This window comes from Heterodontus francisci, chromosome 20 (assembly GCF_036365525.1).
Source record: "Heterodontus francisci isolate sHetFra1 chromosome 20, sHetFra1.hap1, whole genome shotgun sequence".
NCBI classification, from domain to species: Eukaryota; Metazoa; Chordata; class Chondrichthyes; order Heterodontiformes; family Heterodontidae; genus Heterodontus; species Heterodontus francisci.
The window spans coordinates 14,552,334-14,696,512 of record NC_090390.1 but is presented as its reverse complement, the minus strand read 5'-3'; the positions used below and the strand labels follow the sequence as shown (position 1 = coordinate 14,696,512).

The following is a 144,179-nucleotide window of genomic DNA, read 5'->3' as shown; positions in this document are numbered from 1 at the left end:
GGAATCCAAACTGAGCATCTGTGAGTATGTCCTTGGTGACTAACTGTCGTTTGATAGCACTTGCCATCACTATCACTAAGTTGACGATTGAAACTAAACTGATGGTGCTACCTAAATGCAAGTTGGTTGTATTGAAAATCAGTAACCCATAAGCCACACTTTTGGCTTTTCTTCACCCAGTAATGTTGAAACAGGACAGTTTATATACCTTATCCAAAGTAACTTGTTGCGAGCATGGAACTCCAACAATGCCCCCGACACCCCGGCCCGTCTCAAAGCAGCATTTGTACACAGCCCTCCCCCACTTACCCATGGGATGGGGGTTCTTCCTAGAGTTTTGTCCCTTTGGTTAACCCTTTGCTCGTCCTGTTGCTGTGCTCTCCCTCAGATATGCTCGCAATCAGTCACTTGGAACACATTCCAAGATAAACAAACCAGGCAGAATATTGCGTGCAAAGTTCCACTAGTTGCCCTGGTGCAGTGATTGGGACAGTAGGATGAGGTAGGGAGATATCAGCTGAGGTCCTTGCTCCTGAACACTGTCCAGTCACTCTCTGCTGGAAAATGCAAGTGAATCTCCATCAGGTGAGGTCACAGACTGTTGTATTGCCTCCTGTGGTTAAATATCCCACTGGCAGTTACTGTCTGGGCTCATCTGTAGTTATTAGCCATTGGATAATGGTGGCAAGGGCTGATGAAAATGTTGAAATTGTACCTAGTAAGAATCAGTTCCTTCAAGAAGAGGGGAAGAAGGTGGAAAATAGCCATTAAATAAATAGATGCAGCTAAAATGAATATTAACCTTGCGTGTCATGTTGCAGGTGATGTGTCCCCAATACCAATGGCGCCCATTGCTCAGTCCCAGTTTGTTCCCCTGGCAGAAGTGCTTTGCTGTGTTATCTCTGAGATGAATACGAGTCACATAACTGTAAACCAGGAAGCCCTGATGGAGTATTTGGTCAAGTGCTATCCAGGTAAATTTGCAGCACATGATTTGTTTTCAGGCATATCTTGAATCGCGTCAGTGGTTGTTTCCCTCGGCAGGTGCCCTGGCACCTCAGTCACTCTGATCCAGGCCCTTGATTTAAAATCCACGTTCTGAGCTGGATCTCTGCCTCTTCTTCCCAACATTTTTCCTATTATTCTGCAGGATAATTTGATGAACCAGAGAGAGGTTGAAGATCTGGGTCTGCCTCCCAACTGTTTGCCTCCCATTAATGCCCTGTCAGCCTGCAGTCAGCCACTTCTTGTTTTCTGGTTATGTACAGCCACCTATGCTCTCTCTCCCACGCTCAGCTGCTCACATAGGTGGAAACTCACAACCCACATAGGACACTTCAACGACAGAAGAGAGAAAGGATGATGAGGGGAGAAATGGAGAGCTCCTGCCAATCACCCAGCATCCACATAGGTCTCTCTCTCAGGTCCTGCTGCTTTCCTGTGGATGAACATCAGCCCACTAAAGCTTCTAGGACCCTAAACCAATAAACAGGTCCACACTCAGTCAGACTGGCCCTAGACCTCCAATGATCACCCACGCTCAGGACCCCAACTGTTCTATCACACCACATGGGTACAATTCTTGGTTGGACAGCTTGGAATTAAGTCAGCCAGATCTTATAAGTTGAAGATCACTTAAGGTTCAAGTACTGCAAATAAACTTCATGCCAGTTAATAGGGTCAATTGAACACCACGTTAATCACATTAAAGACTTTGCATCCACATGCCTCCATATACTGGCCGTTGTTCGCTCCTTCGGCCCCTTCTTACACACCCCATGCCTCTGTGGGGGAGCCCCAGGGCACGCTCCTTTCTCCATTGATTACCACCCCACCCCACCCCTGTCGATTCTCCCCGCCTGGCTCCGTCAACTCTTGCCCCTCACTCACCACCCCCCCCCACCTCTCCCTCGGCCCTAGCCCCTGGCCTGTTCCAGTTCTTATCTTCCTAATCGATGTAAAACCTTGTTTTTGATATTGTAGGTATAGCTACACCCTCCCAGGAAATCCTGCACAATGCCCTGGGCTTGCTAATTCAGGACAGGAAGATTTATCACACCGGAGAAGGATATTTCATTGTCACCCCACACACCTACTTCATTACCAGCAACATGGGGAAGCAGAGCCACCCATGGGTTCTGGATGAGGACCGTGCCTCCTCGCAGCCTCCCATCACGTACCTGGTGAGCGTGGAGAACTGTGAGGACCCAGTGAAGGAGAAGGACCTCCCTGAAGCCCCTCACTGCAAATCCTGCCGCTGCTTCAGCCAGCAAGAGGTGGAGCAGCAGCCAGACCAGCGGCTCTCCAATGAGGGTACTGGCCTAGGCCAGGGGAGCTGCAGGGAGCCCAGGCCTTCAGTTCAAAACAGGGCCACCTCTACATTGGTTGGGCATCAGGAGATTGAACTGAGCAGTGCCAAAGAGAAAGAAAATCCTTTCCGAAAGTTCGGCCTCAGCCTATTCCGGCGCAACACAAAGAAAGAGAGCCCCAAGAGAGTGTACAGGACCTTCTCAGCTCAGTTCCCCCCAGAGGAGTGGCCTGTTCGTGATGAGGCCAGCCTGGGGAACATTCCCCGAGAAGTGGAGCACCAACTCATCAAATGCATCAATCCCAGGCTCACTGTGGACAACCTCATCAGGCACACCCTGCTGATGAAGAAACAGGGAAAAGAGAACACTGCCCACTGTCACAGCACTTCAATGGAACAGCTGCTCGCCAAGCAGAGGCATCATTCTAAAGACAGCCCCCAAAAGGCACCAGCTAGATCACAGCAGCAGCGGACAGCACGGTCGAGCAGGGAGAAGAAAAAGATGAAGCGCAGGGGGTCGCTGCAGGCCAGCGAGGGTCTGCTGAGGCCTGGGAGTGGCCCAAGGCTGAAGGAGATGGCCAAGCCCAGAAGGAATGAGGGAGACCAACCACTGCCTGAGGAGCCAAAGGCCCAGCCCTGCAGAAGCAGCACCCCAACCACTCACGTATACAAGAAGAGAATCGACAAGCCTTTCTCCGGGGTCCCCTCAGTCAAACACCATCGCTCTCAAAAAACCAGGCTAAAGAGCCCAAGGTCTGAGGAGTGTGCCAGGGTGGGGAGGAAGTCACAGTCCCACTCCACCAGGGCAGACGGTATGCTCTCAGTGAAGGAGAGCCCTCAGGAGAAGTTCAAACCCAATGCTGGTCGGTATCTCAGGCCAGGTGAGGAGGATTCCATGGACCATCCAGAGAGCTGTGCTGTTAGGGCAGAGTGCAGACACCGGGGTTACACATGCCATAGTATCCCAAATGGCTGTCAAGCCCTGGATCGCCCACGCAAAAGTCAGACACCTGGCTCACCCACAGATGACCACATTACAAACCACGTACATCATTGTGTCCAGGCTGCAGGGAGAGCTCACCAAGAGCAGGAGAGAGAGGAACATATCCATGTGACGAGGCAGGAGGTGAGCCACGAGTATGGAGATGGTCCTGTCCCTCACACCTGGCAAGACCAAGCTCCCAAACTGGCACAGAACCCTGCCGTCCCTATAATAGTGAACCCTGAGAGTGTGGAGAGGCTCCCGAGCCAGTCTCATACATCCAGGGCACAGCTATTGCCACATGCACAAGCCTGCCAGCCAGAGGGTGGAGCAGCCAGTGAGCCAGAGACTGATGGGGGACAGAGTGAGACCTTTACTGATGATGATCAGACGCTGTACCAGAGGGAGTTGGATGAGGACGATGCCTGCAGCTCACTTTACCTCAATGATGATGCTGAGATCATGCCGTGTAGCCAGCTGTCCACAACCCTGGCTGGTCTTGGCTGTACTGATGACCCTGGCAGTGAAGGTGTGCCAGCCATGCTGGCCAATGAGAGCTGGGTTTTAACCAAGATTCTGCTGGAGGAACAGCAAACTGCAAATAGTGAGTTTGGTGAAAAGCAAGTGACTGGCTGGTTAAAAGCGAGTAATGGCAGCTTGGGGCAATCCAAGACCTGGTGTGGGACGGAGCAGCTGCACAGATACCAGCCAATGTCACAATTGGCAGACGAACATCTGGAGGAAGAGGAGCATCCAAGTGGGTGCGGAGAGGTGGCAGACCTCCTGGAGAGCCATATATTTGATTACTGTAATGTTACAGGTGCTGACCCTGATCCAGAGATTCTCCGAGACCCGAGCAGTGAAGGCACCCCAAACCCAGCCGGACAGGAGCTCTGGACCATGCACCAAGGAATGAAAGCCCAACTGATGAGAAACTTGGAGCGCAACCTGGGATTTCTTCACCACTCTCACAATACTGCATTATCACAGACAGGTCAAGAGGACCAAACTCATCTGGAGACACTGGAGAACCACAGCATTACCGGAGATAGCGGTATCGACTCACCACGGTCAGTGTTCAAGGGGTCAGGGGCTGAGTGATCTCACTGAGGTCAGGGGTTGAGAGATCTCACAGGGGTCTGGGTCAGATGGGGTCACATTGGGGTCAGTGGCTGACATTTCAATCATCATCACTAAAAACAGATTATCTGGTCATTATCACATTGCTGTTTCAAGCTTGCTGTTCGCAAATTGGCTGCTGCGTTTCTGACATTAAAACAGTGACTTCATTACAAAAGTACTTCATTGGCTGTAAATCACTTTGGGATGTCCCGAGGTTGTGAAAGGGCAATATAAATGCAAGTCTGTCTTTCTTTTCAGTGGGAAGGAGACAGAGGAGCAAATTTGCAAGTCAGTTACAGAAAGATGCGAGAACTTTACAGCAATGATAATGGGGCCTCAATTATCCTCATATAGAATGGGGGGAAACAGTGTAAAGAGAAAAGAAGGGGAGGAATTCCCCCTCTTTGTGTACAGGAGAACGTTCTTGATCACTTGTGCTTCCAGCCCAAGGAGGAGGGAAACAGTGTTGGATCTAGTTCTAGGGAATGAAAGATAAGCCCAGCAATTACAGGCCCGTCAGTTTAACTTAGGTGGTGGGAAAACTTCTAGAAAAAATAATTAGGGACAAAATCAATAGTTTCATGGACAAATGTGAGTTAATTAAGGAAAGCCAGCATGGATTTCTTAAGGGAAAATCATGTTTAACTAACTTGCTGGAGTTTTTTGAGGAGGTAACAGAGAGTTGATGAGGGCAATGCAGTTGATGTGGTGTACATCGACTTTCACAGTGCTACACAACAGACTTGTGAGCAAACTTGTAGCTCATGGAATAAAAGGGATGGTAGCAACATGGATGCGAAATTGACTGAATGACAGGAAACAAAGAGTAGTGGTTAATGGATGTTTTTTCAGGCTGGAGGAAGGTTTGTACTGGAGTTCCCCAGGGATCAGTGTTGGGACGCTTGCTTTTCCTGATATATATTAATGACCTAGACCTTGGTGTACAGGGCACAATTTCAAAGTTTGTGGATGATACAAAACTTGGACGCATTGTGAACTGTGAGGAGGATAGTGTAGAATTTCAAAAGAACATTGACAAGTTGGTGGAAAGGGCAGACAGATGGCAGGTAAAGTTCAATGCAGAGAAATGTGAAGTGATTCATTTTGGTAGGAAGAACATGGAGAGACAATATGGAATAAAGTGTACAATTCTAAAGGGGGTGCAGGAGCAGAGGGTGTATATGAGCATAAGTCATTGAAGGTGGCAGGACAGGTTGAGAGAGCAGTCAATAAGGTATACAGTATCCTGGGCTTTATTAAACAGGCATAGAGTACAAGAGTAAGGAAGTTATGTTGAATTTGTATAAGACACTAGTTCGGCCTCAGCTAGAGTATTGTGTCCAGTTCTGGGCTCCGCACTTTAGGAAAGACGTGAGGGCATTGGAGAGAGTACAGAAAAGATTCACGGGAATGGTTCCAGGGACGAGGAATTTCACTTATGAAGATAGTTTGGAGAAGTTAGGACTGTTTTCCTTGGAGAAGAGAAGGCTAAGAGGTGATTTGATAGCGGTATTCAAAATCATGAGGGGTCTGGATGGGTTGATGGAGAGAAACTGTTTCCACTCATGAAAGGATCGAGAACAAGAGGGCACAGATTTAAAGTATTTGGTAAGAGAAGCAAAAGTGACATGAGGAAAAACTTTTTCACGCAACAAGTGGTTAAGGCCTCGAATGCTCTGCCTGAGAACATGGTGGACGCAGGTTCAATTGAAGCATTCAAAAGGGTATTAGACAGTTAAGTGAAAAGGAAAAATGTGTAGGGTTATGGGGAGAAGATGGGAATGAAACTGAGAGAATTGCTCTTTTGGAGAGCCAGTGCGGACATGATGGGCCAAATGGCCTCCTTCTGTACTGTAACAATGCTGTGATTCTATGCTGTGATTAACTGAGATAAATTCAGTGTAAAAGGTACAGAGGGCCCAGAATTCTTAAACTGCATTCAGGAGAACTTTTTTTAGCCAGTATGTAGCAAACCCAACAAGAGAGGCAGTTCTGGACTTAGTTTTAGGGATCCGATCTGGGCAGGTGGAAGGAGTATCAGGTGAAGAGCATTTTGGTAGTAATGATCACAGTTCAGTTAGGTTTCGAAATTATGGAAAAGGATAAATGTAGACCAAGAGTAAAAGTTTTAAATTGGGGAAAGGCTAATTTTACTAAGCTGAGATGTGATTTGGCAAAAGTGGATTGGAAACAGCTACTTGAAAAGCAGTTTCTATTAGCAAGGGAGACTAGGAGGACACAGATTTAAGGTTTTATGTAAGAGATGCAGGAAGGATATGAGGAAAAACTTGTTTATGCAGCAAGGGGTAATGATTTGAGACTCTCTGCCACGAGGGTGGTGAAAGAGGAGACATTGAATTATTTCAAAGGGAAATTGGATGGGTACTTGAGGGAAATACACTTGCAGGCTATGGGGATACAGCGAGGGAATAGGACTGACTAGATTGTTCTACAGAGAGCCGGCATGGACTTGATGGGCCGAATGGCCTCCTTCTGTGCCGTAATGACTCCTGTGACTCTAAATCGGTGTCAGAGCAGTGGGAAGCATTCAAGGAGGACATACAGAGGGGGCTGAATAAATATGTGCAAAGGGTGGGGCTCCTAAATTCCAACCCTCCTGGATGTCAAAGAGCATACAGAGTGGGATAAAGCAAAAAAAAAGCTTATGTCAGATGGCAAAAGCTCAACACTGCAGAAAGCCTAGAGGAGTATAGAAATGGCAGGAGTGAATTTAAAAAGAAAATTAAGAAAGCAAAGAGAGGGCATGAAAGTAATATTGGAAAGTAAAATCAAGGAAAACCCAAAAATGTTTTATAAATATATAAAGAACAAGAAAATAACTAAGGAAAAATTAGGGCCAGTTAGAGACCAAAAATGTAACTTGGGCTGGAATTTTACCTGTTTAAAATGGACAGCGATGGACGCAGGGCGAGGGGGACGTATAATAACGCGAGATTGTGCATTCCAGAAGAGCAAGGAGGAGACCCTGAAAGGGGGGGGGGGGCAAACAGAAACGGACATCAGCGACTTGCTGATCACGTGCAGGGGCAGCTTTGTGATGGGGAAGCAGCAGAAGGCCACAGAGGGGACTGGGCGCAGACACCGGCATGGAAATGAGGGTACCCAGCAGCCAGGGTATACAGACAACAGATGAACTACCTCCAGATGTCACAGCAGCAGTGTCGCTGAAGACTGTGCCTGTCCTGAGAAGCAGTGACTGATATGTGCACCATGATGGCATTAGTGGGCATCAGATGCCTGTGGCTCACAAGGTCACTGTGACCCCAATTTTCTGTGCCTTAGGCTCATTACAGGGGTCCACTGCATATGTGCAGCATCTCCCAATCAGCCACACATCACTACATCAAGGTAGTGATAGATTTCCTCTTCAAGAGGGCCAACCATAACATCAAGTTCAGAACTAATTCGGACAGTCAGGCTGAGACAGCTAGAGGCTTTGGTGCCATGGCTGGATTCTCCCAGGTGCAAGAGCTCATAGACTGCACACTTGTGGCCATCAAGGCTCACACAGCCCAGCCAGGGGCCTTCATCAATCAGAAGGGATTTCACTTCCTCAACGTCCAACTCGTCTGTGACGACTACCAGCAGGTCCTGCAGGTGTGTGCTCATTACTGTAGGAGCAGTCACGACACTTACATTCTTCGGCACACCCGGGTGCCACAGCTTTTCAGCCCCCCTGCATGTCTGCAAAGATGGATACTTACCGACAGGGGTTACCCACTGATGACACCAGTAAGGAACCCAAGGACTAAGGCAGAGCAAGGCTATAACACAAGCCACGCTATGACCAGAGCGACCACTAAGCAGACCATCAGTCTGGTTAAAATGCTATTCAGGTGCCTGGACTGATCGGGTGGCATTCTTCAGTATGCCCCAGCAAGGATCTCCCCGGATGGTGGTGTAATGCTGTGTTTTGCACAACCTCGCACTGCAGAGGGGTGAGGCCCTGTCTACTGAAGACATAATGGAGCTTAAGGCATTCTCAGCTGAGGAGGATGGTGAGGAAGAGGAGCTGCAGCATGTTGACAGGCATAAGGGACTGCTTGGAAGGAGCCAAGATCTGGGCTCATGGAGGCTCGGGTGGCATTTATCCTCACTTGTTTCTCCTGACCTTTACCACTTCAGTCTCCAGGCAAATAAAGATCCAAACTCACAAAACTTCTGCTGGAAGCCCAGACCCTCTTGTCTACTAGCTCCTGTTGCTTCTGCCATGTGCAGATGAAGAGAACACACCCACGGTGAACCCCACCCAGCCACTGGGTCAACACCTCCCACCCTTGCATTTGTGGATGGCCACCATCACTTCATTGAGACAGTCATAAGCAACATTTAACATTTATTACATTAATCATAGCACTGAAGTGGAGATTCATCGCTATTATGAAGACCCGTGAGATCCAATTGCAGATAAAGTGTTTTCTTAAATCTCTTACACATGCTCCTATGTGGTCCTTCCCCTTTGCTGTAAGCAGAGGTGGAGGCAGGCTTCCCCACGGTCTGGGATGACGTTGGCGGTCATCCTCTGGCTGCCTGAGGCTGGAGGGGCCCAGCATGCTGAGGAGTTCCTGCAGAAGTGCTGGAGGCTTCACTGCCGTTGCATCTATCTGACGTGCAGGTGTCACTGGCAGAGAAGCTAAAGAGGCAGTGCCCATATCAGGAGCACCCTGAGAGGAGTCCCAGAAGCATAATGCCAGCTCTCGTGCCTCCTGCTCTATCAGGGTCAGTATCACGAGGAGTGGGATGCCACCATCGGTCCTTGCCCTCTTCCTTATATTCTGCATCCTCTTCTCCTGGGGAGATGCATGAGAATGGTGTCAGTGGCCGGAAGACTGCAAACACAATGTCTAAGCGCTTTGCATGCCTGCTGCAGCTTCCGTGTCCAGTGCCAGGCATGTGTCATTCGGTCACTCAGTCATTCAGGAGCAACCTTGCGTGAGTCGGCAGAGCTGCAGCCATTCCTTCCCTAATGTGAGCTCTGTCTCTCCAGCGGCTGCATCACCACACTTATCCACTTGCTGGCGCCCAAAGGGGACTGAAGTTTGGCACTGACTCTGGCAGAGCGGAGAAGATAATTGACCCACTTGCGGTACTGGATGCATGTTCTTCAGACGACCCCACGGCTGCTGACCTCCTCTGCGACGTCTGTCGAGGTTTGCTTGGTTGTGTGGGGATGTCTGCTCCTTCGGGCCCTAGGGAAGAGGATTTACCGCCTTGCCCAAGCAGCCTGGAGGAGGACATGCAGGAAGTCGTCACTGAACTGTGGGGCTACCCGTATTTGTGCTTCCACCATGCCCTCAAGCAGTTTCCACAGGCTTTTCGGTTGGCTGGAGTCAGGCAGAGGGACTTCCTTGTGGTAATAGAGTCATTACAGGCAGATGAGGGGGTGGCAGCAGGCAGAAGGGGTTGGTGGTCACGGGCACATGAGGGGTTGGTCACGGGCAGAAGGGGTTGGTGGTCACAGCCAAATGAGGGGGTTGTTCATGGGCAGATGAGTGGGGTTCGTCAGATGAGAGCTTCATCAGATGAAGGCTTCAATGAGACTTATGAGATCCAAGGGAAAGTGACAAGTTGGATTCAAAGTTGGCGTAATGTCAGGAAGCAAAGGGATATGGTCGACGGGTCAAATTCTGGTCTCTTTAAGGAAAGACGTCAAGGCATTGGAGAGTATGCAGAAGAGATTTACCAGAATGGTACTACGGTAAGAGATTTCAGTTATGTGGAGAGATTGGAGAAGCTGGCATTCTCCTTAGAGCAGAAAAGGTGAAGGGGAGATTTAATAGAGGTATTCAAAATTATGGAGGGTTTTGATAGAATAGATAGGGAGAAGCTGTTTCCAGTGACAGAAGAGTCAGTAACTAGAGAACACTAGAGTTCTACTTGTTGGTGAAAAGTAAGAACAGGACACAGATTGAGGACAGAGGATACACAGGGTTATTAGAACAGGGAATGTTTCACAAGAAGGGCCTGATTGTGGCAGAGATTGTGGAACATCCTTTAAAAAGGGAATTGGATAAAGATTTGTAAAGGAAGACTATAAAAGGATATGGAGCAAGGGAAGGGAAGTGGGATTGGAATAGACAGTTCCACTTAAAGAGCTGACACCAGCACAGACCTCATAGAGTCATAGAGTTATACAGGACAGAAACAGGCCCTTTGGCCCATCGTGTCTGTGCCAGCCATCAAGCACCTAACTATTCTAATCCCATTTTCCAGCACTTGGCTCATAGCCTTGTATGCTATGGCGTTTCAAGTGCTCACCTAAATACTTCTTAAATGTTGTGAGGGTTCCTGCCTCTACCACCTCTTCAGACAGTGTGTTCCAAATTCCAACCACCCTCTGGGTGAAAACATTTTTCCTCAAATCCCCTCTAAACCTCCTGCCCCTTACCTTAAATCTATGCCCCCTGGTTATTGACCCCCCCACTAAGGGAAAACGTTTCTTCCTATCTAACCTATCAATGCCCCTCATAATTTTGTATATCTCACTCATGACCCCCCTCAGCCTTCTCTGCTCTAAGGAAAACAATCCTAGCCTTTTCAGTCTCTCTTCATAGCTGAAATGCTCCAGCCCAGGCAACATCCTGGTGAATCTCCTCTGCACCCTCTCCAGTGCAATCACATCCTTCCTATAGTGTGGTGCCCAGAACTGTACACAGTACTCCAGCCGTGGCCTAACTAGCATTTTATACAGCTCTAACATAACCTCCCTGCTCTTATATTCTATGCCTCAGCTAATAAAGGCAAGTATCCCATAGGCCTTCCTAACCACCTTATCTACCTGTGCTGCTGCCTTCAGTGATCCATGGACAAGTACATGTCCCTCTGACCCTCTGTACTGCCTAGGGTCCTACCATCCATTGTACATTCCCTTGTCTTGTTAGTCCTCCCAAAATGCATCACCTCACACTTCTCAGTATAAATTCCATTTGCCACTGCTCCGCCCATCTTACCAGCCCATCTATATCGTCCTGTAATCGAAGGCTTTCCTCCTCACTATTTATGACACCACCAATTTTCATGTTTTCTGCGAACTTACTGATCATACCTCCTATATTCATGTCTAAATCATTAATGTACACTACAAACAGCAAGGGTCCCAGCACCGATCCCTGCGGTACACCACTGGTCACAGGCTTTCACTTGCAAAAACAACCCTCGACCATTACCCTCTGCCTCCTTCCACTAAGCCAATTTTGGATCCAATTTGCCAAATTGCCCTGGATCCCATGGGCTCTTACCTTCTTAACCAATCTCCCATGTGGGACCTTATCAAAAGTCTTACTGAAGTCCATGTAGACTACATCAACTGCTTTACCCTCATCTACACATCTAGTCACCACCTCGAAAAATTCAATCAAGTTAGTTAGACACGATCTCCCCCTGACAAAGCCATGCTGACTATCCCTGATTAATCCCTGCCTCTCCAAGTGAAGATTAATCTTGTCCCTCAGAATTATTTCCAACAGTTTCCCTACCACTGATGTTAGACTCACGGGCCTGTAATTACCTGGTTTATCCATGCTACCCATCTTAAATAATGGTACCACATTCGCTGTCCTCCAATCCTCTGGTACCTCTCCTGTGGCCAGAGAGGATCTGAAAATTTGTGTCAGAGCCCCTGCTATATCCTCCCTTGCCTCACATAACAGCCTGGGATACATCTCACCTGGGCCTGGGGATTTATCCACTTTTAAGCCCACTAAAACAGCTAATACTTCCTCCCTTTCAATGCTAATATGTTCAAGTATATCACAATCCCCCTCCCTGATCTCTACACCTACATCGTCCTTCTCCAGAGTGAACACAGATGAAAAGTAATAATTTAAAACCTCACCTATGTTCTCCAGCTTCACACACAGATTGCCACTTTGGTCCCTAATGGGCCCTATTCTTTCCCTGGTTATCCTCTTGCCCTGTATATACTTATATACTTATAAAATGCCTTTATCTTGCCCGCCAGTATTTTTTCATGTCACCTCTTTGCTTTCCTAATTAGTTTTTTAAGTACCCCCCTACACTTTCTATACTCCTCTAGTGCCTCTGCTGTTTTCAGTGCTCTGAATCTGCCATAAGCCTTTTTTTTCCTTATCCAATCCTCTATATCCCTTGACATCCAGGGTTCCCTGGACTTGTTGGTCCTACCCTTCACCTTAATGGGTACAAGTTGGCTTTTAACTCTCACTATTTTCTCTTTGAATGACTCCCACTGATCTGATGTAGACTTTCCTACAAGTAGCTGCTCCCAGTCCATTTTGCCAGATCCTGTTTTATCATATTGAAATCGGCCTTCCCCCAATTCAGTACCTTTCTGGTCCATTTTTGTCCTTTTCCATAACTAACTTAAATCTTACAGAGTTATGGTCACTATCCCCGAAATGCTCCCCCACTGACACTTCTACCACTTGTCTGGCTTCATTCCCTAGGAGTAGGTCCAGTACTGCCCCTTCTCTTGTAGGAGTTTCTACATACTGGCTCAAAAAGCTCTCCTGTATGCATTTTAAGAATTCTACCCCCTTTAAGCCTTTTGCACTAAGACTACCCCAGTTGATATTGGGGAAGTTGAAATCCCCTACTATTATTACCCTATTATTTTTGATAGGTTGAATAGCCTCGCTGTGCTGTAATTCCTATGATTTATTATAGGGGAGTTTTTTATTTTTCTCAGACTTCCATTTTCTGCATCTTTTTTCCTCCTATTTCTCAGGTTTCTCTTCATCCCCAGGTTTCTCTTCAGCCCCAGCCCTGGCTGGCTCTCGTTGATGTGGAGATGGGGAGAAATATTTTTAAGCAGCGAGTTATGAGGTCTTCTTTTTATTCACCGGATGTGGGTGTTTATTGCCCATTCTAATTGCCCTTAACATTATGACAACTGAGTGGATTGTCAGACCATTTCAGAGAGTAGTCAAAAGTCAACCATATTGCTCTGAGTTTAGAGTTGCATATAGTCCAGACCAGATACAAATAGCAGATCTCCTTCCCTAAAGGACGTCAGTGAACCTGGTGGATTTTTACAACAATCCAGTAGTTACATGGCCACAATTAGTGATCCTAGCTTTTTATTCAGGAATGCACAGCTTGAAAGGCTGGTGGAAGCAGATTCAATAATACCTTTCAAAAAGGAATTGGATAAATACTTGCAAAGTAAATATTTATGGGGCCACGCGGAAAGAGCAGGGGAGTGGGACTAATTGGATAGCTGTTTAAAAGAGCTAGAACAGGCAGAATGAGACAAATGGCCCCTTCTATGATTCTATAATATTTCTCAAGTTACAAACTACAGAAATGATCAGTTTTAATTTGAACCTCTTTTCTAGGACCCGAGTGAGTTTGGCATCAAACAACTCAATTGTTCTGGACAGCCTGAAACACCGGAGCTTGATGCAGAATTATGGAACCCTGAACAGCGTTGGGCGGAGTAGGGTTTTGTCTCAGCATCCCTTGCTGCAGCTCACCCCAGTAATGAATGTTTGATTGGCGGCTAGGAATGTAAAGTATCAGATAAATGTCATGGCTCTTACGTGTTCTAAAGCTGTCTGCACTGTGAATGAGTTGTGTATTCCACAGCTTTTATAAAACCAAATCTTTTATGCTAGTGGCCTTTGAATTATTCCCATTTAAGGATTTTTTTCATTCATGTAGGCATCACTGGCAAGGCCAATATTTAGTGCCCATCCTTAATTGCCCTTGTGGAGCAGTTTTGGTAAAACTGAGTGGCTTGTTAGGACATTTCAGAGGGCAGTTAAGAGTTAACCACATTGCTGTGGGTCTGGAATCACATGTAGGCCAGACCAGGTAAGGATGGCAGATTTCCTTCCCTAAAGGACTAGCTTTTCAGTTAATTAAATAAAATCTGGAATTAAAGTTAAATTCCCCAGTTGCCATGGTGGGATTTGAGCTTATATCTCCAGGTCACTGTATTACTAGCCCAGTAACATAACCACTATGGTACCATATCCTTTTCCATTGGTTTTAGTTGAAAAAAACTACAGTGTATTTTTATATGTTACTAAAAGGGATGTTTGTACAAAAAAACTTTTAAAGCAGGTAAAAATAAAAACACTTCTCAAAAGGTATTTGAGATCTATTTCTAATGTGTGAATCTTGAAACTTGTGTTTTTCTGGTTGGATGTGGAGTTAAGGGGGTTTTTGCTGAGGAATTCAAGAAAGGTTCTGAGAAAGTAAATGTCAAAGATTGTTCTACTGGTTGGTGAACAGTAAGAACGGGGCACAGATTGAGGACAGCGGTCACGGGCAAATGAGGGGGTGGTCATTATTAGAACAGGGAATGTTTCACAAGGGCCTGATTGTGGCAGAGATTGTGGAACATCCTTTAAAAAAGGGAATTGGATAAAGATTTGTAAAGGAAGACTATAAAAGGGTGTGGAACAAGGGAAGAGAAGTGGGATTAGACTAGACAGTTCCACTTAAAAGAGCTGACACCAGCACGAAAAGACTCGCTGTGCTGTAATTCCTATGATTTGGTATAGCAGCGTTTTATTTTTCTCAGACTTCCATTTTCTGCATTTTTTTCCTCCTGTTCTTTAAGCAGGCTCCATCATCCCCAGGTTTCCCTTCAGCCCCAGCCCTGGCTGGCTGTCACTTGTTTTCAGATTCCACATGTAATAGCTGCCCTCCTGTACATGGCCACTCTTTATGTATGAGCCCTCAGACATTGAAGCTATACCTGCAGCTGGTGAGAAGCCTTTTACGAGCTCACAGGACAACAGTCTTACTTGTACTGTGTCTTTATTGAACTGCCTGCTGATGGATGCCTGCAGTGAGTGCCTCATGGTAGAGGTAACATGACTACAGCAAGCCAGGAGGCACAATAGTACACTATTGCATTTCTATCCAAACAGAGCCCAGGATCACCTCAAGGAAAGCTCACATGCCTTGCCGAAATGTAGGTAACATCAGGTGGAGTACTGTGTCACTGGTACACAGACTGTCATGTGACAATCAACAACCAGTCAGTTGAGACATATGGAAACTGGTCAGTTACCTGAAAACTGCAAAACTTTGTTTTGGCAATTTATCTCCCCTCGTTTCCAAACACAAATCTTTGTTTTCTTTCCAAAAAATATACTTTATTCATAAATTTGTAAATTTAAATTACATGGTTCAAATTTGGCATTACATAAAGTGAGAAACTATTGAATTTCTTTCAGTACAGTGTATAGCGTTCTGAGATGCCTCACTTCATTTACAATTACAGGTTATATTTGCAAGATACATTTCATGTCAAACATTCTCTGGTGCATACAGCCCAAAGGGTTTTACACAGGTTCTATAAGAACAGATTTTTTTTCAAAATGTATACTACATTGGTAAAATTGATATCTGCTTCTCTGGAGGCTCGCAGAGTTCATCCAGTTAGTATCAGGGTCACTGGAAGGTCACAAGCTTTAGTCCCCTTTTGTGTTGAGGCGCTCTCAATGAAGAAACTGATATTGGCTACTGACGCCAATAATTAGCTTGTGTCTGAAGAATGGCTGGTTGGGTAAATGTTGCTGGCACTCTTGGAACCATTTCAGAAAATAATCAAAATCAGTTCTGGGCACCACACCTTAGGAAGGATATACTGGCCTTGGAGGCAGTGCAGTGTAGATTACCAGAATTATACCTGGACTCCAAGGGTTAAATTATGAGGAGAGATTACAAAACCTAGAGTTTATTTATTTTTTTAGAGATACAGCACTGAAACAGGGCCTTTGAGTCTGTGCCGACCAACAACCACCCATTTTATACTAATCCTACATTAACCCCATATTCCCTACCACATCCCCACCTTTCTCCTACCACCTACTTACACTAGGGGCAATTTACAATGACCAATTTACCTATCAACCTGCAAGTCTTTGGCTGTAGGAACACCCAGTGGAAACCCACACAGTCACAGGGAGAACTTGCAAACTCTGCACAGGCAGTACCCAGAACTGAACCCGGGTTGCTGGAGCTGTGAGGCTGCGGTGCTAACCACTGCGCCGCCAAGTTGTATTACTTGGAATTTAGAAGGTTAAGGGGCGATTTGATCAAAGTTTTCAAGATATTAAGGGGAGCAGATAGGGTAAATAGAAAATATTTCTGCTGCTCGAGGAGTCTATGAGTTAGGGGCATTGCCTAAAAATTAGAGCCAGACTTTTCAGGAGTGAAATTCGGAAACACTTGTACACAGTGCCCTCAGCAGGAAAATGACCTGCTCACCTACATTCTGATGATATAATTAAATCCCCTGCTAATTCTGACATTCACAGGGAACTAACCCCTTGCTAATACTGACACACTCCCAAATCCTCTGATGATATTAACGCATACTAAGATACTACCTGCTAATACTCACATCCTCCTAGCGAACCCCTGCTAATATTAATACCCTCCCAGGGATCCCCTGCTGATATTGATACCCTCCCGGGGGCCTCCTGCTATTACTGACATCCTCCCTGGGGCCTCCTGCTAATATTGACATCCTCCCAGGGACCCCGTACTAATATTGATACCTTCCTGAGGGCCCCTACTAATATTGACATCCTCCCAGGGAACCCCTGCTAATATTAATACCCTCCCAGGGATCCCCTGCTGATATTGATACCCGCCCGGGGCCCCTGCTATTAGTGACATCCTCCCGGGGCCCCCTGCTAATATTGATACCTTTCTGGGACCCCCTGCTAATATTGATACTCTTCTGGGACCCCCTGCTAATGTTAACCCTCCCAGGGATCCCCTGCTGATATTGACATCCTCCCTGGGGCCTCCTGCTAATATTGATACCCTCCCGGGGACCCCTGCTAATATTGACATCCTCCCAGGGACCCTGTGCTAATATTGATACCTTCCTGAGGGCCCCTGCTAATATTGACATCCTCCCAGGGATCCCGTGCTAATATTGATACCCTCCCGGGGACCCCTGCTAATATTAATACCCTCCCAGGGATCCCCTGCTGATATTGATACCCGTCCGGGGCCCCTGCTATTAGTGACATCCTCCCAGGGGCCCCCTGCTAATATTGATACCCTTCTGGGACCCCCTGCTAATGTTGACCCTCCCAGGGACCCCCTGCTAATATTGATAGCCTCCCAGGGACCCCCTGCTGATATTGATACCCTCCCAGGGGCCTCAGCTATTATTGACATCCTCCCAGGGACCCCCTGTTAACATAGATGCCTTCCCGGAGGCCTCCTGCTAATATTGACATCCTCCCAGGGACCCCCTGCTAATATTGACATCCTTCCAGGGACCCCCTGCTAATATTGACATCCTCCCAGGGACCCCCTGCTAATACTGACTGCCTCCCAGGGACCCCATGCTAATATTGATACCCTCCCAGGGACCCCTGCTAATATTGACATCCTCCCAGGGAACCCCTGCTAATATTGACATCCTCCCAGGGACCCCCTGCTAATATTGATACCCTGCCAAGGAGGATCCCCTCCTAATATTGACAGAATAAAGAAAATATTGTTTCAAAGCCTCAATACATAAAATGCTTATCCAGCCTGCCATCTGTAAAGAGAGAAGAATCATGTGATAACATATACTGCATTCCAGTAGCCAGTGTACAGATGAAGCTTCTTCCATTATGATCCCAGGTCACCCTATTGTTTAAATGGATACTGTGCAGAATAGGGTGCACCCCAGAACATAGGGAATATTAAGTCCATTTACAGGAATGACTGGAGATGCTGAACCTGAGGAAATGTCTAGTCTAAAATATAAAAATTTTAGGTGAGTTGTGTCCTTTGCATCACACTTTCTGTGTCAGACTTAAGGCATCATGCAAACCTCTTAGAGCTCAGTGGCTCAAATTTCACATTCAAAAACAGTACCAAATCAGAAGTTAAGATGTATGAAGTAGAGAAAGTGACCATTGAAGGAAGAGTAAGCAACAGAATACTGGCCAATCAAATCATTCAATATTTTTGGAAATGTTTCCAATTCCAAACTGATAATTAGCAGGAAGTGGCCAAATTCTTGAAGAGTTAGTTTATGTCACCATCTTGAATAGTTACCCAGAACTTAACCAATAAAATTAACTTTATTGGACTGGAGGTCTGTTGGCATATTTACAGCAACAGAAACAACAGTGTTCTGGACAGATGGAAGGTGGTGTGGGTGACTTCCACTTATCACCTCTCATTGACCACAGATAAGTGTTTTAAAAATAGTGTTTTAGTCCCTGAGAGTTTAAAGGTCAAATAAATAGACAAACAATAGATTTTCTCATAGGTTTAAAAAGATAAATATTTATTTTACACAATAACCGAAAAATGTTCACAACCTCACCCACTCACATACATACACACACACAAGAAAAGATAAAGTGGTAGCATGCAGTTAGAGTCTAATTGTCATAAAAGAGTTCATTGTTTTAAGAAAACTTTTAGAATCTTTTCAGGAGGAAATCTTTAAGGCTTGATTAAGCCTTAATCTGAAGTTGATGGGGGAAAAGCCTGGTTCACTTTTGCAGGCGATGGGATTGGGGGGTGGGGGACGGTTCCAAAGTCACCTTGCAATTTCTCTACTACAGTACTGAAGAGGTGTCATCAGCAGGGCTCCTGCTTAACTGAAACTGTCTCACAGCTGTTCTGGCTGAAAAAAACTTTACAAACATACAAACAAATGAATTAGGAACAGGAGTAGGCCATTCGGCCCCTTCAAGCCTACTCCACCATTTAATAAGGTCACGACTGATCTGATTGTGGCCTCGAATCCACTGTCCTGCCTACCCCCGATACCCTTTGACTACCCTTATTAGTCAAGAATTTATCTACCTCTGCCTTAAAAATATTCAATGACCCTGCCTCCACTGCTCTCTGGGGAAGAGAGTTCCAAAGACTCACAATCCTCTGAGAGAAAAGATTTCTCCTCATCTCCAACTTACATGGGTGACCCCCATGGGCTCTGGCTATTCTGCCCCTCTCTATTCAGGGGGATACCTTTTAAGGTAGAAACTTGTTAAGTTGGGGTGCCAGTCAGGTGACTAAGGCTGTCTCCCCTGGGTGATTCATACAATGTTCCAAGATATGGGAACTATTGTTACATGATGGCATCTGAATGTGGTTCATTCTGATAAATAGATGTTCCTGCACACCTATTATTTTGGCTTTAGCTTTGGAGTCAGTCGGTCTGCAAAGTCTTTATTAGCTTCTTTCCTGCAGATAAGATTTGTTAGCATGGAATGGGCTGTTTTCCATTACAATGTGTTTTCCCAAAGCTAATTCAGATGTGGATAAAGTGACAATACAGGAGGGGGGGGGTCACTTGACCTCAACTCCATTTTGTCTGTGGCACAAATGTGTTCATTCGGTTCAACAGTGACTTTTATAATTTCTCCAGTTCATTTCATATTTCATCACTGTTCCCTCTGTTAGCGTGACAAGTCAATAGTAACTTTTAAAAGGGAATTGGATAAAGGAGTTTGCAAGTTCTCCCTGTGACCGCGTGGGTTTCCGCCGGGTGCACCGGTTTCCTCCCACAGCCAAAGACTTGCAGGTTGATAGGTAAATTGGCCATTGTAAATTGCCCCTAGTGTAGGTAGGTGGTAGGGAATATGGGATTACTGTAGGGTTGGTATAAATGGGTGGTTTTTGGTCGGCACAGACTCGGTGGGCCGAAGGGCCTAATTCAGTGCTGTATCTCTAAATAAATAAAAATAAAAATAAAATAAATAAATACTTGAAAGTAAAATATTTACAGGGCTGGGGGTGGGACTAATCAGTTCTTTCAAAAAGCCAGCACAGGTACGATGGTCTGAATGGCCTCTTGTACTGTAGGATTCTATGAATATTCTAATATCTGAGTCAATACAGAAAAAAATGGATTGCAAATGGTTTGGATACAACTGAGTGCCAATCACAGCCACTCAAGACAGTAGTTAATAATCAACGACAGTGACAAGTTATGTGAAAGAATAATGCACCGATGGAACAGGCTGCAGGTACATATCTTCTTCCTCTTCTTCTTTGGCCTCCTTGTCTCGAGAGACAATAGGTAAGCGCCTGGAGGTGGTCAGTGGTTTGTGGAGCAGTGCCTGGAGTGGCTATAAAGGCCAATCCTAGAGTGACAGACTATTCCACAGGTGCTGCAGAAAAAATTGGTTGTCAGGGCTGTTACACATTTGGCTCTCCCCTTGCGTTTCTGTCTTTTTTCCTGCCAACTGCTAAGTCTCTTTGACTCGCCACTCTTTAGCCCCGCCTTTATGGCTGCCTGCCAGCTCTGGCGATCGCTGGCAACTGACTCCCACGACTTGTGATCAATGTTATAGCACTTCATGTCGCGTTTGCAGACGTCTTTAAAGCGGAGACATGGACAGCCGGTAGGTCTGATACCAGTGGCGAGCTCGCTGAACAATGTGTCCTTGGGGATCCTGCCATCTTTCATGCGGCTCACATGGCCAAGCCATCTCAAGCGCCGCTGACTCAGTATTGTGTATAAGCTGGGGATGTTGGCCGCCTCGAGGACTAATGTGTTGGAGATGCGGTCCTGCCACCTGATGCCAAAGATTCTCCGGAGGCAGCGAAGATGGAATGAATTGAGACGTTGCTCTTGGCTGACGTACGTTGTCCAGGCCTCGCTGCCGTAGAGCAAGGTACTGAGGACACAGGCTTGATACACTTGGACTTTTGTGTTCTGTGTCACTGCGCCATTTTCCCACACTCTCTTGGCCAGTCTGGACATAGCAGTGGAAGCCTTTCCCATGCGCTTGTTGATTTCTGCATTGAGAGACAGGTTACTGGTGATAGTTGAGCCTAGGTAGGTGAACTCTTGAACCACTTCCAGCGCGTGGTCGCCGATATTGATGGATGGAGCATTTCTGACGTCCTGTCCCATGATGTTCATTTTCTTATGGCTGATGGTTAGGCCAAATTTGTTGCAGGCAGCTGCAAACCTGTCGATGAGACTCTGCAGGCACTCTTCAGTGTGAGATGTTAAAGCAGCATCGTCAGCAAAGAGGAGTTCCCTGATGAGGACTTTCCGTACTTTGGTCTTCGCTCTTAGACGGGCAAGGTTGAACAACCTGCCATCTGATCTTGTGTGGAGGAAAATTCCTTCTTCTGAAGACTTGAACGCACGTTAGTGCAGCAGGGAGAAGAAAATCCCAAACAGTGTAGGTGCGAGAACACAGCCCTGTTTCACGCCACTCAGGATTGGAAAGGGGTCGGATGAGGCACAGCTATGCTGAATTGTGCCTTTCATATATATATATATATAGGTTCATATAGTGAACAATAATTCACTCATTTTCTTCAGGTGAGAGCTGGACCTCGGTCTGGCTGAGGCGGTCACCTTGCAAAAGAGGGAGGTATCTCGTAACCATAATCAAGGTCAGCGTGGTCTTCTGGGCTAGTTTCAAACACCTGAAAGGGTCGGAGCGACGCGGCGCTGTCTCTGGAGGAATTGCCTTGTGTCGGCCTGCAGTCCCCGGAGTGAGCTGGAGCGGCGCTGCGCCTGGAGGAGGTGCCTTGTGTCGGCCTGCAGTCCCCGGAGTGAGCTGGAGCGGCGCTGCGCCTGGAGGAGGTGCCTTGTGTCGGCCTGCAGTCCCCGGAGTGAGCTGGAGCGGCGCTGCGCCTGGAGGAGGTGCCTTGTGTCGGCCTGCAGTCCCCGGAGTGAGCTGGAGCGGCGCTGCGCCTGGAGGAGGTGCCTTGTGTCGGCCTGCAGTCCCCGGAGTGAGCTGGAGCGGCGCTGCGCCTGGAGGAGGTGCCTTGTGTCGGCCTGCAGTCCCCGGAGTGAGCTGGAGAGGCGCTGCGCCTGGAGGAGGTGCTTTGAGTCGGCCTGCAGTCCCCGGAGTGAGCTGGAGCGGCGCTGCACCTGGAGGAAGTGCCTTGTATCGGCCTGCAGTCCCCGGAGTGACCTGGAGCGGCGCTGCACCTGGAGGAAGTGCCTTGTATCGGCCTGCAGTCCCCGGAGTGGGCTAGAGGGCGCTGGCTCTGGAGGTTCCGGCCTTGTATCGGCCTGCACTCCCCGGAGTGAGCTAGAGGGCGCTGGCTCTGGAGGTTCCGGCCTTGTATCGGCCTGCAGTCCCCGGAGTGAGCTAGAGGGTGCTGACCCTGGAGTGGCCTGCAGTACCATAATCTCAGAATTGTTCAGTGCAGAAGTAGGTCATTAGGCCCATCGTGTCTGCACCAGCTCTCTTAATGAGCATTTCATCTAGTGCCACTTCCCCACCTTTTCCCGGTAACCCTGCACATTGTTCCTTTTCATATAACTGTCTAATTCCCTTTTGAATGCTTCAATTGTACCTGCTTCCATCACACTCTCAGGCAGTGCATTCCAGATCCTAACCACTTGCTGCGTGAAAAAGGTTTTCCTCATGTCACTTTTGCTTCTTTTACCAATTACTTTAAATCTGTACCCTCTCGTTCTTGATCCTTTTATGAATATGAACAGTTTCTCTCTATCTACTCTGTCCAGATCACTCATGACTTTGAATACCTCTATCAAATCTCCTCTCAGCCTTCTCTTCAAGGAAAACAGCCCTTAACCTCTCCAATCTATCTTAATAACTGAAGTTCTTCATCCCTGCAAACATTCTCATGATCCTTTTCTGCACCCTCTCTCATGCCTTCACATCCTTCTTAAAGCGCGACACCCAGAACTGGACACAATACTCCAGCTGAGGCCAAATTAATGCCATATACAAGTTCAACATTCCCTCCTTGATATTGTACTCTATACCCCTATTAATAAAGCCCAGGATACTGTATGCTTTATTAACTGCGCTCTCAACTTGTCCTGTCACCTTCAATAATTTATGCACATTTACACCCTGGTTCCTCTGCTCCTGCATCCCCTTTAGAATTGTACCCTTTATTTTATATTGTCTCTCCATGTTCTTCCTACCAAAATATATCACTTCATATTTCTCTGCAATGAACATCATCTGCCACCTGTCTGCCCATTCCACCAACTTGTCTATGTCCTTTTGAAGTTCTACACTATCCTCCTCACAGTTCACAATGCTTTCAAGTTTCGTATCATCCGCAAACTTTGAAATTGTGCCCTGTGCACCAAGGTCTTGGTCATTAATATATATTGGGAAAAGCAAGGGTCCCAACACTGACCCCTGGGGAACTCCACTACAAACCTTCCTCCAGCCCGAAAAACATCCATTAACCACTACTCTGTTTTCTGTCACTCAGCCAATTTCGTATCCATGTTGCTACTGTCTCTTTTATTCCATGAGCTATAACTTTGCTCACACATCTATAATGCAGCAGTGTATCAAATGACTTTTGAACGTCCATGTACGCCACATCAACTGCATTGCCCTCATCAACCCTCTCTGTTGCCTCCTCAAAAAACTCCAGCAAGTTAGTTAAACATGATTTTCCCTTAAGAAATCCATGCTGGCTTTCCTTAATTAACCTGCATTTGTCTGTGACTATTCATTTTGTCCCGAATTATTCTTTCTAGTATTTTCTCCACCACTGAAGTTAAACTGACTGAGCTGTAGTTGCTGGGCTTATCTTTACATCCTGTTTTGAACAAGGGTGTAACGTTTGCAATTCTCCAGTCCTCCGGCACCACTGGTGAGTCTAAGGAACACTGAAAAATCATGGCCAGTGCCTCCGCAATTTCCACTCTCACTTCCCTCAGTATCTTGGATACATCTCATCTGGTCCTGGTGCCTTATCCACTTTAAATACAAACAGCCTAATACCTCCTCCTTATCAATTGTAAACCTTTCTAGAGTCTGAATTACTTCCTCATTCACTATTGTATCTAGAATACATGCTATGCCAAATAAGGATTTTTAATTCATCAGTTGGAAACTTACATTAAACTTTTAAAAAGGAAAGCTGGGATCCTACATTTACCTTTTAAAAAGCTGTCAGCCAAGATGGCCACCATAATTTGCATTGAAATACCTCACATTCCAGGACATCGAATTGGAGACACATGTCTAACAAGGGTCCCATCCAGGACAATGCTTTGGATAACTGAGTAGATTAACCAACATCACCCTTGTTAGCAGAACATATGAATATACGAACATATGAATTAGGAGCAGGAGTAGGCCACTTGGCCCCTCAAACCTGCTCCGCATTCAACAAGATCATGGCTGATCAGGTTGTAACCTCAACTCGGCATTCCTGCCTACCCCCCATAACTTTTCACCCCCCCTTGCTTGTCAAGAATCTATCAACCTCTGCCTTAAAAATATTCAAAGACTCTGCTTCCACTGCCTTTTGAGGAAGAGAGTTCCAAAGACACACAACCCTCTGATAGAAAAAAATTCTCCTCACCTCTGTCTTAAATGGGCGGCCCCTTATTTTTAAACAGGGACCCCTAGTTCGAGATTCTCCCGCAAGAGGAAACATCCTTTCCACATCCACCCTGTCAAGACCCCTCAGGATCTTACATGTTTCAATCAAGTCACCTCTTACTCTTCTAAACTCCAACGGATACAAGCCTAACCTGTCCAACCTTTCCTCATAAGACAATCTGCCCATTCCAGGTATTAGTCTAATAAACTTGCTCTGAACTGCTTCCAATGCATTTACATCCTTCCTTAAATAAGGAGACCAGTACTGTACACAGTACTCCAGATGTGGTCTCACCAATGCCCTGTATAACTGAACCTCCCTACTTTTGTATTCAATTCCCCTCACAATAAACAATAACATTCTATTAGCTTTCCTAATTACTTGCTGTACCTGCATACTAACCTTTTGCGATTCAATCATTAGGACACCCAGATCCCTCTGCATCTCAGAGCTCTGCAATCTCTCACCATTTAGAGAATATGTTTTTTTCTTCTTCCTGCCAAAATGGACAATTTCACATTTACCCACATTATACTCCATTTGTCAGACCTTTGCCCATTCACTTAACCTATCTATATCCCTTTGTAGCCTCCTTATGTCCTCTTCACAACTTACTTTCCTATCTATCTTTGTGTCACCTGCAAAATTTAGCAGCCATACCTTCGGTCCCTTAATCCAAGTCATGTATATAAATTGTAAAAAGTTGAGGCCCCAGCACTGAAACGCAGTGAGAAGAAACAGTTGCCTAAGTGAGAGACATTTGCCAGAGTGAAGTTGGAAATTGGATGCATGTGGTAAGTTCTGGTAAGTTTCTGACCAATTTAAATTTTAGATTAAGAGTCAGGCTTTAAAACTGCTGGTTGGATAAATATACTTGTTAAACAAGAAGCAGCCAGCCGTGGCAGTTATCTGTCAATCATTTGGAAGTAGTTAGTTTCAATAGGTGTTAACTATTATAGCAGAAAGCTGAGCTAGCTACAAAGTCATCAGAATCCTGATATAAAGCAGGCTAGTTTCTTAGCCGAAAGCAGTGAAGGGACGCAGTGAGGAGACAGTGGCTTGAGTGAGAGACATTTGACAGAGTGAAGTTGGAAATTTGGTGCACATGGGAATTTGGTGCAGAGGGGGAAAGAGGGGCCCCTTTTTCTAACTTTTTCAGCCTCCAGCAGCCGGTGAGTCTTCTTCCTTTGACTCCAAGGTAGGTGAGTGCAACTTTCCATTACTTCAGCTTGAATTCTTAACTAATTGACTAATGAAAAAATAAGGTTCTACAGAGATGGCAGGGCCAGTGGTGTGCTGTAACTGCAGCATGTGGGTATCTGTGCAATGCACTGCAATCTCGGACAACCATTTCTGTTGTAATTGTCTGCAGCTTGCATGATTTCAGCTCAGAATTGCTGAGCTGGAGACTGAGTTGCAGACATTGCGGAGCATCAGGGAGGGGGAGAGTGACCTGGACAGTTTGTTCTAGGAGGTAGTCACACCCCTTAGAACAGGGAGACCCTTAGAGATAGCCAATGGTCAGGGACAGGAGGGTGTGCCTGAGTGAGGCAGGTGGGGGAATCAGCATGTAGTGATGGAGGAGCCTCAGCCCCTGACCTTGTCCAATAGGTACGAGGTCCTTGCTACCTGTGTCAATGAAGAGAAGGACCGCAAGGTGGATGAGCTGACTGACCATGACACCATGGTGTAAGATGCCATTCCAGTGGGGGGAGTAAACAGGAATGTGGTAGTGATAGGAGACAGTATGATCAGGGGGATAGATACCGTTCTCTGTAGCCGTGACCGGGAGCTCCGACGGCTGTGTTGCCTGCCTGGTGCCAGGGTTAAGGACATCTCCTCGTGGCTGGAGAGGAACCTGGAGTGGGAGGGGGAGGATCCAGTTGTTGTGGTCCATGTGGGGACCAATGACATAGGTAGAACCAGAAATGATATTCTGCTTGGAGAATTTGAAGAGTTCGGGTCCAAACTAAAGCGCAGAACATTAAAGGTAATCATCTCCGGATTGTTACCTGAGCCACGTGCAAATTGGCACAGGGTCAAGCAGATTAGAGAACTAAATGCGTGGCTCAAAGAGTGGTGTGGGAAGAAGGGGTTTCAATTCTTAGGGCACTGGCATCAGTACTCAGGGAAGAGGGAGCTATTTTGTTGGGATGGGCTTCACTTGAACTGGCTGGGTCCAGTGTACTAGCCAATCGTATAACTAGGGCTGTGGACAGGACTTTAAACTAACAGAGGAGGTAAACAAAAATTTTGAAATCCAAAGAGAGAGGCCAGGGCATCGGAGCAGGGTAGTGATGTGGGTAACAGCCAACAGAATGGGACAGGAAGGGACAGAGTTTAACAAGAATTGTACATTGGCAAATAAGTTCATTGCAGGGAATAGAGGTAAAAAAATGAAATTAAAGTTCCTTTATCTGAATGCACGAAGCATCCGTAATAAGATAGATGAACTAGTGGCACGAATAGAGGTAAATGATCTAGATCTAATTGCCATTTCTGAGTCATGGTTACAAGGAGATCAAGGTTGGGAAATGAATATTCCAGGGTACACAATATTTCGGAGAGACAGACAGAATAGCAAAGGAGGAGGGGTAGCCCTGATAGTAAAGGAAATTAATGAGAAGGGATCTGGCCTCAGAAGATCAAGACGTAGAATCAGTTTGGGTGGAAATTAGGAATAGCAAGAATCAGAAAACACTGGTGGGAGTAGTTTACAGGCCCCTTAACAGTAGTTATATTATTGGACAAAACATTAAATGGGAAATTACTGGAGCAGGTAATATAGTAATTGTAGGGGATTTTAATCTGCATATTGACTGGGACAATCAAATTGGCAACAGTGGTCGAGAAGATGAATTTGTAGAATGCTTTCGTGGTAGTTTCTTGGAGCAATATGCTGTAGAGCCAACTAGGGATAAATTTATCTTTGATCTCATATTGTGTAATGAAGCAGGGTTAATGAGCATTGTCATGGTAAAAGATCCACTGGGAAATAGTGATCATAATACCATTGAATTTCAGGTTAAGTTTGAAAGTGACACATTTCAATCACAAACAAGAATCTTAAACTTAAACAAAGCCAATTACGAAGGTTTGAGGGGAGAACTGGCTAAGGTGAATTGGGTAAATAGACTGGATAGTATGGCGGTAAATGAACAGTGGGAAACATTTAAAGAAACAATTCAAAGGGTTCAACAGAAGTACATCATGTTAAAAAACAAAAACTTGTCAAGAAAGACCCATCTGTGGCTCACTCAGGAAGTTAAGGAGAGTATTAGACTAAAAGAAGAGGCTTACAATGTTGCAAAAAATAGTAACAAGTCTGAGGATTGGGAGTGTTTTAGAAACCAGCAAAGCACCACCAAAAAGTTGATAAAAAGGGAAAAAATAGAATGAGAGTAAATTAGCCAGCAATATAAAAACAAATTGTAAGAGCTTTTATAAGTACATAAAGAGGAAGAGAGTAGCTAAAGTAGATGTTGGTCCCTTAGAGACAAAGACAGGAGAAATCATCATGGGGAATGAGGAAATGGCAGAGGCATTGAACAAATATTTTGTGTCTGTCTTCACAGTAGAAGAACACAAGTCCCATACCAGAAATAGGCAATAACCTAGGGGCTAAAAAGAGTAAGGAAACTATGGATATTGATATCAGTCGAGAAAAAGTATTGGAGAAACTTGAGGGACTAAAATTTGACAAGTCCCCAGGACCAGCTGGCCTACATGCTAGGGATCTAAAAGAGATAGCTGCAGAGATGTGCTGGCTATGATTTTCCAAAATTCCTTAGATTCAGGAATGGTCCCATCAGATTGGAAGTTAGCAAATGTTACACTGCTTTTCAAGAAAGGAGGTAGAGAGAAAACAGGGAACGACAGGCCAGTTAGCCTAACATCAGTTGTTGGGAAGATGCTGGAAACTATTAGGAAGGAAGTCTTAACATTGCATTTGGAAAAGAATAGTATGATTAGAACATAAAAACAAGAAATGCTGGAAATACTCAGCAGGTCTGGCAGCATCTGTGGAGAGAGAAGCAGAGTTAACGTTTCAGGTCAGTGACCCTACATCAGAACTAGCAGAGGCAAGTTAATTAGAACAAGTCAGCATGGTTTTACTAAAGGGAGATCCTGTTTGACAAATTTATTAGTGTTTTATGATGATGTAACTAGTAGGGTAGATAAAGGGGACCCAGTAGATGTAATATACCTGGACTTGCAAAAGGCATGCGATAAGGTGCCACATTAAAGATTAATAGGCAAGAGAAGGGCCCATGGTGTTGGGGTTAATATATTAGTGTGGATAGAGGATTGGTTAACAGACAAAGCAGAGAGTGGGCATAAATGGGGCATTTTCAAGTTGGCAGGCAGTGTGGTGCCGCAAGGATCAGTGCCGGGCCCTCAGCTATTTACACTCTTATATTAATGACTTGGATGAAGAGACAGAGAGTAATGTATCTAAGTTTGCTGATGATACAAAGCTTGGTGGAACGGTAAGTTGCAGGAAGGACATAGAGAGGCTGCAAAGAGATACAGATGGGTTAAGTGAGTGGACAACAAGATAGCAAATGGAGTATAATGTAGTATAATGTGTGAAGTTGTTCACTTTGGTCGTAAAAATAGAAAAGTAGAATTTTTTTTAAATGTGTGAAACTGGTTGATGTTCAGAGAGACTTGGGAGTATTCGTACAAGGAACGCATAAAGTTAACAAGGCTATTTGGAAGGCGAATAGCATGTTGGCCTTGATTGCAAGGGGATTGGAGTACAGGAATAAAGAAGTCTTACTAAAATTGTACAGGGCTTTGGTGAGACCGCACCTGGAATACTGTGAAGGTTTGGTCTCCACATTTAAGAAAGGATATACTTGCACTGGAGGCAGTGCAGCGAAGATTTACTAAATTGGTTCCTGGGATGAGGGGGTTGTCCTATGATGAGAGGCTGAGTAAATTGGTCCTGTATTCTCTGGAGTTTAGAAGAATGAGAGATGATCTAGTTGAGACATACAAGATTCTGAAAGGACTTGATAGGGTAGAAGTTGAGAGATTGTTCCCACTGTTCAGGGAATCTAGAACACGGGGACACAGTCTCAGGATAAGGGGCCAATTATTCAGGACTGAGATGAGGAGAAATTATTTCACTCAAAGGGTTGTGAATCTTTGGAATTCTCTACCCCAGAGGGTTGTGGATACTCCATCACTGAATACATTTAAGGGCAGCCATGATCATATTGAATGGCGGAGCAGGCTCGATGGGCCTAATGGTCTACTTCTGCTCCTATTTCTTGTGTTCTTAAGATCCCTGTGCTACACCACTTGTTACATCTTGCCAACCAGAAAATGACCCATTTATGCCTACTCTCTGTTTCCTGTTAGCTAGCCAATCTTTTATCATGCCAAAATGTTACCCCCTACACTATGACCTTTTACTTTCCGCAATGACTTTTGATGGGACACCTTATCAAATGCCTTCTGGAAGTCGAAGTACAATACATCCACCGGTTCCCCTTTATCCACAGCACATGTTACTTCCTCAAAGAACTCCAAAAAATTGGTTAAACATGATTTCCCTTTCATAAAACTATGTTAACTCTGTCTGATTACCTTGAAATTTTCTAAGTGCCCTGCTATAATGTCTTTAATAATAGCTTTTAACATTTTCCCTATGACAGATATTAAGCTAACTGGCCTGTAGTTTCCTGCTTTCGGTTTCCCTCCCTTTTTGAACAAAGGAGTTATATTGGCTATTTTCCAATCAAATGGAAGATTCCCCATGGAATCTAGGGAATTTTGGAAAATTAAAACCAACTCATCAACTATCTCACTGGCTACTTCTTTTAAGACCCTAGGATGAAGTCCATCAGGACCCGGGGGCCTTGTCAGCTCACAGCTCCAACAATTTGCTCAGTACATTGAAAGCCATCTTGAAGCATTCATGAGTGGAGACGTGGACCTCATTAAAAACAAAGGGTATTGAGAGAACCATGTGACAGTCTCCCCAGGCTGTGTAAAACTTGGAGTTTTGTTACACACAGCAGACAAGCTTCGAGTGCTAACCAGACAGGACCTGAGTGGGGCTGTCTCTCTCTCTCTCTCCCTTTCTCCAGATATACTGCAAGTTTTGAAACCTGTCTGTGACTGCAGAACATCCAAGTCTATTATTGCTACAAACAGAGACCCTGGGAAAGAAAGCCACCTACATCATTGTCTCCAAGAAAAAGCTGAACCAGTTGCAAAGTACCTCTACCAGCCAGAGACTTCAGAACCACAATGATAGCCAGAAGACAACTGACTTACCAAACCCCACAGACTATATATTATTTTTACTTGTTCTGGACTCTAATCCAACTCAAACTATTCCTCATCACTCTGTAATCTATTAGTGTGTGTGTGTGTGATTCTCGTGTGTGTGTGTGTATGAAAGTGTGGCGTAGTTTTATTATTTTATTTAGGTTTTTTCGGTTAAGTATAACAAACTCACCTTTTTCTTGTTTAAACTCAAGAAAGCCTGTCTGATTGGTTCTTTTATGATCACAACAAAGGTGAAAGGTAAAGCACTCACTGAAGTGGTATGTACACCCACTGTTTAAAAAGGAATAAACCCTGTTGCCATCAAAGAAGGAGGTGGACAAGAGGGCTGCCTTGCAACCCCCTCCTCACCTGATCATAATAATTGCCTGGGTTGCATCTTCTTCCTTGGTAACGACAGATGCAAAGTATTTAATACCTCAGTGAAGGCCTCTGCCTCCATGTGCAAATTCCCTTTTTGGTCCCTAATTGGCCCCACTGCTCCCTGTTATCACCCTTTTACGATTTATATGTCTATAGAAAACTTTGGGATTCCCTTTTATGTTAATTGCCAGTCTCTTTTCATACTTTCTCTTTGCTTCTCTTATTTGCTTTCTCACTTCCCTTCTGAAACTTCTATACTCAGCCTGGTTCTCAATAGTATTTTCTACCTGGCATCTCTCATAAGCACACTTTTTCCTCTTGATCTTAATCGCTATCTCTTTTGTCATCTAGGAAGCTCCGGATTTGTTTACCCTACCTTTTTCCCCTTCGAGGAAACAAATCTTGATTGTGCCCAAACTATCACTTCTTTGAAGGTAGCCTATTGTTCAGTTACCATTTTTCCTGCTAACTTTTGACTCCAATTTATTCGTCCCAGATCCGTTCTTACCCCATTGAAGTTGGCTTTCCCCCAGTTAATTATTCTTACTCTGGACCGTTCTTTGTCCTTTTCCATAGTCAGCCTAAACCTTATGATACAATGATCACTGTCCCCTAAATGCTCTCCTACTGATACTTGATCCACTTGGCCCACCTCATTCCCAAGAACCAGGTCTAGCAGTGCCTCCTTTCTCGTTGGACGAGAAACATAATGTTGTAGAAAATTTTCCTGAACACACTCTAGGAACTCTTGCCCCTTACTATCCTTTACATTACTATTATCCCAGTCTATACTTGGATAATTAAAGTCCGCCATTATAACTACCCTATAATTCCCTATAATTTTCGCACCTCTCTGTAATTTCCTTGCAAATATTTTCCTCTATGTCCTTCCCACTAGCTGGTGCCCTATAAACAACACCAAGCAATGTAACCGCACCTTTTTTGTTCCTTAGCTCCAGCCAAATTGATTCTGTCCTCGACTCCTCTGGGACATCCTTTTTCTCCAGAACTGTAATGCTCTTCCTAATCAATACCGCCACCCCTCTCCCTTTTTTCCCTTTCTTAAACACCTCGTATCCAGGAATATTTAACACCCCCTTCTTTGAGCCAGGTCTCTGTTATAGCCACATCATCACATTTCCACATGGCAATCAGCGCCTGTACCTCACCAGTCTTATTAATCACACTCCGTGCCTTCACATACATGCACATTAACCCTGATTTAGACTGCATTGCTTTGTCCCTTACTTTAACCCCACCTAATAACTTAGTATTCCCTACTTTAATGATATCTCTCTCTCTCTCCCAGTATTCTGTGCACCTTGGTATTCCTCTCTGATAGTTCCTCTTGGGTCCCACACCCTTGCAAGTTACTTTAAACCCCCTCCAGTCCCCGGAGTGAGCTGGAGCGGCGCTGTCTCTGGAAGTTCCCGCCTTGTAGCGGCCTGCAGTCCCGGAGTGAGCTGGAGCGGCGCTGTCTCTGGAGGTTTGGCCTTTTATCGCTTGTGCGCAGCTGCCGCCCCCTTTTTCCGGCCGGTGCCGCACTGCCCGGTCACTGGAAGCCGCGTGTCCCGGTTTGTGTGCGAGAAATGCCGACTAGACTCAGCTGCCAGTCTGAGGACCCGGAGCCCACTATGGAGCTAGAGTCCGTGAACAAGAAGGCGCACAAGAAAAGCAAGGTAAGGCGGGCAGCAGACACGCAGGACAAAACGCGGCTCGGGCCTAGTGGGTGGACCAAAGCGTCGGGTTCGAAGTAAGAGTCTACCTGGGAAAATGCGGCTGTTACAGGGTTGGGGAACCGAATCTTAGTCCGGGGAGTATAATTTGGTTTCTTTTTCAGTGGCGCTGGATTGAAGGGAAGTGGGGGCAGGGGGAGAGGAGAAGATCCCGGCGGTGGAGGCTGAGATGAGCTCTGTGGAGTTTGTTGGCAGTGTGAATGTCTAGAGCTATGTGTCTGCCACGCTGCTGCATTTCACTGCTGCACTGTTTTAATTCCAGAAAGATAAAGAGAAGAGGAAACACTCGGAAGGAAGCGAAATCTCTGAAAAAAAGAAAAAACATAGAGAAAATGGAGAATTGGAAGAAAATCAACAGTCAGCTGATGAAAGTGACCTGAAGCCTCCAAAATCAAAAAAACACAAGACGGGGGATTGTGATGAAAAGGCTAAAAGCAAAAGTAAAAAGACTGACAAAAACGGATTGATAGAGTCAAAATGTGAACCCATCCCACATTCTAGTGATGATTCCAGTCAGTATTCAGAGGGTGAAATCGAGGAGGTGAGAATGTGGAATTGTAGTTAGCATTTCATGCAGAAATCAACCTTGAAACGGTGGTTTTGAAACGCGCACAGTACTCTCTCCCAATACCAGCATACTCACTTTCCTGTTTACATTTGTGACAGGTGAACAGGGAACGTTTCCTCGTGTCCCAGGTGAATAGGAAGCATTTTCCATGATACCATGACTGTCCCAATGCACCCAAGGGTCAAAATGATTTTGTTCAAACTGTCTTTTTATTTTGAATGTAGAATGTATGTGGGTGTGTTGAGATGAAGTGTGCAGGATATGTTTTAAACAGCAATGGTGAAATGCTTCCAATACTTCTAATGTTACTTTATAGGAGTTAACTCCAGAACAGAAAGAAGGGGCCTTTTCAAACTTCAGAATTTCACCAGAGACTGTTGAGCTGCTGAAGGGTATGTGTTTTCTTTCCTTGGAAATTGACACTGTGATCTCTCTGTTTGCTGATAGCATCTGTCATCTTCTGTGTAAGACTTTCAATTCCATGGCCATCAACTGATGTCTAATTATTCATTTGAAGCTGTTTATGTCTTTATTTTCTGCTTTGTCATCATCTCCATCAGTTTCTGCTGTTGGAAATCCCTGTGCTTAGTGCCGGTGTCACACTCTGATCCTGAAGTCTTGATGTACATTTGAAACTCTGCCTTCTCCCCACCCCAGTTTCCTGCATTTTCCCATTTTCCTGACCAGTGATGTTTTCAAAGACTTGTCACTGAGAGAAACTTTGTAGCATGGGATGAAAGTAGGCCACGCTGTCGAACTGTGTCCGAAACCTTGTCTCCTAGGCACCTACTCTGCAGTCTTGGCTAGTTCATTTGCATATGTTTCATGTTGCTGATGTGATTTCAGAATTAGGAAACACCATCAATAAGGTTAAACAAAGGCTGTAAGGCTCTGGTGAGAGTTGTTTGTCGATCTCCTGGTGGTAGTGATGCAGTGAGGTGGTGGGATATGTAGCAAAGACAATGTGCTTATAATGGGGTATTTTAATTTTCATAGACCGGGAGAAGCCAAACACCTCAAGTAAAAGCAGAGAATGATGCAACACAGAAGAAGGCCAATTAGCCCAATTGTGTCTGTGAACTTTTTGAAAGAGCTATCCAATTAGACCCATTCTCCTGCTGTTTCCTCCATAGCCCTGCAAATCTTTTCACTAGTATTTACCTAATTTCCCTTTGAAAGTTACTGTTGAATTTGCTTCCAGCAGCCCTTCAGGCAGTGCATTCCACATCATAACTCACTGCATAATTTTTTCCCCTCATGTCATCTGTTTTTTTGGCCAATTACCGTAAATCTATCTTAGCAGTGTTAAAAGGTATTTATATAAATGCAAGGAGTATTGTGAAGAAAGCCAATGAGCTGAGGGCACAGATAGACACATGGCAACACGATATCGTTGCTACAATCGAAACTTGGCTTAAAGTGAGGCAAGAATGGCAGCTCAACATCCCTGGATATAGAGTTTTCAGGCAGGATAGAGAGAGGGATAAAAAAGGAGGGGGTATGGCATTATTGGTTAAGGAATCACTAACAGCTGTGAGGAGGGATGATATGCTAAATGAATCATCAAATGAGGCCATATGGGTGAGATCAGAATTAAAAAGGGGCAGCCACACTACTAGGAGTGTACTATAGACCCCCAAATAGTGAGAGGGAGATAGAAGAACAAATATGTAGACACATTTCTGTATGTAAAAACTATAAGGCAATAATAGTTGGGTATTTCAACTATCTTAATATCAGCTGGGAAACGAACAGCGTGAAGGGCACAGAGGGCACAAAATTCTTGAACTGCATTCAAGAGAACTTTTTTTGCCAGCATGTAACAAGCCCAACGAGAGGGGTGCAGTTCTAGATTTAGTCTTCAGTAACGAAGCTGGGCAAGTAGGTGAAGTATGGGTGACCATTTTGGAGATAGCGATCATAATACAGTTAGTTTTAGCATAATCATGGAAAAGGACAAAGATAAGACTGGAGTTAAAGTTCTAAATTTGGGGAAGGCAAATTTTAAGAAACTTAGAGGTGATCTGATGAAAGTGGACTGGACACAGCTACTGGAAGGAAAATCAGTAGCAAACCAGTGGGAGGCATTTAAAAGTGAGAGTCTACAGGCACAGTGTAGGCATGTCCCCACAAAAACAAAAGGTGGTACTGCCAAATCTAGAGCCCCCTGGTTATCTAGAGGCTTACAGGGTATGTTGAAGCAGAAAAAGAAAGCTTATGATGATCACAAAGCTTAATGTTTTAGAAAGCCTAGAGAAGTATAGGGGTGAAGTAAAAAAGGAAATTAGAAAAGCAAAGAAAGGACATGAAAAAATATTGGCAGGTAAAATCAAGGAAAACCCAAAGATGTTTTATCAGTACATTAAGAGCTAGAGGATAACAAAGAAAAGGGTAGGGCCTATCAGATGTTCAAGGAACTTACACGTGGGTGCAGATGATGTGGGCAGGGTTCTTAATGAGTTTTTTGCTTCCCTCTTCACAAAGGAGAGGGATGATGCAGACATTGTAGTAAAAGAGGAGGAGTGGAATATTAGATATGATTAGCATAATGAGAGAGGAAGTACTAGAGGGTATGACATCCTTGAGAGTGGATAAATCACCAGGGCCGGGTAGATTGCATCGGAGGTTGTTAAAGGAAGCCAGAGAGGAAATACTGGATGTGCTGAGGATCATCTTCAAATCCTCACTGGACACTGGCAAGGTGCCAGAGGATTGGAGGTCTGCAAACCTTGTACCATTGTTTAAAAAGGGTGCGAGGGATAGGCCAAATAATTATAGGCCGGTCAGTCTGACCTCAGTGGTGGGTAAATTATTAGAATAATTTCTGAGACAGGATAAACTGCCACATAGAAAGGCACAGACTGATCAGGGACAATCAGCATGGATTTGTTAAGGGAAGGTCACCTTGTACTAACTTAATTTAATTCTTTGAGGAAGTAACCAGGAGGATTGATGAGGGTAGTGCAGTGGATGTGGTTTACATGGAATTTAGTAAGGCATTTGACAAGGTCCCACATGGCAGACTGGTCAGTAAAATGAAAGCTCATGGGATACAGGGGAGTGTGGCAGGTTGGATCCAGAATTGGCTCAGAGACAGGAAACAAATGGTAGTAGAAGACGGATGTTTTTGCGAATGGAAAGCTTTTTCCAGTGGCATTTCACAGGGCTCAGTGTTGGGTCCCTTGCTGTTTGTGGTATATATTTAATGATTTGAACTTAAATGTGGGAGGAAATTTGCTGATGACACACAAATTGGTCATGTAGTTTATAGTGAAGAGGATAGCCGTAGACTCCAGAATGATATCAATGGTTTGGTTTAGTGGGCGGAAAAGTGACAAATGGAATTCAATCAAGAGAAGTGTAAGGTTATGCACTTAGGGAGGGAATACGCAATAAACGGGAGAATATTGAGAGGGGTAGAAGAAGTGAGATACCTTAAGTGCTTGTCCACAGGTCCCTAAAGGTGGCAGGACAGGTAGATAGAGTGGTGAAAAAGGCACCTGGATTGCTTTCCTTTATTGGCTGAGGTATAGAATACAAAAACGGATGTAATGCTGGAACTGTATAAAATGCTGGTTCGGCCACAGTTGGAGTATTGTGTACAGTTCTGGTCACCGCATTATATGAAGGACATCGTTGCTCTGGAGAGGAGATTTACAAGATTGTTGCCAGGGCTTGAAAGGTGCAGCTATGAGGAAAGATTGGATAGGCTAGGATTGGATTAGAGGAGGCTGAGGGGTGAATTAATTGAGGTGTTCAAAATTGAGGGGCCTAGATAGAGTAGATGGGAATGACCTGTTACCCTTAGCGGAGAGGCCAATTACCAGGGGATCAGATTTAAGGTGAATGGTAGAAGGATTAGAGGGGACGTGAGGAGAACCCTTTTCACTGAGAGGGTGGTGGGTGTCTGGAATTCACTGCCAGGAACAGTGGTGGTGGCAGAAACCCTCAATTCTTTTAAAAGGTACCTGGACATGCACCTGAAGTGTTGTAACCTGCAAGGCTATGGACCAGGTGCTGGAAGGTGGGGTTAGATTAGTTTTTCAGCTGGCACAGACACGTCTGGCTGAATGGCCTCCTTCTGTGCTGTAATTTTCCTATGGTTCTGTCTCCTCTGGTTACCGACCCTTCCACTAGTGGGAACAGTTTCTCCTTCTTTACTCTATCAAAACCCTTCGTGACTTTGAACACCTTAACCTCGTCTGCTCTAAGGAAACAACCTCAATTTCTAGGCTCCATATAACTGATATCCCTCATCCCTGGTACCATTCTAGTAAATCTCTTCTGCATCCTCTCTAATGTCTTGACACTCTTCCTGAAAGGTAGTGTCCAGAATTGGCCACAATAGTTCATCTGAAGCCTAACCAATGTTTTTTAAAGGTTTAGCATAACTCCCTTGCTTTTGTAATTTGTGCTTCTGATTATAATCCAAGAATCCTGTTTGCCCCTTGAATAGCCTTCTGAACTTGACCTGCCACCTTCAAAGATTTGTGCACGTACAGCCACAAGTCTCTCTCTTCCCGCAACCCTGTTTAGTTTGCACCATTTAGTCCACCTCCCTTCGATTATTAGGTGGTCTGGAAACTACACCTACCAGTGTCATTGATCCTTTGTTATCTTTTATTTCCATCTATATGGATTCTATTTCTGCCTTACTGATGGCTGTGTCACTGTTTCACCTCCCCCACCCCTGGCTGCTCACTCCCCTTGCTGCTTCCCTGACCTCGGCCGCTTGCTCGCTACTTCTGCCCCTCGGCTGCTCACTCCCTGCCATCCACTCCTGCCACTTGGCCGGGCGGCAAGGCGGGGAGTGAGTGCTGAGGGGGCAGAAGTGAGGAGTAAGCGGCAATCAAACAGGTGCAGGAGGGAGTGGCAAAGAGAAGTGGCAATTGTGGGATGGAGCGGGGTACTGTTGGGGAAATGGAGGCAGCGACTGCAGCCATTGAGAGGATTTGGGTTGAATTTGTTATAAATTGAGCAGCGCCATCTTTAATCCTGGCAGCTGCCTGAGGTGTCGCAGACAGTGATGTTTCAGTGGATGAGGCTGCATTTGTACATGTGCAAGTACTGAGCTACCTGGTGGTTGCATTGTCAGCAAACGCAGCCTTTTAAATATTTTTTCACACTCCTGTTCTGTAACTGTGTTTCCTGGCTATTTGTCTGTCCAATGCTACTTTCCTGTGGCATCACTAGAAAGTATTTCCTGAGGTGGGAGGAGTCCAGAACAATTGGGGTACAATCTTAAAATTAGAGCTGGGGCATTCAGGATTGATATCAAGGAGCAGTTTTTCTGAAACATTCCCCTCAGAAACTGTTACAGCTGGGGTTCAATTAAAATGTTCAAAACTGATATTGGCAGATTTTTGTGAGGTAAGGATAATAAGGAACGTGGAGCAAAGGCAAGTAAATGGAGTTAGAATCCAGAACAGCCATGATCCAGTTGAATGGCCTGAATCGGATTTGAGGGCTGAATGGCCTCCTATTCATAATGTTTCTATCCACCAATGGGACAACAGTGTAAACCAATCAGCCCTTTCCAAACCATCTAAAATTCCATCAGGGAACAGCAGCAAGAAAGTAGTAGACTGGGCTTTGAGGGCTGGTGTAACACTGAATCCCAGAGTGGGTTAATCCCCAGGGTGGTGTAACACTGAACCTCAGAGTGGCTGAGCCCCGGGTGGTGTAACACTAAGCCTGAGTCCTGAGAGATACACTGCTTCCCTCAGTGCAAATAGTTTCACAGCTAGCTGGTATCTGCTGTATGTATACACTTGCTTTGTCAACGTGCCTTTGGGGGAAGCGAACTCTGTTTCAGGCGGCTCCTGTCTGCGACGAGCCGAGTACCAATCACCACCTAAGGTGGCAGGCATCTGTAAACCATGAAAACCCTTGGTTCAGATTGGGTTACATCTGGCGTCTTTTGCTTTGCCAGTCTTGAATCGTGCATGTTGCTAGTTGGTTGATTTTAATCTGTTGCATTCTTCTGGTTACTGCTCTGTAGGCCGAGGGGTGACCTATTTGTTTCCAATACAAGCGCAGACGTTCGACTGCATCTACGACGGGAGTGACTGCGTGGCACAGGCCCGGACCGGCACTGGCAAAACCTTCTCCTTCGCCATCCCACTGGTGGAAAAGTTGCAGTCAGGGGCTGTTGACCGGAGGAGGAATCGGCCTCCCAAGGTAAACCTCCAGTTGGACTGCTGCTGCACCTTGTGAGAAAGAAAGAAGCTATGGCTGCCTTTCAGTATTGTGTCCAGAGATAGATAGGACTCTCTAACTCATCACGTGGTGAGCACCAGCCTAGAAACTAATTGGGTTCCAGTGGAAACAAGTTTAGAGAGCGACACTTCTATCGGACTCCAAACAGTCATTCCTCATTGTGTGCCTGGACTGAGTTTTCTCGTACTAATGTGATAGTAGATGTGTTGGTGTTAAGTTTTCAAAATTCGCTAATTTCTGGAATTTCATCCATCAGACTGGAAAGTAGCAAATATAACCCCGCTATTCAAGAAGAGGGGGAGGCAGAGAACAGGTAACTATAGGCCAGTTAGCTTGACTTCTTTCGTGGGGAAAGTGTTCAAATCGATCATTGAGGAGGCTATAGCTGGGCACTTAGAAAAACTTACGGTAATCGGGAATAGTCAGCATGATTTTGTGAAAGGGAGAACATGTTTAATCAATTTATTGGAGTTCTGTGAAGGAGTAACATGCACCTTGGATAAAGGTCCTGTTGTTGTACTGTACTTGGATTTCCAGAAGGCATTTGACAAGGTGCCACATAAAAGGTTATTGTGCAAAGTAGGAGCTTATGGTGTAGATTTAGATTTAGAGATACAGCACTGAAACAGGCCCTTCGGCCCACTGAGTCTGTGCCGACCATTAACCACCCATTTATACTAATCCTGCACTAATCCCATATTCCTACCACATCCTCACCTGTCCCTATATTCCCCTACCACCTACCTATACTAGGGGCAATTTATAATGGCCAATTTACCTATCAACCTGCAAGTCTTTTGGCTGTGGGAGGAAACCGGAGCACCCGGAGGAAACCCACGCAGACACAGGGAGAACTTGCAAACTCCACACAGGCAGTACCCAGAATTGAACCCGGGTCGCTGGAGCTGTGAGGCTGCGGTGCTAACCACTGTGCCACTGTGCTGCCCATAGGGGGTAACATATTAGCATGGATAGAAGATTGGCTGGCTGGCAGAAAACAGAGTATGCATAAATGGGACCTTTTCTGACTGGCAGGATGTGATGAGTGGAGTCCCACAGGGGTCTATGTTGGGGCCTCAACTTTCTACAATTTATACCAATGACTTAGATGAGGAGAGCGATGGCATAGCTAAATTTGCAGATGACACAAAGATAGGTAGGAAAGTATGTTGTGAAGAGGATATAAGGAACTTGCAGACAGATATAGATAGGTTGAATGAGTGGGCAAAAATTTGGCAGATGAGTATAATGTGGGAAAATGTGAATTTGTTCACTTTGGCAGGAAGAATAAAAAAGCAGCATATTACTTAAACGGAGAGCGACTGCAGAAATCTGAGGTGCAGCAGAATCAGGTGTTCTAATGCATGAGTCACAAAGTTAGTATGCAGGTACAGCAAGTCATAAAAAAAGCTAATGGAATGCTATCCTTTATTACGAGAGGAATTGAAAATAAAAGTAAGGGTATTGTGCTTCAGTTATACAGGGCATTGGTGAGATCACATCTCGAATACTGTGTGCAGCTTTGGTCGTCTCATTTAAGGAAGGATGTGAATGCGTTGGAGGCAGTTCAGAGGAGGTTTACTAGATTGATACCTGGAATGAGTGGGTTGTCTTATGAGGAAAGGTTGGACAGACTAGGCTTGTTTTCACTGGAGTTTAGAAGAGTGAGGGGAGACTTGACTGAAGTATACAAGATCCTGAATGGTCTTGACAGGTTGGATGTGGAAAGGATGTTTCCTCTTGTGGGGGAGTCCAGAACTAGGGGGCACTGTTTTAAAATTAGGGGTCGCCTTTTTAGGACAGATGTGAGAAGATTTCTCTGAGGGTTGTGTGACTTTGGAACTCTCTGCCTCAGAAGGTGGTGGAGGCAGGGTCGTTGAATATTTTTAAGATGGAGGTAGATAGATTGTTAGGCGAGGGAATCAAAGATTATCAGGGGTAGATGTGAGTGTGGAATTTGACATACAAACAGATCAGCCATGATCTTAATGAATGGCGGAGCAGGCTTGAGGGGCCAAATGGCCTACTTCTCCTAACTTGTATGTTTGTATGTATTCCATCACAAAGGGATCTCCCCCACCCCCAAAGTGCCCCTCATATTAATGCAACGAGGTTTTCTATTCTTCATGTGAAGGCGAGCGAGATGCTTAAAGGGTCCCCAGTGCAGGTTGGTAACAGGACCTTTAAGCTTGGGCTGAATGCTCTGAGGCAGGGAGTGAGCAGCCAAGTGGGGGAAAGCTGCGAGGTGGGGAGGGAGCGGCTGGGGGGAGGAAACTGTGAGGCGGGGAGCAAGTGGCGAGGTCAGGAAAGCCGGGAGCGGTGAGGCGTGCCAGTGGTAAGTATACTTCTGTGGAAGGGAGTGGAGAAGAGTAATGGCGATGGCGGGATGGGACGGAGGTGGTGATTGCAGCTATTGAGGGGGTTTGGGGTTAACTCGGGTTTTTGTGTCAAGTTGAGCAGCACTATCTTTAATCCTGACAGCTGCCTGAGGCATCGCAGCCAGTGACGTTTCCGTCAATGAGGCTGCATTTGCGCATGTGCTAGTACTGTGCCACCTACAGGTTGTGTTGTCGGCAAATGCAGCCTTTTTTTAACTGAAGTTATATTCTCAAACTGCCGTGTTGGGATTTAATTCTCTAGATTATTAATCTAAACATTTCAATTACTCGTCCAGCCCCCTATAAAGTCATGTCTTGTAGTTTCATGCATTCTGTCTCTCCATTTTCCCACAAGGTCCTCGTGCTTACTCCAACAAGAGAACTGGCAATTCAAGTTGCAAGAGATATCAAGGATGTAACCAAAAAACTCGCCGTCTCTTGTTTCTATGGCGGAACAGCATATGTTGGGCAGTGTGAGTGCTCAGTATTCAAAGTATTGACAGTGATTTGTTTCCACTATCTAACGATTGGAGTGGTGTGTTTCTCTCCTCTGAGATGTGTGGGAAGGGGGTTACAAAAAGGCCAGCAGCATCTCTTCTGCAAAGCCAACCAATGAAAGAACTGAGGTACAACAACAACAGTTTATACTTCTGTAGTGCCATTAACGGAGAAAAATTTCCCAAGATGCTTCACAGGAGTTTTATCAAACATAATTTTGACACCAGGCCATATACGGACATATTAGGACAGATGACCAAAGCTTGGTCAAAGAGATAGGTTTTAAGGAGCGTCTTAAAGGAGGAAAGAGGGGCAGAGATAGAAACATAGGAGCCAGAGTAGGCCATTCAGCCCCTTGAGCCTGTTCCACCATTCAGTGAGATCATGGCTAATCTGTGATCTAACTCTATAATACCAGCTTTTTCCCCATATCCTGTAATACCTGAGGATAACAAAAATCTATCTATCTCAGATTTAAAATTTACAATTGACCTAACATAGTTGCTGTTTGTGAAAGAGAGTTTCAAACTTCTGCCACCCTTTGTGTGTAGAAGTGTTGCCTAATTTCACTCCTGAAAGTTCTGGCTCTAATTTTTAGATTATCACCCCTAATCGCAGACTCCCCAACCAGCGGAAATAGTTTCTCTGTTTCTACCCTATTTGTTCCCCTTAATATCTTAATTTCGATCACATCACCCTTTAACCTTCTAAATTCCAGGGAATACATCCCTAGTTCTTGTAATCTGTCCTCGTAATTTAATCCTTGGAGTTGCACTCCCTCCAAGGCCAATATTTATATTGCCTAAGGTGTGGTGCCCAGAACTGCTCACAGTACTCCGTGTGGTCTAACTAGGGCTCTGTATTGCTAAAGCATGACTTCTACCCCCCCCCCCCCAATTGTATTCTATTCCTCTAGATATGGAATACTGGCCTTTATTAGACTCCAAGTCTCTGAACATTCACTGTTTCTAGCTTTTCATCATGTACAAGTACCCGGTTTTATCCCTTTTAGGTCCAGAGTGGATGACCTCACATTTATCTACATTGAAATCCATTTGCCACAGTTTTGCCCATTCATTTAAGCTGTCAATGTTTCGTTAAATGTTATGATTCCACCTACAATGCTGCCTATCTTTATATTATTGGCAAATTTGGATATGTGGCTTTCTATCCTATCGTCTAAGATGTTAATAAATATAGTGAATAGTTGAGGCTCCAATGCAGATCCCTGCGAGAGGCTGTGAGTTGCACCCTTCCAATTAGAGTACTGTCTCCTGTTGCTCAGCCAATTTCTTAATAATTTGCCTTCAATTCCATTGGCTTCAACTTTAGCTAAACAATCTCTTATGAAGGATTTTAGCAAGTGCTTCAGGAAGTCCATATAAATCACATCAGTAGACATTCACCTGACTACTTTAGTCACCTCTTCAATCGGATTCATCAGGCATGACTACCTGGCCCAGTACAAAAAAAACACTTCCATTTATATAGCATCTTTCACAGCCACTGGATGTCCCAAAGTGCTTCACAGCCAATTGCGTTCTTTTTGAAGTGTAGTCACTGTTGCAATGTAGGAGACGAGGCAGCTGATTTGTGCACAGCAAGATCCCACAAACAGCAATGCGATAATGACCAGATGATCTGTTTTTTGTGATGTTGATTGAAGGATAAATATTAACCAGGACACTAGGGATAACACCCCTGCTGCTCTTCAAAATAGTGCCATGGAATCTTTTATGCCCACCCTGAGAGAGCAGATGGGGCCTCAGGTTTAACGTCTCATTGGAAAGATGGCATCTCTGACTATGCAGCACTCCCTCAGTACTGCACTGGAATGCCAGCCCCGATTGTTGTGCTCAAGTCCTGGAGTGGGACTTAAACCCATAACCTTCTGACTCAGAGTTGAGAGTGCTACCAGCTAACAACTACAGCACGGGTTAGATACAGTGTAAAGCTCCCTCTACACTGTTCTCATCAAACACTCCCAGGGCAGGAATGGCACAGGTTAGATATAAAGTGCCCCCTACATTGTTTGGACAATGTACCATACTCCCAACTTCGCACATGGTGTCTCTATTCCAGTAGTGACGTCGTTTCCTTACAACTAACCGGCAATACTGTCTCATCGCCCAGGGCTGGAATTCAGCTCAGTGCCCGCAGTGAGCAGACATTTTGTAGTGTGCTGCCTAGTTTCATTGTGTAGTCCTTTAAAGTAGTTAATTGGAGGCCACTGAACTGTTGATTCCTGGTGAAGTAAGGGTGTTGTTTCGTTACTAACTTGACCATGTAAGGACTGTTCCTGGTCCAGTTGTGGATGGGATGTACAACAGGACTAATGGTTGAATTGTCTTTTAGTGGACAGCATTCGCAATGGCATCGACATTCTGGTGGGGACGCCTGGCCGGATCAGGGACCATCTGCAGAGCATGAAGATCGACCTGTCTAAACTGAAGCACGTGGTCCTGGATGAAGTGGACCAGATGCTGGACATGGGTTTTGCTGAGCAAGTGGAGGATATTCTGAAAGTTGCATACAAAAAAGGTCGGTCATTTTCCCACAAGCTTTTTTTTGTTTCTTTCTCTGTTTTTAGCTTCTGTTCTTTGGCTGTTAGTGTTTCCTTCTGAATAGATTTGTTGTACTTAAGACAGCCTGATCCTTTACCACAGCACATTGTTGGGATAGCAAGAGAGCTTTATGCTCCCCAGCTACTCTAGGGCAGTGTAAATCAATACTGTTATGTTACTGTACATTGCTTGTGATTGTTCTGTAACTTCATGACGCTTCTCATGCACGGTTTTTATTGGCTTTGCCGATTGCTTCTTAATATGTAATTTTTATTTTCTCCCCTAATTAGATTCCAAAGACAATCCTCAAACACTCCTCTTCTCTGCAACCTGCCCTCCCTGGGTTTATCAAGTAGCAAAGAAGTACATGAGAGCACAACACAAACAGGTCGACCTCATTGGAAAACGGACTCAGAGGGCAGCTACAACGGTTGAGGTAAGTTTGAGCGTGGATGGAAATAAGTGTTTAAACCGAAGCTCAGTTAACAGGTTTGTTTAGTTTAGAGATACAGCACTGAAACAGGCCCTTCGGCCCACCGAGTCTGTGCCGACCATCAACCACCCATTTATACTAATCCTACACTAATCCCATATTCCTATCACATCCCCACCTGTCCCTATATATTTCCCTACCACCTACCTATACTAGGGGCAATTTATAATGGCCAATTAACCTATCAACCTGCAAGTCTTTGGCATGTGGGAGGAAACCGGAGCACCCGGAGGAAACCCACGCAGACACAGGGAGAACTTGCAAACTCCGCACAGGCAGTACCCAGAATCGAACCCGGGTCCATGGAGCTGTGAGCTGCGGTGCTAACCACTGCGCCACTGGAAGATTTGGAATAGATCGATTGGTGAGTGATTCAAATCTGTATCTGGCTGTCTGAGATGTTAAAGGTGGCAAAATTAAACTGAAAGTGGGGAGCCTTATAAGAAAATGATCCTTTAAGACAATTATTTTACTAGGTATGAAGCCAATTATTGAGAGAGGATGAGTATAATGTGACAGCTGAGAATAATTAAAGCCACTATTAGAAATACTAAAATAAAGACAAATGCTGGAAATACTCAGCAGGTCTGGCAGCATCTGTGGAGAGAGAAACAGAGTTAATGTTTCAGGTCTGTGACCCTTCTTCAGAACTACACTATTCAAAATACTAAAACGCCTTTAAGAACAAGTATTGAGATGGGAAAGCTTTTTCTCTTATGTTGGGAGCCGGAAAAGACTGTGTTGGCCCTTTGAGGGATTTAGGGTTAAGGTGAAGCATCACGATGTAGCTAAAATGCTCAATGGGAACTTTCCATCTTTTCCTCACTTTTGAAGATGCAGGATAGAGGTAATGTTGAACTTGATTCAGTGCATGCAGCTACTGAAATTGTCGCCACCAGGATTGAGGCACTCAACAATTGCTGGACTGGAAACTGCAGCGTGCTGAAGTGATTGGAGGATCTATTCTATCATAGAACTATAGAATGGTACAGCACAGAAGGTGGCCGTTCGGCCCATTCTGGCTCTCTTTGCAAGAGCAACTCAGCTGGTTCCCACTCCCCCACCCTTTCTCTGCAGCCTGTAATTTTTTTTCTTCAGGTAATTATCCAATTCACTTTTGAAAGCCATGATTGACTCTGCCTCCCCCACACACTTAGGCAGTACATTCCAAATCTTAACTGCTCACTCTGTGTATAAAAAAAAAAGTTTTCCCTCATGTCACCTTTGGGTCTTTTGCCAGTCACCTTAAATCTATCTCTTCTGGTTCTCAGCCCTTCCACCAGTGGGAACAGTTTCTCTCCATCTGTTCTGTCCATACCCCTCATGGTTTTGCACATGTCTATCAAATCTCCTTTTAATATCTTCTCTAAGGATAACAACTCCACCTTCACTACTCTGTCCACGTATCTGAAGTCCCTCACCTCTGGAACCATTCTTGTAAATCTTTTCTGCAACCTCTCTAAAGCCTTAACATCCTTCCTAATGTGTGGTGCTCAGAATTGCACATAATATTCAGTTGAGGCCAAATTAGTGTTTTATAAAGGTTCACCATAACTTCCTTGCTCTTGTACTCTGTGCCTCTATTTATAAAACCTAGGATCCCATATGCCTTATTAACCACTTTCTTAGCCTCTTCAATGATTTGTGCACATATATCCCCAAGACTTTGTTCCTGCACGTTCTTTAGAACTGTATCCTTTAATTTATTGCCTCACCCTGTTCTTCCTATCAAAATGTATCACTTCACATTTCTCTGCATTAAATTTCATCTGCCATGCGTTCACCCATTCCATTAGCCTGTCTACGTCCTCATGAAGTCTTTATCCTCACAGTTCAAAATACTTCCAAATTTTGTGTCATCTGCACATTTTGAAATTTTGCTGTGTACACCCAAGTCTAAGTCATTAATATGCATCAAGTAAAGCAGTAGTCCATGGGGAACCCCATTGTATACCTTCCTCCAGTCCAGAAAAAATGTTCACCACTACAGTTTGTTTCCTGTCACTCAGCCAACTTCGTATCCATGCTGCCTTTGCCCCTTGTATTCCATGGGCTTCAACACCACATCAACTGCGTTATTCTCATCAACCTTTTCTGTTATCTCATCAAAAAACTCAATCAGGTTGCTTAAAAACGAGTTGCCTTTATCAAATCCGTGATAGCTTTCCTTAATCACACATGTCCAAGTGACTGTTAACTTTGTGTCGGATTATCATTTCTAAAAGCTTTCCCACCACCAAGGTTGAACTGACTGTCCTGTAGTTGCTGGATTTATCCTCACTCCCTTTTTTTGAACAGGGTTGTAGCAATTCTCCAGTCCTCTGGCACCATCCCTGTATCTAAGGAGGATTGGCATATTATGGCCAGTACCTCCACAATTTCCTCCCTTGCTTCCCTCTATATCCTCAGACTACTGGCTCATCTGTTTAGCAGCTCTTTGTGGTCTGGGCCCATTGCAGTGAACTGGAGATAAGACCATTAGATCCCAATGATTAAGGGGAAGAAATCGTACTCTGGGAACTATTGGAAGTTGGTTCTGGTTCCGATGTCTGTTATATGGAGGATGTTGGAGGTGGGTGTAACTGGTCTACCAACTAACCATTTGCCAATCCATTTTAATGCATTCCCATCTATTTGATGTGTTTGGATCTTATGTAGTAGCCTATATGTGGGACAGTGTCAAAATACATCCTGAAATACAGGCAAAGGGCATCTAATGTCTTGCCTACGTACTAAGTCTCAAGGAAAACCAATAAATCAAGTATGACTTCCCACTCCTAAAACCATGCTGAACGTCTTAGAGTCATAGAGTTTTACAGCACAGAAACAGGCCCTTCGGCCCAACGTGCCTGCGCCGACCATCAAGCACCCATCCTAACTAATCCCATTTCCTTGCACTTGGCCTGTAGCCTTGTATTCTGTGGCGTTTCAAGTGCTCATCCAAATACTTTAATGTCATGAGTGTTCCTGCCTCTGCCACCCCTTCAGGCAGTGTGTTCCAGATTCCAGCCACCCTCTGGGTGAAAAAATTCCTCTTCAACTCCTCTCTAAACCTCCTACCCTTACCTTAAATCTGTGCCCCCTAGTTATTGACCTCTTCACTAAGGGAAAAAGTTTCTTCCTATCTATCCTATCAATGCCCCTCATAATTTTGTATACCTCAATCAGCCTTCTCCCCCCCCCCCCCCCCCCCCCCACCAAGGAAAACAACCCCAGCCTATCCAGTCTCTCTTCATAGCTGAAATGCTTCAGCCCAGGCAACATCCTGGTGAACCTCTTCTGCACCCTCTCCATTGCAATCACATCCTTCCTATAGTGGCGACCAGAACTGTACACAGTACTCCAACTGTGGCCTAACCAGCGTTTTATACAGCTCCATCATAACCTCCCTGCTCTTATATTCTGTGCCTCGGCTAATAAAAGCAAGTATCCCCTATGCCTTCCTAACCACCTTATCTACCTGTGCTGCTGCCTCAGTGATCTATGGACAAGTTCACCAAGGTCCCTCTGAGCCTCTGTACTTTGTAGTGTTCTACCATCCATTGTATATTCCCTTGCCTTGTTAGACCCCCCAAAGTGCATAACCTCACACTTCAGGATTAAACTCCATTTGCCACAGCTCCACCCATCTTACCAGCCCGTCTATATCATCCTGTAATCTAAGGCTTTCCTCCTCACTATTTACGACACCACCAATTTTCATGTCGTCTGCGAACTTGCTGATCATACCTCATGTATTCACATCTAAATCATTAATGTACACTACAAACAGTAAGGGTCCCAGCACCAATCCCTGCTGTACACCACTGGTCACAGGCTTCCAATCGCAAAAACAACCCTCGACCATCACCCTCTGCCTCCTTCCACTAAGCTAATTTTGAATCCAATTTGCCAGATTGCCCTGGATCCCATGGGCTCTTACCTTCTTAACCAATCTCCCATGCGGGACCTTATCAAAAGTCTTACTGAAGTCCATGTAGACTACATCAATTGCTTTACCCTCATCTACACATCTAGTCACCTCCTTGAAAAATTCAATCAAATTTGTTTGACACGATCTCCCGCCGACAAAGCCATGCTGACTATCCCTGATTAACCCCTGCCTCTCCAAGTGGAGATTAATCCTGTCTCTCAGAATTTTTTCCAATAATTTCCCTACCACTGATGTTAGACTCGCTGGCCTGTAATTACCTGGTTTATCCCATTATTCTTGAATAATGGTATCACATTCTCTCCTCCAGTCCTCTGGTACCTCTCTTGTGGCCAGAGAGGATCTGAAAATTTGTGTCAGAGCCCCTGCTATCTCCTCCCTTGCCTCACATAACAGCCTGGGCCTGGGGATTTATCCACCTTTAAGCCCACTAATACAGCTAATACTTCCTCCTTTTCAATGCTAATTTGATCAAGTATATCACAATCCCCTTCCCTGATCACTACACCTACATCGTCCCTCTCCATCGTGAACATAGATGAAAAGTAATCATTTAAAACCTCACCTATGTCCTCCAGCTCCACACACAGATTGCCTCTTTGATCCCTTCTGGGCCCCACTTTTTCCCTGGTTATCCTCTTGCCCCTAACATACTTATAAAACACCTTGGGATTTTCCTTTATCTTGTCAGCCAGTGATTTTTCATGTCCCCTCTTCGCCCTCCTAATTACTTTTTTAAGTACCCCCCTACACTTTCTATACTCCTCTGGGGCCTCTGCTGTTTTCAGCACTCTGAATCTGCCATAAGCCGCCTTTTTTTTTCCTTATCCAATCCTCTATATCCCTTGACATCCAGGGTTCACTTGACCTGTTGGTCCTACTCTTACCTTTACAGGAACAGGCTGCACCTGAACCCTCCCAATTTCCCTTTGAAATGACTCCGACTGGTCTGAGGTAGACTTTCCTATAAGAAGCTGCTCCCAGTTCACTTTGGCCAGAACCTGTTTTATCATATTGAAATCTGCCTTCCCCTAATTCAGTACTTTTATTTCCGGACCCTCTATGTCCTTTTCCATAACAACCTTAAATCTTAAGAGTTGTGGTCACTATCCCCGAAATACTCCCCCACTGCCACTTCTACCACTTGTCCGGCTTCATTCCCTAGGATTAGGTCCAGTACTGCCTATTCTCTTGTAGGACTCTCTGTGCTGGCTCAAAAAGCTCTCCTGAATGCACTTGAAGAATTCCGCCCCCTTTAAGTTTTTTGCACTAATACTATCCCCTCTAATATAGGGGAAGTTGAAATCCCCTACTATTATTGCCCCTATCTGAGATTTGCCTACATACCTGCTCCTCTACCACTGCCTGACTGTTTGGAGGCCTGTAGTACACTCCCATCCAAGTAATAGCCCCCTTTTTGTTTTTAAGTTCTACCCATATGGCCTCATTAGAGGAACCTTCTCGGATAGCATCCCTCCTTACTGCAGTAATTGACTCTAATCAACAGTGCAGTGCCACCTCCTCTTTTACCCCCTCCCCTATCACGTCTGAAGATTCTATACCCTGGGATATTGAGCTGCCTGTCCTGCCCTTCCCTCAACCATGTCTCAGTGATAGCAATAATATCATATTCCCATGTGTTAATCAATGCCCTCAATTCATCTGCCTTACCAGTGAGGCTCCTTGCATTAAAATAGGTACAGTCCAGCCTTGCATTATTTGCCTGAGCCTTAACAGGTCTACATTTACTCTGTCCTCCGGACTGACTTAGCTTCACATTTATATTTGATTGTACAACACCCCCTACTGTGCTTCCACTCTGTATCCCATACCCCTGCCAAATTAGTTTAAACCCCCCCCCCCCCCCCCCCCCCCCACAACAGCACTAGCAAACCTCCCAGCAAGGATGCTGGTCCCGTTCTGGTTCAGGTGCAACCGTCCATCTTAAACAGATCTCACCTTCGCCAGAAACAGGCCCAGTGATCCAAGAATCTAAAGCCCTTCCTCCTACACCATCTCCCCAACCATGCATTCATCTGCTCTAACCTCTTATTCATATACTCACTAGCCTGTGACAATGAAGAAACCCAGAGATTACAACCTATGAGGTCCTACTTTTTAGTCTGCTGCCTAGCTCCGTAAATTCTTTTTGCAGGACCTCATCCCTCTTTCTACCTATGTCATTGGTACCAACGTGGATCACAACCTCTGGCTGTGCACCCTCACCCTCCAGAATACTTTGTAGCCGCTCAGTGATATCCAAGACCCTTGCACCAGGGAGGCAACATACCATCCTGGAATCACATCTGCGACCACAGAAACGCCTATCTGTTTCTCTAACCATAGAGTCCCCTACCACTGTTGCCACCTTGTCCCTTTTTCTCCATCCCAGCACAGCCGAGTCAGCCATGACATTCCGATCATGATGCTCGGTGCATTCTCCAGAGGAACCCTCTCTCTCTTTGATACTCAGAACTGAATACCGGTTAGAAAGTGGGATGTCCTCTGGTGACTCCTGCACTACCTGTCCTGACTTCTTTGTCCGTCCGGCAGCCACCCAGTCACCCTCCAACTGTGCTTGCCTAGGCACCGGCTTGACTACCTCCTGAAACGTGCCATCCACGTAGTCCTCCACCTCATGGCTGTGCCACAGTGACCCCAGCCGCCGCTCGAGCTCCGAAACCCGAAGCTGAAGCTTCTGCAACTGGAGACACTTTCTGCAGACATGTTTGCCAAGGTCACATGGCACGTCCACGAATTCCCACATTGCACAGGAGATACATTCTGCTTGGCCAAGCTGTCCCGCCATTACTTACTTTGACAATGAAAAAAACACTTGCTTGTGTAATATCTTACCAGCTATTTACAATCCACTTTTATCCCCTGTACCTTTTGAGGCTGAGAAAGAAAAAGACCAAAGAGCACCTTCCATTGCCCCCAGCCAATGAAAATACCTACACTTAACTTACAGCCTCACTCCATGCAAACAGCACTAGTATAGCCAGTAAATACTAAAACGTTACAGGTAGCTATCCTAGGGCTTTAATTTAAAAGGAACCTTTTTTTAAAACTCCAATCAATCATAGTTATCCCAGACAATAACAGCTGCTGCCCACCGACCAATCAGTGCACAGAATTTCAGTGATGTCGCTGTTCGTTGTTTTTACACTAAATCCAAATAGAGCGCGTGCAGAAACAGTCAGAGTCCGCTACCGCCGTCCCTGGACTTCAGGTTAGTGAAGGGTCTCGAGCCCTGCTCTTTCTTTTATAGGTCTGATTCCAGTCCCTACTGCTTCCAGGATCGCTGCCGCCATCCCCGGACTTCAGGTTAGTGAAGGGTCTCGAGCCCCGCTCTTTCATTTATAGGTCTGATTCCACTGCTGACTCCTTCCAGGTTCGCTGCCGCCCTCCCTGCATTAGCTTGTGCTTAAATTTATCTCTTTCAAACATCTTTCCAAAAGAAAGATCTATAGTTTGATGGTTCATCCCTTGCCTTTTTTTGAAGCTGAAATTCACATTTGCTATTTTCCAATCCTCTTGAATTATGTTTTGAGTTGAATGACATCTGAACAATATTCACAACAGTGCTCGCAAATGTTAACCCTGGCAGGATAATTGTCAGAGCTAGGAGTCTCATCTACTTTGAGATTCAAAAACCATCCTCTCAAGATTTGAACTTTTTCCTGTCCACATTTCCTTTTAAACTGTGCACCCAATTCTGGCATTTCTCTCCTTATTTCTTTTGTGAACTTTATTAAAAAAAAATCATTAAACACTTGAGCAGTATTTCAACCTTGAGACACAATTTGTCATTTTTTAATGGTCCAATGCCTTTGTTTACTCCTGATAGACATCTGAAATGCTGGATAGATGCTGCCTTCGACCCTATGGGCCTAGGGTCTTGTGTGACACAAATTTGAGCAGTCTCAATCTAGTTCCGAATGGCTATGGGTCCACAGGGGAAAGCGGTCCCCACTTCGATATTAAACTAGCTCTCAGATTTCTGGTCTGGGAAATTGAAAATGTGTCATTAGTATATTATCAGATATACTGTGGAGGTCAGGCAGAACGGGGAAGGCTTTACACTGCATCAAATTGACATGGGTTGGTTGATGCTGACACTGAGGAGCCAAACTGGAAAGTCCTCCAAGACTGCACTTAACATACCACAGTTCACAAGCAGAGAACTCAACTAGAAAGAGAGTATTAAACAAGTTCGATTTCAGTTTGAAGTCTGCAGTTGATCATTATCTGCGAAAGCCTTTCTTACAATATGGCCCTGACACAGTGAGGGGGCTCTGACTAGGGAAGACTGATGGCCGTACTAAGAAACCTTGGTCAGCATTTGCCATTTGGATAATGAATCATTCTAGAGACCGAGATTAAGAATGTCAGATTTTAAACTGCTGGAGAATAGTTACCCAGGAATTTGGGGATTCAGACAAGCCCAGTCCAGTGTTGATCAGGTTCCTGGGGAGCGGGAGCCAGGGTTTGGAACCCTGGGGAGCAGGAGCCAGGGTTCGGCACCCTGGGGAGCAGGAGCCTCGGTTCGGATCCCCGGGGAGCGGGATCCAGGGTTCGGAGTCCCAGGGTTGGTTGATGTGTACTATCAATTGAATGGAAATCAATTGGTGGAAATTAGTTGGAATATTAAAAATCCTGTCATGTCATGTGATAAAGCGCCACCAAAGAAAAAGTACTGTTATTTTGACTTTTTAACAGCGCTTTCCCCTCTGATCTGTCCGGTGCTGGGTGAAAATATGAATCCTTTAGATTGGCAGTGTGGTACAGCAGTGTTGTCAGAGTGTTACTTAACCAATTTGTACCAGATCACTGGTGAGCATACCCAAGACCAGTGTGCTTTAATGTTATGAAATACACTTTTTATATGATCTCTATTTCTGTACCTACTGGTACTTAACACTGGCGTTACAGCTCAGCCTGCCCGCTACAGACACTTGCCCCACATTGATGGGACACTGCCTGAGACACAGTCTGATACTGCCACAGGCCTGTCATTAGGTTTTACTGAAAATTCCACAAACAATGCCCATAATAGGAGTTTCGTTACGCACTGTCTTCACTATCTGTTCACATTCTTAGATTCAAATCCACAGTGAGGAGCAGAAACTGCAACCAAAGCCCTCAAACCAGTTTTCCTTTCTCTTCATTCCTCCAGCATTTGGCCATTGAATGCCATTGGACACAACGAGCAGCAGTCATTGGTGATGTCATCCAGGTCTACAGTGGCAGTTATGGGCGAACTATTATCTTTTGTGAAACAAAGAAGGAAGTAAATGAGCTGGTGATGAATACCTCTATAAAACAGGTAATACACCATCCTTCACCGAGTTCAGCTGTTCTCCCCACAGTGTTAAACAGTGACAATTATGTACCCTGGTATTACAGTGGCGGACCTGCGCCCCAGCGTCGTGCCGTGGCGGGCCTGCGCCCCAGCATCGATTTTGTGGGTTGCTCTACACGGCATTTCTCTAACCAAGTCTTTGATGTTTTGTCCAGGATGCTCAGTGTCTACACGGAGATATTCCACAGAAGCAGAGGGAGATCACGTTGAAGGGTTTCCGGGATGGCTCCTTTGAGGTCCTTGTCGCCACTAATGTGGCTGCCCGCGGCTTAGACATCCCAGAAGTAGACCTGGTAATACAGAGCTGCCCGCCAAACGTAAGTAGCATCTGCTTGTTCTAAATTAGACTGGATTCTCTTGATGATTTTCTACAAGCATTGTTTAAAAAGCATTAATCCGTCCAATTATTTGGACCTAAACCTGGAGCTTCGTGTCCAAGGTATTTTGTGACAAGTTCCAAACCCGGCAGCGAGTTTAGTAGTGACGGGGTTGCTCAGGCAGCGCACCTTGTTCCTTGATCTCCCAAGTGAAATGTTGGGCATTTTCTTGGTACAAGCATTTGTAACTTGAGGTTTGAGGTGATTATTGTAAAGTTCTCAGAAGGAGTTTTTGCTAATTTTATCAATCGCTGATTTAGGATGTGGATTCCTACATTCATCGTTCTGGTCGTACAGGCAGAGCTGGACGCACAGGAGTCTGCATCTGTTTCTATCAACGCAAGGAGGTGGACCAATTGAGATTTGTGGAGCAGAAAGCTGTAAGTGCATTTTGATGTGAAGAATGTTCTGTAGATTGCTTTAGAGAAGTGATGATATTGGTTAAAGCTTTGTCCCAGTGAAAGTGCATCTGTCCTTAACCAGCAGGGAACAGAAACAATTGGATTGATTTCAAATTCTGGCTATTAGATCTGCTCACCCCAGAGGAGATATTCATCTGCTGACAGACTTCTGTTTGGTTCTGTGCGTGTTCCAGTTTTTTCTGTTTCTGTTTAAATCTCAAGTCCAATACCAAATGGAGTCCTGCCACGCACTTGCTGAATGCTCCTCCCGTCGGTATAGTAATGGGAACATAATTCCCTCTTCTCAGGTGTTTACCACTCAGAGGTTTGGTGCCCTGTGTGCTGGTTCCTTCATTGTTCATCGACAGCAAGCTATTGAGCCAAACAGCCATCACCACCCTACCTGGTCCCATTCACACCTACTACCCAAGTTGCAATTTCCAGGTAGGGTGGCATGGGTAATTCTGCCTGTCTCTCTAACCCAGGGACATGGGGTAAATGTGGCACCTCTGCCCTGAGTGTGGCCAGCTAATTCTGCATGGACTGAGCACCAAACATGGCACCTTCCTGATAATACAGCTCAGCTACTTAGCTCAATGAGTTTACTGGAGACCTTTTTGACATGGTGAAGAAATACATTCATATTACAAGCCGTTGATTTGGCTATTAGGCTTGTTGCCTGTTGTGATTAGATTAGATTAGAGATACAGCACTGAAACAGGCCCTTCGGCCCACCGAGTCTGTGCCGAACATCAACCACCCATTTATTCTAATCCTACACTAATCCCATATTCCTACCAAACATCCCCACCTGTCCCTATATTTCCCTACCACCTACCTACACTAGTGACAATTTTTTATAATGGCCAATTTACCTATCAACCTGCAAGTCTTTTGGCTTGTGGGAGGAAACCGGAGCACCCGGAGAAAACCCACGCAGACACAGGGAGAACTTGCAAACTCCACACAGGCAGTACCCGGAATCGAACCCGGGTCCCTGGAGCTGTGAGGCTGCGGTGCTAACCACTGCGCCACTGTGCCGCCCTTGTGATGTTTCCCCACAACATTTGCACCTCTGTTTCTACATATGTTGTGAGTTGTTCACTGGTCTTGGTGAGGGATCTTCAGGCTGCAAGTTGACCTTTCATTGAGTGCTGCGCGCTGAGGTGAAATTCAGCAGAACTCGGATACAGAATCTGTCTTCCTTTACTCAGCCCCTTCCAGCCTGTCTGTCTTCCATCACCAGCTCTCCTGTTGCCTCTCTGAATGAGTTTGCAGCTTTGGTGTGTGAATTATAGCAGTTCTATACGACAGATATCCAAGATCTGGATTGAGATGACCCACTCATTTAGTGCAGGGCTCATGGGCAGCAGATCAGATTCTGGCCTGATGGAGCTGGCCTGGTGTTGAGTCTGGGTGTCAGAGCTGAGAGGGTAATGTCTAACAGATTGTTTCTCCGCTTCCCTTTCCCACTGTCTGATTTCTGCCCAGATATTTTTCAATATGCAAACGAGATCTGCTTCATTTCCCTTGTCTGAATTAAACAAGGTAAATAAAAACTTCTCGCAAAAACAAATCTAATTCAGAAACGAAACTGCAACAATTGAGACTTTTTTTTTACAAAATTCCATTTTGTGTTTTGTCTTTGAAGGGTTTGACATTCAAACATGTTGGAGTTCCAACGGCCACTGACATCGTCGAAGCGTCCTGCAAGGATGCTATACGGTAACATCCACTTTCAGATTGATGTCTGCAGGGCTGCAGAATCCTGGCTGCCAATACCTGCCTATGTTGTAATCAGAAATCAGAGGGAAGGGTCCACTAGGCCAGAGTTCGGATAGGTTAAGGATTTGAGTTCAGTGTTTGAGGTGGAGGAAACAAAATGCAGTCTGATGAGGCTGAATGGATCCTGACACAAGGAGGGTGAGCGTGGCAGAGGTTAGGGCAGGAGGAGGTCTGTAGCGTGGCAAGGAGGATAACCAAAATGTGCATTAAAGTTATAGTGGTTAGCGTGAGGCAAGGGTGCAGTTGGGCAGTTATAGTTGCAACAACAGATTTTCAGAGTCCTTGATCTGTGTCAAGGAGGGAATGCCATCAATCAGAGTTGGCAGTGATGTATTTCGAAGTTAAATAACCTGCAGGCGCGGACAGTTCAGGCTCAGCTTCCAAAGTTGCCATTATTTTCCGTCGAGCCATACCAAGCGGTAAATCATCATCTTTGGGGAGTGGGTTTGTAAGGGGGTGGGGAAGGTTGAGAAGTATGAAAAGTATTGTAAATGAGTGCTAAATTTGGTGGGCGAATCAATTAATTCCACCAGCTAAACATTTTTGCATTTGTGTTTGAAAGGTCCTTGGATTCTGTTCCGACAGCAGCGATCGAACATTTCCGTACAGCTGCTGAAAACCTGATTGAGCAGCGGGGAGCACTGGAGGCCTTGGCAGCTGCATTAGCACATATCTCAGGGGCAAAGAGCATCGAACAGCGCTCCCTTCTTAACTCTGATGTGGTAAGCATGACAGCATCTGCATGAAGTTCATTCCTCACTGTGGCACAGAGCTCCCTCAGGGCATGACGAGCAGTTCCATTAGTGACACAGTATTACGTTTAACATGGCAGTCTGCACTATGTTGGCTAATCTCACCTGAGACAATGACTGGGGTGTGTCACTACCCCCACTCCCAGGCTAAGAAGGGAGAATATAAGCCTGACCGTCATCTAAATGTATGTTGCACAGTCGATGGGCGAGAATAGGATCAGCATGTGTTTTTCTCTTCATGAATGAATGTCAGTCCTCGCTGACCAGGATCGTACTAATGAGTGGTCAGTTTGTGAGGTATTGGAGAGCTGCCAGTGCTGGGAAACTACCCTGGTATCAGCAAAGAAAATATGCGGGGAGGGGGAGGGGTGCAGCCAGATCTCCTGCCCTGTTCTTCATATGCACCAGCTAACAGAACATTGCAGACTGTGCCACCTGTTGCCAATCTGCACCCAAAGCTGGCACTGCTAGTGATCCCACTGGGCAGGTGTGAATTATAACCTGTCATCTACCTCTTGCTAAGTATGTTGTTATGCCAGTTGATGGAGCAAAGTTGTCATAGAAATTTACAGCACACAATAAGTTCATTCAGCCCATTGTATCTGTGCTGGCATTTCGCTACAGTGATCCACAACCAATTCCACTGCCCTGCTCTCTCACCATAGCCCCGTATCAATCCCAAACTAATCTCACTGCCCTGCCCTCTCCCCGTAGCCCCGTATCAATCCCAAACTAATCTCACTGCCCTGCCCTCTCCCCGTAGCCCCGTATCAATCCCAAACTAATCTCACTGCCCTGCTCTCTCCCCGTAGCCCCGTATCAATCCCAAACTAATCCCTTTGCACCACTCTCTCTCACCATAGCCCCGTATCAATCCCAAACTAATCCCACTGCACCACTCTCTCTCCCCATAGCCCTGTATCAATCCCAAACTAATCCCACTGCTCCAGTCTCTCCCCACAGCCCTATATCAATCCCAAACTGATCCCACATCCCGCTCTCTCCCCATACCCCTGCACTCTGAACTAGCTAGTGTCCTTGTCTTGACATCGACTCATATTTTCAGCGTGTGTCTGGATAGTGCAGAGAAGGACCACCTCTGGCTGACTGCTGCTAAGCCCAGCTCATTGAGGCTATTTGCAGTATTGAGGTCAGCTCATGGATTTTAAAATAGAAAACGGGGCGGAACTGGCCAGGTGTCTGGCTTTAATAATGTTAACTGTTATGTGACAATTTGTTAGAGTGGCCTTGTATGAAATTACGTAGAATTAAATAAGATTTTACAGCACTGAAAGAGGCAACTGATCCATGCCGGTGTTTCTGCTGCACACGAACCTTCTCCCACCTTATTTCTATGTCATCCGATCAGCATATCCTTCTATTCCTTTCTCCCTCATATGTTTATCCAGCTTCCCCTTAAATGCATTTATGCTATTCTCAACTACTCAATGTAGAAGCGAGTTCTATATTCTCACCACGCTCTGGGTAAAGAAATTTCTTATTGAATTTATTAGTGACTATCTTATATTTATGACCCCTAGTTCTGGTCTCCCCACCAATGGAAACATCTTCTTGATGCCCACCTTATTCAACTGCTTCATGGTTTTAAAGACCTTTCTCAGTCTTCTCTTAAAGAGCCCCTTTCTGTTCATTCTTTCCTGATAGATATAACTTCTTAGAACCTAAGAAATAGGAGCAGGAGTAGGCCATTCGGCCCCTCAAGCCTGCCCCGTCATTCAGTAAGATCATGGCTAATCTGCCCCAGACCTCAACTCCTCTTTCGTGCCAGCTCCTTTATAGCCCTAAACTCCCCGATATTTAAAAATCTATCTACCTCCTCTTTAAATACATTCAGTGATCTGGCCTCCACAACTCTCTGGGGTAGAGAATTCCAGACATTCACTACCCTCTGAGAGAAGAAGTTCCTTTGCATCTCAGTTTTAAATGAGTGTCCCCTTATTTTGTAACTCTGTCCCCTAGTTCGCGATTCCCCCACTAGTGGAAACATCTTAACATCTACCCTGTCAAACCCCCTCAGAATCTTGTATGTTTCAATAAGATCACCCCTCATTCTTCTAGACTCAAATGAATAAAGGCCTAACCTGTTTAGCAGTTGTTAAGTCAACCCCTTCATCCCAGGAATCAGCCTAATGAATCTCTTTTGAACTGCCTCCAATGCCAGTATATCCTTTCATAAATACGGGGACCAACACCCTATACAGTTGTAACAAGACCTATTTTTAAACTCTAAACCCCGAGCGATAAAGGCCAAAATTCCATTTGCTGCCTTAATTACTTAATGCATCTGCGTGCTGCAATTTTTGGAATCTCTCCATTTAAATAATAGTCTGCCTTTTGATTCTTCCTACCTCACACTTTCCTACGTTATACTCAATCTGCCAGGTTTTTGGCCACTCAATCAACCTATCTATATCCCCTTGCAGATTCCTATATCTTCATCTCAACATGCCCTCCCACCTATTTTTGTATCGTCAGCAAAATAGTTATTAATATTGTTCTAATATTCTTGCAAATTGTTTTTGCACCATAGTCAGCACTTCTATGTCCTTTTTTATCATATAGTATGGAGACCAGAACTCTGCTCAGTGCTCAAAAGTGTGATGTAACCAGAGTTCTATACAAATTTAGCGTAAATTCTCTACTTTTGACCTGTATCCCTCGAGCAAAGAACCCAAATGCTTTGTTTTTTATGGCCTTATTAGCCAACATTGCTACTTTTAGTGATTTGTGTTTCTGTACCTCTGATCCCTTTGCTCCTCTACCCCATTTAGACTTGCTCTCCAAGGAGTATGTGGCCTCCTTTATTCCTCCTACCAAAATATACCACCTCACACTTAACTTATATTGAAATTCATTTGCCATTTTCACATCCAGTCTGCAAGTTTGTTAATATCTTGTATTTTGCATTTTTCTTCAATATTTGCTACATCCCAATTTGGTGCCATTTGCACTTCTGATTCCTGAAGCCAAATCATTCATGTAAATAGTGAACAAGTGGTCCCAGCACTGATCCCTTTGGAACACCACTTCACACCCTTCATCAGTTTGAGTAACTACCTTTAACCCCAGTTTCTGCATTTTAGTTTAGCCAATTTGTTATCCATTCTGTGATTCCATGTGCTCTGACCTTAGTTATGGGGCTACTATCTGGTACCTTTATCAGTGTTCTTTTGAAGTCCAAAATGAGAAACTACCTTGAAGAAATTTTCTTGTGCAGTTCTTCAGCATGCCAAAGATATTTCTTTTTGAACTAACTCATAACCAAAAATGAATGTTTGCTTTTATTAGACTTATGTGTATGCGTTTGTCTGCCTTTATTAACTTGGAGATTAACACAGAGATTCTGTCTCAGGGGTATACAACAATGGTGTTGGCTTGTTCAATAGAGTTGCACGGTATCAACTATGCATGGCGAGAGATGAAGGAACAGCTGGGAGAGACTATAGGCAGCAAAGTGAAGAGGATGAGATTCCTAAAGGGTAAAAAGGTATGTTGGCAGTGTACAGGTAATGTGATAAAAGCAAAATACTGCAGAGCTGGAAATCTGAAATAAAAACAAGAAATGCTGGAAATACTCAGCACGTCTGGCAGCATCTGTGGAGAGAGAAGCAGAGTTAACGTTTCAGGTCGGTGGCCCTTCATCAGGTAATGTGACATTGTTTACAACCTGCAGTATTTAAATCCTACAATTCAGACCAGCCTGTAGCTACAAGCGAGAGCCGTATACAACCCCTGGGCCCTGGTAAAATGGCCAGGCAGCACCGTTCCATTCTCAATGTTATTACCTCAGCAGTCTATCCTGTTTGAATTTCAGGGACCTGGAAGTTTGGAAAGGACGGTTTCTAGTGCTGCTTTGGCGGATAAACTTGAAATCAGAACACCCAGGTCTAAAGGTGGGGAACATGAACAGGCCCAGGGGTTTATACTTTCTGTGAGGTTCCATGGTGCTCACTCACACCCTGCAAAGTTAGGTGCTTTGACTCCCCTGTTGTAGGCCCCCAGTGCAGTCTGCTATTCCTCATGTTTGCTGAGACCATTTCTGGAAAGGAGCAAGTGTAATCTGACTATACTAGAAGTTAGTATGGGAGCTGGCAAATCAAATCCAGACTTCTGAGGTGGGGTCTTGGCCTTGTGGTGGGGTGAGCTGAGGTAATCTTGGACATGGGCCAGTGCACTGCCCAGGTGGTTGCTTGTGGCTGAATGTGAAAGATGATTTTTGTCCTGAATCAGGGCTCAAACAGGACCTTCCTAGGTGCAGGTGCTGGATGGCAGCTGCTAGCTTTGGGGTTTCTGTCGAGCTCCTGGTCAGTGTATCTCAACGGCTTTATGATCAGATCCACTGTTGGTGTTTGTCCTTTCTTCCCTTGTATTACCAATTCTGTGATTTGGATGGTTTTTCTTTTTTGTGAATATTTGTGCTGTATGTTCAAATTGCCATAAAACCCTACTGTGTAAAAAAAAAAAATTGATGTAATAACTTCAGCTGCCAAGTTTAATGGAAAGACTTGCTAGGATCTGAGGTTTTCTTTGGAATGGAGCATTCCCCCCAGAAGAAACCAAATCTAAACTGTGATCTCCTTGTGTAAATGTCCCAGGTACACGGTGTGCTGGAATGGACTAACTCTCTATGTATCTCCTTGTTTAGGGGGTATGTTTCGATATTCCGGAAGATTCTGTGGAAGCCTTTAAGGTACATGCACCTTTCTGTATGAAGACCTGTTGATCCTTGACAACATGTCAGCTTTCTGCAGATAGAACTATCCTTAATCAAAGACAATTCATTGCAAAAAGTAATTTAACCACTGTCACAACTTTCCTTTTTGAAAAATTCCTCTCCCACAAACAAGCACAGAAAAAGGCCATTCAGCTTGTCAGAATGCATTCCTTTCAGAGGTTTGGTGAGTTGCAAATGTGATATTCTTATTCAAACAAAAGTGTAAGATCATTCCTAGTAACTGCAGGCCAGTCAGTTTAACATCAGAGCTGGGTAAGACTTTAGAAGCATTAATCGGGAAAAATTAACAGGCACTTGGAGAGTTCTGAGTTAATTAAGGAGAGCCAGCACAGATTTAGAATCCTAGAAAGTTTACAGCACAAAGAGGCCACTTAGCCCATCGTGTCTGCACCAGCCAAAAAACGAGCCACCCAGTCTAATCCCACCTTCCAGCATTTGGTCCGTCGCCCTGCAGATTACAGCACTTGAGGTGCATATTCAGACACCTTTTAAGTGAGTTGAGGGTTTCTGTCTCTTCCAACGTTTCAGGCAGTGGGTTCCAGACCCTGCCACTCTGAGTGAAAAAAAATTTCCTAATCTCCCCCCTAATCTTTCCACCAATCACTTTAAATCTATGCTTTAGTCACTTGCCTCTCTGCTATTGTAAATAGGCCCTTCACATCCACTGTATTTAGGCCCCTCACAATTTTGTACATTTCAGTCAGATCTCCCCTCAGCCTTCTCTATTTCAAAGAGAATAACCCCAGCCTATCCAATCTTTCCTCATAGCTGCATTTTTTCCAGTTCCGGCAACATCCTCGTAAATCTCCTTTGTACCCTCTCCAGTGCAATTACATCCTTTTTGTAATGAGGTGACCAGAACTGCACACAGTACTCAGGTTGTGACCTAACCAATGATTTATACAGTTGCAGCATAACCTCTAAAATAAAAGCAAAACACTGCAGATGCTGGAAATCCAAAACAAAAACAAGAAATGTTGGAAATATTCAGCAGGTCTGGCAGCATCCGTGGAGAGAGAGGTAGAGCTGAGTATTTCCAGCATTTCTTGTTCCAGCATAACCTCCCTGCTCTTATATTCTATACCTTGGCTAATAAAATCGACCTGCCCTGCTACCTTCAGGGATCTGTGGACATTCACTCCAAGGTTCCTCACTTCCTCTACACTTCTCCGTATTCTCCCATTAATTGTGTATTCCTTTGCCTTGTTTGACCTCTCCAAATGCATCGCCTCACACTTCTCCGGGTTGAATTCCATTTGCCACTTTTCTGCTCACCCGACCAGTCCATCGATATTGTCCTACAGCTATCCTCGCTATCTACCACCACACGGCCAATCTTTGTGTCGTCTGCAAACGTCTTGATCATGACCCTACATTTATGTCCAAATTGTTTATATATACCACAAAAAGCAGAGACCCCAGTACTGAGCCCTACAGAACACCACTGGAAACGGCCCTCCCGTCGCAAAATCACCCGCCAACAATTACCCTTTGTTTCCTGCCACTGAGTTAATTTTGTGTCCATCCTTTCCCTGGATCCCTTGGGCTTTTTTTAACCAGTCTGCCATGTGGGACCTTGTCAAAAGCCTTCCTAAAGTCCATGTAAACCACATCAACTGCACTACCCTCATCAATCTTCCTTGTTACTTCAAAAAATTTGATCAAGTTGGTCAGACAAAGATCTTCCCTTAACAAATCCATGCTGACTATCCTTGATTAATCTGTGCCTTTCTAAGTGACAATTTATCCTGTGTCTCAGAATTGATTCTACTAATTTGCCCACTACTGAGGTTAGACTGACGAGCCTGTATTTATTCAATCTATCCCTTGCTCCCTTTTTAAACAGAGGTACAACGTCAGCAGTCCTCCAATCCTCCGGCACCACACCTTCTGCTATTTCCTTTCTTGCTTCTTTTAACAGCGTTGGGTACATTTCATCTGGTCCTGGGCGATTTATCAACTTTCAAGGATGCTAATCCAATTAATACTTCCTCTCTCCCTATGTTTATCACATCCAACACCTCACACTCCTCCTTCTTAACTACAGTATCTGCATCGTCTCCCTCTTTTGTGTGCACAGTCGCAAAGTATTCATTAAGAATAGCACCAACATCTTTCGCCCCTACACAGAGGCAGATCTTGCTTGATTAATTGAATTTTTTGATGAGGTCAAGGGAAAGTGGTGGCTGTTTGACGAAGTACCACATAGAAGGCTGCTTAACAAAATTGAGGCTCATGGAATAGGAGGGTCAGTGTCATCTTGGATAAAAATTTGGCTTAAGGACAGAAAACAATGAGTCATGATAAATGGTTGTTTTTCAGACTGGAAGATGGTAGACAGTGGTGTTCCCCAAGGGTCAGTGATAGAATCACTGCTTTTTTGATGTATACAGATTAGTTGGATATTGGAATAGGGAATAAAATTTCAAAGTTTGCTGATGATGCCAGACTTGGAGGTGTGGCAGATAGTGAGGGTGATACAAATCGACTGCAACAGGATGGAGATAGGCTAGCAGAATGGGCAGACAAGTAGCAGAATTTAATAGAGAAGTGTGAGGTGATGCGCTTTGGCAGAATAGATGGGTAGACGCAATAGAGCGCCAGCTGTGGCTCACTTGAGTCAGAAGGTTGTGGGTTCAGGTTTCACTCCAGGATTTGAGCACAAAAATCAAGGCTGATACTGATACAAGTACTGAGAGAGTGCTGTACTGTTGCAGGTACAGTCTTTGACAAAGTGAAGTTGTCATCATTAACTGATGGTTACAAGGACTAGGGGACACAGATTAAAGGTTTGGGGAAAGAGATGCTGGGTGGGGGGCGGGGGATGTGAGGAAGAACCTTTTACACAGCGAGTGGTAATGACCTGGAACATTCTGCCTACAAGGGTGGTGGAAGTGGAGACGTTGAATGATTTCAAAAGAAAATTGGATGGGCACTTGAAGGAACTAAACTGGCAGGATTCTGGGGATAGAACAGGAGAAATGGGACTGACTGGAATGCTCTACAGCGAGCTGGCATGGACTCAATGTGCCAAATGGCCATCATCTGTGTCATAATGACTATGACTCGTACCTTAACTCTCCCATTGAAGGTAATCGCAGTCTCCAAAGTGCATTGGGTTTTTCCGGTATCTGGTGTGAGCTGGGTATTCCTGGTGTCTGCTCTGAGTTGATTATTCCCGGTATTCCCACTGTCTATCCTGAGTCGAGTATTCTAGGAATTGCCGGTGTCTACTATTAAGTCTGGTATTTCCAGTGTCTGCTGAGTCAAATATTCCCAATATTGCCAGTGTTTGCTCTGAGTCAAATAGTTCTGGTATTCCCAGTGGCTGCCCATTGTCAGGTATTCCCATTGTTCTCAGTGTCTGCCCTGAGTTGAGTATTCCCAGTATTCCCTATGTCTGCTCTGAGTTGAGTATTCCCAGTGTCTGCCCTGAAATGTGAATTCCCAGTATTCCCATGTCTCCTGAGTGGAATATTCCCAATATTGCAGTGTCTGCCCTGAGTCAGATATTCTGATATTCCCGGTGTCTTCCCTGAGTTTAGTATTCCTGGTATTCCCAGTGTCTGCTCTGAGTCTGTATTCCTGATATTCCTGGTGTCTGCCCTGAGTTGAGTATTCCCTGTAACCCAGTTTCTGCCCTGAGTTACGTTTTACCGATGTTCCCGATGTCTGCTCTGAGACAGCTATTCCCGGTGTCTGCCATGATGCTGGTATTCCCGGTGTTTGCCCTGAGTTGAGTATTCCCTGTATCCCAGTGTCTGACTTGAGCTGAGTATTGCCGGTGTTCCCAATGTCTGTCCTGAGTCAACTATTCCCAGGCAGACCCTGAGTCGCGTATTCCCCATATTCCTGGTGAACATGCCGTATATTGACCGGGTTGTGATGTCTCTTTCAGGCAAGCTGGCGGGACAGTCGTCGCTGGCAGCTCACCGTAGCAACTAAGTTACCGGAGCTGGAGGAAGAAAGACGGGATATGGGGTTTGATTTCAGGAAACGCTCCTTCAACAGAGGAGGAGGATTCAACAGGAATCAGAATGGGAGAAACAAGAGAAATTTCAGCAGAGCGTTCGACTGGTAATGGGGTGTTAACAGGCGCCTGCCAAATCTCGGACCAGGATGCTTTTACATAACACATCTGACTGACTGTGCCCCAGTTACTGATCAAAAGGCTGCACTGCACCGCGCTGTGCTTGACAGACTTGTGTATTTATCATGCAGCTATTTTAAATGCACAGGACATTGGCTGGAATTTGTTGGGGAACAGCTGGGTGCTGGAATCAAGGGGTCATTTACCTGGATGTATGGTTACAGAGAAATTAAAAAGTATTCCTTTAACTCTGGAGGCTGTGAACATTTGTTAACCGGTGGAAACACTCCCCATTTACCTTCTCCAGTGCAGACAGTTTCCTGTGAGGTGCTAAGTCTTGCTCGGGTACTATATCCCAGGTGTCTAGCTCTCTGCTTCATGCCTGGGTGCAGGGAGTAAATGAGAACAGAGCGTTCTATCAAGCGACACAACTGAACTTGGCCCTCAACTCAACGAATGGCTGTATACTCACTTTCCCAGCAGCAGCAGTGATTGGATGGCTGATTGCGACCAGGAGCCCTGGATGCTTCTCTCCTCTCTCCAAGGCCACTCCCTGGCTCAGAAATCAGCTAATTCAGCAGTCTTGGGAATTGGACCTGGGGCAATCATGGTGTGTCTGGCTGCCTTCTGTGCTGTGCAGTGTATTTATCAGCTCTCCTGGCAGGAGCACCATGTCTCTTTGTAAAGTTGGCAATGACTGGGCAGTAGGCCCAGAGAGTCAGCTCACTGTGAAAGCCTTGGACACTGGCAGTCAATCCTCGGCCAAGTGGCAATCCAATTCAATCACTGCTCTCGTGTTGTGACCCTTAAGAGTTGAGGTTGGATAAATTGGAGAAAGCTGAACTTTTGAAGCATGTCACCTTTATGTTGCCATGCATGTGGTATTGCAAGTTCCCTAACCAACACACATTCTCTAATTCATCAGATCACAAAATTATGTTTGAGGAAGGCATTTGGCAGAACTTTTTATCCTCTCAATATACCCTCCAGCTTCCTCATTACTTTTAAAGGATGGTTCCACTGTTCTTTCTAGGAGTCCATTCTGTGTATTGACCTCTTCCTGATATCAGGCTTGCCTTTATTTGTTTGAACATATGTCCACTTGTCTTACTCTCTTTAAAATAATAATCCTAAATTACTTGTTCCATTCCCCTATTGTACATCCCTCTAAGATCACCCTACACTGCTGCTGGAGGGCACAGAGTGTGTAGAAGGGAGTTTGGCAAGTGAGTGGATTTTCAGGGTTAATCTCTCTGAAGTCTAGTTTTTGTTTTTACATTTAGCAGTTATTTGAAACTGTTTAAGTAGAGGGTCGTGAGTCTTTGGAATTATCTTCCTCAAAAGACTGGAAGCAGAGTCTTTGAATATTTTTAAGGCAGAGGTAGATAGATTCTTGATAAGCAAGGGGATGGAAGGTTATCGGGGGGTAGATGGAAATGTGGAGTAATCAGTTCAGCCATGAACTTAATGAATGGTGGAGCAGGCTAAAAGGGCCGAGTAGCCCATTCCTGCTCCTAATTCATATGTATGCAAGTTAAGAGGTAAGTTGGGTTTTTTAACAGTTTTAAACAGGGATATACAAACTCTTGAGAGTAGCTGTACCTAGTTAATTAGGTAGCTAGCTTAAACTGGTTTCTGAGCTCTAGCAAAGCTGTCACAGCATTGTTTTCAGAGTATAAATCGGGATTCAATGCTGCTTGTCTGCTACAGTGTGAAGAAGGGGGGGTTTGGTAAGTGAGGGAGTTCGGTAAGGAGGGGAACTATAAATTGAGAGAAAATAAATTTGTCTGCACTGAGAGCTACTTTGAGTGAACAGAGTACAGTGGGCGGCACAGTGGCGCAGTGGTTAGCACCGCAGCCTCACAGCTCCAGCAACCCGGGTTCAATTCTGGGTGCTGCCTGTGTGGAGTTTGCAAGTTCTCCCTGTGTCTGCGTGGGTTTTCTCTGGGTGCTCCGGTTTCCTCCCACAAGCCAAAAGACTTGCAGGTTGGTAGGTAAATTGGCCATTATAAATTGTCCCTAGTATAGGTAGGTGGTAGGGAAATCTAGGGACAGGTCGGGATGTGGTAGGAATTTGGGATTAGCGTAGGATTAGTATAAATGGGTGGTTGATGGTCGGCACAGACTTGTTGGGCCGAAGGGCCTGTTTCAGTGCTGTATCTCTAAAAACTAAAAAAAAAAAGAGTGTAAAGTGTGAGTTTGGTGCATGAGGGAGAGACTCCTTTTTCTTTTTTACAGCCTCCAGTAGCTGCCTCTCTGGTACAGGGGAAGAAGCTGATTGGTGAGTAACTGGTAAGTTATTCTACTAATTGTAATAGTTTTTCAAGTTACGGTATGGCAGGTCAGCTCGGCCAAGTGGAATGCACATCCTGCGGTATGTGGGAAATCATGGATACACCACGTGACCTAGACGAACACATCTGCAGGAAGTGTCACCGGCTGTAGAAGCTTAAGCTCTGGATTTCTGAATTCAAGCGGCAGCTGAAGTCACTGCTGTGCATCCACAAGGCAGAGGACTATGTGAATAGCACATTTAGGGAGGTGGTCACATTGCAGGTGAGCGGCATGCAGGCAGATAGGGAATGGGTGACTGCCAGGCAGTCCAGGAGAACCAGGCAGACAGTGCAGGAGTCCCCTGAGTCTATCTTGTTTGCTAATTGGGTTTCCATTTTGGATACTGGTGAGGGTGATGATTCCTCAGGGGAGTGCAGCCAGAGCAAAGTCTGTGGGACCACTGGTGGCTCAGCTGCACAGGAAGCGAGGAAGAAGATTGGAAGAGCAATAGCGATAGGGGATTCGATAGTCACGATCAGGCGTTCCTCTGGCAGTAAACGCGGCTGCAGGATGGTGTGTTGCCTCCCTAATGCCAAGATCAAGGATGTCATGGAGTGCCTGCAGGACATCCTTTTGGGGGAGGGTGAACATCCAGAGGTTGTGGTCTACATTGGTACCAATGACATAGCTAGGAAGAGGGGTGAGGTCCTGAAAGCAGATTTGAGGGAATTAGGAAGGTAATTAAAAAGCAGGACCTTGAGCAGTAATTTCAGGATTACTCCCAGTGCCACATGCTAGTGAGCATAGGAATAGGGAGATTGATTAATTGAACATGTGGCTGGAGAATTGGTGTAGGAGGAAGGACATCAGATTTCTGAGGCATTGGGACCAATTCTGGGGCACGGGGGACCTGTACAACATGGACGGGTTACACCTTAACAGGACCGGAACTAATTTCGTCACAGGGAGATTTGCGAGTGCTGTTGGGGAGGGTTTAAACTAGCTTTTCAGGGGGATGAGAACCTGAGGGGTAGCTCAAATTGGAAGGAAGTAAAGCTGGTAACAGGAGGTAAAAAAATTAGCAAGCAAATTAGAAGGCAAGCGAAACAGGCGAGCATCAACTAGGTTTAGAATACAGAATAATGTCAAGATAAGGTTAAGGGCACTCTACCTGAATGCACGTTGCATTCGCAACAAGGTAAATGATTTAAAGGCACAAATAGAGGTTAATGGGTATGATCTAATTGCCATTACGGAAACATGGCTACAAGGTGGCCAAGACTGGGAACTGAATATTCAAGGATATTCGACATTTAGGAAGGATAGAAAAAAAGGAAAAGAAGGTGGTGGTCCATCAATAATAAGGGTTGGGATCAGTACATTGGTAAGGGAGGATATTAGATTGGACGAACAAAATGTGGAATCTGTTTAGGTGGAGCTAAGAAACAGCAAGGGGCAGCAAACATTGGTAGGAGTTGTTTATAGGCCACTAAACAGTAGTGGTAGCGTGGGGTATGGTATTAATCAGGAGATTAGAGAAGCATGTAGCATGGATAATGCAATAATTATGCACATAGACTGGGTAAACCTAATGAGCACTAATGCTGTGGAGGATGAGTTTCTGGAGTGTGTTAGGGATAGTTTTCTACAGCAGTATGTTGAGGAACTGTCTAGAGAACAGGCTATTTTAGGTCTAGTTTATGTATGAGAAGGGGCTAATTAATAATCTTGTAAAGAACCTTTAGGGATGAGTGACCATAATATGATAGAATTTTACATTATGTTTGAAAGTGAGGTAGTTCAATCTGAAGTCAGGTGTTAAATTTGAACAACGGAAATTATGAAGGTATGAGGGGCAAATTGACTGAGGTGGATTGAGAAAATACATTAAAAGGTAAGACAGTGCATAGACAATGGATGGTCTTCAAAGAATTATTACATAGTTTACAGCAACTATACATTCCTTCAAGGCACAAAAGCCCCAAAAGTAAAGGCAGTCAATCATGGATAACAAAGGAAATTAAGGATTGTATAAGATTAAAAGAAAAGGTCTATAGAGTTGCCAGAAACAGTAGTAAACCTGAGGATTGGGAGGATTTTAGAATATAGCAAAGGAGGATGAAGAAACTGATACAGGGAGAATAGAATATGATAGTAAACTAGCAAAAAAAACAAAAAGACTGTAAAAGCTTCTACAGGTACATAAAAAGGAAATGTTTGGCCAAGACAAATGTGGGTCCATTACTGGCAGAGTCAGGGTAAATGGTAGAGAACCTAAATAATTACTTTGTGTCCCTCTTCACTGAGGAAGATGCAAAAAACTCCCAGAATTAGAGATCCAAGGGACTATGGAGAATGAGGAATTGAAAGAAATTAGTAAGAAGGCTGTATTGGAGACATTAATGGGGCTGAAGGTTGATAAGTCCCCAGGACCTGATATTCTACATACCAGAGTGTTGAAGGAGGTAGCTATGGAGACTGGATGCATTGGTGATCATCTTCCAAAATTCTATAGATTCTCGAAGGGTTCCTGCAGATTGGAAGGTAGGAAATGTCACCCCACTATTTAAGAAGGGAGGGAGAGAGAAAACAGAGAACTACAGACCTGTTAGCCGTACATCAGTAGTAGGGGAAATGTTAGAATCTATTCTAAAGGATGTGATTAATGGACACTTGGATAATAATCTGATTGGGCATAGTCAACATGGATTTATGAATGGGAAATCATGTTTGATGAACCTGTTGGTGTTTTTTGAGGATGTTACTAACAATGGGCAGCGCAGTGGGTAGCACCGCAGCCTCACAGCTCCAGGGACCCGGGTTCGAATCTGGGTACTGCCTGTGCGGAGTTTGCAAGTTCTCCCTGTGACCGCGTGGGTTTTCGCCGGGTGCTCCGGCTTCCTCCCACAGCCAAAGACTTGCAGGTTGATAGGTAAATTGGCCATTGTAAATTGCCCCTAGTGTAAGTAGGTGGTAGGGAATATCAGATTACTGTAGGGTTAGTATAAATGGGTGGTTGTTGGTTGGCACAGACTCGGTGGGCCGAAGGGCCTGTTTCAGTGCTGTATCTCTAAATAAAATAAATAAATTGATAAAGGGGAGTCGGTGGACATGGTATACTTGGATTTTCAGAAGGTTGATAGGTAAATTGGCCATTATAAATTACCCCTAGGATAAGTAGGTGGTAGGGAAATATAGGGACTGGTGGGGATGTGGTAGGAATATGGAATTAGTATAGGATTAGTATAAATGGGTGGTTGATGGTCGGCACAGACTCGGTGGGCCGAAGGGCCTGTTTCAGTGCTGTGTATCTAAATTAAAATAAAATAAAAGTCACCCACAGGAGGTTGGTTAGCAAAATTAACATAGGAACAGGAGTAGGCCATTCAACCCCTCAAACCTGTCCCGCCATTCAATGAGATCATGGCTGATCCGCAGCCTAACTCCATATACCTGCCTTTGGCCCATATCCCTTAATATCTTTGCTTAACAAAAATCTATCTATCGCAGATTTAAAATTAACAACTGTTCTAGCTTCAACTGCTGTTTGTGGAAGAGAGTTCCAAACCTCTACCACCCTTTGCGTGAAGAAGTGCTTCCTAACATCTCTCCTGAACGGTCTGGTCCTAATTTTTAGACTATGCCCCCTAGTTTTAGAATCTCCAACCAGTGGAAATAGTTTATCTTTATCTAGCCTGTCTTTTCCTGTTAATATCTTGAAGACTTCAATCAGATTTCCCCTTAACCTTCTAAATTCTAGTGAAAACAGGCCTAATTTGTGTAACTCGTAACTTAACCCCTGTAGTCCAGGTATCATTCTTGTAAACATACGTTGCACTCCCTCCAAGGTCAATATATCCTTCCTAAGGTGTGGTGCCCAGATCTGCTCACTGTACTCCAAGTGGCCTCTAACCAGGGTTTTGTACAGCTGCAGCATAACCTCTGTGTCTTTATACTCCAATCCTCTAGATATAAAGGCGAGCATTCCATTAGCCTTTTTGATTATTTTCTGCACTTGCTCGTGACATTTTAAAGATCTATGCACCTGAACCCCCAAGTCTGTCTGGACATTCACTGTACTTAACCTCTTCCCATTTAGAAAGTACCCTGCTCTATCCTTTTTTTGGTCCAAAATGGGTAACCTGACACTTGCCTGCATTGAAATCCATCTGCCACAGTTTTGCCCACTCACCTAGTCTGTCAATATCTCTTTGCAATTTTATGCTATCATCTAGACTGTCTGCAATGCCACCTAACTTTGTATCATCAGCAAATTTGGATATATGACTTACTATGCCATCATCCAAGTTGTTAATGAATAATGTGAATAATTGAGGCCCCAACACACACCCCTGCGGGACACCACTAGTCACATCCTGCCAATTTGAGTACTTACCCATTATCCCCACTCTCTGTTGCCTACCACTCAACCAACTTTCTAACCATGTCAATAATTTGCCCTCAACTCCCATGGGCTTCTACCTTAGTTAACATTCTCTTATGTGGGACTTTATCAAATGCCTTCTGGAAGTCCATATAAATAACATCCATGGATATTCCCCTGTCCACTACCTTAGGCACCTCTTCAAAAAATTCAAAAAGATTTGTCAGGCATGACCTTCCCGTCATGAATCCATGCTGGCTGTCCCTGATTAACTGAAAATTTTCTAGGTTTTCAGTTGCCCTATCCTTGATTATAGACTCCAGCAACTTGCCCACCACAGATGTCAGGCTAACTGGTCTGTAATTTCCTTGGTTCCCCCTTTCACCCTTCTTAAACAGTGAAGTGACATGTGCAACTTTCCAATCCAGGGGGACCACTCCTGAATCTAGGGAACTCTGAAAGACTATAGTTAGGGCATCTACAATGTGCTCCCCTACTTTCTTTAACACCCTTGGATGGAAACCGTCAGGTCCTGGGGATTTCTCACTCTTTAGTTCCATTAATTTCCTTGTTACTGATGATTTACTTACGTTAATTGTATTAAGTCCCTGTCCCCTATCGGCTTTTTAATTTTTTCGGGACTTCCAGCAAGTTATCCTCCATTTCAACTGTAAATACTGAGGCAAAGTAATTGTTCAACATGTCTGCCATTTCCCCATTATCAATGACAATATCTCCAGTTTCAGCTTTTAGTGGGCCTACATTGCTCTTGACCACCCGTTTTCACTTTATGTAACTGTAAAATTTCTTATTGATTTTGATGTCCCTTGCAAGCTTCCTTTCATAATCTCTTTTAGCAGCTCTTATAAGCTGCTTTGTGACCCTTTGATGATCTTTGTATTGATCCCATTCGGCTGGATCTGTGTTGCGTTTTGCATTTTTGTAAGCCCTTTCTTTTTGTTTTATGGTATCCCTAATCTCTTTAGTTGCCCATGGCTGTTTTTTTTTCTGTGAAGTGGAGCTTCCTCTCTGGGTATATACTCGCTCTGGATTTTGTTAAATGTTTCTTTAAATATTCTCCACTGTTCTTCAGTCATTTGACCCATTAACAGATCTACCCAGTTTACCGTGGACAGTCTCTATCTCATCCTGGTAAAGTCAGCCTAAGTCTAAGATTCTAGTAGCTGATTCGTGCTTTTCACTTTCAAACGCTACCTTGAATTCGATCATGTTGTGATCATTATTTGATAAATGTTCATACTGTTAGGCTACTGATTAAATTTGGCTCATTACTCATAACTAAATCTAATATTGCCTGTCCCCTTGTTACATCTAGGACATATTGCTGTAGAAAACTATCCTGGACACATTCCAGAAATTCACTACCTTTCTGACAGGTGCTAGTCTGTCTCTCCCAATCTATGCACATGGGATAGGAGGTAATATACTGGCATGGATTAAGCATTGGTTAACAGGCAGAAAACAGAGTAGGAATGAACAGGTCATTCTTAGTTGGCAGGCTACGACTAGTGGTGTACCGCAAGGATCAGTACTTGGGCCCCAGCTGTTCACAGTATATATCAATGATTTGGATGTGGGGACCAAATGTAATATTTCCAAGTTCACAGATGACACAAAATTAGGTGGGAATGTGTGTTGTGAGGAAGATGCAGAGCAGCTTCAAGGGGATTTGGACAGACTCAGTGGGCAAGAACGTGGCAGATGCTATATAATGTGGAAAAATGTGAGGTTATCCATTTTGGTAGCAGGAATAGATGTGCAGAGTATTTCTTAAATGGTAGATTAGAAAGTGTAGATATACAAAGTCTATATAAACAAAGAATATAAAGAGTCTAGAACCTGGGTGTCCTTGTCAATGTCACTGAAACCCAACATGCAGGTGCAGCAAGCAATTAGGAAGGCTAATATGTTAGCCTTTATCGCAAGAGGATTTGAGTACAGGAGTAGTGAAGTCTTTCTTCAATTGTATAGAACCTTGGTTAGACTGCACCTGGAGTACTGTGTGTAGTTTTGGTCCCCTTACCTTCAGAAGGATATTATTGCCATAGAGGGAGTGCAATAAAGGTTCACTAAACTTGTTTCTGGGATGACTGTCCTATGAAGAGAGGTTGGGGAAACTAGAAGAATGAGAGGTGATCTCATTGAAACCTACAAAATACTTAAAGGGATAGACAGGGTAGATGCAGATAAGGTGTGTCCCCTGTTTGGGGAGTCTAGAACCAGGGGACACAATTTCAAAATAAAGGGGAAGCCACTTAGGACAGAGATGGGGAGAAATTTCTTCACTCAGAGGGTTGTGAATCTTTGAAATTCTCTACTCCAGAGGGCTGTGGAAGCTCAGTCATTCAGTATGTTTAAAGCAAAGACTGACAGATTTCTAAATACCGATGAGTTATGGGGATACTATGGGGGAAAAAGGCATTGAAGTGGATGATCAGCCATGATCGTATTGAATGGCAGAGCAGGCTTGATGGTCTGAATGGCCTACTCCTGTTCCTACAGACCCTGCCTTTTCAGGCTGAAAATCCCAGGTTTCTCCAGCCCATCCTCATAATCCCAACTCTGGGAATTAACCTTGTGACTCTTCATTACACAGCCTCATGTTTAATATAGGAGTAGGCCATTCGGACCTTCGAGTCTGTTCCCCCATTCAACAAGATCATAGCTGATCTGGTTGTCTCAACCCCACTTGCCTTCCTGCCCCCCCCCCCCCCCCCCCCCCCCCCCCATAACCCTTGACTCCCTTGTCGATGAAAAAGTCCAACTTGGCCTTGAATAAATTCAATGACACTGCTTCCACAGACTTAACGACCCGGACAGAAAAATTTCTCCTCATCTCCGTCTTCAAAGGGAGACCTCTTATTCTTAAACTGTGTCCCCTTGTTCTGGTCTCCTCACAAGAGCAAACATCCTTCTGGTAACCACTCTATCAAGTCCCCTCAGGATCTTGTATATGTCAATAAGATCACCTCTCAATCTTCTAAACTCCAATGGATATAAGACCAACCTGTTAAACCTTCCTTCATAAGATAGGCCCTTCATCTCTGGAATTAGTTGTGTGAATATTCTCCAAACTGCTAGTGCAATTATATCCTTTTTCAAATAAGGAAACCAAAACTGTACACAGTACTCCAGATGTGGTCTCACCAAGGTCCTGTACAGTGGCAGTAAAACTTCCCTACTTTTATACTCTATTCCTTTTGCAATAAACAGCAAATGTTTGTTTCACTTGTTTCTCAGTAGTCAAGATGGGTCTGACCAGAACCATAGAAAAAGTACAGTACAGAAGGAGGCTATTCAGCCCACCATATCCATGCCTGCTGAATAAACTAGCCGTCCAATCTAATCCCACCTTATTGCACTTGGTCCACAGCCTTGCAGGTTACAGCACCTCAGGTGCACGTCCAGATACCTTTTAAATGAGTTGAGGGTCTCTGCCTCCACCACCGATCCGGGCAGTGAATTCCAGACACCCACCACCCTCTGGGTGGAAAAGTTTTTCCTCATGTCCCCTTTAATCCTTCTACCAATCACCTTAAATCTGTGCCCCCTGGTAATTGCCCTCTGCTCGGGGAAACAGGTCCTTCCTGTCTACTCTATCTAGGCCCCTCATAACTTTGTACATCTCAATTAAGTCACCCCTCAACCTCCTCTGTTCCAAGGAAAACAATCCTAGCCTATCCAATCTTTCCTCAGCTGCAACTTTCAAGCCCTGACAACATTCTTGTAAATCTCCTCTGTACTCTCTCCAGAGCAATTTATGTCCTTCCTGTAATGTTACCAGAACTGTACGTAATACTCCAACTGTGGCCTAACCAGTGTTTTATACAGTTCCAGCATTACATCCCTGCTTTTGTATTCTATACCTCAGCCAATAAAGGAAAGCATTCCATATGCCTTCTTCACTTTATCTACCTGTCCTGCCACCTTCAGGGACCTGTGGACATGCACTCCAAGGTCTCTCACCTCTTCTACCCCTCTCAATATCCTCCTGTTTATTGTGTATTCCCTCTCTTTATTTGTCCTCCCCAAAAGCATTACCTCACACTTTTCTGGATTGATTTCCATTTGCCACTTTTCCTCCCACTCAGCCAAACCATTGATATAATTTTGGAGTCTACAGCTATCTTCTTCACTATCAACTACACGGCCAATTTTTGTGTCATCAGCAAATTTCTCAATCATGCCTCTCACATTTAAGTCCAAATCATCAATATATATCACAAACAGCAAGGGTCCCATCACTGAGCCCTGTGGAACGCCACTGGAAACAGCTTTCCATTCACAAAAACATCCGTCGACTACTACCCTTTGTTTCCTGTCTCTGAGCCAATTTTGGATCCAACCTGCCACATTCGCCTGTATCCCATGGGCTTTCATTTTACTGACCAGTCTACCATGTCAAATGCCTTACTAAAATCCATGTAGGCTGCATCCATTGCACTACCCTCATCAATCCTCCTTGTTACTTCCTTAAAAAACTCAATCAAGTTAGTAAGAAATGACCTCCCCTTAACAAATCCATGCTGACTATCCTTGATTAATCCATGCCTTTCTAAGTGGCAGTTTATCCTGCCCCTCAGAATCAATTCTAATAACTTACCCATCACCGAGGTCAGACTGATCGGCCTATAATTATTTGGTCTATCCCTCGCACCCCTTTTTAAACAATGGTACAACGTTCGCAGACCTCCAATGGTCTGGGACCTCTCCTGTATCTAGTGAGGATTTGAAGATGATCCTCAGCGCATCTGCTATTTTTTCCCTAGCTCCTTTAACAACCTGGGATGCAATCCATTTGGCCCTGGTGATTTATCCACTTTCAAGGATGTCAGACCCTCTAGTGCTTCCACTCTCATTATTCTTATTATGACCAGGGGTCTAGGGGTTCCCTCTCAGCCTTTGCCTGGTTTAACCAGAACAGGGTTTAATTTTAAAAACACCGTGTTTTTAGCTCCCCCTCAGTGAATCCTTGTTCACTGCTTTCCAATTGCAAGGCAAAACATCAAATCAGACAGGTTTTCTTAGATTTAAATAAGAACAGTGAAAGTTTATTAATCTTAAACTAATTCGTTAACGACTGCAAGTACGCGACGCGACCACACGAGCATGCATACGCAATAAACATATGCAGATAGAGACAGAAAAAGTAGAAGGAATAAAGTGGAGAAGTTTGAGGCAATATCTGGTAGTTATTTACAGTTCTTTGAGTTCAATGTTGAGTCTTTGGTTGCCGGTAAGTCTTGCTGTTTATTGGGGCCCAGTGCATGCTTCAATTTGTTTCAATGTAGGAGTCTTCTCTCTCGAGGTTTACGTGTCTTCAGTGGGTCCGGAGGCTTGTGAGAAAGTGAGAGAGAGGCTGTCTTGTTCCAGGTTCAGTTACAATCTGCAGTCCTGTGTTCAAAATTGTCCTGTGAGCACAATTCAAACCTCCAACGTGGCCAGCAGGTTAGTCATGTGACTAAGTTTTTTTCAACAAACTCTTGCGTTTGTGGTTTCAAAGCTCTCAGTGGGGTGGGGGGGCACATGGGTGGGTGGTGTAGTACTGTCTCTTTCACCGACAGGATGTGGATCACCATTGCCCAGACCAATGTCTGTTAATTGAATCAGTGAGCAATTCTTCTGTCTCTCCAAGCACTCTCCTTAGTATGCAAATTTTCTTCCAGCCACTGCTGATCTCTTCACTCCAACAGTTTAAAATTGATGTTCATCTGACAAAATTTAATATGTCTCATTCTTGGCGGGTGGGCATCTTCATGCCACCTCCACACTCAACAGAATGAACTGAGATTTTTTTTTTAAAAAAGAGAGAGAAGATAAGTACAGGAAAACACACATACATTTCTGAATGAATGAGAGAAATCTTAACAGTTATTACAGCCTGTCCTTTTCTTGGTAGCAGTGCTGCGTTAAAACTACTCTTTTTGGCATCCCAATAAACATGTGGTTTTTGGGGACGTTTTTCAGTTTGCACATTTCCATGACCGCCGAGGGTGTCTTTGTTCTTGTTGAGGTATACAGGGCTGGGTTAGATTTAATTAGCCCTAGGTTGAAGTTCTGTTCGGGTGGCGGCTGTGGGCCGTTCCACTCTGAACTTTCTTTTAGTGCTTTAATGAGTCATGCAAGGATTTTTCACCTTGGGAGATGGTTAGTTCCCTTTTTTCCTGACTGTGGGGGAAGATTCTTTGCTAATCTTCCCTTTGCCCTCTGGGACACTGCTGCGTGCAGGTATTGGTCCAGATTCTGCGGCACTTCGATTAGGTGAGGCATCACCCTCTTGGTTTCTCTGCCCTCTTGACTTTCTTTGTCTCTGTAGGTTCCTGTAAATGCAGTTATCAACTCTGATGGGGTGCTTCTGGTGTCTAAAATTACATAGGAGTATGTGGGGTTTAACTTTTTAAATATATCGGGGTTGGCTGACCGGACAGTAGGGGTTTCCACTTGGGATTCCTCCCGGACTTCCCTTAAGCTGCCCTGTTGGTCCCTTTTCCCCCTTTCCTTTCTGACCTTTTGCCAGCCTTGTGCCTGCCTGTCTCCTTTTGTTCTCGGCAGGGGTCCCTTACAGTTCACCAGCCCTCCTTGACAGATTTCACTACAGGTTGGGGTTTTCCCTCAACCTGGCACATGTGGCAACTCTTACAGTATTTCGCTACATCTTTGTGGAGTTTTGGCCAGTCAAACTGCTGTCTTATGCGGGCTTTGGTTTTTCGTATACTGACATGTACAGCCACTGTAGTCTCATGGGCCATTCTTACTATTTCTCCCAGTACCTCTGTGGCACCATTACTGGTGAACCACTGTCCACTCCTTGCTCTCAGGAGAACTCCATTTCCTCATCAGTACCTCATTCTTTAAATAGTAGCAATCAGGTACTCTATCTGCTTCACTTTCAGACTGGGCAGCCTGTGCTAACTCTCGCAATATTGGGTCAGCTCGCTGAGCCTCAGCTAGGGAAGATCTATTGAACTCATTCCCTGGGTCCTCTAACTTTCCAAGGAAAGTCTGAGACAGACAGACCTCATGGTCATCTACCTGCAGTGCCAATGCAATCTCTTCTGGGGGAGCTGGTTTGATCATTGCCTCATTCACTATACATTCCGGGGGACTGTCTCCTGCCACTGCTCTGTTTCTCTGACCTCCTGCGGTCTCTCGTTCACTACTGGGGGTGCTACTACCTTTAACCCTGCCAGATCATTACCTAGGAGCAGGTCAACCCCGTTCACAGGCAAACTAGGGACAATCCCTACAGTCACCAGTCCCGAAACTAGGTCGCATTCCAAGTGCACCAGGTGTAAAGGTACAGCTATACACTGCCCTCCAATAACATTCACCACCATTCTGGTGTTCACTGCACTCTCTGGGGGAAAGATCTAATAGCCCCTGAGTATTACTATGGGCTTGCTTGTCCCACTTGATAACCTTCAGGAATCCTGTTAAATTTTCCTGCACTTTCAGCAGTAGGCTTTCTGGGTCTTACTCTGACTGCAGTTAAAGCCACAGCTTGTTCTGCTGTGCTTTTCGTCAGGGTCCCTTCTCCTTCACTGAGCAGGTGTGCCCTGATTAACCCTACAGGTTTTCCTTTTAGTTTCCAGCAGTCAGCTCTTAGATGCCCTGCTTTATTACAATGGAAGCACACCGGTCTCCGGATCTGACTCATAGTTACAGTACCTTCCTTTTTGGCTGGAGGAGGGCCCCTTGTGCCTCCTGCTTTTATTTCTCTCCCAGGACTGCTTGGGAGAGTCCTTTTCAGATTTGTGGGGGTTATTAGGAAAGGTTTTCCCCTAGAAAACCTGACCTATAAATGGGAGCAAACTCATCAGCAAGAACTGTGGCTTACCAGGCTCTCTCAACCTTCTGTTCCTCTACAAGTGTCTTTATGGAGAGTGGGAGAGAGTTTTTAAATTCTTCTCACAAAATTAATTCTCTGAGATTCTCATAGCTGAGCTGCACTTTAAGAGCCCTCAGCCACTGGTCAAAAGCTAGCTGCTTACTTCTCTCAAAGTCCAGGTAAGTTTGATCAGCTTGCTTCTTGAGGGTTCTAAACTTTTGGTGATAGGCTTCTGGTACTAACTCATATGTTCGAGGATAGCATTTTTCATTCGTTCATAATTGGGTGAACGCTCATCTGGCAACATGGAATAAACCTCATGGGCTTTTCCAGTTAGCTTGCTTTGTAGCAGTAGAGTCCAAGCCTCAGTTGGCCACTTTAACTGTCTTGCCTGTTTTTCAAAAGATACAAAAACACTTCCATGTCTCTCTCATTGAATTTTGGGATGAGTTGGGAAAGTTTTAACAATTCTGTACCCAGTCCTGAATTACGCTCCTCCATATTGGCTATGCTTTCACTGGGGTTACTCTGTCGCTCCTAGTTAACTCAAACTGCCTCAGCTCTCTCTTTGCATTCCTTCTGGAAGGCTCTTCCTTTCTCTCTCTCTCTCTCTCCTGTCTCTTTTTCTCTTTCTCCTAATTCAAGTTTCCTCTGTTCCAATTGTATCTTTGCTAACAATACCCTGTCTGGGTCTACTTCTAACCCTGTTTCTGCTTCTTCAGATTCAAAGGAAAAATGGTTGGCCACTAGTCTTAGGAGTTCAGACTTTCTAGCCTTGGCATGGACAATGATCCCACACTGCTCAGTCATTTTCCTCAACTCTTCCATAGACAGTGCTTTTAACTTATCCCAAGTTACCTCACCCTGGCTTGGGGAGCTACTGACATCAGTCTCTGACGTGTTAGTCTTCCAGCACACACAACCACAAGAAAACCTATATTAATTTTTTTTCTCTTTGTTTAGGATCAATTTGACTTCACACTTCCTATTTCTCATTTGTGTGTGGGTCAAATCCAGGATGGTAGCCCCCAAATTTCTGTTACGACCAGGTGAGATAGGGGTCTAGGGGTTCCCTCTCAGCCTTTGCCTGGTTTAACCATAAAAGGGTTAAATTTTAAAAACACCGTGTTTTTAGCTCCCTCTCAGTGAATCCTTGTTCACTGCTTTCCAATTGCAAGGCAAAGAAATCAAATCAGACAGGTTTTCTTAAATTTAAACAAGAAAGGTGTAAGTTTATTAATCTTAAACTCTAATTCGGTTAATGACTACGAGTACGTGACACGATCATGCGAGCATGCATACGCGATAAACACAAAAAGTAGAAGGAATAAAGGAGAAAAGTTTGAGGCAATATCTGGTAGTTATTTACAGTCCTTTGAGTTCAATGTGGAGTCTTTGGTTGCTGGTAGGTCTTGCTGTTCTTTGGGGCCCAGTGCACGCTTCAACTTGTTTTGATGTAGGAATCTTTTCTCTCTTGAGATTTACGTGTCTTTAGTGGGTCTGGAGGCTTGTGAGTAGTGAGGGAGAGCTAGCCAGGAGAGAGGCTGTCTTGTTCCAGGTTCAGTTACAATCTGCAGTCTGTGTTCAAAACTGTCCTGTGAGCACAATTCAAAGCTCCAAGTTGACCAGCAGGTTAGTCATGTGATTGTTTTTTCAATGAACTCTTGCGTTTGTGATTCCAAAGCTCTCGGTGGTGGGGTGGTGTGGTGCTGTCTCTTTCACCAACAAGATGTGGATCACCATTGCCCAGACCAATCTCTTCATTGAATCAGTTAGCAATTCTTTTGTCTCTCCAAGCACTCTCCTTAGTATGCAAATACTCTTCCAGCCACTGCTGATCTTTTTAAACAAGTCATCTCTTCACTCTAGCAACAGTTCATATGAAAAAATTAATATGCCTCATTCTTGGCAGGTGGGCGTCCTCATGATATTATCGTATCTAATATTTCACACTCCTCTAACTACAGTGTCTGCATTAATCCTCTCCTTTGTGAAGACAGAGACAAAAGAACTCATTAAGTCCCTTGCCCACATCTGCATCCACGCATAAGTTCCCTTGTACATCTCTGAGAGGTGCTACCCTTTCCTTCGTTATCGTCTTGCTTTTAATGTACTGATAAAACATCTTTGGGCTTTCCTTGATTTTACCTGCCAATAATTTTTCATGTCCTCTCTTGGCTTTTCTAATTGCCTTTTTTTACTTCACCCTTCCACTGCACTTCTGCACAAGCCACAGAATAGAGGCAGAGATTCATTAGGGCACAGAAGGATGCCATTCAGCCCATCAGGTTCTAGCTAGCTCTGTTGAGAAATCCAGTCATTCCCATTTCCCCTACACTATCCCCATAGCCTGCAAATTTATTTCACTCATGCCCATCCAGTTTCCTTTTGAAATTATTGATCATCTCCACTTCCACTACTCTTGTAGGCAGCCAGGTCCAGGGCATTACCACTTGCTGCATTAAAAAGTTCTTCCTCATATCCCCACTCTGTCCCCCAGTCCATGTGCTATCAGTTAATGGGAACAGCTTTTCTTTATCAAATCCTGTCATGATCTTGTACACTTCTAACAAATCTCCCCTCAATTGCCTTTGCTCTAAGGAGAACAACCCCAGCTTCTCCAACCTAAACTTGTAGCTATAAAACTGGATGGACCACCCGGCATCGACCTAGGCACCAGTAACGACAACAGCAAACCCAGCCCTGTCAACCCTGGAAAGTCCTCCTTACTAACATCTGAGGGCTTGTGCCAAAGTTGGGAGAACTGTCCCACAGACGAGTCAAGCAACACTCTAATATTCATACTCACTGAATCATACCTTACAATGTCCCAGACAAAATCATCACTATCCCCGGGTATGTCCTGTCCCACTGGCACGACAGACCCAGCAGAGGTGGCGGCACCTCTGATAAACATTCAGGAGGAAGTTGCTCTGGGAGTCCTCAACATTGACTCTGAACCCTATGAAGTCTCATGGCATCAGGTAAAACATGGGCAAGGAAACCTCCTGCTGAATACCATCTACTGCCTCCTCCCCCACCCCCATCCCCACCCCCACCTGATGAATCAGTACTGCTCCATGTTAAGCACCACTTGGAGGAAGTACTGAGGGTGGCAAGGGTGCAGAATGTACTCTGGGTGGGGGACTTCAATATCCATCACCAAGAGTGGCTCGGTAGCACCACTACTGACCAAGTCGGCTGAGTCTCAAAGGACATAGCTGCTGGACTGGGTATGTGGCAGGTGGTGAGGGAACCAACAAGAGGGAAAAACATACTTGACCTCGTCCTCACCAATCTGCCTGCTGCAGATGCATCTGTCCATGACAGTATTGGTAGGAGTGACCACTGCACAGTCCCTTTGAAGACGAAGTCCCGTCTTCACATTGAAGATACTCTTCTTCGTGTTGTGTGGCACTACCACCATGCTAAATGGAACAGACTTTGAAGAGATCTAGAAATGCAAAACTGGGCATCCATGAGGCGCTGTGGGCCATCAACAGCAGCAGAATTGTATTCAACCGCAATCTGTAACCTCATGACCCGGCATATCCCCCACTCTACCATTACCATCAGTCCGGGGGAATCAACCCTGGATCAATGAAGAGTGCAGGAGAAAATGCCAGGAGCAGCACCAGGCATACCTCAAAATGAGGTGTCAACCTGGTGAAGTTGTAACCCAGAACCACTTGCATTCCAAACTGTGTAAGTAGCATGCGATAGACAGAGCTAAGCGATCCCACAACCAATGGATCAGATCTAAGCTCTGCAGTCCTGCCACATCCAGTCGTGAATGGTGGTGGACAATTAAACAACTAACAGGAGGAGGTGGCTCCACAAATATCCCCATCCTCAATGATGGGGGAGCCCAGTACATCAATGCAAAAGATAAGGCTGAAGCATTTGCAACAATCTTCAGCCGGAAGTACTGAGTGAATGATCCATCTCCGCCTCCTCCTGAAGTTCCTAGCATCAAGCTGCCAGTCTTCAGCCAATTCGATTCACTCTGCGTGATATTAAGAAACGACTGAAGGCACTGGATACTGCAAAGGCCACAGGCCCTGACAACATTCCGGCGATAGTACTGAAGATCTGTGCTCCAGAACTGGTTGTGCCCCTAGCCAGGCTGTTCCAGTACAGCTACAACACTGGCATGTACCCGACAATGTGAAAAATTGCCCAGGTATGTTCTGTACACAAAAGGTAGGATAAATCCAACTCGGCCAATTACTACCCCATCAGCCTACTCTTGATCATCAGTCAAGTGATGGAAGGTATCATGGACAATGCTATCAAGCGGCACTTGTTTAGCAATAACCTGCTCAGTGACACTCTGTTTGGGTTCTGCCAGGGCCACTTGGCTTCTGACCTCATTACAGCCTTGGTTCAAACCTGTACAAAAGAACTGAACTCAAGAGGTGAGGTAAGAGTGACTGCACTTGGCTTCAAGGCAACATTTGATCGAGTATGGCATCAAGGAGCCCTAGCAAAACTGGAGTCAATGGGAATCATGGAAAACTCTCAGCTGGTTGGAATCGTACCTAGCGCAAAGGAAGATGGTTGTGGTTGCTGGAGGTCAATCATCTCAGCTCCAGGACATCACTGCAGGAGTTCCTCAGGGTAGCGTCCTAGGCCCAACCATCTTCAGCTGCTTCATCAATGACCTTCCTTCAGTCAGAAGGACAGAAGTGGGGATGTTCGCTAACGATTGCACAATGTTCAGCACCATTCGTGACTGCTCAGATACTGAAGCAGTCCGAGTTGAAATGCAGCAAGACCTGGACAATATCCAGGCTTGGGCTGATAAGTGGCAAGTAACATTCGTGCACACAAGTGCCAGGCACTGACCATCTCCAAAAAGCATGGTTTTATGAAGGGTGAATCGTGTTTGACTACTTTGCTAGAGTTCTTCAAAGATGTAACAAGCAAAGTGGATAATGGGGATCCTGTAGACATAGTATATCTGGACTTCCAGAAGGCATTTGATAAGGTGCCGCACAAAAGGTTAATACACAAGGTAAGATCACATGGGGTTAGGGGCAATTTATTAGCTTGGATAGAGGATTGGCTAACCAACAAAACAGAGAGTCGGGATAAATGGGTCTTTTTCTGGTTGGCAAGATGTAACTAGTGGGGTGCCACAGGGTTCGATAGAAGGTACTATAGCCAAATTTGCAGATGACATTAAAATAGGTGGGATAGTAAGTTGCAATAAGGAAATAAGAAATTTACAAATGGATATGGATAGGTTAGGTGAATGGGCCAAAATTTGGCGGATGGAGTTTAACGTGGATAAGTGTAAGGTTATCCATTTTGGTCAGAAGAATAGAAAGGCAAATTATTATCTAAACGGAGAGAAAATTAGTGCTTCGGTGCAGAGGGATCTGGGTGTCCTCATGCATGAATCGCAGAAAGCTAGTATGCAGGTACAGCAGGTAATAAGGAAGGCAAATGGAATTTTGGCATTTATTGCTAAAGGAGTAGAGTATAAAAGTAGGGAAGTGTTGCTGCAACTGTACAAGGCATTGGTGAGACCGCACCTGGAGTATTGCGTACAGTTTTGGTCCCCTTACTTGAGGAGGGATGTAGTTGCATTGGATCCAGTTCAGAGGAGGTTCACTAGATTGATTCCAGAGGTGAGGGGTTTGTCTTAAGAAGAGAGATTGAGCAGTTTAAGCCTTTACTCTCTAGAGTTTAGAAGAATGAGAGGAGACCTAATTGAGGTATATAAGATGATTAAGGGGATTGACAAAGTAGACATAGAGATGATGTTTCCTCTTGTGGGACAACCTAGAATAAGAGGTCATAGTTTTAGGATAAGGGGTAGCAGATTTAAAACAGAGATGAGGAGAAATTACTTCTCTCAAAGAGTCTGTGGAATTCACTACCCCAGAGTGCAGTGGATGCTGGGACATTGAGTAAATTTGAGGAGATAGACAGATTTTTAATTAGTAATGGGTTGAAGGGTTATGGAGAACAGCAGGAAAGTGGAATTGAGGCCGAGATGAGATCAGCCATAATTGTATTGAATGGTGAAGCAGGCTCAAGGGGCTGAATTGCCTACTCCTGCTCCTCGTTCTTATGCTCTTATTAAAAGAGAATCTAACCATCTCCCCTTGACATTCAACGGCATTACGATCGCTGAATCCCTCACAAAAACATCCTGGGGGTTACCATTGACCAGAAACTGAACTGGATTAGCCATATAAATACTGCGGCTACAAGGGCAGGTCAGAGGCTAGGAATCCTGCGGCAAGTAACTCACCTCCTGACTCCCCAAAGCCTGTCCACCATCGACAAGACACAAGTCAGGAGTGTGATGGAATACTCTCCACTTGCCTGGATGGGTACAGCTCCAACAACACTCAAGAAGTTCGACACCATCCAGGACAAAGCAGGCCGCTTGATTGGCACCTCGTCCACAAACAGTCACTCCCTCCACCACCGATGCACAGTAGCAGCAGTGTGTACCATCTACAAGATGCACTGCAGCAACGCACCATATCTAATCGGGCAGCACCTTCCAAACCCGGACCTCTACCAACTAGAAGGACAAGGGCAGCAGATGCATGGGAACACCACCACCTGCAAGTTCCCCTCCAAGTCACACGCCATCCTGACTTGGAACTATATCGCCGTTCCTTCACTGTCGCTGGGTCAAAATCTTGGAACTCCCTTCCTAACAGCACTGTGGGTGTACCTACCCCACATGGACTGCAGCTGTTCAAGAAGGCAGCTCACCACCACCTTCTCAAGGAAAATTAGGAATGGGCAACAAATGCTGGCCTGGCCAGCAACGCCCACACCCTATGAAATGAATAAAAAAAAAGGAAACCCCCCCCCCCCCCCCCCCCCACATCCCTGGAACTATTCTGGTAAATCTCTGCATTCTCTCAAGGCTCCTCGCATCTCTCCTTATGTGTGGTGACCAGAATACCTTTATGAAGCCCAAGATCCCATATGTTTTGCTCACTACTCGATATGTCCTGCTCCCTTCAAAGATCAATGCACCTGAATCCCCAGGTCCCTCTGTCCCTGCACACTCTTTAGAACTGCACCTCTCCCTATTCCTTCTGCCAAAATGCATCATCTGACACTTCTTGATCAAATTCTATCCACCACTTGTCTGCTAGCCTATCTATGTCCTGCTGCAGTCGCTTGCTATCATCCTCACTGTCTGATACCATTGGCAAGTTTTGAAACTCTGTATTCCACTATATACCATCTTCCAGTCTGAAAAACAACTATTTAGCACAACTCGCTGTTTTCTGTCCTTAAACCAATTTTTTTATCCAAGCTGTCACACCCTCAATTTTGTTCACCAGCCTTTGTTAAACACTTTCTTCAAATCTGTATAGATAACATCTGTTGCTTTCCCTTCATCAACCTTCTCCATTACTTCATCAAAACATTCAACTGGTCAAACATGATCTGCCTTCACAAATCCCTGCTGGCTCTCCTTAATTAATTCAAACCTCTCCAAGTACCTGTTCATTTTTTTCCCCCTAATTATTTCAAAAATCTTACCCACCACTGATGTTAAACTGACTGGCTTGCTGTTACTAGGAATTAAAAGCCTGTTACCTGACCCGAACCCGACAGGACCTGACGACATGTCGGGTTCGGGTCGGGTCGAGCCCCTCTTCCAGGTCCGGCTTTCGGGCTCGGGTTGGGTCGGGCTGAGTCCGGGTCAGGCCGGACACACACGGGAAGTGCTCTGCTGGTAAGTATTGAAATAAAAAACTTACCTGAGCTGGGAGTCTGGAACGAAACTGAGTCTGCACAGTGCGCGAGTGACGTCACTATGACGTCATCATGCATGCGCTGCAGCCTCCGAGTTTGAAGGTAAGTAAAGGGATCGTCGGGTCGAGTCGGGGTTGGACTCAGGTCGGGCTGGGCTAGGGGCAAAATCAGAGGGACTCGGGCCTGGTCGGGCTCTTTTTCCTGACGTGAGCAGGCCTTTACTAGGAATGCTCTTACAACCTTTCTCGAATAAGGGTGTCACATTTGCCACTCTCCAATCCTTTTCTTACTTCCCCCGTATCTAGAGAAGACTGGAAGATTATGGCAAGCCCTTCCACTATCTCCATTCCCACTTCATTTAGCAACATGGAATGCATGCCTTCTGGACCAGGTGACTTATCCACTCTAAGCACAGCCAGCCTTTCCAGTACATCCTACCCATCAATTTTCTGAAGGGGTGGTAGAAGCAGGAACCTTCAACATTTAAGAAGTATTTAGATGAGCACTTGAAACGTCATAGCATACAAGGCTATGGGCCAAGTGCTGGAAAATGGGATTAGAATAGATAGGTGCTTGATGGCTGACATAGACACGATGGGCCGAAGGGCCCGTTTCTGTGCCGTATAACTCTAGACTCTAATTTTCACTTTATCCATTACATTTCCCAAGGTATGACCAGAACTGGATAAGACCTTGGTTTAACATTCATCTGTGTTCTGAGAGTGCTTCTATGTTTTGTTAAATATGTTTTTAAGGACTTGTAGTTGAATTATGGACATTGATTTATCTGGAAGCTTGAAGAGATGCTGAAAGTGTTTTTTTTTCAAAGATGTCACCAGAAGGTTCCTGGCTTGTAAACAAGCCCTTACTGAAAAGCACATGTTTTCAGATAAAATACCAACAGGAAGCTTGTTTTGACTTGGGGAGATGTTTACAAAGAAGTGACAGGCCAAGATTTATAGAGGTCAGGAAGCATGACGTCTGGAATGATTTTGGTTTCACTTTGAATTGGTTTTTGCCTGCCAAGAAAAATCCAGCTCATCTCTCTCTTGGAAAGAAACCCTGCATATCCAGTGTGTCAGTCTTCTCTTTCCTCCTGTATTTGAAGAAACCCTGAGTATCCAATGTGTGGGAACTGAAACCTTTGTTGCCGCATTTCTGCCTTAAGGCCTATCTGAAGCCTCTGTAACTGCATTTCTTGGAAAGCCTACCCAAATTAATCGTCAACATTGCCCGGAAAGAACTGTTCTAGGAAGATCCCAGTGACAGCCATCTGTACCCATTTTGGATGTCAAACTAAAACAAAGGACATCTTTCCATATCTTCTCTCTCTTCAAGAATTAGCAAGTATTTAACCCAAGTGTTTTTTGTCTTTTTTGTAATAGAGTTCTAAAACGCAAATCCCTTTATTTTTCCGGTGAACCGGTATGCGCATGTGAGAGTGTGTGATGGGCTGAGGTATAAAGGGAACTTTAATATTTCAATCTGTGTGTTTATGTTTTACTTCATTACTGGTTAAGACTTGTTTTATAATAAACTAATAATTTTGTTTATTAAAATATCCTGGTTGGTGTGTTTTATTCTGGGATAAAAATAGAGTCTATGATTGACTGCATCGGAAAGTGGAAAAAAATTTAAACATGTTGTGACCCATGGAGAAGTGGAACTGAATCAACAGTACGCTCCTCCCGTCGCATTTGTAACATCTGAAAGATAGTATCAACTACCTTCAGTGAGGGAGTACTGTATTGAGAGACCCTAGTTCAGGACAGTGACTTGCTGTCTGGAACACCAAGGTGATGAGCATGTCACAAGCTGCCTCATGTCCGCCTATAAACAAGCTGAAGGTAGGTGGCCATTGTATGCCAAAACGAGACAAATTTGAGACTTAGGGGAGCAGATACTGTTAGTGGATAAGAACATGAGACATGGATCAGGGCTCGATACCTCCCACAATTGGATTATAGGCAGTCAAGCTGCAACTTCTGGGATTCTGCACCTCCTCCCTGGGAGAGCCACCATTCAATTGTGAAGTGACAAAGCCATGGAATTAGTCACTAGGGTTTAAAATGCACAGATCACACCAACAACTACTTACATTTATCTAGCAACATTAATGTGGTAAAACATCACAGGTGCTTCACAGGAGTGTTACCAAACAAAAATTGACAATGGGCCCTAGAGAAGGTATTAAGACAGGTGATCAAAAGCTTAGTTAAAGAGATGGGTTTTAAGAGTGAAAAAGGTTTGAGAGAATTGCAGAGCTTGGGTCCTAACCTACTGAACGCACCTCTGCCACCGATGGAATATCAGGGCTGCACAAGAGGCCAGAATTGGTGGAGTACAGGGGTTATAGGGTTGGAGGATGTTACAGAGATAGGGAAGGTGAGGCCATAGAGGGATTCGAACATGTAGATGGAAATTTTACATTTGAGGTATTGTTGGACTGGGAGCCAGTGTAGCTTAACAAGCGTAGGTGCGAGGGTGAACAGCACTTGGTCAAGTTAGGATACCGGCAACAGAGTTTAAGTGAGCTCAAGTTAATGGAGTGTGGAAGATGGGAGCTAGCTACGAGAGTATTAGAATAGTCAAGTCTGGAGTAATCAGAGCATAGATAAAACAAAAATTTGACACTGAGGAGATGGAGATAAATGACCAAAAGCTTGATCAAAGAGGTAGATTTGAAGGAGGAGCAAGGGGGAGAGAGGTTTAAGCAGGTAATTCCTGAGCTTAGAACCCAGGCTGCTGAAGAAAAGGCTGCCAATGGGGAGCGATTAAAATCAGAGATGCTCAAGAGGCCAGAATTGGAAGAGCTTTAAAATTGAGGTGTTGCTGGAACAGGAGCCAAATGTCGGTCAGCAAGCACAGGAGTGATTTGTGAACAGGACTTGGTAGGAATTAGAATATAGGCAGCAGAGTTGTAGATCAGCTCAACTTTATAAAGGAGGGAAACCACAGGCAATTTCAGGGTTAGCACAATTCCTGAGGCCAATGCTAGTGGCAAGAGATCACCAGATTCAATTTTGTTCGCTGTCGCCAGCCCATTGCATTGCCTCCTCCCCGCCGCCTGGTGGCTCTGTCACGGCCCCCTGCATTGCCTCCTCACCGCCGCCTGGTGGCTCTGTCACGGCCCCCTGCATTGCCTCCTCCCCGCCGCCTTGTGGCCCTGTTCCGACCCCCTGCACAGCCTCCTCCCCGCCGCCTGGTGGCTCTGTCACGGCCCCCTGCATTGCCTCCTCCCGCCGCCTTGTGGCCCTGTTCCGACCCCCTGCACAGCCTCCTCCCCGCCGCCTGGTGGCTCTGTCACAGCCCCCTGCACTGCCTCGTCCACAGCGCCTGGTGGCCCTGCCCCGGTCCCCTGCACTGCCTCCTCCCCGCCGCCTGGTGCCCTGTCCCGGCACTGCCTCCTCCGCGCCGCCTGTGGTTCTGTCACAGCCTCCTGCACAGCCTCCTCCCCGCCGCCTTGTGGCCCTGTTCCGGCCCCCTGCACAGCCTCCTCCCCGCCTGGTGGCTCTGTCACGGCCCCCTGCATTGCCTCCTCCCCGCCGCTTGTGGCCCTGCCCCGGTCCCCTGCACTGCCTCCTCCCCGCCGCCTGGTGGCCCTGTCCCGGCACTGCCTCCTTCCCGCCGCCTGGTGGCCCTGTCTCGGCCCCCTGCACTGCCTCCTCCCCGGCGCCTGGTGGCCCTGTCACGGCCCCCTGCACTGCCTCCTCCCCAGCGCCTGGTGGCCCTGTCACGGCCCCCTGCACTGCCTCCTCCCCGCCGCCTGGTGGCTCTGTCACGGCCCCCTGCATTGCCTCCTCCCCGCCGCCTGGTGGCTCTGTCACGGCCCCCTGCATTGCCTCCTCCCCGCCGCCTTGTGGCCCTGTCACGGCCCCTGCACTGCCTCCTCTCCGCCGCCTGTGGCCCTGTCACGGTCCCCTGCACTGCCTCCTCCCCGCCGCCTGGTGGCTCTGTCACAGCCCCCTGCACTGCCTCGTCCCTGGCGCCTGGTGGCCCTGCACCGGTCCCCTGCACTGCCTCCTCCCCGCCGCCTTGTGGCCCTGTTCCGACCCCCTGCACAGCCTCCTCGCCGCCGCCTGTGGCCCTGTCACGGCCCCCTGCACTGCCTCCTCCCCGCCGCCTGGTGGCCCTGTCCGGCACTGCCTCCTCCCCGCCGCCTGGTGGCTCTGTCCCGGCCCCCTGCACTGCCTCCTCCCCGGCACCTGGTGGCCCTTTCCCGGCCCCCTGCACTGCCTCCTCCCGGCGCCTGGTGGCCCTGTCCCGGCCCCCTGCACTGCCTCCTCCCCGGCGCCTGGTGGCCCTGTCCCGGCCCCTGCACTGCCTCCTCCTCGCCGCCTGGTGGCCCGGTCCCGGAGTCCTCCCCGCCGCCTGGTGGCTCTGTCCTGTCACTGCGGGTAAAATGGCAGCGCAAGGAGCTGGCCGGGAGCTGGGGCTGAAATATTCCCGGGCCCTGAACTTGTCGGAAGTGGAGTCGAAGCGGGATCCGGAATCCGAGCCCTATCGCTCCAAATACGCGGCCCGGGAGCAGCTCAAGGAACTGAAAGCTGTGGTGGCCCAGTGGGCCCAGGCCGGGACTCGGAGGATGAACGGGCCCAGGACGGTCACTGGCTGCAGAAACTGGCGGTGCTGGAACTGCAGCTGGGCCTCAACCACACGGAGACCGGAAGAACTGTCCGCTGGGGAGGAACATCTGGCCAAGTGCATACAGGTCCTGGAGGCTTTAAACTCAGCCCCGAGGCCGTGTCTGTGTTCATGCAGGCCGAGGTAAGGTGTCGGTACCCTGGCAACCGAGGGCGGGCCAGGGGCGCAAAGCTCATCTGATGGACGTTCTGATGAAAGGTCACTGACCTGAAACGTTAATTCTGCTTTGCTCTCCACAGATGCTGCCAGACCTACTGTGTATTTCCAGCACATTGTTTTTATTTCAGATTTCCAGCATCTACAGTATTTTGCTTTAATTACACCCATCCCATCCCATCCCCTGTCCAATCAAACCCCGCCCATCCATCCCCTGTCCAATCAAACCCCGCCCATCCCATCCCCTGTCCAATTAAACCCCCGCCCATCCCATCCCCTGTCCAATCAAACCCCGCCCATTCCATACCCCTGTCCAATTAAACCCCGCCTATCCATCCCCTGTCCAATTAAACCCCGCCCATTCCATCCCCTGTCCAATTAAACCCCGCCCATCCCATCCCCTGTCCAATCAAACCCCGCCCATCCCATCCCCTGTCCAATCAAACCCCGCCATTCCATCCCCTGTCCAATCAAACCCCGCCCATTCCATCCCCTGTCCAATCAAACCCCGCCCATTCCATCCCCTGTCCAATTAAACCCCGCCTATCCCATCCCCTGTCCAATCAAATCCCGCCCATACCATCCCCTGTCCAATCAAACCCGCCAATCCCATCCCCTGTCCAATCAAACCCCGCCCATCCCATCCCCTGTCCAATCAAACCCCGCCCATCCCATCCCTGTCCAATCAAACCCCCGCCCATCCCATCCCCTGTCCAATCAAACCCCGCCCATCCCATCCCCTGTCCAATCAACCCCGCCCATCCATTCCCTGGCCAATCAAACCCCGCCCATCCCATCCCCTGTCGAATCAAATACCCGCCCATCCCATCCCCTGGCCAATCAAACCCCGCCCATCCCATCCCCTGTCCAATCAAACCCTGCCCATCCCATCCCCTGTCCAATCAAACCCCACACATCCCCTGTCCAATCAAACCCCGCCCATCTCTTCCCCTGTCCAATCAAACCCCGCCCATCTCTTCCCCTGTCCAATCAAACCCCGCCCATCTCTTCCCTGTCCAATCAAACCCCGCCCATCCCATCCCCTCTCCAATCAAACCCCGCCCATCTCATCCCCTCTCCAATCAAACTTCGCCCATCCCATCCCTCTCCAATCAAACTTCGGCCCATCCCATCCCCCTCCAATCAAACTTTCGCCCATCCCATCCCCTCTCCAATCAAACTTCGCCCATCCCATCCCCTCTCCAAGCAAACCCCGCCCATCCCATCCCCTGTCCAAGCAAAACCCCGCCCATCCCATCCCCTGTCCAAGCAAACCCCGCCCATCCCATCCCCTCTCCAATCAAACCCCGCCCATCCCCTCTCCAAGCGAACCCCGCCCATCCCCTCTCCAAGCGAACCCCGCCCATCCCCTCTCCAAGCGAACCCCGCCCATCCCCTCTCCAAGCGAACCCCGCCCATCCCCTCTCCAAGCGAACCCCGCCCATCCCCTCTCCAAGCGAACCCCGCCCATCCCCTCTCCAAGCGAACCCCGCCCATCCCCTCTCCAAGCGAACCCCGCCCATCCCCTCTCCAAGCGAACCCCGCCCATCCCCTCTCCAAGCGAACCCCGCCCATCCCCTCTCCAAGCGAACCCCGCCCATCCCCTCTCCAAGCGAACCCCGCCCATCCCCTCTCCAAGCGAACCCCGCCCATCCCCTCTCCAAGCGAACCCCGCCCATCCCCTCTCCAAGCGAACCCCGCCCATCCCCTCTCCAAGCGAACCCCGCCCATCCCCTCTCCAAGCGAACCCCGCCCATCCCCTCTCCAAGCGAACCCCGCCCATCCCCTCTCCAAGCGAACCCCGCCCATCCCCTCTCCAAGCGAACCCCGCCCATCCCCTCTCCAAGCGAACCCCGCCCATCCCCTCTCCAAGCGAACCCCGCCCATCCCCTCTCCGAGCGAACCCCGCCCATCCCCTCTCCGAGCGAACCCCGCCCATCCCCTCTCCGAGCGAACCCCGCCCATCCCCTCTCCGAGCGAACCCCGCCCATCCCCTCTCCGAGCGAACCCCGCCCATCCCCTCTCCGAGCGAACCCCGCCCATCCCCTCTCCGAGCGAACCCCGCCCATCCCCTCTCCGAGCGAACCCCGCCCATCCCCTCTCCGAGCGAACCCCGCCCATCCCCTCTCCGAGCGAACCCCGCCCATCCCCTCTCCGAGCGAACCCCGCCCATCCCCTCTCCGAGCGAACCCCGCCCATCCCCTCTCCAAGCGAACCCCGCCCATCCCCTCTCCAAGCGAACCCCGCCCATCCCCTCTCCAAGCGAACCCCGCCCATCCCCTCTCCAAGCGAACCCCGCCCATCCCCTCTCCAAGCGAACCCCGCCCATCCCCTCGCCAAGCGAACCCCGCCCATCCCCTCGCCAAGCGAACCCCGCCCATCCCCTCGCCAAGCGAACCCCGCCCATCCCCTCGCCAAGCGAACCCCGCCCATCCCCTCGCCAAGCGAACCCCGCCCATCCCCTCGCCAAGCGAAGCCCGCCCATCCCACCTCCAATCGAAGCCCGCCCATCCCACCTCCAATCGAAGCCCGCCCATCCCACCTCCAATCGAAGCCCGCCCATCCCACCTCCAATCGAAGCCCGCCCATCCCACCTCCAATCGAAGCCCGCCCATCCCACCTCCAATCGAAGCCCGCCCATCCCACCTCCAATCGAAGGCCGCCCATCCCACCTCCAATCGAAGGCCGCCCATCCCACCTCCAATCGAAGGCCGCCCATCCCACCTCCAATCGAAGGCCGCCCATCCCACCTCCAATCGAAGGCCGCCCATCCCACCTCCAATCGAAGGCCGCCCATCCCACCTCCAATCGAAGGCCGCCCATCCCACCTCCAATCGAAGGCCGCCCATCCCACCTCCAATCGAAGCCCGCCCATCCCACCTCCAATCGAAGCCCGCCCATCCCACCTCCAATCGAAGCCCGCCCATCCCATCTCCAATCGAAGCCCGCCCATCCCATACCTCTCCAATCAAACCCGCCCATCCCATACCTCTCCAATCAAACCCGCCCATCCCATCCCCTGTCCAATCCAACCCCGCCCATCTCATCCCCTCTCCAATCGAACCCCGCCCATCCCCTCTCCAATCGAACCCCGCCCATCCCCTCTCCAAGCGAACCCCGCCCATCCCATCGCCAAGCGAACCCCGCCCATCCCATCGCCAAGCGAACCCCGCCCATCCCATCGCCAATCGAAGCCCGCCCATCCCATCGCCAATCGAAGCCCGCCCATCCCATCTCCAATCGAAGCCCGCCCATCCCATCTCCAATCGAAGCCCGCCCATCCCATCTCCAATCGAAGCCCGCCCATCCCATCTCCAATCGAAGCCCGCCCATCCCATCTCCAATCGAAGCCCGCCCATCCCATCTCCAATCGAAGCCCGCCCATCCCATCTCCAATCGAAGCCCGCCCATCCCATCTCCAATCGAAGCCCCGCCCATCCCATCTCCAATCGAAGCCCGCCCATCCCATCTCCAATCGAAGCCCGCCCATCCCATCTCCAATCGAAGCCCGCCCATCCCATCTCCAATCGAAGCCCGCCCATCCCATCTCCAATCGAAGCCCGCCCATCTCATCTCCAATCGAAGCCCGCCCATCCCATCTCCAATCGAAGCCCGCCCATCCCATCTCCAATCGAAGCCCGCCCATCCCATCTCCAATCGAAGCCCGCCCATCCCATCTCCAATCGAAGCCCGCCCATCCCATCTCCAATCGAAGCCCGCCCATCCCATCTCCAATCGAAGCCCGCCCATCCCATACCTCTCCAATCGAAACCCGCCCATCCCATACCTCTCCAATCAAACCCGCCCATCCCATCCCCGCTCCAATCCAACCCCGCCCATCCCATCCCCGCTCCAATCCAACCCCGCCCATCCCATCCCCGCTCCAATCCAACCCCGCCCATCCCATCCCCGCTCCAATCAAACCCCGCCCATCCCATCCCCGCTCCAATCAAACCCCGCCCATCCCATCCCCGCTCCAATCAAACCCCGCCCATCCCAGCCCCGCTCCAATCAAACCCCACCCATCCCATCCCCTCTCCAATCAAACCCCGTCCAACCCATCACTTGTCCAATCAAACACCGCCCATCCCATACCCTCTCCAATCAAACCCCGCCCATCCCATACCCTCTCCAATCAAACCCCGCCCATCCCATACCCTCTCCAATCAAATCCCGCCCATCCCATCCCCCCTCCAATCAAACCCCGCCCATCCCAACCCCGCTCCAATCAAACCCCGCCCATCCCATCCCATCCCCTCTCCAATCAAACCCCGTCCAACCCATCACTTGTCAAATCAAACCCCGCCCATCCCATCCCCTGTCCAATCAAACACCGCCCATCCCATACCCTCGCCAATCAAACCCCGCCCATCCCATACCCTCTCCAATCAAATCCCGCCCATCCCATACCCTCTCCAATCAAATCCCGCCCATCCCATCCCCTGTCCCATCAAACCCCGCCCATCCCATCCCCTGTCCCATCAAACCCCGCCCATCCCATCCCATCCCCTGTTCAATCAAACCCCGCCCATCCCATCCCCTGTTCAATCAAACCCCGCCCATCCCACCCCCTGTTCAATCAAACCCCACCCATCCCATCCCATCCCATCCCCTGTTCAATCAAACCCCGCCCATCCCATCCCATCCCATCCCCTGTTCAATCAAACCCCGCCCATCCCATCCATCCCCTGTTCAATCAAACCCCGCCCATCCCCTCTCATCCCATCCCCTCTCATCCCATCCCCTCTCATCCCCTCTCATCCCATCCCCTCTCATCCCCTCTCATCCCATCCCCTCTCATCCCATCCCCTCTCATCCCATCCCCTCTCATCCCATCCCCTCTCATCCCATCCCCTCTCATCCCATCCCCTCTCCAATCAAACCCCGCCCATCTCATACCCTCTCCAATCAAACCCCGTCCATCCCATCTCCAATCAAACCCTGCCCATCCCATCCCTTGTCCAATCAAACCCTGCCCATCATCCCCTGTCCAATCAAAGCCGCCTATCCCATCCCCTGTCCAATCAAACCCCGCCCATCCCATACCCTCTCCAATCAAACCCTGCCCATCCCACCCCCTGTTCAATCAAACCCCACCCATCCCATCCCCTGTTCAATCAAACCCCGCCCATCCCATCCCCTGTTCAATCAAACCCCGCCCATCCCATCCATCCCCTGTTCAATCAAACCCCGCCCATCCCCTCCCATCCCATCCCCTCCCATCCCATCCCCTCCCATCCCATCCCATCCCATCCCATCCCCTCCCATCCCATCCCCTCTCATCCCCTCTCATCCCATCCCCTCTCATCCCATCCCCTCTCATCCCATCCCCTCTCATCCCATCCCCTCTCATCCCATCCCCTCTCCAATCAAACCCCGCCCATCTCATACCCTCTCCAATCAAACCCCGTCCATCCCATCTCCAATCAAACCCTGCCCATCCCATCCCTTGTCCAATCAAACCCTGCCCATCATCCCCTGTCCAATCAAAGCCGCCTATCCCATCCCCTGTCCAATCAAACCCCGCCCATCCCATACCCTCTCCAATCAAACCCTGCCCATCCCATACCCTCTCCAATCAAACCCTGCCCATCCCATCCCCTGTCCAATCAAACCCTGCCCATCCCATCCCCTGTCCAATCAAACCCCGCCCATCCCATCCCCTGTCCAATCAAACCCCGCCCATTCATCCCCTGTCCAATCAAACCCCGCCCATTCCATACCCTCGCCAATCAAACCCCGCCCATCCCATCCCCTGTCCAATCAAACCCCGTCCATCCCATCTCCAATCAAACCCTGCCCATCATCCCCTGTCCAATCAAAGCCGCCTATCCCATCCCCTGTCCAATCAAACCCTGCCCATCCCATACCCTCTCCAATCAAACCCTGCCCATCCCATCCCCTCTCCAATCAAACCCTGCCCATCCCATCCCCTGTCCAATCAAACCCTGCCCATCCCATCCCCTGTCCAATCAATCCCTGCCCATCCCATCCCCTGTCCAATAAAACCCCGCCCATCCCATCCCCTGTCCAATCAAACCCCGCCCATTCATCCCCTGTCCAATCAAACCCCGCCCATTCCATACCCTCGCCAATCAAACCCCGCCCATCCCATCCCCTGTCCAATCAAACCCCATCCATCCACACCCCATCCATCCCATCTCCAATCAAACCCCGCCCATCCCATCCCCTCTCCAATCAAACCCCGCCCATCTCATACCCTCTCCAATCAAACCCCGTCCATCCCATACCCTCTCCAATCAAACCCTGCCCATCCCATCCCCTGTCCAATAAAACCCTGCCCATCTCATCCCCTGTCCAATCAAACCCCGCCCATCCATCCCCTGTCCAATCAAACCCCGCCCATTCCATACCGTCGCCAATCAAACCCCGCCCATCCCATCCCTTGTCCAATCAAACCCCATCCATCCACACCCCATCCATCCCATCTCCAATTAAACCCCGCCCATCCCATCCCTGTCCAATTAAACCCCGCCCATCCCATCCCCTCTCCAATCAAACCCCGCCCATCTCATACCCTCTCCAATCAAACCCTGCCCATCCCATCCCTTGTCCAATCAAACCCTGCCCATCCCATCCCCTGTCCAATCAAACCCGCCTATCCCATCCTCTGTCCAATCAAACCCCGCCTATCCCATTCCCTGTCCAATGAAACCCCGCCCATTCTATCCCTTGTCCAATCAGACCCTGCCTGTCCAAACAAACCCTTAGGAACATATGAAGATAGGAACAGGAGTAGGCCGTTCAACCCCTTGAGCCTGTCCCGCCATTCAATGAGATCATGGCTGATCCACGGCCTAACTCCATATACCTGCCTTTGGCCCATATCCCTTAATATCTTTGCTTAACAAAAATCTATTTATCTCAGATTTAAAATTAACAACTGTTCTAGCTTCAACTGCTGTTTGTGGAAGAGAGTTCCAAACCTCTACCACCCTTTGCGTGAAGAAGTGCTTCCTAACATCTCTCCTGAACAGTCTGGTCCTAATATTTAGACTAATCCCCCTAATTTTAGAATCTCCAACCAGTGGAAATAGTTTATCTTTATCTAGCCCGTCTTTTCCTGTTAATATTTTGAAGACTTCGATCAGATCACCCCTTAACCTTCTAAATTCTAGCGAAAACAAGCCTAATTTGTGTAATCTCTCCTCGTAGGTTAAAGGTTCGGCACAACATCGTGGGCCGAAGGGCCTGTACTGTGCTGTACTGTTCTGTGTTCTATGTTCTATAACTTAACCCCTGTAGTCCAGGTATCATTCTTGTAAACATACGTTGCACTCCCTCCAAGGCCAATATATACTTCCTAAGGTGTGGTGCCCAGAACTGCTCACTGTACTCCAAGTGGGCTCGAACCAGGGTTTTGTACAGCTGCAGCATAACCTCTGTGTCTTTATACTCCAGTCCTCTGAATATAAAGGCTAGCATTCCATTAGCCTTTTTGATTAAAGTGCCACGAGCAAGTGCAGAAAATAAAGATCTATGCACCTGAACCCCCAAGTCTCTTTGGACATCCATTGTACTTAACCTCTTCCCATTTAGAAAGTACCCTGCTCTATCCTTTTTTGGTCCAAAATGGATAACCTCACACTTGCCCGCATTGAAATCCATCTGCCACAGTTTTGCCCACTCACCTAATCTGTCAATATCTGTTTGCAATTTTATGCTATCATCTAGACTGTCTACAATGTCGCCTAACTTTGTATCATCAGCAAATTTGGATATATGACTTACTATGCCATCATCCAAGTCGTTAATGAATAATGTGAATAATTGAGGTCCCAACACAGATCCCTGCGGGACACCACTAGTTACATCCTGCCAATCGGAATACTTACCCATTATCCCCACTCTCTGTCGCCTACCACTCAACCAACTTCCTAACCATGTTAATAATTTGCCCTCAACTCCATGGGCTTCTACCTTAGTTAACAGTCTCTTATGTGGGACTTTATCAAATGCCTTCTGGAAGTCCATATAAATAACATCCATGGACACTCCCCTGTCCACTACCTTAGTCACCTCTTCAAAAAATTCAATGAGATTTGTCAGGCATGACCTTCCCGTCATGAATCCATGCTGGCTGTCCCTGATTAACTGAAATTTTTCTAGGTGTTCAGTCACCCTATCCTTGATTACTGACTCCAGCAACTTGCCCACCACAGATGTCAGGCTAACTGATCTGTAATTTCCTTGGTTCCCCCTTTCACCCTTCTTAAAAAGTGAAGTGACATGTGCAACTTTCCAATCCAGAGGGACCACTCCTGAATCTAGGGAACTCTGAAGGACTATAGTTAGGGCATCTACAATGTGCTCCCCTACTTCCTTTAACACCCTCGGATGGAAACAGTCAGGTCCTGGGGATTTCTCAATCTTCAGTTCCATTAATTTCCTTGTTACTGATGATTTACTTACGTTAATTGTATTAAGTCCCTGTCCCCTATCGGCTATTAATTTTTTCGGGACTTCCGGCAAGTTATCCTCCATTTCAACTGTAAATACTGAGGCAAAGTAATTGTTCAATCCCATCCCATCCCCTGTCCAATCGGACCCTGCCCATTCCATCCCTTGTCCAATCAGACCCCGCCAATCCCATCCCTTGTCCAATCAGACCCCGCCTGTCCAATCAAACACCGCCCGTCCCATCTCTTGTCCAATCAGACCCTGCCCATCCCATCCCCTGTCCAATCAAACCCTGCCCATCCCATCCCCTGTCCAATCAAACCCTGCCCATCCCATCTCTTGTCCAATCAGACCCTGCCCATCCCATCCCTTGTCCAATCAGACCCTGCCTGTCCACTCAGACCCTGCCCATCCCATCTCTTGTCCAATGAGACTCTGCCCATCCCATCCCTTGTCCAATCAGACCCCGCCCATCTCATCCTCTGTCTAATCAGATCCCGCCCACCCCAGCCCCTGCCTAATCCGACCACACCCATCCATCCCCTGTCCAGCGAAACCACACTCATCCCATCCCCTTCACAATCAGACCCCAACATTCCCCTGTACAATCAAACCCCCTTCACCCTATCCTCTGTCCAATCAAACCCCACCCATCACATCCCCTGTCCAATCAGCCCCACCCATCACTTCATTCCCATCAGGCCCCACCAATCTCCCATCCAATCAGACCTCACCCATACCCTGTCCAGCCAGACACCACCCCTCCCCTGTCCAATCAGACATCTGACCTCGCTCATCCCCTGTCCAATCAAACTACATACGAACAAGGAGCAGAAGTAGGCCATTTGGCCCCTCAAGCCTGCTCTGCCATTCAATAAGATCATGGCTGATCTGTTTGTCTCTCAAATTCCACACTCCCATCTACCCGTCATAGCCTTTGATTCCGTCACCTAACAAGAATCTATCTACCTCAGTCTTATAATTATTCAGTGACCCTGCCTTCACCACCTTCAGAGGCAGATAATTCCAAAGTCACACAACCCTCTGAGAGAAAAAAAATCTCCTCATCTCTGTCCTAAAAGGGCAACCCCTAATTTTAAAACAGTGCCCTCTAGTTCTGGACTCACCCACAAGAGGAAACATCCTTTCCACATCCACCTTGTCAAGACTGTTCAGGATCTTATATACTTCAATCAAGTCTCCCCTCACTCTTCTAAACTCCAGTGAAAACAAGCCTAGTCTGTCCAACCTTTCTTCATAAGACAGTCTGCTCATTCCAGGTATCAATCTAGTAAACCTCCTCTGAACCGCCTCCAAAGCATTCACATCCTTCCTTAAATAAGGAGACCAAAATTGCACCCAGTATTTGAGATGTGATCTCACCAATGCTCTGTATAACTGAAGCATAACACCCTTACTTTTATTTTCAATTCCTCGCATAATAAAGTATAGCATGCCATTAGCCTTCTTTATGACTTGCTGCACCTGCATACTACCTTTTTGTGACTCATGCACTAGAACACCTGATTCCTCTGCACCTCGGAGTTCTGCAGTCGTTCTCATAGAGAGGTACAGCACTGAAATAGGCTCTTCGGCCACTGAGTCCGTGCTGACCAACAACCACCCATTTATACTAATCCTACATTAATCCCATGTTCCCTACCACATCCCCACCATTCTCCTACCTACACTAGGGGCAATTTACAATGGCCAATTTACCTATCAACCTGCAAGTCTTTTTCTGTGGGAGGAAGCCGAGCACCCGGTGGAAACCCATGCGGTCACAGGGAGAACTTGCAAACTCCACATAGGCAGTACCCAGAACTAAACCTGGGTCACTGGAGCTGTGAGGCTGCGGTGCTCACCACGGCGCCATTCTCCGTTTAAGTAATATGCTGCTTTTTTATTCTTCCTGCCAAAGTGAACAACTTCACATTTTCCCACATTATACTCATCTGCCAGATTTCTGCCCACTCAACTCAACCTATCTATATACGTCTGAAAGATCCTTATGTTCTCTTCACAACATACTTTCCTACCTATCTATGTGTCATCTGTAAATTTAGCTATCATGCCATCGCTCCCCTCATCTAAGTCATTGATATAAATTGTAAAAAGTTGAGGCCACAGCACTGATCCCTGCGGGATTCTACTCATCACATCCTGCCAATCAGAAAAGGACTCATTTATACACACACTCTGTTTCCTGCCAGCCAACCAATCTTCTATCCAAGCTAATATGTTACCCCCTACACCATGAGCTCCTACTTTATGCAATAGCCTTTTATGTGGCACCTTGTCAAATGCTTTCTGGAAATCCAAGTACAGCATGTCAACGGTCTCCCCTTTATCCACAGCACATGTAACTCCTTCAAAGAAGTCCAATAAATTGGTTAAACATGATCTCCCTTTCACAAAACCATGCTGACTATTCCCAATTTTCCCAATTACCATGAGTTTTTCTAAGTGCCCAGCTATAGCTTCCTTAATGATCAATTCTAACACTTTCCCCTTGACAGACGTCAAGCTAACTGGCCTATAGTTACCTGTTTCCTGCCTTTACCCCCCCCCCCCCCCACCCCCGCACTTCTTGAATAGAGGGGGTATATTTGCTACTTTCCAGTCAGATGGAACCTTTCCAGAATCTAGTGAATTTTGAAAAATTAACACCAACGCATCTACACCCTCATTAGCCACATCTTTTGAGACCCCAGGATGAAGCCCATCAGGACCTGGGGACTTGTCAGCCCACAGCTCCATCAGCTTGGTCAGTACCGCTTCCCTCGTGATTGTAATTTCACCAAGTTCCTCTCTTCCTTCCACCTCCTGATTTACAGCTATTACTGGAATATATTTTGTATCCTCGATAGTGAAGACAGAAGCAAAACATTTGTTCATTTCATCCGCCATTTCCTTATTATCTACTATTAACTCCCCATTCTCACTCTCTAGAGGACCAACACTCACTTTACTTACTCTTTTCCTTTTTAAATACCTGTAGAAACTCTTGCTATCTGTTTTTGCATTTCTAGCTAGCTTCCTCTCATACTCTAATTTCTTTCTCCTGATTAACCTTTTAGTCATTCTCTGCTTTTCTTTATATTTTGACCAATCATCTGACCTGCCACTTATCTTTGTGCAATTATATGTTTTTTCCTTAAGTTTGATGCTTTCCTTAACTTCTTTAGTTAACCATGGATGGTGGGTCCTCCCCTTAGAATTTTTCTTTATAGTTGGAAGAGATTTATCCTGAGTATTCTGAAATATCCCCTTAAATGTCTGCCACTGATGCTCTATTGATCTATCTCCTAGCCTAGTAACCCAGTTCACTTCAGCTTACTCAGCTTTCATGCCCACATAGTTGCCCTTATTTAAAGTTTAAAATACTGTCTTCGACCCACTCTTCTTGCTTTCAAACTGGATGTAAAATTGAATCATATTGTGGTCACTGCTACCTAGAGGTGCCTCTACTCTGATAAATTAATTAATTCTGTCACATTACACAATACCAAGTCTAATATAACCTCCTCTCTGGTTGGTTCAAGAACGCGTTGCTCTAAGAAACTGTCTCAAAAGCATTCTATGAACTCCTCATCCAGACTACTATTGCCAATCTGATTTTTCCAGTTTATATGTAGATTAAAATCACCCATGAATACTGCCATCCCTTTATCACAAGCACCCAATATTTCTTCTTGCATACTTCGTCCTACATTATGGTTTCTGTTAGGGGGCCTGTACACCACTCCCAGTAGTGACTTCTTTCCCCTACTATTCCTCATTGCCACCCAAACTGATTCTACATCCTGATCTCCTGAACCAAGGTTATCTCTAACCTTTACCTAGCTTCCTATTCTTCTTGAACGTCATATACCCCTCAATATTCAGGACCCAATCCTTCTCATCCTGCAGCCACATCTCCGTAATGGCTATCAGATCATATTTATTTACTTCAATGTGTGCTATCAGTTCGTCTATTTTGTTATGAATGCTTCATCCATTCAGATACAGAGCCTTTAGTTTGTCTTTTTGTTATCCTTGTACCATCTAGTCTTGACTGTTGGTGTTTTATTAGATTTTTTCTCTCTGTCCCTTCCTGCCATTCTCTGACCTTCATTTCCCATATTACTATTCTGCTCTCCTGCCTTGGCTCTACCCCTTGGTTTGCTACGTCTACCCAGGCTTGATCCCTCACCCCCCCTCGTTTAGTTCAAAGCCTTCTCTACTTCCCTCGTTATACTATTTGCTAGAACACTGGTCCCAGCAAGGTTCAGGTGCAGACCATCCCAACGGTACAGACCCCACTTTCCCCAGTACTGGTGCTAGTGCCCTACGAACCGAAACCCACTTCTCCCAGACCAGTCCTTGAGCAACATATTCATTTCACTAATCTTCTGTGCCCTCTGCCCAATTGGCACGTGGCTCAGGTAATTCTTTTGGGCCTCCTTATCTCGAGAGACAATGGATACGCGCCTGGAGGTGGTCAGTGGTTTGTGAAGCAGCGCCTGGAGTGGCTATAAAGGCCAATTCTGGAGTGACAGGCTCTTCCACAGGTGCTGCAGAGAAATTTGTTTGTTGGGGCTGTTGCACAGTTGGCTCTCCCCTTGCGCCTCTGTCTTTTTTCCTGCCAACTACTAAGTCTCTTCGACTCGCCACAATTTAGCCCTGTCTTTATGGCTGCCCGCCAGCTCTGGCGAATGCTGGCAACTGACTCCCACGACTTGTGATCAATGTCACACGATTTCATGTCGCGTTTGCAGACGTCTTTATAATGGAGACATGGACGGCCGGTGGGTCTGATACCAGTGGCGAGCTCGCTGTACAATGTGTCTTTGGGGATCCTGCCATCTTCCATGCGGCTCACATGGCCAAGCCATCTCAAGCGCCGCTGACTCAGTAGTGTGTATAAGCTGGGGATGTTGGCCGCTTCAAGGACTTCTGTGTTGGAGATATAGTCCTGCCACCTGATGCCAAGTATTCTCCGAAGGCAGCGAAGATGGAATGAATTGAGACGTCGCTCTTGGCTGGCATACGTTGTCCAGGCCTCGCTGCCTCGCATAGTCCAGAAATAATTACCCTTGAAGTTCTGCTCTTCAGTTAGGTGCTTAGCTCCTCCTTCTTTCTAAGCAGAACCTCTTTCCTAGTCCATCCTATGTCGTTGCTACCTACATGGACTACGACGACTGGATCCTCCCCCTCCCACTCCAAGTTGCTGTCCAGCCTTGAGCAGATGTCCCGAACCCTGATACTGGGTAGGCAACACAGCCTTCTGGACTCGCGCTCTCGGCTGCACAGAACAGTGTCAATCCCCTCACTATACCATCCCCTACTACCACTACATTCCTTTTTGCTCCCCCCACTTGAATGGCTTCCTGTACCACAGTGCCATGGCCAGTATGCTCATCCAGCTGCACCTCACTTTCATCCACACAGGTTGAGAGCACCTCAAACCTGTTTGACATTTGCAAAGTCTGAGGCTCCTCCATTACTGTCTGCTTGGTCCCTTTACCTGCCTCACTCACAGTCACATCCTCCTGTCCCTCACTGCTGATCAAAACAGATAACCCTGTTCTAAGAGGTGTGACCGTCTTCTAGAACAAAGTGTCCAGGTATTTCTCCTCGTCCCTTATGTTGCGCGGTGTTTGCAGTTTGGCTTCCAGATCAGTAATCCTGATCTGGAATTCCTCTAGCTGCTTACATTTTCTGCCGATGTGTTTGCCCTGGATCGCCTTGGCATCCAAAAGCTCCCACATACCACAGCTGCAACATAACACCTGTCCTGCCATTGTTAGTTATGCTATTAGTTTAATTACTTAATTGCTTTCTTAATTAACTCTCTCACTATTTCCTAATCTGCTAAGCTTAACTAGTATTACCAAGTAAAAACCTTACAATGTCTAAAGTTACCTGAGTTTTGAAAGATAAATGATAAAGCACTCACCAGCCAATTACCTATCCTGAAGTCAAAGGAAGAAGGCTCACCAGCTGCTGGAGGCTAAAAAGATAGGAAAAGGAGCCCCTCTTACTGTCTCTGCACCACATTCCCACATGCACCAAATTCCAGCTTCACTCTGGCAATGTCTCCCTCAGGAAGATGCCTCTTCTCACTGCATCCCCTCACTGCCCACTGGCACTGCCCCTTGGCCCTGATCCTGCCCGTTCCCTGCCCATCCCTTGTTCAATCAGAACCCACCATGCCCCTTGGCCTTGACCCTGACCCTCAATAGGCTGAGGTTGTGAACAGACCGGTTTAATCTCAGACTGTTGCCAGGGGGAGGGATGAAGCCAGTGGCTAGGGAAATGGACTTTGGAGGGGGAACCAAAAACAATGGCTTTAGTCTTCCCAATATTTGATTGGAGGAAATTGTGTTCATTCAGTACTGGATGTCGGATAAGTAGTCTGAAAATTTAGCAACTGTGGATGAGTGGAGAGAGGTGGTGGTGAGGTAGAGCTGATTGTCACCAGTATACATGTGGAAACTAACGCTGTGCTTTTGCATGATGTCGCTGAAGGGCAGCATGTAGACGAGAAATAGGAGGGAGCCAAGGATAGATCCTTGGGGGACACCAGAGGTAACGGTGCAGGAGCAGGAAGAGAAGCCATTGCAAGTAATACTCTGGCTATGATTAGATAGATAAGAATGGAACCAGGTGAGAGAAGTCCCACTCAGCTGGACGACAGTGGAGAGGTGTTGGAGGAGGATGGTGTGGTCAACCGCATCAAAGGCTGCAGACAGGTCAAAAAGGACGAGGAGGGAAAGTTTACCTTTGTCACAGTCACCTAGGGTGTTATTTGTGGCTTGATAAGAGCCATTTCGGTATTGTGGCAGGGCCGGAAACCTGATTGGAGGGATTCAAACATGGTGCTCTGGGAAAGATGGGAACGAATTTGGGAGGTGACAACATGTTCAAGGAATAAAAACAGAAAATGCTGGAAATACTCAGCAGGTTTGGCAGCATCTGTGGAGAGAGAAACAGAGTTAATGTTTCAGGTCTGTGACCTTTCATCAGAACTAAACTGTTAATTCTGCTTCTCTCTCCACAGATGCTGCCAGACCTGCTGAGTATTTCCAGCACTTTCTGTTTTTATTTCAGATTTCCAGCATCTGCAGTATTTTGCTTTTAACACGTTCAAGGACTTTGGAGAAGGAAGGGAGGTTGGAGATGGGGTGTAGTTTGTGAGGACAGTGGGGTGAAGGATGGGTTATTTGAGAAGAAGGATGATGATGGCTGATTTGAAAGTGAGAGGACAGTACCTGAGGAAAGAGAACTGTTTGCAATGTCAGTTAATGTAACTCTGACCCAACACCCAAACTCTCCACCATTACATTAAACTCTCAATCTTGCCAATAAATGTACAGAAGGGAGTAGCACTAGATTTGCTCTGTTGATTTCAGAACCAGCTGGGCATCCTATGGGCAGGATTGGAAGAGATGGAAAAAGCACAGACCTATTTGGAAGATGCTGAATCACTTTACAACCAGTACACCAAGGAGGTAAAGTAGTCTTCATTGAACAGCAAACAATGGTGATAACCAGTGACGGGTGTGTGTGTGAGGATTGGACTGTAGGGGTGGAGTGCATGCTGGGGAATACATTGCCTTATGATAAACAGTCATTGTGTGGATTGACAGCCCATCGACACACTTCTAGGACACCTCTACATATGGGATACACCACACCTGGGCCATTTCCAGGAAAGATAGAAGCTGCCCACACTATCAACTGAAACTGATTTTCTTTGCTCTGTTCTAAACCGTGCACCCCATACGTGAATTATTTCCTGGCAGTCACCTTGGGCTGGATTCTCACCAGATGTCACTATATCTTAATGTTTATTATAGGCATTAAATATAACACTGAAAGACAGCATCATCAGTAGGGACTGCTGAGGGAGAGAAATATCAGCGAGGGTCGGTGTTCCCGATCCCTGTCTAGTCACTCTTGCTGATGTGCTTGTGGGCACAAGATGGAGTGTGGTTGTGGTGTCATCTATGGTAGTACAGCCTGCCGCTGCCTCGGCTAACTTGAAGCAATGGGCTTTTGGGTGTGAAACTATCGCCCAAGAATTGGTGGCTTCAGGAGAGGAAGGAGAACTGGGTAAAGAAAGGAACACTGGCCAGTAGTTGCAGAAGGAAGAGATATGTGAATAAAATTGAGCAGATACGTAATGTCAGTATGTTATTTATTGTTTAGATTGGGACTCCACCGTTTGATACCCATGAGCATTTCCTGGCAGAAGAAGAGAGGCTGACTGAGCAGGAGAGACATAAAAGGTAGGATGGTTCTAAATTTGCATTTGTCAGAGATTGAACAGAGAGTTTGCCTGTGAACAGCTGAGACAGTCTCGAGATTCTGAATGCCAGGAATTGTGTTGCTGAAATTATATAGAAATTTTGTATGCCAGCTCACGACAGTGCAAATGAAACTGAATTTCAGTCAGCTACTAGGTTTATCTTTTAATTTTGACAAATCTTGTTGAATTTTTTGAGGCAGTAACTAACGTAAATAAGGAAATGTCAATGAATATTATGTACATGGCCTTCTAGAAGATATTTGATAAGATTCCATCTATGAGACTATTAACAAAAATGACAGCCAGTACCAATGTGCTCGCTGGGAGATTAACTGTTCAAGGGTTTAAGCTGATTTGGCAGTGGGTAGGGAACCAGAAAATAACAAAAGGATCAGCAATGAGATCAGAGGACCGAGATATAAATAGCAGGAACATTTTTTAAAATTCCAAAAATTGTAGGGACAAGATTGAGGAAAATGGGAAAAGTGATGAAGGAGATATTAAATTTTATGTACATCAATGTCTACTGTAACTCATAAGGTTGGTGAAGTGCAGGCACAAATTGCTACATGGGATTATAATGTGGTTGCATTAACAGAGACATGGCTCAAACAAGCCCTGGGTTCTTAATATTCCTAGCTAGCAAGTATTCAGGAATGGTGGAGAAGGAAAAAGAGGAGGGGTGTGGCAGTATTGATTAAGGATGTTACAGTTCTATTTTGAAAGGATTTACTAGATGGTTCGAGAACTGAATCTATTTAGCTAGAGTTGAAGAACAGAGGGGAAGCTGTTACACTGTTGGGAGTTTTTTATAGAGCTCCAAGCTATGAGAAGGATAGATGAACAAATTTGATGGTAAATTTCAAAGATGTGTAATAAAAATATTAGTAATATTAAGAGAGTTTAATTACCCTAATATAGACTGGGAAACATAAGTGCTAAGGATAGGGAAGGAAAAGAATTTCTGATGTGTACAGGAGAACTTTCTCGATTGATTTGTCTCCAGTCCAACAAGGAAGGAAGCAGTGTTGGATCTGGTTCTGGGATATGAAATATTGTAAGTGAACTGTGTTACAGTAGGAGATATCTGACTAACAGTGACCACAACATAATTCAAATAATTATGGAAAAAGACCAGAAAATATTGAAGGTAAAAATGCTCAATTGGGAAGAAGCAAATTTCAATGATTTCAGAAGGGAGCTAGCACAGGTAAAGAGGTTGGAAATGTTGGGACTGTTCTCCTTGGAACAGAGAAGGTTAAGAGGTGAACTAATAGAAGGTTTCAAAGTAATGAGAGTGGCTCAATATTTAGAAATCATAGATTTGAAATCATTGGCAGAAGGTTTCAAGGGGAGATGAGAAAAATGTTTTCTTTGACAGCTGTCAGGATCTGGAACACTCGACTTGAAAAGATGGTGGAAACTGATTCCCTAAATAATTTGAAAAGGGAGTTGGACAGGTACTTGAGGACGAGGAACTTACAGGGTTATGGACAAAAAGCGGGGATGTGGGACTAAAGCACAACTGCATTTTCAAAGAGGCAGCATAGGCATGATGGGCCACATGGCCTCCTTCTGTGCTGTAAGTTTTCTGCCAACACCAAGTAGGATGGCACAGTAAATAGTGTAGATGTGGGTAGAACGTTACAAAGAAACTTTGATAGATTAAATGAGTGGGCAAGACTGGCAGCTGGAGTTCATTGTAGAGAATTGTGAGGTCATCCAGTTTTGGCCTACGAAAGACAGATCAGAGAATTTTCTGTGGAAAGCACAGAGATTTATGGATCAAGTACAGAAATCAGTAAAAGCTAGTGGACAGGTACAAAAAATAATCAACAGCAAGTGGAATATTGGCCTTTATTTGAGATAAAGGACCAGAATAGAAATGAGTTGAAGTTATATTACAGCTGCACAGAGTCTTGGCCTTGACCAGACCCCATCTGGAATACTACATTCGGTTCTGGGCACCCCACATCAGGAAGGATAGAATGGCCTTGGAGGGAGTGCAGCACAGATTCATCAGAATGATACCAGGGCTAAAAGGGTTAAGTTATGAGGACCAGTTGCATAAACTAGGCTTGTATTTCCTTGAGTATAGAAGAGTAAGGGGTGATCTAATTGAGGTGTTTAAGATAATTAAAGAAGTTGATAGGATCCCTTTAGTGGGAGAGCCCAAAACCAGGGGTGCATAACCTTAAAATTCGAGCTTGGCCATTCAGGAGTGATGTCAGGAAGCATTCTTCACACAGGGGGTAGTGGCAAGCTGGAACTCTCCAACCCCAAAAAGCCGTTGAGGCTGGGGGTCAGTTGAAAATTTCAACACTGAGATTGAAAGATTTTGATTAGGCAAGGCAATTAAGGGTTACAGAACTGAGGCAGGGAGATGGTGTTAAGATACTGATCAGCCATAATCTCATTGAATGGTGGAACAGCCTGAGAGGCTGAATGGCATCCTCTTATTCACATGTCCTAAGAATTTGGGGAACATTCCAGTGAACAAATGATCTACACATAAAGATCCTTCCTGCTGAATTCCACAACAGGTCCTCTCTCCTGTGAGGGGCTTCATCATGGTTCAGTTCTTTCATTTGCTTTAGCTGGTAAAGTCACTGTCCTGTGTGTGACTGACCGTTCGCCATTCTGAGTGTGACTGACCCAACTCTGGCTCATAAGAACATAAGAAACAGGAGCAGGAGTAGACCATACATTCCCCTTGAGCCTGCTCTGTAATTCAATATAATCATGGCTGATCTTCTGCCTCAACTGCACTTTCCTGCCCACTCCCAATATCCCTTGATACCTTGAGACCAAAAATCTGTCTGTCTCAGCCTTAAATATATTCAACGATAGAGCATCCACAACCCTCTGGTAGACAATTTCAAAGATTCACAACTCTTCGAGTGAAGAAATTTCTCCTCATCTCAATCCTAAATGGTTGACCCCTTATGCTGAGACTGTGCCTCCATGTTCTAGATTCCCCAGCCAGGGGAAACAACGTGTGTTTCAATGAGATCATCCCTTATTCTTCGAAACTCCATAGAATATAGACTCAATTTACACATCCTCTTATCATGGGACAACCCTCTCATCCCAGGAACCAGTTTAATGAATCTTTGCTGTACCGCTTCCAATGTAAGTATATCCTTTCTTAGATATGGAGACCAAAACTGTACACAGTACTCCAGGTGTGGTCTCACCAAAGCCCTGTGCAATTATAACAACACTTCCTTATTCTTGTACTCCAGTGTCTTTGTGATGAAGGCCACATGTCATTTACCTTCCTAATTGTTTGCTGTATCTGCTTGCTAACTTTGTATCCCTTGTATGAGAACACCTAAATCTCTGAGCATCAACATTTAGAAGTTTCATGCCTTTTAAAAAATATTCTACTTTTCTATTCTTACTACCAAAGTGAGTAACCTCACATTTCCCCACATTATACTCCATCTGCCACCTTGTTTTCCATTCACTTAACCTGTCTATATCTCTTTGGAACCTCTTTGTTTTGTCCTCACACCTTACATTCCCACCTAGCTTTGTATTGTCAGCAAAATTGGATACATTACTCGCGGTTTCTTTGTCTAAATCATTAATATAGATGGTAAATAGCTGAGGCTGTTGCACTCATCTTTGTGGTACTCCACCAGTCACAGCTTGCCAACTTGAAAATGCCCAGTTTATCCCTGCTGTCTGCTTCCTGTCTGTTAACCAATCCGCTATCCATGCGAATATATTGCCCCCAACTCCATGAGCCCATATCTTGCGTATTAGTCTTTTGTGTGACACCTTATCGAATGCCCTTTGGAAATCCAAGTATACTGCGTTGAGTCATAACATTGCAGAAGGAGGCCATTTGGCCCATCGACTTCATGCAGCTCTCAGTAGAGCAATCCAATCAGTCCCATTCCCTGGCACTATCCCTGTAAGTTTATTTCCCTCTGTTATGATCCCTGTGGAGACCACCAACAAATGAAAAGCATCAAATACACAGATTGACCCCAATTTAGGAAACCAAACCAAACAGACAAGATTTCACTTTTATAAATTTTACTTTAAAATTCAAACTAAATCAACATAAATTAAACAAGAAGCAACAGACTATATATATATATATATATATATATATATAACAAATTGAACCTCAACTATCAAATACAACAGAAATGGGTCTCGCTGTTTCACTGGGCAGTCCACCCAGCATATATGGCAACAATAACAGTCACACAGTTCTTCAAAACTCTGAAGTTTCTCAGGTAGATTTTCAGCTTTTTTCAAGGATATCGCTACTCTTCTTCTGACAGCAGTTCCCTCTCAATCCGAACTCTACGGATGCGGTCTTCACCACAAGGCGCACTTCTTCAGAAGCTCCTCAGCTCTGCTCATGACAGTCTTGATGGCATGGATTTACCAGTTTTTTCCTTTATCTGAATCCTTCAGTGACAACCTGTGCACTGTATGGTTAGGTGTGGTTAGTCGACTACTTTAAGTAACAGAAACAGCTCCTGGATTCAATCTTCATTTTCTTCTACTTGCCAGCCCTCCACTCCTGCTTGATCTGGTGAGGACTCCGTCTCCTTTTATCTGGTTCTAACCATTATCAGTTTCCCGAGAAACCTCAAGTTGTTTTTCCAGCTTCTGTTTCAATTCTATTTTCTCTTTCAGTTAGGGTCTTAAAAAAACAAGCCTAGCAACCATGGATTCCATCACACCTCAAGTGCCCATCCAATTTATTTTTGAAATCAATCATTGTCTCCGCTTCCACCACCCTCGTAGGAGTGAGTTCCAGATCATTGCTGCTCTCTGCGTAAGAAAAAAGTTCTTCCTCACATCCCCCCCTGTTTCACTTGCCTAAAACCTTAAATCTGTGTCCACTAGTCTTTGTACCATCAGTTAATGGGAACAGCTTTTATTTGTCTACCTTATCTAAACCTGTCATAATTTTGTACACCTCTATCAAATCTCCCCTCAATCTCCTTTGCTCCAAGGAGAACAACCCCAGCTTCTCCATCCTAACCTTGCACCAAAAACCCTGGAACCATTCTGGTAAATCTCCTCTGCACCTTCTCAAGGATCCTCACATTCTCCCTAAAGTGCGGTGACCAGAACTGGACACAGTACTCTAGTTCTGGCCTAACCAGAGCTTTATAAAGGTTCAGCATAACTTCCCTGCTTTTGTACTCAATACCTCTATGAAGCCCAAGATTCCATATGCTTTACTAACCACTCTCTGAATATCTCCTGCCACATTCCATGATCTATGCACATGACCCCCTAGGTCCCTCTGTCCCCATATATTCCTTAGAACTGTACTATTTAGTCTATTGTCTCTCCCTATCCCTTTTGCCAAAATGCATCCCTCACATTAAACTCCATCTGCCACTTCTCTGCCCATCCTGCTAGTCTATCTATGTCCTGTTGCAGTCGATTGGTGTCATCCTCACTGTTTGCCATTCCTCCAAATTTGGTATCATTGACAGATTTTGAAATTATACTCTATTCCAATATCCAAGTCATTTATACATATATAAAAGCAGCGGTCCTAGCATTGACCCTTGGGGAGCACCACTCCTCCATCCTCCAGTCTGAAAAATAATAATTTACCATGACTTGCTGTTTTCTGCCCTTAAATCTACTGGTTCCCCTTTACCTACCCTACTAGGTGCATCTTCAAAAGCTCTCATAAATTTCCCTTTTTAAAACCACTTTGACTTTGTCTGATTGTACCATGATTTTCGAAGTGCATTTTTAAGACTTCCTTAATAATAGATTTCAGCATTTTCCTGATGACTGATGTCAGACTAACTGGCCTGTAGTTCACTGATTTATCTCTCCCTCCTTTCTCGAATAGCGGTGTTACTCCTGTGTAACTAATCCAACATTGCCCCCTGTGTAACTGATCCATGGTGGAGGGTGTGAATGTTATGGATGGGGTGTCGATTAAGCAGGCTGCTTTATCCTGGATGGTGTTGAGCTTCTTGAGTGTTGTTGGAGCTACACTCATCCAGACAAGTGGATAGTATGCTATCACACTCTTGACTTATGACATGTAGATGTTGGGCAGGTTATGGGGAGTCAGCAGCGTCTAACCTGCTCTTGTATTTATTTATTGTATTACAGTATTTATATGGCTGATCCAGTTAAGTTTCTGGTCAGTGGAGGCCCCCAGGATGTTGATGGTAGAGGATTCACTGATGGTAATGTCATTGAATGTGAAGGGGAGATGGTTGGATATTCTTTTGTTGGAAATGGTGATTGCCTGGCACGGATGTTACGTGTCACTTATTAGCCCAAGCCTGGATGTTGTGCAGGTCTTGCTGCATTTGGACACGGGCTGCTTCAGTATCTGAGGAGTTGAGAATGGCACTGAACATTGTGCCATCATCAGTGAACATCCCCACTTCTGACCTTATGATGGCGGGAAGGTCATTGATGAAGCAGCTGAAGATGGCTGGGCCTAGGACACTACCCTGAGGAACTCCTGGCACAATGTCCTGGGGTTGAGATGATTGGCCTCCAACAACCACAACCATCTTCCTTTGTGCTAGGTATGACTCCAATGAGTGGAGAGTTTTCCCCTGATTCCCATTGACTCCAGTTTTATTGCTTGTGTGGTGCCTGGCCATTTCTTTGAATGTCACTGTGTGTTTGGTTTGTACAGGTTTGAGAAGGTTTACACTCACACCTTGTATTACCTGGCACAAGTCTACAAACACCTGGATATGAATGAGAAGGCTGCCTGGTACTGCCACACTACCCTGCAACGCCAGCTGCAGTTCACCCATTACAACCCCGTGGAGTGGGCTATCAATGCTGCCACCTTGTCACAGTATTACATCACTAAGGTAAACGTGCCTGTGCTCTGTCTCCAGGCAGCAGCTCTCAGTATTGTTGTTAGCACGTGGCCCCACGATCTCAGAGGCCGAGCCAGGCTGCGTGTGGGTTTGATGTGGGGACTTGGAGGCTGATTTGAAATGTTAGCTCCTAGCCGCTTGTAGTGGCCATTCCACATCCCTTGTGGAATATAGTCCCTTTAAAACTTCAGAGAGGGAATTCCTGACAGAGTATCGCAAGATGGTTCAATAGAATAAGGAACATGGGGGAGTGGAGACAGGGCAAGGCAGTGGGAAGGTCAGGTGAAATGGGGAGGGAGGTGGGGGAAGCAGTTTTGGGAATTTGAGAGTGGCACTGTAAGGGTCCTAGGGACAATTCTGACATTAGGTGAACATTTGCATTCCTGGTTTAAAAGCATTATACAGGATGTCCCCACGTTTAATCCTTGGCCTGTTCTGAATTAGCCAATCTCAGATCAGACAGTGAAAGGGTGCCACAGTTGACCTCGGTTCCCCAGGGTTAAGCAGACAGACTGGGCAAAGTCCCTGAGCACCCGGTAGCTCTTTCATGACTCCTGCTGGAAGTAGTGGCAGCAGAGGAATCGACAGGACATTGATGCTCCCAGCCAGCCCAACCCCTATTGGAAGAAAGGGAATTTTGGTCAGAACCCAGAGGACCTGCAGATGCTGAACTAACGCAATGGGAGGGGAGCCACGTACAACATCAGGAGAGTGCAAACTGCGGGCCACAGTGCAGCATAAGCGCTACAGGCTACAATGCAGACTACAGTGTGGGCTGCAGGCCAGGGTGCAGACACTAGTGAACAGTTTAAAGCTCAGGTTGTACCTTACAGGATGACTGTGTTTTCTGTTGAGCAGCAGCGTTATATGGAAGGTCGACTGTGCCTTGCTGCTTCCAGCGTGATCTTCAACCAGGTGGGAGGAGCATCCTCTGAATCTCCTGCGGAGGAAAGTAAGTTAAATTATCCAGCAGTGGTTTGTGTCTCAACAATAACGTGTATGAGTAGCATTCAGAACCTTTAAAGGTAGAACTGCAGGATGCTGCCTGGACTGGAGGGCATGTCTTATGAAGAAAGGTTGAGGGAGCTAGGGCTTTACTCATTGGAGCGAAGAAGGATGAGAGGTGACTTGATAGATGGGTGCAAGATGATGAGAGGCATAGATAGAGTGGATAGCCAGAGACTTTTCCCCAGGGTGGAAAGCGCTATCACCAGGGGGCATAATTTTAAGGTGATTGGAGGAAGGTTTAGGGGAGATGTCAGAGGTAGGTTCTTTACACAGAGAGTGGTGGGTGCGTGGAATGCACTGCCAGCGGTGGTAGTAGAAGCAGATATATTAGGGACATTTAAGTGACTCTTGGATAGGTACATGGATGATAGTAGTATAAAGGGTATGTAGGTAGTTTGATCCTAGAGTAGGTTAAAGGTTCGGCACAACATCGTGGGCCGAAGGGCCTGCACTGTGCTGTACTGTTCTATGTTCTATGAAGCATTTTTGTGGCAGGATTCTCTCTAGAATCATGTCCAGTCTGAAAGTTGTCATGAAGCAGCTGTGAGAGATAGGGCTGGGTACTGGACCATCTGATAGCTATGTCCTGGAGCAGATGTACAAGGGACCTCTCTCCCCAGTGGTGCTCCCTAAAGTTAAAGCTGCTTCTGCTGTTCGTTGACAGCTCCCAGCTGTTTGTTGACAGGCTATTTAACCGTAAAGGGCATTGTAGCTGTGGCCAACATTGTGTGGATTTAAAGTCTTTAGTGGTGGAGTGTGAGGGTGCTGGTGGTGGGGGGTCATTGTGTTGTGACCAGGATTCGAGCCCAGGATTTCCCCCCCCCCCCCCCCCCCGGCCACTTTTTTTTAAAAGGGCACCGAGGCCAGTAGTAGTGACGAAACCCCAGGGCTGAATCCAGCACACTGGGCCCTGACCCTCCAGCCTGCCCTGAGTGAGCCCAGCTCACTAGTCCCTGACCTTCCAGCCTGCCCTGGGTGAGCCCAGTTCACTGGTCCCTGATTGGGAATGGACCAGGACCTTTTGTGGTTCCTGGCTAAGTATCACTTCATATGGATCATTCAGCTGGGAGTTCCCAGAGAGCTTTAAACAGAGCCTCGGGAGGCTGAATCAGAGCACTGGGGGTTGACCATTTGTCCTTTCACCCCACAGTGATTAGGAAGCTTTGTCTGAAAGAAGCCCCATCAGTCCCATAGACCCGTGAACATTGATCACAACTAAAATCACGGCAGGCCTGCCACTACCTGAGAGATTACATCAGAACTTCAATAGGAGCATTTGGAGCAGCCATTCTGCAAGACGGCTGCCGTCCAGTCCCTCTTTCACTGCAAAAATGAAGTGTTTGCACTGAACCAAAGTCCAGGGGTATGGAACAATGTGAGCTACTGGTGGAGGCTGATGCTCCTTTAACTCAGATTGTTCTAAAACAGTCAGCCCCAAAAAGTTACTACTTTAATCATTGTCTCATATTGTGACTGGCCAAGTGGGGTCAATGGGAAGCACTCAGTAAGTCATTTATCTGCACACAGGTGAAGAGGAGAGGGACCGTCGTGATCAGCTCCACCAGAAGAAGGCAGAAATAGCCCGGTGTTGGATAAAGTATTGTCTCAATCTGCTGCAAGACGCCCGAAAGCTGCTCGAGGTACCTGCAATGGGTTGGTTTGGTATCTGTATCTTTGTGCTAGGCTCCTACACAGAAACTCGTGGGATTTCACGAGTGATGGTGTCTTGAACTTCAGTAAGATGCACAACAGGGTGGGGGAGGGCAAAGTCCCCTTGATTCTGCATGAAAATGTGGTGGAGAATCAGGGACAATTCAGGCAGTGAGGCCTACCCACTGTCTAGCCCCCATTTCCTGATGTCTCTCAGCTCCCATAAACTTGCTCCAGTAGATGGGGCTGTAGTCCTTATTCGAGTATCTTCTGTTCAAAGGTGCCCTATCATCCTGGCAAATGCTGCCACAGGCCCCAGTCACATTTGGGTACACCCCCTTGTCCAAGTTGCCGTTCTCACATTGTCAGCCCCTGGACCGAGGGCAGCTAACACGCACACATCTGTGTTAAACCCTGGGATGACCCTGCTCAGTGTCACACCTCTACCCCAGTGAATTAACTCACCGGCCCTCTTTGAAACCTGGGTGCTCTTCAAGCTCCAAGCTCACTGTGTCTGCTGTCTGTCTGACCACTGTAGAGCTGAGCACCCCGCCGTCTTCAGACAGCATAATATTTTGCAGGGCTCATCCCATAGCCATCAGATAAGGGATGTTCCTGTGTGTGGGGTTTAGCGGACCAACTAGTGAGGTATTTGTCTGCTAATGTATCATATGCCACTGTCTGTGTTAGATGTTAACAGTGAAAGTGTAAATGTCATAGAAACTAACGTAGTAACTCCAAGAGGGGACTTTGTTTGCTGTAGCTGTTATCTTTTCCTATAGGATGATGTTGGTGAATTGGATTGGGATCGGCAGGAAGAGTTGAAAATCCAACTGAAAAAAGAAGAAGATGAGAAGGAACAGGGGAGGAAAAGTGCTGTGCTGTTTGGATCCAGTGAAACGTTCGATCTGATCCAATCTGTTGAGGAGAAGGTGAGCTGCACTTACCCTGTGGACTTTATCAAAGCCCGTGAGGTGTTCTTGGTTGGACAGAACTATGTGCAAGAGGCCAAGGAATTCTTCCAGCTTGATGACCACGTGACAGACCACATTGAGGTAGTTCAGGATCACAGCGCATTATTCAAGGGCCTGGCATTCTTTGAAGAGGACCAAGAGAGACGTTGCAAGATGCACAAACGGCGCATTGACATGCTAGAGGCTGTCTACACAGAGTTAAACCCACAGTATTACCTCTTGGTCTGCAGGCAGCTTCAGTTTGAGATAGGAGATACGTACTATGAAATGATGGAGCTAAAGGTCTCTATTGCCAACCGGCTGGACGAGCTAGATAGTCACAATATCAAGAAAATAAACCACCTAGCCCAGTCGGCCATTACCTACTACAACCTCTTCCTGGACTCCCTGAAGAACTCTGAGAAGAAATTTCCGGAGAGGCTGGAAGCTGATGTTCTGAGGCCAGCACTGGTTTGCAAGTTTCGCATTGGTTGGTTGTACAGCAAAATTATCACTTCTGATGCGAAGTTGCAGCTGGGCAACCTGCAGCAGTCAGTGGACTGTTACCGCTTTGTGGTGGATTACTGCGAGAGGCAGCCTGAGGCTGCTAAGGTAATGGAACCTGAACTGGAGCTCTGTGCTGAGATGGCCACCCTACTGCCAGCAAGAATGGAGAAACTAAGGGCTAAATTAGTGGCGTTTTCCTAGTGGCAATGACTGACCTGCTCCAGAGATCTGCTTCATTACCCTACCCCAGTGGCTGTACTTCCCTGTGTAATAAATATACCCGACATGCTCAGCTAAGCTGCCTTTGTGTTTTGTGTCTCAAGATGTAAAAAGAAAAACAGGCTTGCATTTATATAGAGCCTTTCACAGCCTCAACATGACCCAAAGCACTTTATTGCCAATGAAGTGCTTCTGAAGTATAGTCACTGTTGTAATGTAGGGAACACCGAGCCAATTCAAGGACAGCAAGCTCCCATAAACAGCAATGTGATAACGACCAGATAATCTGTTTTTGTAATGTTGATTGAGTAATAAGTATTGGCCAGGACATTGGGGAGAACTCCACCACTGTTCTTGATAATAGTGCCTTGGGATCTTTTACATCCACCTGAGAAGACGAAGCCTCAGTTTAACGTCTCATCCGAAAGCTAGCTCCTCCAACAATGCAGCCCTTCCTCAGTACTGCACTGGAGTGTCAAACTAGATTTTTGTGCTCGGGTCTCTGCAGTGAGACTTGAACCATAACTTTCTGACTCAGCGGCGAGAGTGAGCTGAGTCAGGGCTGAATTTCCAGAAAACTCACCAAACACATTTAGTAATTAGCTTCCTGTTGCTGCCCAAGCTCAGAACTAAACTCAGATTAAAAATATTTTTTTGGAATAGGAAACGACATCAGCTCGACGACCGTCTCTCCTGTACATTGATCAACCCCAATTACCTACCCACCGTTGTCCCATATCTCTCAATCCCTTCCCCCTGCCAATTGTTACGTCAGTATCCTACCTTTAAGACTTATTCCACAGGTTCCTAACTTGTAACTACTCTTCCTGGGTCTAAACTCTTCACTGTACTGATCAATTTGCCTGGGTCGACTTTCTCCATTCCCTTCATGATCTTCAGTCTTCAATTCCAAAGGAAACCAGCCAGTTTCTCTTCCTCATCATAGCTTCAAATGTTTGATTTATGGAATAATATCCTTTCCTCGTTAGTGACTGGGTCCTCATACAGTACCCTAGACAGGATCTGGACTCCAACAATTCATCCCTTTTGTTTTGACCTGAATCCTCTGATAATACAATCCATACCCTTATTTGCACTTTTACTGTGGCTTTACGTTATGCTGATGGTTTTCTAGACTAGTTCATTATAACCATAGATCCCTCCCTGTGCTATGTTATATTTAACAGCTTGTATTTATATAGCATCTTTAATGTAATAAAACATCCCAAGGCACTTTACAGAGGTGTTTCGAACAGCATTTGACATCAAGCCATATAAGGAGATAATAGGCCAGATGGCCAAAAGTTTGGTCAAAGAGGTAGATTTTAAGGCGCATCTTGGAGGAGGATGGAAAGCAAGAGAGGCAGAAATATTTAGGGAGGGAATTCCAAAACTTAGGGTTGAGGCAACTGAAAGCCAATGGCGAAGTGATTAAAATCGGGAATACTCGAGACCAGAATTAGCGGAGCACAGAGATCTATGGGGTTTGTAGGGCTGGAGAAGGTTACAGAGATAAGGAGGGCTGAGGCCATTGAGGAATTTGAAAACAAGGATGAACATTTGAAAATCAAGGAATTGGTTGACGGGGAGCCAACGTAGATCAGCAAACATAGGGGAGATGGGTGAACAGGACTTGGTCCGAGTTTGGACATGGGCAGCAGAATTTTAAATAACCTCAAGTTTGCAGAGGGCAGACGTGGAAGGCTGGCCAGGATCATTTAAAGCCATTTACGGCATAGAAGGAGGCTTTTCGGCCCATCGAGTTTGTGCCAGCTCTCGAGCAATCTAGTCAGTCCCCCTCCCCTGCTCGATACCCGTAGTCCTACAAGTTAGTTTTCTTCAAGTACCCATCCAATTTCCTTTTGAAATCGTTGATTGTCTCCGCTTCCAGTACCCTTGTGGACAGTGAGTGCCAGGTCATTACCACTCACTGCGTAAAACAGTTCTTCCTCACTACATAACAGTAGTTATATTATTGGACAGAACATTAAACAGGAAATTATTGGAGCATGTAAAAAAAAAGTAATGTATTAATTGTGGGGGACTTTAATCTGTATATAGACTTGGACAATCAAATTGGCAACAGTGATCTAGAAGATGAATTTGTAGAATGCTTTCGTGATAGTTTTTTGGAGCAATACGTTGTAGAACCAACTAGAGATAAAGCTGTCTTAGATCTCGTATTGTGTAATGAAGGAGGGATAATGAGCAATGTCATAGTAAAAGATCCACTAGGAAATAGTGATCATAATATCATGGAATTTCATGTTAAGTTTGAAAGTGACACGTTTCAATCACAAACAAAAATCTTAAACTTAAGCAAAGCCAAATATGAAGGTATAAGGGGAGAACTGGCTAAGGTGAATTGGGTAAATAGACTGGAAGTTATGGTGGTAAATGAAGAGTAGGAAATATTTAAATAAACAATTCAAAGGGTTCAACAAAAGTGCATTCCATTCAAAAACAAAAATTCGTCCAGAAAGGCCCATCCATGGCTCACTCGGGACGTTAAAGAGAGTATTAGACTAAAAGATTTGCAATGTTGCAAAAAATAGTAAGTCTGAGGATTGGGAGTGTTTTAGAAACCGTCAAAGGGCCACCAAAAAGTTGATAAAAAGGAAAAAAATAGAATGAGAGTAAATTAGCCAGCAATATAAAAACAAATTGTAATAGCTTTTATAAGTACATAAAGAGGAAGAGGGTAGCTAAAGTAGACATTGGTCCCTTAGAGACAAAGACAGGAGAAATCATTATGGGGAATGAGGAAATGGCAGAGGCATTGAACAAATATTTTGTGTCTGTCTTCACAGTAGAAGAACACAAGTCCCATGCCAGAAATAGGCAATAACCTAGGGGCTAAAAAGAGTGAGGAAACTATGGATATTGTTGGATCCCATTAGTTGCACAAAGAGAGACAAAGTCCGACTAGCTTTAAGAAACTTTATTGCACTACTTAATTGTTACATCTTCAGAAAACTTAACAATGAACTGAACTAAACTGCACTAAACTAAAACTAAAAGCAACACACACACTGAACTAACACTGAACTAACCCACCTTTCATGCCAAATCAAGCCTTATTATAGTTATTCATACAAATCAGTAACACCTACTCTTTGTTCCCAATTGGTCTACAAACTTCTGCAGTTTCTTGGTGTCGGGGCCTGATTGGGGTACTGCCTTGTCAATTTGTTTTAACTTCTTACTCCAGTTTCCCATCCCCTTATCTCCTTGTGAACCGTTAGGCTGACTGTTATACAAAGGGTTATTATTAAGCAGTATACAGCTGTCCTGATAGTTTCTGTTTGTTAGCCTGCTTTTGCTGATAAGCTGCCTCTGCAGCTCACTTTAAATGTTCCCATTGTTCTATCCCCATAGTTCTGTTCCCACAATATTGATATCAGTCGAGAAAAAGTATTGGAGAAACTTGAGGGACTAAAATCTGACAAGTCCCCAGGACCAACTGGTCTACATCCTAGGGTTCTAAAAGAGATAGCTGCAGGAATAATGGATGCGCTGGCTATGATTTTCCAGAATTCCTTAGATTCAGGAATGGTCCCGTCAGATTGGACGTTAGCAAATGTTACGCCACTTTTCAAGAAAGGTGGTAGAGAGAAAACAGGGAACTACAGGCCAGTTAGCCTAACATCAGTTGTTGGGAAGATGCTGGAAACCATTATTAAGGAAGCTTAACATTGCACTTGGAAAAGCATAGTATGATTAGAACAAGTCAACATAGTTTTACTAAAAGAAGATCCTGTTTGACAAATTTATTAAGAGTTTTTTGAGGATGTAGTTAGTAGGGTAGATAAAGAGGAACCAGTAGATGTAGTATACCTGGATTTTCAAAAGGCATTCGATAAGGTGCCACATAAAAGATTAATAAGCAGGATAAGGGTTCATGGTGTTGGGGGTTATATATTTGCATGGATAGAAGATTGGTTACAGACAGAAAGCAGAGAGTGAACATAAATGGGGCATTTTCAAGTTGGCAGATAATAGTGGGGTGCCACAAGGATCAGTGCTGGGGCCTCAGCTATTTACACTCTTATATTAATGACTTGGATGATAGAGACAGAGAGTAATGTATCTAAGTTTGCTGATGATACAAAGCTCGGTGGAACGGTAAGCTGCAGGGAGGATGTACAGAGGCTGCAAAGAGATATGGATAGGTTAAGTGAGTGGGTAACAAGATGGCAAATAGAGTATAATGTGTGAAGTTGTTCACTTTGGTCGTAAAAATAGCAAAGCAGGATATTTTTTAAAAGGTGTGAAACTGGTAAGTGTTGATGTTCAGAGAGACTTGGGGGGTACTCATTACAAGGAACGCACAAAGTTAACAAGCAGGTGCAGCAGGCTATTTGGAAGGCGAATGGCATGTTGGCTTTGATTGCAAGGGGGTTGGACTACAGGAATAAAGAAGTCTTACTAAAATTGTACAGGGCTTTGGTGAGACTGCACCTGGAATATGGTGTGCAGTTTTGGTCTCCACATTTAAGAAAGGATATACTTGCACTGGAGGCAGTGCAGTGAATATTTACTAAATTGATCCCTGGGATGAGGGGGTTGGCCTATGATGAGAGGCTGAATAAATTGGGCCTATATTGTCTGGAGTTTAGAAGAATGAGAGACGATCTAATAGAGACACACAAGATTCTGAAAGGGCTTGATAGGGTAGAAGCTGACAGATAGTTCCCACTGGTCCGGGAATTTTGAACATGGGGGATACAGTCTCAGGATAAGGGGTCAATCATTCAGGACTGAGATGAGGAGAAGTTACTTGAAGGGATGTGAATCTTTGGAATTCTCTACCCCAGAGGGTTGTGGATGCTCCATCTTTTCTACCCTTTTTTACCACTTTCAATAGCTAAAGTAAAAGTAGGGATTTTAGAATATAGTAGGTAGTGTTTGGAGTGGAATAAGGTCCATAGCATAATTAGTACTCTAAATTAAAGGAGTAACTAAGGAGCTTAATCTAAGGCTAAGTCATGGCAGGAGAGCTCAGCCCCGTGGTGTGCTCCTCCTGTACTATGTGGGAAATCAGGGACACCCTGTGTCCCTGGCGACCATGTGTGCAGGAAGTGTGCCCAGCTGCAGCTACTGGCTGACCGCATTGCGCAGCTGGAGCTGCGGATGGACTCACTGTGGAGCATCTGCGATGCTGAGGACATCATGGATAACACGTTTAGCGAGGTGGTCACACTGCAGGTATTGGCTGCAGAGGCAGAAAAGGGATGGGTGACCACCAGGAGGAGTAGTAGGTGCAGGCAGGTAGTGCAGGAGTCCCCTGTGGCCATCCTCCTCTCCAACAGATATATCACTTTGTGGGGGGGGGTGGGGGGCAGATGTCCTCCCAGGGGAAAGCAGCAACAGCCAAGTTCGTGGCACCACTGATGGCTCTGCTGCACAGGAGGTGGTGAAAAATAGTGTGAGAGCCATACTGATAGGAGATTCAATTATAAGGGGAACAGTCGGGCATTTCTGTGGCCACAATCGAGACTCCTAGATAGTATGTTGCCACCTTGGTGCTAGGGTCAAGGATGTCTCGGAGCGGCTGCAGGACATTCTGAAGAGGGTCAGAGGTCGTGGTAAACATTGGTACCAACGACATAGGTAGAAAGAGGGATGAGGTCCTGCAACAAGAATTTAGGGAGCTAGGTAGCAGATTAACAAGCAGGACCTCAAAGGTTGTAATCTCTAGATTACTCCCGGTGCCACGTGCTAGTGAGTATAGGGATAGGAGGATAAATTAATGCGTGGCTGAGGAGGTGGTGCAGGAGGGAGGGCTTTTGTTTCCCGGATCACTGGGTCTGTTTCTGGCAAAGGTGGGACCTGTACAAGTTGGGCGGGTTGCACCTGAACCGGAATGGGACCAACATCCTTGCTGGGAGGTTTGCTAGTGCTGTTGGGGGGGTGCGGGTGCGGCGGGTGGTTAAACTAATTTGACAGGGGGATGGGATATAGAGTGGAGGTACAGTAGGGGGTGATGCACAGTCAAATATAGAAGAAAAACTGAGTCAGTCTGGAAGGCAGAGCAAATATAGACCTGTTAAGGCACAAGTGAAAAATGCAAAGCTGGATTGCATCCATTTTAATGCAAGGAGTCTTACTAGTAAGGCAGATGAATTGAGGGCGTTGATTAGCACATGGCATAATGATATTATTGCTATTGCAGAGACATGGTTGAGGGAGGGGCAGGACTGGCAGCTCAATATTCCAGGGTATAGAATCTTCAGGCGTGATAGGGGAGGGGATAAAAGAGGATGTGGCATTGCACTGTCAATTACTGCAGTAAGGAGGGATGATATCTTAGAAGGTTCCTCAAATGAGGCCATATGGGTAGAACTTAAAAACAAAAAGGGAGCAATCACTTGGCTGGGAGTGTACTACAGGCCTCCAAACAGTCAGGGAGAGATAGAGGAGCAGATATGTAGGCAAATCTGAGAGGTGTAAAAATAATAAGGTAATAATAATAGGAGATTTCAACTTCCCTAATATCAACTGTGATAGTCTTAGTGCAAAAGGCTTAAAGGGGGTGGAATTCTTAAAACGCATACAGGGGAGCTTTATGAGCCAGTATGTAGAAAGCCCTACAAGAGAAGGGGCAGTACTGGACCTAATCCTAGGGAATGAAGCCAGTCAAGTGGTAGAAGTGTCAGTGGGGGAGCATTTCGGGGATAGTGACCATAACTCTGTAAGATTTAAGGTAGTTATGGAAAAGGACAAAGATAGACCAGAAATAAAGGTACTGAATTGGGGGAAGGCTGATTTTAATATGATAAAACAGGACCTGGCCAAAGTGGACTAGGAGCAGCTACTTGTAGGAAAGTCAACATCAGATCAGTGGGAGTCAAAGAGGAAATAGTGAGAGTTCAGAGCCAACATGTACCCATTAAGGTGAAGGGTAGGACCAACAAGTCCAGGGAACCCTGGATGTCAAGGGATATAGAGGATTGGATCAGGAAAAAAAAAGGAGGCTATGGCAGATTCAGAGCACTGAAAACAGCAGAGACACTAGAGGAGTATAGAAAGTGTAGGGGGGTACTTAAAAAAGTAATTAGGAGAGCAAAGAGGTGACATAAGAAAAACACTGGCGGGAGAGTTAAAGGAAAATCCTAAGGCATTTTATAAGTATATTAAGGGCAAGACGATAACTAGGGAAAGAGTAGGGCCCATTAGGGACCAAAGTGGCAATCTGTGTGTGGAGCCGGAGGACATAGGTGAGGTTTTAAATGATTACTTTTCATCTGTGTTCACTATGGAGAAGGACGATGTAGGTGTAGAGATCAGGGAGCGGGATTGTGATATACTTGAACATATTAGCATTGAAAGGGAGGAAGTATTAACTGTTTTAGCAGGCTTAAAAGTGGATAAATCCCCAGGCCCAGATGAGATGTATCCCAGGCTGTTATGGAGATAGCAGGGGCTCTGACACAAATTTTCAAATCCTCTCTGGCCACAGGAGAGGTACCAGAGGATTGGAGGACAGCGAATGTGGTACCAGTATTCAAGAAGGGTATCAGGTATAAAACCAGGTAATTACAGGCTGGTAAGTCTAACAACAGTGGTTGGGAAACTATTGGAAAAAATTCTGAGGGACAGGATTAATCTCCACTTGGAGAGGCAAGGATTAATCAGGGATAGTCAGCATGGCTTTGTCAGGGGGAGATCGTGTCTAACTAACTTGATTGAATTTTTCGAGGCGGTGATGTGTAGATGAGGGTAAAGCAGTTGACATACAAGAACAAAGAACAGTACAGCACAGGAACAGGCCATTCGGCCCTCCAAGCCTGCGCCGATCTTGATGCCTGCCTAAACTAAAACATTCTGCACTTCCGGGGACCGTATCCCTCTATTCCCATCCTATTCATGTATTTGTCAAGATGCCTCTTAAACGTCGCTATTGTACCTGCTTCTACCACCTCCCCCGGCAGCAAGTTCCAGGCACTCATCACCCTCTGTGTAAAGAACTTGCCTCGCACATCCCCTCTAAACTTTGCCCCTCTCACCTTAAACCTATGTCCCCTAGTAACTGACTCTTCCACCCTGGGAAAAAGCTTCTGACTATCCACTCTGTCCATGCCGCTCATAACTTTGTAAACCTCTATCATGTCGCCCCTCCACCTCTGTCGTTCCAGTGAAAACAATCCGGGTTTATCCAGCCTCTCCTCATAGCTAATGCCCTCCAGACCAGGCAACATCCTGGTAAACCTCTTCTGTACCCTTTCCAAAGCCTCCACGTCCTTCTGGTAGTGTGGCGACCAGAATTGCACGCAATATTCTAAGTGTGGCCTAACTAAGGTTCTGTACAGCTGCAGCATGACTTGCCAATTTTTATACTCTATGCCCCAACCGATGAAGGCAAGCATGCCGTATGCCATCTTGACTACCTTATCCACCTGCGTTGCCACTTTCAGTGACCTGTGGACCTGTACGCCCAGATCTCTCTGCCTGTCAATACTCCTAAGGGTTCTGCCATTTACTGTATCGTCTACATGGACTTCATTAAGGCTTTAATAAGGTCCCACATGGGCGATTGGTTAAGAAGGTAAAAGCCCATGGGATCCTGGCCAATTTGGCAAATTGGATCCAAAATTGGCTTAGTGGCAGGAGGCAGAGGATAATGGTCGAGGGTTGTTTTTGCGAATGGAAGCCTGTGACCAGTGGTGTACCACAGGGATCGGTGCTGTGTCCCTTCCTGTTTGTAGTGTACATTAATGGTTTAGATGTGAATACAGGAGGTATGATCAGTAAGTTCACAGATGACATGAAAATTGCTGGTGTTGTAAATAGTGAGGGGGAAAGCCTTAGATTACAGGATGATATAGATGGGCTGGTAAGATGGGCAGAGCAGTGGCAAATGGAATTTAATCTGGAGAAGTGTGAGGTGATGCATTTTGGGAGGACTAACAAGAGAATATATGATGGATGGTAGGACCCTAGGAAGTACAGAGGGACTTGGTGTACTAGTCCATAGATCACTGAAGGCAGCAGCACAGGTAGATAAGGTGGTTAGGAAGGCATATGGGATACTTGTCTTTAGTAGCTGAGGCATAGAATATAAGAGCAGGGAGGTTATGATGGAATAAAAACAAGAAATGCTGGAAATACTCAGCAGGTCTGGCAGCATCTGTGGAAAGAGAAGCAGAGTTAACGTTTCGGGTCAGTGACCCTCCTTCGGAACTGAAGATTCCGAAGATTCCGCTTCTTCAGTTCCGAAGAAGGGTCACTGACCCGAAACATTAACTCTGCTTCTCTTTCCACAGATGCTGCCAGACCTGCTGAGTATTTCCAGCATTTTATATTTTCATTTCAGACTTCCAGCATCCGCAGTATTTTGCTTTTAGGTTATGATGGAGCTGTATAAAACGCTAGTTAGGCCACAGCTGGAGTACTGTGTATAGTTCTGGTCACCACACTATAGGAAGGATATTATTGCACTGGAGAGGGTGCAGAGGAGATTCACCAGGATGTTGCCTGGGCTGGAGCATTTTAGCTATGAAGAGAGACTGAAAAGACTAGGTTTGTTTTCCTTAGAGCAGAGAAGACTGAGGGGAGATATGATTGAGGTATACAAAATAGTGAGGGGCATTGATAGGTTAGATAGGAAAAAACTTTTTCCCTTCGAGGAGGGGTCAATAACCAGGGGACATAGATTCAAGTTAAGGGGCAGGAGGTTTAGAGGGGATTTGAGGAAAAATTCTTTCACCCAGAGGGTGGTTGGAATCTGGAACGCACTACCTGAAGGGGTGGTAGAGGCAGGAACCCTCACAACATTTAACAAGTATTTAGATGAGCACTTGAAACGCCATAGCATACAAGGCTACGGGCCAAGTGCTGGAAAATAGAATAGTTAGGTGCTTGATGGCCGGCACAGACACAATGGGCCGAAAGGGCCTGTTTCTGTGCTATATAACTCTGACTCTATGGAATACATTTAAGGCTGGGATGGATAGATTTTTGGTCTCGCAGGGATTCAAGGGATACGGGGAGCGGGCAGGAAAGTGGAATTGAAGCCCAAGATCAGCCATGATCATATTGAATGGTGGAGCAGGCTCAATGGGCCATATGGTCTACTTCTGCTCCTATTTCTTGTGTTCTTGCATTCCCCCTGCATCTCTTGCTCAAAACCTTAAATCTGTGTTTCCTAATCCTTGTACCATCAGTTCATGGGAACAGTTTTTCCTTGTTTAACTTACCTAAACCTGTCATAATCTTGTACACTTCTATTAAATATCTCCAGAATCTCCTCTGTTCCAGGGAAAACAAATCCAGCTTTTCCAATCTAACCTTGTAACTAAAATCCCCCATCCTCGGAACCATTCTGGTGAATCTCACAGACCCTGACATCTTTCCTAAAGTGCGGTGACCAGAACTGCATTTAATATTCTAGTTGTGGCCTAAACAGATCTTTATAAAGGTTCAACATAACTTCCCTTATTTTTTTACTCAATGGCTCTATTTATGAAGCCCAAGATCCCATATGCTTTGCTAACCACTCTCTCAATATGTCCTGCTACCTTCAAAGATCACTGCACTCCAGGTCCCTCTGTTCCTGCACACTCTTTAAAACTGCGCCATTAAGTTGCCTCTTCCCATCTCTTCTGCTGAAATGCATCACCTCACACTTGTCTGTATTAAATTCCATCTGCCACCTGTCTACCCATTCTGCGACCCTATCTATGTCCTGTTGCAGTCGATTGGTATCATCCTCATTGTTTGCCGCTCCTCCAAGTTTAGTATCATCAGCAATTTTTGAAATTCTACTCTGTATTCCAAAATCCAAGTCATTTATATATAGAAAAAAAAACAGTGGTCCCAGCACTGGCCCTTGGGGAACAGCACTCTCTACATTCCTCCAGTCTGAAAAACAACCATTTACTGTTACTCGCTGTTTTTTCTCCATGAGTCAATTTTTTATCCAAGCTGACACTGACTGTCCTATTCCATGAGCCTCAATTTTCTTAAGTAGCCTTTATGTGATACTTTATCAAATGCTTTCTTAAGATTCATATTGGCAACATCCACTGCATTCCCTTCATCAACCTTCTCTGTAACTTCATTAAAAAAAACTCAATTAAATTAGTCAAGCATGATCTGCCTTTTACAAATCCATGCTGGCTATCCTTAATTAACTCAAATCTCTCAAAGTGCCTATTGATTTTTTCTCTAATTATTGTTTCTAAAACCTTACCCACCACTGATGTTAAACTAACTGGCCTGTAGTTGTTCGGACTGTCCTTACACCCTTTCTTGAAAAAGCGTGTCACATTTGCCATTCTCCAATCATCTGCATCTCCCCCATATCCAGGGAAGATTGGAGGATGATGGCAAGCCCTTCTGCTATCTCCACCCCCACTTCCTTTAGCAACTTGGGATGCAAGCCATCTGGACCAGGTGACTTACCTACCCTAAGCTGAGCCAGCCTTTTTAGAACCTCCCCACTCTTAATTTTTCCCTATCCATTGCCTCTACTCTCTGCTTCTACTGATATTTTCTCAGATTCCTCTTGGTAAACTCAGATACAAAAAACTCTTAAGTATTCGAGCCGTGCCCTATGCCTCTCGGCATATATTACCTAATAGGCCCCACTCCACCTCTTACTACAACTCTTACTGTGTTAGAATAATCAAATTTAGACGTAACAAATGCATGGATGGGGGTTTTATATGAATCTGCCCTGAGTTTCCCAGGTAATTGAATCTGTCCCAGGTGGAGATTCTGTGACACACGAACCGGAACTCTCCTGCCCTGTTTTCCCTGATGTTGCTCACAGCACTGCTGACAATCTTTACTTCCAGGAACTCTCAGTCCAGGAGCGTTGCAATCCTGGGTGTCGATGAATTTACGGAACTGTTGAGCTTCTGGCTTAATTCACGCCATGGTGGTAGGAGGGAAGACTGGATGAAACTCATGGGCCTCAGAAAACTTGGAATCCAGTTTCTCTTTCACTGCTCTCTGTGTCCGTTTCCATCTGTCTCGGGCATTCACTCACTGCCACTAAAGACAGCAGCTTGTATTGATAGTGCCCCTTTAACACCGGCTGAGAAAACAGCACAAGGATATGGGCACTGAGATACAAAGGGAGATTTAGAGCTGATTGTGTGCTCTTGGACTGAATGGGCCTTGACTGAGAGCCCATAGACAGGATGGGCCTTGACTGCGAGCCCACGGACAGGATGGGCCTTGACAGAGCCCACGGACAGGATGCGCCTTGACTGAGAGCCCACGGACAGGATGGGCCTTGACTGAGAGGCCACGGACAGGATGGGCCTTGACTGAGAGACCACGGACAGGATGGGCCTTGACTGAGAGCCCACGGACAGGATGGGCCTTGACTGAGAGCCCACGGACAGGATGGGCCTTGACTGAGAGCCCACGGACAGGATGGGCCTTGACTGAGAGCCCATGGACAGGATGGGCTTTGACTGAGAGCCCACGGACTGGTTGGGCTTTGACAGAGAGCCCGTGGATTAGTTGGGCTTTGACCGAGGGACCATGGACAGGATGGAATTTGACAGAGAGACCGCGGACTGGTTGGGCTTTGGCGGCGAGCCCGCGGACAGAATGGCGTTTGACCGAAAGCCCATGGACAGGATGGGCATTGACAGAGAGCCCGTGGACAGAATGCAGTTTGACCAGGCACCATGGACAGGATGGGCTTTGACCGAGAGACCATGGACAGGATGGGCTTTGACCGAGAGACCATGGACAGGATGGGCTTTAACCGAGAGACCATGGACAGGATGGGCTTTGACTGAGAGCCCACTGTTACGACCAGGTGAGGTGGGAATCTCAGCTCTCCTCTCACCCCTCTCTGGTTTGACCGTAACAGGGTTTATCTTTTTAAACACAGTGATTTTAGCTTACCACCTCAGCGAGCCCTTGCTCACTGCACTCTAATTGCAATTGCAAATGAACAAATCAGACAGGTTTTCTTGAGTTTAAACAACAAAGATATAAGTTTATTAACTTTATCACTCTAACCCGGTTAAAATCAATAAAATATGAGATGCAACCACGCTCGCATGCATATGAGAGACACACACACACAAATAGATACAGAGGGGTAGAAAGAATTAGGGGGTTGAAGTAGAGTTTGTAATAAATGGAATACAGATACGGTTCTTAGTGTCCTTGCAGTAGTGTCCCAGATTGAAGTGAAGGTCTGGGAGTCCTTGCTGGGGCCAGGTGCACAATTTCAAGCTTGCTTCTCTGGTACCAGATGGCTGAAGAGGGGCTTTGTCTGTAGTCTTGAAGCTTAAGCTGCCACCGTGGGTTCCCTGGGACTTTGCTGGAGAGAGAGGGAGAGGTCTTCCCCTCGGTGTTCAAATTGCAATCTTTTTCATCTCGAGGCACAATTCAAAAGCCCCAGTCTTACCAGCAGCTAGATCATATGACCATCTCTTTGTTTAAAACAGCAACTTCTTGGAGGGTTGTTGGATTTCAAAGTCTTTCAGACATACTTGGTGGGGAGTGGAGTTTGGCTCTTAAGAGTCCAAGACTCTCGATGTCTTTTGATCATCACTATTGATAAAACCCATCTTGCTAATTGAATCAGTGAGCACTCCCATTGTCTCTCTATTCAACTATCTCTCAGCTAGTCTTTGCCTTCTCAGAATGAAAATGTACGGCCATCTTTTAGCTGTTCAGTTCTGCTTTTCTTTTTAAAAAGTCATTTGCAATGTCCAGTAGTAACGTTTCAAGCAGTGTCTCATATGACAAAATTAATATGTTTCCATTTGGCAGGTGTCATTCCTGTCACACCTCTGCCCCACGCCAACTGAAATGCAATGTTGGGGAGCATTTAATTCTAAGTTAGAAAGAAGAGAAAGTACAGGAAAGCACATATGCATTTCTCTCATTCACTTTCATCCACTCAGAAGTCTTAAAATTGTTTCAGCCTGTCTTTTTATTTTTAGCATTGCTGCCTTAAACTGCCCCTTTTCCCTTAAGGTGGGTCTGAGATAATTATGTGTTGCCCAGCGGATTTAAAGTTTCCTTCGTATCATCTGGTGATAAGCTGGGGATGGGCATCCCAATAAACCTCTTGTTTTTGGGGGAGCTTGGTGCCTGCAAATTTCCATCATTGTTCTTGTTGGCATCTGCAGGGAGATTGTTAGATTGAATTAGCTCTGGGTTTGAGCTCTGATCATGGGAGTCTGCAGTAGGTGGATCCACTCTGACCTCACTTTCCAAGTGCTGCTTACTTCCCTGTTGGTTCCCTTTTCTCCTGACTGTTGGGGTGGATTCTTTGCTAATCTTCCCTTTGTCCTCTGGGACACTCCTGCTTATTCCACTGCACGCCACTGCAGCACTTTGACTAGGTGATGCATCACCCTCACGGTTGCTCTGCCCTCTTGAGGACTTTCTTTGTCCCTGCGGGTTTCTGAAAATGCTGTTAGCAGCCCTGATAGGGTGCTTCTGTTATCTGCTTTTACATAGGAGTATGTGGGGTCTAATTTTTCCAACATTTTGGGGTTGGCTGACCATACAGTGGGGGTTTCCATTTGGGAATCCTCCCAGACTTTCTCTAACCTGTCCTCTTTGTCCCTTTTTCCCCTTTCCTCTCGAACTCTTTGCCAGCCCTGTACTTGTATGCTCCCTTTTATTCTTGGCAGGTTCACCAGCCATCTGCTGGAGGGTTTCCCAAAAGCTGGTATAGGAATTTGGGGTGCAGATTTCACTACAGGTTGGGGTTTCCCCTCAACCTGGCACATATGGCAAGTTCTACAGTACTCCACTACATCTTTGTGGAGCTTTAGCCAGTAAAACTGGTGTCTTATGCAGGCTTTGGTTTTTCGTATACTGACATGTACAGCCATTATCATCTCATGGGCCATTCTTAATATTTCTCTCCGGTACCACTGCGGCACCACCAACTGGTGAGCCACTGTCCATTCTTTGTTCTCAGGTCTGTGAGGAGAACTCCACTTCCTCATCAGTACCTCATTCTTTAAATAGTAGCAATCAGGGACTCCCTCCGCTTCACTTTCATTCTGTGCAGTCTGTGCTAACTTTCTCAATACTGGGCAGCTCGCTGAGCCTCAGCTAGGGAAAATCCATTTAATTCATTCCCTGTGTCCTCTAACTTTCCAAAGTGAGTTTCAGACAGACAGACCTCATGGTCATCTGCCTGCAGTGCCAATTCAGTCTCCTCTGGGGAAGCTGGTTTGGCCATGATCCGAGTCACTACACATTCAGGGGAACTGCAGGGGACCATCTCCTGCCACTGACCTGTCGCTTTGACCTCGGGTCTCTCTTTCACTGCTGGGGAAGCTACCACCTTCGCCCCTGCCAGATCATTACCTAGGAGCAGGTCAACCCCATCCACAGGCAAACAAGGGACTATCCCTACGGTCACCGGTCCCGAAACCTGGTCACACTCCAAGTGCACCCGATGTAAAGGTACAAGTGTACACTGTCCTCCAATACCATTAACCACCATTTTCGTATTTATTGCACTTTATGGGGGAAAGATCATGCCTTTTCCCAGCAAAGAGGATCTGGTGGCCTCTGTATCCTTGAGTATGAAGATGGGCTTGTTTGCCCCACTCAAGGGGTATGGGGTTATTCTCCCCTTGGACACAAAACCCTGATAACTTTCAGGAATCCTATTACATTTTCCTGCACCTACAGCAGTATTTTTTCTGGGTCTTACTGCTGATGCAGTTAAAGCCACAGCCTGCTCTGCTGCGCTTTCCATCAGGGTCTCTTTTTCTGCACTGGTCGGGTGTGCCCTGATTAACCCTACAGACTTTTCCCATAGTTTCCAGCAGTTAGCTCTTAGATGACCTGTCTTATTACAATGGAAGCACACAGGCCTCCGGGTGTCACTCCTACTTTCAGCACTATCTCTTTTGGCTTGAGGAGGGCCCCCTGTGTGCCTTGCTTTTTTTTCTTTCCCAGGACTGCTTGGGCTCCTATCACCTTCCCTCCCTTTGTCCTTTTCCGGTTTGTGGGGGTGACTAGGAAAAGTTTTCCCCTGGGAGTCTGACTTGTATATTAGAGCAAACTCAACAGTCAGAACTGTAGCTTGCCTCACTCTATGTACTTTTTGTTCCTCCACATTGGTCTTTATGGAGAGGGGGAGAGAGTTTTTAAATTCCTCAAAGAGAATTACCTCTCTGAGGTTTTCATATGTGGGCTATACTCTAACAGTCCTCAGCCACTGGTCAAAAGCCAGCTGCTTACTTCTCTCAAACTCCAAGTAAGTTTGTTTCTGGAGGGTTCGGAACTTCCGGCGGTAGGCTTCCAGTACTAGCTCATGTGCCCTGAGGATAACATTTTTGGTCAGTTCGTAATTTGATTAACTCTCGTCTGGCAACAGGGAATAAACCTCATGAACCTTTCCTGTTAACTTACTTTGCAGCAGGAGGGTCCAGCTCTCGGCTTGCAAGCTTTTCAAAAGTTACTATAAATGCTTACCCGTCTCCCTCATTGAACCTTGGGATCAATTGGGAAAATTTCAAAAGCTCAGCACACAGCCCCGAATTAATTGTATTCTCCATATTGGCCATGCTTTCACTGGGGTTACCCTGTCACCCCCAAGTTAATTCAAGCCGCTGTAGTTCCCTTTCCACCTGTTCCTTCTGAAAAGTTCTTTCTCTCTCTCTCTCTCTCTCCCTTTCGCTCTCTTTCCCCGTATTGTATCTTTACTAATATTACCCTGTTGGAGTCTATTTCTAACCCTGCCTCTGATTCTAGGGGTTCGAGGGAAAAATGGTTGGCCACTAGTCTTAGGAGTTCGGCTTTTCTAGCTTTGGCATGGAAAATGATCCCACACTGCTCAGCCATATTCCTCAACTCCTCCATAGATAGTACCTTTAACTTATCCTAAGTTACTTCTCCCTGGCTTGGGGAGGTACTGGCTTCGGTCGCGGACATGTTAGTATTCTAGCAATACAAACCACAAGAAAACCTGTATTGAAGTCTTTTCCCTTTTGGTTGGGATCAATTTGATTTCCCATTTCCAATTTCTCGTTTGTCTGTGGGTACAATCTCAGACTAGAGCCCCCAAATTTCTGTTACGACCAGGTGAGGAAGGGGTCTCAGGCTCCCCTCTCGCCCCTTTTATGGTTTGGCCGTTAACAGGGTTTATCTTTTTAAACACAGTGATTTTAGCTTACCACCTCAGCGAGCCCTTGCTCACTGCACTCTAATTGCAATTGCAAATGAAGCAATTAGACAGGTTTTCTTAAGTTTAAACAAGAAAGATATGTTTATTAGCCTTATCACTCTAACCCGGTTAAAATCACTAAAATACGTGCCGCAAACGTGCTCGCATGCATACGAGAGGCAAACACACACAATTAGATACAGGGGGAAGAAAAAATTAGGGGGGTTGAAGTGGAGTTTGTAATAAATGGAATACAGATACGGTTCTTAGTGTCCTTCCGGTAGTGTGCCTGATTGAAGTGAAGGTCTGGGAGTCCTCCCTGAGGTCAGGTGCTCAATTTCAGTCTGGTACCAGATGGCTGAAGGGGGGCTTTGTCTGTAGTCTTGAAGCTTAATCTGCCACCGTGGGTTCCCTGGGACCTTACAGGAGCGAGAGACAGAGAAAGAGAGGTGTTCCCCTTGGTGTTCAAATTGCAATCTTTTTCACTCTGAGGCACGACTCAAAAGACCCAGCCTTACCAGCAGGTAGGATATGTGACCATCTCTGTTTGAAACAGCAACTTCTTGGAGGGTTGTTGGATTTCAAAGTCTTTCAGACATGATGGGAAGTGGAGTTTGGCTCTTACAAAGTCAAAGGCTGTCGATGACTTGATCATCACTATTGACAATAATTGAATCAGTGAGCACTCCCATTGTCTCTCTATTCAACTGTCTCTCAGCAAGTCTTTGTCTTCTCAGAATACAAATGTGTGGCCATCTTTTAGCTGTTCAGTTTTGCTTTTCTTTTAAAAAAGTCATTTGCAATGTCCAGTAGTAAAGTTTCAAGCAGTGTCTCATATGACAAAATTAATATATTTCCACTTGGCAGGTGTGATTTCCGTCACACCACGGATAGAATGGGCCTTGACCGAGAGCCCATGGACAGGATGGGCCTTTTTTTTAATTCATAAGTCGATGAAAGCTAGCATACAGGTGTAGCAAGCAATTAGGAAGGCAAATGGTATGTTGGACTTTAATGCAGGAAGATTTGAGTACAGGAGTAAAGAAGTCATGCTGCAATTGTATAAAGCCTTGTGCGACCACACCTGGAGTATTGTGTACAGTTTTGGTCTCCTTACCTAAGGAAGGATATACTTACCATAGAGGGAGTGAAATGAAGGTTCACCAGATTGATTCCTGGGATGGCGGGATTGTCCGATGAGGGGGGATTGAGGAGACTGGGCCTGTATAAATCACCAGGGCCGGATGGATTGTATCTCAGGCTGTTAAAGGAAGCCAGGGAGGAAATAGCAGATGCTCTGAGGATCATCTTCAAATCATCACTAGATACAGGCGAGGATTGGAGGTCTGCAAACCTTGTACCATTGTTTAAAAAGGGTGCGAGGGATAGGCCAAGTAATTATAGGCCGGTCAGTCTGACCTCGGTGGTGGACAAATTATTAGAATCAATTCTGAGAGATAGGATAAGTATAGGAACAAAGGAGCAGGAGTAGGCCATTCATCCCATCGAGCCTGCTCCACCATTCGATACGATCATGGCTGATAATCCACTTCAATCCTTTTTCCCACACTATCCCCATATTCCTTTATGTCATTGGTCAACTGCCGCTTAGGAAAGCACGGATTAATCAGGGATAGTCAGCATGGATTTGTTCAGGGAAGGTCATGTCTTACTAACTTAATTGATTTTTTTGAGGAAGTAACAAGGAGGATTGATGAGGGTAGTGCAGTGGATGTGGTCTACATGGACTTTAGTAAGGCATGTGACAAGGTCCCACATGGCAGACTGGTCAGAAAAATGAAAGCCCATGGGATACAGGGGAATGTGCCGAGTTGGATCCAAAATTGGCTCAGTGACAGGAAACAAAGGGTAATGGTCGACGGATGTTTTTGCAAATGGAAAGCAGTTTCCAGTGGCGTTCCAGAGGGCTCAGTGATGGGACCCTTGCTGTTTGTGGTATAGATTAATGATTTGGACTTAAATGTGGAAGGCATGATTGAGAAATTTACTGATGACACAAAAAGTGGCCGTGTTGTTGATAGTGAAGAGGATAGCTGTGGACTCCAGAATGATATCAATGGTTTAGTTGAACAGACAGAAAAGTGGCAAATGGAATTCAATCCAGAAAAGTGTGAGGTAATGCATTTGGGGGAGGGTAAACAAAGCGAGAAAATACACAATAAACGGGAGGATATTGAGAGGGGTAGAAGAAGTGAGAGACCTTGGAGTGCATGTCCACAGAGCCCTGAAGGTGACAGGACAGGTAGATAGGGTGGTGAAGAAGGCATATGGAATGCTTTTCTTTATTGGCTGAGGTATAGAATACAAAAGCAGGGATGTAATGCTGGAACTGTATAAAATGCTGGTTAGGCCACAGTTGGAGTATTACATACAGTTCTGGTCACTACATTACAGGAAGGACATAATTGCTCTGGAGAGAGTACAGAGGAGATTTACAAGACTGTTGCCAGGGCTTTAAAGTTGCAGCTATGATAAAAGATTGGATAGGCTAGGATTGTTTTCCTTAGGAGGCTGAGGGGTGACTTAATGGAGATGTACAAAATTATGAGGGGCTGAGATAGAGTAGACAGGAAGAACCTGTTTCCCCTAGTGGAGACGTCAATTACCAGGGGGCACAGATTAAAGGTGATTGGTAGAAGGATTAGAGGGGACATGAGGAAAGACTTTTTCACCCAGAGGGTGGTGGGGTCTAGAATGGCCTCTTTCTGTGCTGTAACTTTTCTTTGGTTCTATGGTATTCTCTAGAGTTTAGAAGAATGAGAGGTGATCTCATTGAAGCATACAAAATTCCTAATGCAGGAAGGATGTCACCCCTGGCAGTGGGGGTGGGATCTAGAACCAGAGGACACTGTCTCAGAATATAGGGTAGGCCATTTAGGACTGAGATGAGGAGGAATTTCTTCACTCAGAGTGTGGTGAATCTTTGGAATTCTCTACCCAAAGGGCTGTGGAGGCTCAGTCATTGAGTATGTTCAAGACTGAGATTGATAGATTTCTAGATATTAAAGATATCAAGGGATATGGGGATCATGTGGGAAAATGGCATTGAGGCAGAAGATCAATCATGATCTAGTTGAATGGCAGAGCAGGCTCAAGGGGCCAGATGGCCGACTCCTACTCCTATCTCCTATGTTCCTATGACTGTGGAAAAGTCAATTGGAGTGAGTGGTTGAAGCAGAGACCATGTCAACATTTAAGAATAGATAAATGGTTTAAGGAAAGGATAAAGGAATATGGAAACAGGGCATGACATGGGATTAGAGGAGGACAAACACCAACACTGCATTCGGTTCTGGACACTGCATTTCAGGAAGTATATATTGATCTTGGAGTGGATGCAGCATAGATTCACCAGAATGACACCAGGGCTAAAAGCGTTAAATTATGAGAGCAGATTGCATAGATTTGTAATCCCTTGGAATATAGAAGATTAAAAGGTGATATATTTCAAGTGTTTAAGATGAGTAAAGGAGTTGATAGGGTGGTTAGAGAGAAACAAGGGAGCATAATATTACAATTAAAGCTAAGCCATTCAGAGGTGCTGTCAGGAAGCATTTCTTCAAACAAAGGATAGTGGAAATCTGGGACTCTCTCAAAAAGTTGTTAAGGCTTTGAAAATGGCAAAACAGATTGATGGATTTTTGTTAGTTAGGCAAGGGTATTAAGAGTTAGTTAGGGAACCATGGCTCTTAGATGGAGTTGATAAAGATCATTCATGATCTCACTGAATGATTGAACAGGTGTAATGGACTGAATGTTCCCAATGTTGCTAATACGGACAGGTTGGGCTGGCTTAACAAACACATCGTAGTAACGCTTGTGCTTAATTGCAATTGGACAAGATGGGGCCCACAGCCCTTCTCCCTCCCTAACTCGTCCTATAGCCCTTCCCCTTCCTAACTTACCCAATAGCCCATCTCTTCTCTGTGACCCCTCAACCCTTCCCCCTCTCCAACCAACCGCTCGACCTTTCCCCCTCTCTAACCAACCCCTTGACCCTTCCCCCTCTCTAATCAACCCCTCAACCTCTTTCCATCTCCATCCGACCCCGCAACCTTCCCCTCCCCAACCAACCCCTCAACCCCTTCATCTTGATAACTGACCCCTCGACCCTTCCCACCTCTAACCAATCCGTCAATCCTTCCACCTCTCTAACCGACCCTCGACCCTTCACCTCTCTAACTGACCCCTTGACTCTTTCCCCACCCTAACCAACTCCTCAACCCTTTCCCCTTCCTAACCAACTGCTCGCCATCCCCTTTCTCTAACAGACCCTCCCTCTCTCTAACTAACCCCTCAACCCTTCCCCCCTCTCTAACCAACCCCTCGACCCTTCCCCCTCTCTAACCGACCCCTTGACTCTTTCCCCACCCTAACCGACCCCTCAACCCTTTCCCCTTCCTAACCAACCCCTCGACACCCCACCTCTAAAAAACCCTCCCTCTCTCTAACCGACCCCTCGACCTTTCCCCCCTCTAACCAATCCCTTGATCCTTCCCCCTCTCTAACCGACCCATCAACCCTTTCCCCGTCCTAACTAACCGCTTGACTTTCCCCCTTCCTCACTGACACTTTTACCCTTCCCACTTCCTAACTGACTCTAGACCTTCTGACCTCCAACCTTCCATACTGACACAAAGACTTTGCCAAGACCTTCTCAGTAAAACATTGTTGCTCTGATCTTGCTGTCAGTTGGACAATAGTGAGAATGAGGAGCTGGCTCTGTTGGGTGGGAGCCAGGCCAGTTTCTCTGGTGCATTGTGCAACCACATGATCTTCTGTGGTGATACAAGCTTTGTTTGGGAGA

The 144,179-nt window shown here is 45.9% G+C and overlaps 3 protein-coding genes across 3 annotated transcripts in view; all 3 read left to right on the top strand.

Moving 5' to 3' along the window:
- The window catches only part of LOC137380839 (storkhead-box protein 1-like), a 75,203-nt gene extending 60,706 nt beyond the window's left edge, over positions 1 to 14,497 (top strand). The window contains exons 17-20 of the mRNA XM_068053250.1: positions 1 to 20; positions 822 to 974; positions 1,984 to 4,360; positions 13,748 to 14,497. The exon at positions 1 to 20 is cut by the window's left edge and continues 34 nt beyond it. Coding sequence (XP_067909351.1) covers positions 1 to 20; positions 822 to 974; positions 1,984 to 4,360; positions 13,748 to 13,904 — 2,707 coding nt within the window. The 3' untranslated portion in view covers positions 13,905 to 14,497. The remainder of the gene's footprint in view (positions 21 to 821; positions 975 to 1,983; positions 4,361 to 13,747) is intronic.
- Positions 14,498 to 32,873: 18,376 nt separating this feature from the next.
- Positions 32,874 to 67,525, top strand: ddx21 (DEAD (Asp-Glu-Ala-Asp) box helicase 21). The gene is made up of 15 exons (XM_068052400.1): positions 32,874 to 33,043; positions 33,363 to 33,641; positions 33,985 to 34,060; positions 39,670 to 39,848; positions 42,621 to 42,738; positions 45,119 to 45,304; positions 45,618 to 45,763; positions 54,931 to 55,080; positions 55,272 to 55,433; positions 55,754 to 55,873; positions 57,546 to 57,619; positions 58,242 to 58,401; positions 61,805 to 61,939; positions 63,098 to 63,142; positions 67,086 to 67,525. The coding sequence occupies exons 1-15, from the start codon at positions 32,954 to 32,956 to the stop codon at positions 67,266 to 67,268; spliced, it is 2,103 nt and encodes a 700-aa protein (XP_067908501.1). The 5' UTR covers positions 32,874 to 32,953; the 3' UTR covers positions 67,269 to 67,525.
- Positions 67,526 to 93,844: 26,319 nt separating this feature from the next.
- kifbp (kinesin family binding protein) lies at positions 93,845 to 122,306 on the top strand. Its single transcript, XM_068052399.1, is given in 10 exon segments — positions 93,845 to 94,085; positions 94,088 to 94,192; positions 94,194 to 94,245; positions 94,248 to 94,294; positions 110,146 to 110,244; positions 110,945 to 111,024; positions 117,703 to 117,886; positions 118,754 to 118,847; positions 120,431 to 120,543; positions 121,336 to 122,306. Coding segments are annotated over 10 exon segments (1,809 nt in total). The 5' UTR covers positions 93,845 to 93,929; the 3' UTR covers positions 122,215 to 122,306.
- Positions 122,307 to 144,179: the final 21,873 nt, after the last annotated feature.

Excerpts from the sequence above, each read along its gene's own strand:
- ddx21 (XM_068052400.1), top strand. The coding sequence starts at position 32,954 with ATGCCGACTAGACTCAGCTGCCAGTCTGAGGACCCGGAGCCCACTATG. Across the intron at positions 33,044-33,362 it reads AGGCGCACAAGAAAAGCAAG|AAAGATAAAGAGAAGAGGAA; the intron begins GTAAGGCGGGCA and ends TTTTAATTCCAG. Across the intron at positions 45,764-54,930 it reads GGGCAGCTACAACGGTTGAG|CATTTGGCCATTGAATGCCA; the intron begins GTAAGTTTGAGC and ends TCATTCCTCCAG.